The 144179-nt window shown below is 38.5% G+C and overlaps 1 protein-coding gene across 1 annotated transcript; it reads left to right on the top strand.

Annotated features, from left to right (window-relative positions):
- Positions 1-72504: 72504 nt before the first annotated feature.
- PSPH (phosphoserine phosphatase) lies at positions 72505-129163 on the top strand. The gene is made up of 6 exons (XM_044054210.1): positions 72505-72726; positions 81802-81954; positions 84610-84744; positions 91776-91921; positions 114793-114941; positions 126096-129163. Exons 1-6 carry the CDS (start codon positions 72677-72679, stop codon positions 126207-126209), a joined length of 747 nt encoding a protein of 248 aa, XP_043910145.1. The 5' UTR covers positions 72505-72676; the 3' UTR covers positions 126210-129163.
- Positions 129164-144179: the final 15016 nt, after the last annotated feature.

Genomic DNA, 144179 nt, shown 5'->3' with positions numbered 1-144179 from the left:
ACAAATGTGCAGCTCTTCTGATCTGGTCTTTAATGAGTCCACTGAAAGTTAACTGATACTATATAATCCTGCTTAACATAAATGATTTACATTCTTGTACTTATATCAGTCTGTATTCCGTACAAGGGTAGAGCAAATAATTTCAAGTAACAGACTGATCCTTATATTGACTATCTAAAACCCAAACTTATTGTCTAGTTCAGACTGTAATAAAAGTAATAGAAGAAATTTCAGAATAACTGGTGCCATAATCAGAAATACTTAAAAAAAGACCTTAACAGCTGTATTATTGTTGCGGTAGTACAGCGGTAGCATTGTTGCCTCGCAGCAAGAGGTTCTCCTGTTCGATTCTCGGCTGGAGTGCCTTCTGTGTGGAGTCTGCATGTCCTCCCCGCGGTCGAGTGGCCTCCGAAAGACATGTATGAATGGGCATACCTTCGCTGAAGGTTGGGTGTTGGGCTGGCAACTCTGCACCATAAAAATCGACTGCCAATCATTAGCGGACCGGAGTTCCGCTGTGATGACCCCTAACTGGGAAAAGCCGAAAAGACAAACAAAAACAGCTGTATTATTGTCTCTGTACAAATGGTATCAACTCAAAACATACTGTGCTTCAAAAGATAATGTAATATAAGAGTAATATACAAAGAATGCCCATCACAAGTCCCTTCCACTACTTTCCTGCTCACTCTGAGTGGTTTTCTTTAGTATGACCTGTCATTTTGAATAGTACATCAGGGATAATTAACCAGAACTTACTGTTGGTGCTTTGGTGCTTAATCCCATGAAGAAACACCATTTTTTATGTTGTCATTACAATTACTGCAAGAATAACTGGATTTTTTTCTCACTTTGAGCTTGGCAAATCATGTGTGAGTGGCTCAACAGATAGTACACTCTCCTTTGGTTTTGAAAGATCAGAAGGCTGTGGGTTCTATCTGACTCAAGGTTATTGGATTAATTTTCAAATTGCTGACAATGCAATGCAGCTTTAGGGGGTGCTGTACTCCTGAGTGTGCCACACTTTGAATGAGATGTTAAACACAGGTCCCACCCGCATGTGTTGGTGACAGTTTGAGTGTATGTAAAAGATCCCCACATCACCTGTCAAAAAGAGTAAGGGAAGGTCCCTAGTGCCCTGCTTAAGTTTCCCCAGGTAGTATAAATACCTTGCCAGGTCTCTCCTGGAAAGAGGCAACTAATCTAGTGGCAATGACCCATTCAACAAGAGTTAACTAAAATCAATAAAATAAATAAATATGTGCTTACTAGGCTAACAACCATAAGGGCTATGCATCCCAAATCTCTGACAAGTTCTGGTACCCTTGATATATGTAACCAGGGGCTTGGGAGGTGAAACATTTACAAGCAGTGGCATGGGAGATGAACCATTTATAGACTGCCTGTGCCTTTTAGGACATGGGTGCCAAACCAGGAATGAATTTCCTGTCCCCCATCCATATGTCTAAGTTATACTTGAATTGGGTTAGGGAGGAACTCTTCTTCACATGGATGGGGCACCTCTTCCAGAGAAAGAGTAGTCTCTGGCATACATACCTGTCTCTCCAGCCGGTCCTATTTATGTAACAGGCTTTAAGTCTTCAGAATGGGTAATTTTGGTGCTGTTTGTTTTGCAGATGTGCTGGAGGTCTATCAGAGTGGGGTCTGACAATGCCTTCTACACCAGGCATAGCACTCCCCTCAAAGGCCTGTAGGAGACAGAATACAGGGATAGGGCCTTGAGGTGGTCTGCATTGGACATGTTACTTATGTTCTTTATTCTTGTAGTGAGAATCCTCTGTGGCTATTCCAATTGTTGGATATGCCTGGTTAGGTCCATACCAAAGAGGGCACTGCACTCAATGATACGTCTGCTGAATGCTGAATACAGTGGAACAATGACTTCCTTTGACCTAGATGTCATACCTTTGTTTATAAGTTGCACAACATGGAATGATTTCCTCACTGCTGTTTACTGATGCTTACCTCAGTGTTAGCTGGAAATTCACTAGACCTTAGGTTATACTGTGTTTAGGAAATGGTATTGAATCCAACCCTATAACATCAGATTGCAGCTAGAAACCAATTATTTAACTTTTAATTGACATGTAGGACAAAAGTAGATATTTACCTTCTTCAGTTTAACACTGATAGTCTCTTCAATATGAGGAGTGATACAGATTCTACAGCTGACAGAATCACCCATTAACCACAGCATCTTCCAGAACTTTTAGCATTTCAAAAGGGACTGTCTTAATGATTGCACAAAAGGAAGCATGTTTCTGCCAGACCTCCCTGAATCTGTAACAGAAAAAAAATAACAATGGCAACATTTATTCATTCATGCAAGCTTGACTGGATAATAAACAAAATACTCATTTGTGATGTGCTAACATTATAAATTGTCACAGCATATGTCTTACCTCATGGAACTCCAGAAAACATATTCAGTTCAAAAAGTCTTACTAGCAGTCATACTCCAAAATACATTATTATTGTTATTATTATTATTATTATTATCATTGGATATACAAGTATAAACCTGGAAAGCTACTTATAAAAACAACTGTATGTATCCCTGGCTATTAAAAACTTTCACAAAACATTTCAGAATACACCAGACCTGCTGATAGTGTTAGTAAGGCATCCATTTTTGATTTAATTCTCACTAGCAATCCTGATAGTACTACCAAAAAAAGAATATTAATCAGTCATCTCTTGACAGCTGTCCCATCTATGTCATTTGATCAGATAAGTAAAATAAATTGCAATCATGTGAAATAACTTTCTGACAAATGTCTTATCTCCTTCAAAGCCACAGGTCTTCAGGAAATTAAACTACTGCCAGTCTGTGAGCAAGCCGTCGATGCTTTCTTTCACTACCACTTGTCTGAGGAACACAATAGCAAGTGCCCCCCCCCCCCCCCCACACACACACACACACAGAAAAGAGGAGGATGATATCAGAGGTTTGGCTCTGAGATCAGCATATGACAAATGGAGAGATCTTGCTTTGTTTGACAATGTGAAGTACAGAGGAAATTTAGTGAACTGTGTTTTTGGCGACTTTATGTTTTCTTCAAAAAGGTAAGTGGGTCTGTAGTAGGGTGGGAGTATGTGTGTGATGTTTCCGGGTTAGGATTAGAATAAGGGTTAGCTAAGGGAATAAGGTAAGCACAGAGATTCCTGTCAATGCAAACACCCTGCAAAAATTACAAAGCAGCTGTTAAAAAGGGATAATTAGTAGGGAATATAAAATATTGCACGATGACTACAGGAATCAATAAGATGTTAGAAAAGATAAGGAAGAGAGTTTCGATGAGCAATTCTCAAGGAAACAATGGAAAGACATATGTATGGCTCCCAAATATGCAACAAAGTCTAGAAGATTTAGCATTTTTGTTTGTAAGTGTGCACACAGGCATTTTTATACCCCAAGCAGATTCCAAAAATGTTTTCCTCAGGTAAATCTCAAATGTTAGAGGTGTAATGGGGAAGAAAGAAGTAAGTGGGAACATCTGTTCTGACAGTGTAATGACATGGCAGATTTAAAAAAATCTTTAGAGTCAGGAATACTGGGTGAGCAAATGAGCATAACTAAGAAAACTATTTTTTTGAGCTGGGATACAGGATCTGAATTACCTAGACATAGTAATACCTTGTTAAGTTTAATTCTGGTGGCTGCGAAGAAAGTAATTATTAGAAAATGGAAATCAAAGTCTAAAGCACTGTATTTAAAGTAATGAATTTTGTAACAGAGATAAAAAAAAATGTAAGTGGGAGCTTTAGAAAATGGTAGGTGCAAATTACATAGAAAAAATGGAAATTGTGGGACCAATCATGCAAAACAATGTTTTGACGGAGGAGAAGTGAGGTTTAAGGGAAGGCAAGAACAGAGCAATTTATGCAGAAGCATAGCCGATTCAATTTGTGTCCTGGGCTGGTGCTATGAACCAGCGTCCCACCCCTCAGCTCTTCAAGTGAAGAGGAAAAACAAAAACTCACTAAAGCATTTTACAGTAACTGAGTAACTGGTTGGCTTATTACAGTTACATCTGCGCACCACCCCCTCCAGCAAAAAAGAAAAAAAAAATGTTCCCCTAAACTTCTATTTAAATTGTGGAAAACTGTTTGCTACAAATGTAGCAAACAGTTGCCACAGTTCATACCCTACCTGACTCCATGGAGCTCTACAGTGCTCAGGTTTTATTAAAAAAATATATATATATTTTTTTTCTACTTTTAAATCCTAGCAAACTGCTTGGTGCATTGTAGCAAGTAGTTACTACAGTTTAGACAACACACAGTGCGCTACAGCACTCTGGTTTGACCATAAAAGCAATACTGTCTTTTAAAAGCCATATTGCATTAAAGAACTATTAGGATAGGCTGATCACTCCCCCAATACTTTGTTCCTGGAGCAGTTGTCCCTCTCACCCCGCCCTAGCTACACTACTGAATTTATGTAATGTTAGATTGATGATAAATGTATAAAAGAGTGCATATAATGTATAATATTTGTAACTGTAAACATGTTAACATGGTTTATTTTTCTTTTATATAAATGTATGTTTCCCTGTAGTATTAAGTGATAATTCAGTAAAGGTGTTAACATTATAAAAACGAGTGAAGGTTATTTAAGGTTAAATTTAGTATGTGTGTGAGTGTGTGTGCTAGTGGGTAACTAAGTTGTGTTGTGCAGTTAAGTGTTATGCCAAGGGTTTTTCTAAGGTAAGGTATACAGTTAGTGGTAGGATTTGGGTTAGTCTTAGTGCCACCTTAGTAAGGGATGGTAACCCTAAACTTAGCTATAAACTGTACCTTAGAAAAAAACCTTTCCATAACACTAAAACTATTCAGACAAACTAGGTCTGAATGGTGTGGTAGTGTTAAGGTTGTAGATCACTAAAGAAATGTGATTTCTTTTTGCGAACTTTGGAATGTTCAGTAACTTGTTTGGCAGGTTATCTGAATACCTGAAATACTTTTGTTGATCTTTTTTTATGTTGACATTTTAACATTTTGAACATTCGTGATAGAATCAACACATATGCTTTTTTGATAATGTCACACTCCAGTGAAGCTCAAGTAAATTCTAATTACTGAATAAATTGATGAAGTTTGCTTGCATATGGTGCAGTATATGCTAAAACAGTAAAGTAATTAATGTACTGTTATAGATGAAGTGTCAGGGTAGAGTGTATGTATGGTTGACTATATGACACTTTAGTAAAGCAATGCCAGCACTTTGAAAACAAATTAAGCAGAACAACAAAAACTCTTTCAAGTTGCATGTGCTGATTTATGTGAATTAATTTCCCACACTGGTATTTGTATCAGGCAATCATTGCTAATGAGGGGAGGATGTTTACCATAGTACTGTGTACAGTAACCACCAAGATATAAGAGAATACTACATATCTGTCTTTTTTCATTGTATGTGTGCTTTTCTCTCTCCCATCTTCTTTGCCACAATCCTTTCTAGTACATTCTTTTGGATTTTTTTTTATATTGTTTTTCTTCATTTATTTTACAATTATATGCAGCAGTATCTAGATCTGAGATCATCACTCCAGCCCCCCCCCCCCCCATTAGGCACTGTTACCTACGCCATCTGTGGGTCAGCCTGCTAAGGTCACCTCCCCAGCTCTGGTATCAGCTGTAGAAGAAAGGCCATCCAGTCCTGCACTAGTATGATATGCTTGTGTCATCCCTCAGTCAATTTAAGAGTTGCATTCCTTCACCACATACCTCATCCTGGCTGCCAAGTGGAATTTGTAATGAGGTCCTGTTTCTACTTAGTTTTTACCCTTTGTTAGTCATTAATACTCTTAGAGCTGTGTCACACACAGCAGGTGAACAGCAGCCAGTTGAGCGAGGTTGCAGGTGCCATGTTTCTGAATACCAGGGATAGTGATGGGATGGTATAATCAAATATCAGACTGTTTAAACCACATTTTGGAGTCCTTTGCAGTGACACTTTTTGCTATAAAATGAAACAGCATTGATGAAACTTCATACATATTTATATAACTAGGAACCTTTGAAATTCAAGCACTGAATCCATAGATAGCATTCAAACTTAAAACCATATACACTCACTCTTATAAAAGTCATCTGAAATATTTTAGCACAGCCTGTGTTATTATGATCATATATACTTGCTGTAAATATAATCTGCGGTGGTGCAGCGGTAGCATTGTTGCCTCACAGGAAGAGGTTCTCCCGTTCGATTCTCGGCTGGAGTGCCTTCTGTGTGGAGTCTGCATGTCCTCCGCACGGTTGGATGGGCGTTCAAAAGACATGCGTAAATGGGCGTGCCTTTGTTGAAGGCTGGACGTCGAGCTGGCACCTCAGCATTTGTGAAAATCTACTGCCAATCATTAGCAGACCGGAGTTCTGCTGTGGCGACCCCTAACCGGGAAAAGCAGAAAGACAAACAACAACAACCTATACTTGCTGTAAATGCTCTTCCCATGCAGCCATTCCATTTTACTTACCATTCCATTCATTAGTGTTTAATGTGTCACATTGGCACCACAGTTCAGCTAAGGTCATGTCAGGAAAGTTACTTACAACATTCCACCATGAAACACAGGACATAAGATAATCACCAGGAAGGCTAATAAGGTACAGACTGTCTGTTCTTTTTAGATCCTGGATGTCTTACATAATGTTAAGCTACATATTTATAAAAGATTTGCATTTTGATTTTTTGCAAATCAAAGCCTCAGCTTTGTGCATAAAGACTATATAAATTTAAACACGTTACCCAACAGATGCCTAAATAAACATTGCTTGATACTATCAATTACTCAGTTTTTGTTTGTTTAGCTTATTTAGTTTTTTTTGTTAAACTTTACTTTTTTGAAATCAGGTGTAAGTATTACTAATAAGTATAGGTAATTTACTCTCCTTTTCAAATAAACAGATAAGGAACATCTGCTACTTATTAACTCAGCAGATGTTGTAATCAGGTAGCACTTTTGCAAAAGATAAATTACCTAGTTTAAAGTTCTTCTCTTGGCACTCAGCATTTACAAAATACAGCAGCCAAACCTACAGCTTGGTTTACTTTGTGTGTGTGTGTGTGTGTGTGTGTGTGTGTGTGTGTGTGTGTGTGTGTGTGTGTGTGTGTGTGTGTGTGTGTGTGTGTGTGTGTGTGTGTGTGTGTGTGTGTGTGTGTGTGTGTGTGTGTGTGTGTGCGTGTGCGTGTGTGTGTGTATTCATGCACATGCAAACTTACCTCCTTTATTAATATTTATTATTAATAAATAATAAACTCAACATAAAAATAAACACATATAAACAGAAGCTGGTGCCACTAAATATATCCTTCATCAACAAGAATAAGACAAATTTCATAGCGGTCTCAGTGAGATATAACAGTGTATCTCATTTCACCATCACTGAAACAATCTATAAAAATAGAAGTTATAGTAATTTAATTTTAATTTTTATGAATTACATGTTCTGCTGAGGGTCATGATGGTAGCAAGCTTGGTAGCATTCCTTGCTCATAGCAGAAGTCCTTAGTTCATCCTTTGCAATTTCCAGGTATTCCCAGAACATCTGACAGATGTAACTATGCCAGCATGTCTTGGGTCTGTCCCAGGATCTACTTCCAATGTGCTGCATCTGATACACCTGTCACGGGGGGACCCCTGGGGGCATTGTGATTAAGTATCTAAACTGCCTCAGCAACTCCTTTCTACCTGAAGATGTACTAGCTATTTCTGAGGCTGTCTCAAATCGCTGAAATCCTGATAATTATGAAGAGCGAGCAGAGCAAATTTGGAAAAGTATAGTGTTTCTGCCACCTGCATCCATGATTGCTTTTAATTATATTTATTTATTCTTTTATTTCTTCAGTTGTTAGATTTAAGTGAACATTTCTATCCTGAACCCTTTTCAACCATGATCCAAGCCACAACAGCAGGGGTAAATGTAATTTACATGGTTGCTTTAGAGTTGTTAGTCAAGGAGCATAATTTTGCTGTGTAAGAGGAAACTGCATCACCCGGAGAAAACTGATGCATACACAGACTAAACATTCAGGTACTACATACACTGTGAACAGAATAGAACTGAACCCTGGACTTATGTGTTAGAAAGCAATCTTAGCCATTAAGATATCATGCTGTCAAGGTAGGGTATACATCTTTCAATTACTACCAACACTGTGATCATAGTTAAGGATGGAATTAGCTCTTGCTTTGTTACCACTGTCTAGTACAGTGCCTGCAGTACTGCCACTGCTGCACCTGCCCACGGATCAGTCTCACAGTCTATACTGTCATTTATGAACGAGACCACAAATTTATGTCACTTTTCTTGTGATAGCTTCTTCTCCTTGCTTACACAGAACAATGCATTCTTTTTCTAGAAGTTGACATTATTTTCTGATTGGAAGTGCTGATTTTCAGCCCATTTGTTTCATACTAAAAACTAACCCAGTCTAGTGCAAACTGGAGATCACAGTCCCTTGAGGCCAGGAGGACAGCATTGTCTGAAAAACAACAAAGATAACAAAGGATTCCAAATGAAATATTCTCCAAACATCAATTCCATGCTGATTTCCTGTCTATAAAAACTGTGAACAGGATAGGAGATAAACCACACCAGTGGTGCCCTGGTCGAAAAGGCTCCACAGTAACCCCCGACCCCCCCCCCCCCCCCGCTGCCACACATACACTCTCTCTCTCTCATATGCACTACCTTCCCATCACGGCCTATCAATAGAACCCAGATTATTTATTTTTCTCCCTTTTTCACAGAGTTTATCTTACACTTCATTTTTTTCCTGTATTTATTTATTAATTTATTCATTCAATGTTTAAATTAGGCAAGACTGTCCTCGGATAACTGTGTGGGAAACAGCTGCATTAAGCTGTAGTCTAACAACTGCAAGAAGCCATGAGGGTTTCCAGATGCTTTTTTCTGAGGTCCAATAACAGACGAGCAAAATTCATGGCTAAGGGAAAAAATTCAGTCTTGCTTTTCAAATGTGCTTTTCCCTGAATCCTTGCACTACACCCTAACTGGAGTGGAAATAACTGCATTAAGCTGTCGGGCCCCCCAGATGCCCTAAGGTGCATTTTTTAGTTTTTGTTTTTTAATAATTTGTTCATGCAATTATGCCCTGAACAAAAATCATGACTAAAAGAAAAGACTGAATCTTGCTCTTCAACATTTGCTTTTACCCTGAATTCTTTCAATCCACCCTAACTGACCAGCTGCACTTAGGGGTTCCAGATGATCTCTTGTACATTTTACATCTTTTTTTAAAAACGACTGATCCATTCAATAATGCCTTGAACAAAAATCATGATTAAAGGAAGAAATTCACTAACTTACTCTTCAGCTTTGTTTTTCCATGAATAGTTTCCACACACTCCAACTGACCAAGACTACACTGTAATAATTAAATTAAGTTGAGAGTCTAAGGACTGCTAGGCACCAGAAGTTACAGGATTATAGATGCTCTGGATTAAACTTTTTTCCAACCTTTTGATTCAATAATGTCTTGAACAAAAAAATTGTACATAAAGAAAGAAATTCTATCATAGTTTTTTATTTCAAGGAAGAAATAAGTTGTATCCAAGACATAATCTCAAAGTTAACCAGATAGCAATGCACAATAAACAAATAAGACAGATGCTTGTGATAATACATAAATCATATCTGGAAATAATACTTGCCTCCCTGTGCCACCTTAAAAAGGTAGTCTCTTTCTGTGTATCCTGTCTAGTGTTAATTGGGATGAAAATTAATGAACAAATGACCACAATCATATTTAAATCACATACATACATGCACAACATACAACATGCCTCCTCACCTCTACCTGTAAAAGATAGTCTCCTTATGTATACCATTCTGATGTCAAACTTGGATAAAACTGAAAAAACAAATAGAACATATTTTCTGTCAGACATGCATAAACACAATATTTATTTATCTGCCCCCAAAAGACAGCCACCTTTATATGCTTCTAATGTTTGTGTGAGGAAAATGAAAAAAAAAAGAATTACAGTAATGTTTCCAACTTACTTTTAGACAGTACACTTCTCCTGTACAAGCTTAGTGACCCCCTGTGCAACCCTATGATGTTTGTGAGGAAAGTTAAAGAAATAATGACCTCACTGTCCTCAGCCCAACACAGGATTGTGACTATTGAGTATTGTGTGGAAAGTTAAAGAAATAACAATATCATTCCCAGCTCTCTACACAAGCTACAGTGACCCTTTGTGTACACCTTTGAGCAGAGCTAATTTTAGACTAGGTGGATTCAGAGCAGAGTTCACTACTAAGCCTGTATCAGAATCCACTTAGACAGCCTTGGTGTGTGGGGGCTGCCAGCTCCATAAGCTTTGAAGATCTGGATATTCTGTGATGCATTTTATCAATTTGAGAAATGACTGTAAACTGAGCAGGTGACAAGAGAATCAATTACTTTCATCCAGATATCCCCCAGAAAGCAGTTATAGCCATTCACCATTCAACAATTCAAATGTCAGATTGTAATAAAAGAGGATAACCATCTTGCAATTGGAATGCATTTCATCTGCAAAATAATTATTTATCAAATCTATTAATCTTCAGACATTGACAATATGGGACAACTTACTTAGGTGAGTAGACAACTACTCTGTCAGTCACACAGTTAAATATTCCAAGTTGCTTCCCATATATAATACTAGTCCTATAAAGCCAGAATAATAAGCAAACAGAAGGAGTTAATCATTTTCCTCCAGACATAGTCCCAGCAATTGTACCTACTTTGTGCATATCATGTGTCAAGTTAATTAGTACATCTTACGTCTCACAAATACACTCCTGCAAAGCCAGATTGTAATAACTGCTTTAAACTGAGAAAAGGACAGGAATATCAAGTTACTTCCATCCAGCCAACCCCATAGCTCTCAACCTCTTATAGGGTCATAGGTGTGTACTAGGCTAATGACCACAAAGGCCTTTTTAAGCCTAGCCATGCATCCCAAATCTCTGACAAGTTCTGGTACCCTTGATAAGTGTAAGCAGAGACTTGGGAGATGAAACATTTACAAGCAGGGGCCTGGGAGATGAACCATTTACAGGCTGCCTGTGTCCATTAGAGTCATAGGTGCCAAACCAGGGATGAATTTCCTGTTCCCATCCAATTGTCCAAGTTACACTTAACTCAATTGGGTTAAGGAAGAACTCTGCTTTACATGGATGGGGATCCTGTTCCAGAGAAGGGGTAGTCTCTGCGATATATACCCAGCATGCCCTATTTATATCACAGGCAAGGTTTAAGTCTTTAGAAAGGATAATTCTCATGCTGTTTGTTTTGCAGATATGTGGAAGGTCCATCAGGGGTCTGACAGTGGCTTGTATGCCAGGCATAGATCTCCCCTCAACAGCACAGAATACAGGAATGGCACCTTGAGACAGTTTGCATAGAACATGTTACATACTCCCTGTATTCTTTTAGTGAGGAACCTCTGTAGATATTCCAACTGTTGGATGTGCCTGTGTTAACTACATACCAATGGGGGGATTTTATTCAATGATAGGTCTGATGAATGCTGAATACAGTGGACCAATGACCTCCCTGGACCTAGATGCCATACCTTTGTTTATAAGTTGCATAACATAGAATGATTTCCTCGCTACTTTATAGACATGTGATGGTGAAAATCTAGATTACTGTCTACATGTGTCCCCATGTTCCTGACTTCTGGGTCATCTTTTAGGGCTGTGTTGTCAATATAATAGTTACCAGGTGTGGAAGAATTCCTGAAGGATACTATTATGCATTCCTTGGCATTTAGTTTTAGTCCATGGCTCTGACAAAAGTTATTTGCCTGTGTCAGCCCTTCCTAGAGAACATTTGTGTCAGTGGGGGATTCTATGACTATTCCTAATTTGCAGTCATCTGCAGATTTAGTCAGCTGGAGGTCCTTAACATTGGCATTGACTTCGTAGAAGTAAATGTCAAAAAGCAACAGTGCCAGGACTGGTCCCTGAGAGACTCCACTTGTAACTGGCCTGTTTGTAGAGGTGGACTCCCCAATTCTAACTTCCTGGGTTCTGTCTGTGAGCCAGTTGGATATCCACTGGGTGACACAAGGGTTTATACCTAACTTCTTGAGTTTGTCAGCAATGCCAGTGTAGGGTATTGTGTCAAATGCCTTGGCCACATCAAGGTAGGGAGTGATCATGTCAGTCACCTTGCTAGACAGGGGTCCAGAGATGTAAATATTGTGGGAAGAAATATCCAGGGAATTGTTATGGCTAGGCTTGTATAGGCCCTAGGGCCAATAGCATACTACCAACGTATGAACCTATGAACTATTTTGCCCTCATCCATTGCTTTGGTGACCTTCTCAAAGAAGGTATGACCTACCCTTGATGAAGCCAAATTGGGTTGGGTCCAGTATCCGGAGGTTTCCTATATCATTATTGATCGTTTCCATGATAATTCTTTCCATGGCTTTGCATATGGGACTAGTGAGACTTATGGGTCTGCAGTTTCCAGGGTCTGTAGATAGCCCACCTTTGTGCAGAGGCATGATTGTGACCATTCTACATTTGTGAGGCATGAAGTCTGCTGTTTTACAGTTAAATAGCAATTCCAGAGGTCCTGGTAGATCATGCTTAGCACTATTTAAAAGGCATCCTTGGATATTTTCTGGGCCCATCAATAAAGTATTCCTGGCCTTAACAGAGAGTATTGAGGACAAGTTCCCTAATGATAGTAGGGGGATTTATATTTGGTGGTATTTCCTGAGAAGAGGTTGAGGGGTAGAGACAGATAAAGTTAGAGATGAATTTGTCTGGTAGTAGGTTTGCTATATCTTCTGGCACAGTATTGGTGGCCCCATTAGCAATGAGCTCTGCACACAATTGTGTATTGCTGTTGAGGTTGCGGACAAAGCTAAAGAATGCTTTGTGGTTGTCCTTGGTCTGGGAGGCCAAATTTACCTCAGATATGGCTTTTGTAGACTTTACTTGTCCTCTGAGTTATTTGTTTAGTTTCATGAGAATGCTTTCATCCTGCTGGGTGATACATCTCCTAATTATTTTTGCCATAATTTTCTTCCTTCTGTTATACAGCCTACTGCTGGCTTGTTTCTTGAGTTAGTTCTGTACTTCTTTCTGGTGGGTACATCTGCCTATGTGGACAATTAAGCCTGTGTCAAATCCACCTAGACAGCCTTGGTGTGTGGGGGCCACCAGCATCCCAGAAACTCTAAAGGTCTGGGTATTCTGTGATGTATTTTATCCCTTTGAGAAATAACTGTTACCTCCAGAATTGGGAACAAATCAAAAAAATAATCAGAGACACTTTTTAGAATATTAGTACTATTAACACGAGGAGTTGACAAAACAAGAGAATGTGAAACAACATGCATTTTCTGAAGTAAAAGAAATGTAAAACTCTTAGTATTGTAACTATTCATTAAGATTAATCCACTACCTTTTCTCCCAAAATTACCAGTTTTACTAGGAGATAGAGAAAAATGTTGAGCCAAAATCAGGGGAAAGTTGAGAGGTATGCCCAGCCCTCACCCAGCAGTTATAGTCATGAAGTCTGAAGTTTCACCTTTGCTAGTGCAGTCCACTTAGACAAGTTGACACACATTGCAGTATTCCAAGTTGCGTCACAAAAATCAAAAAGCCATAAATATTGGCATAAAATATCTGGTTGATCACTGCCAGCATCACAATAATAATAATAATAATAATAACCTCAACTAAACAGAATTCAGCACTCAAAATGCACACTTTAAAACATTAATTATATTATTATTATTTAAATAAGGTTATGTAGTTTAATAAAAAAAAAAGGATCATATTGATACTAGCCCCCTCCAGTCAGCAAGGATGGCTTCATGTCTATAATTTAAACATTGTACAAGGTCATGGAAACCTCTCAATGTAAGTTTAATGTGATGCTGCTTCATTGACACGACTGGTTAAGTCAAATGAAACACCTCCCTGCCTTCTGGGGTGCTTGTCATGCTGAAGGGGTGTTTTGTTGAAGCAGGATGCCATTTATTTATTTATTTATTTTTTAGAACAAAGAAACTCCAGGTTTCATTGCTGTAAAAGATAAATAAATCAGAAAGACCACTCTAGGTGATTGACTAACTGCACCAAGAATATGGACATGGCTCTTGCTCTGCATGTACAAGGATTGAATGACATGCTGGAGTGGCCATGGGGCCCATTACTGTTGAAGCTTCTCTTATGAAACATTCCAGGGTGCAACGTCATATGCCTTTTTCAGATCCACAAAAGACAAGTAGACCACACTGATGAGCTCTCATGACCCCTTCAGTTTTCTTGCAAAAAAAAAAAAAGGAGTTGATCCACTGTTCTCCATCCAGGAGAGAATCTGCACTGCTGCCTCTGAATTGTAGGCTGAACTACAAGACAGAGTCTTCTTCTCAGCACTAGGGCTTAAGCTTTCACAGGGAGACTGAGCATTTCTCCACTGTTGCAAAGAAAAGCCTAGGCAATGTTCTGCACACCCTGAGTCAGTGGAGGGTGTGTCAGAAATTCTATGAGGCCATCAGAAGTTTATTATTCATGGCCTTACCAAACGTCATCACACCCAGGGGTATTTAATATTTATATAAGGTTGGGACAATTTTCTGTACAGTTATCTCCACTGACAGTAAAGGTCTTTTGTTTAAGTGCAACCAGGAGAAATAGTGATAGTCAGGCTGGAAAGCTTCATACTGAAAGTACTAGCTGGAACTAAGAACAGGAGACTTCTCATTGCAATTCTGTGCAAAAATAATGACGCAAGATCGAAAATTGTAAATGGCGAAAGTGTATTGAACAAACCCGATTAGTTGAAATATCGAAACGTTGCGCACGTAACACAGAAATCACCATAGGGAACATTTTCCCTTTACTTCAATGCAGTGCGATCTCGGAGTAGGAATATTTAAGTAGCGGGGTGTGGGGGGTGCAGGGGGCTTGCAACCCTGCCTACAGCATTTAGGTAAGTATAATTTTTTATTTTTATTTTTTTTATTATATTTTTGAAATTTCAAACATCGTTCATATGGTGTCGACCATAGGGTGTTCGATGTTTGAAACTTTCAAAAATATAATATAGACCCGAGGTAAGAGATATACAGCTTAGGTTTCCTGTAGTAAACAGAAAACATACCTGAGATGAATATGGAAATGGATCCAGACCACATCTAAAGGACCAAATTCTGGGATTACAGGATGACAACTGTAGGAAGATAAAAGAGTTAATAAGATTTTGGTAAATGGGCTGAACCATGGAACAGTTTGTGGAGTACAATAAAAGCGCTATTTTGTGAGTATGAACAAGGAGTTTGAAAGACTGTGGAAGTAAACAGAAGGAGGAAACAATTGTTTACTACAGCTATTATGGACAATAATAGTAACTACAAAGAATGAAACAAGAAATGGGAAAAATATTGAAAATGTTATTCAGAGGCCAAAAAGATAACTGCAAAATGCCTGGGAATTGCCAAAGACAAAATGGAAAATAGTTGATGGCAGGCATAAATGGAGGAACATGTTTTCTGTAGGTGTGAAAAAGATCAAGACTGGAGAAATAAAACAAAGTCCTAACAGAAGGTCTGCAAAATGATGCCAGTGTGGTGAGACAGTCTCTGTGCAGCTCCATCGTGCAAATAATTATTTCTCAAAATTATTATTCTTTAGACATTGGCAATCTGGAACAATTTACTTACGTAAGTAAACAAATTTGAAAATTACTAATAAAAGTTTATATAATGTAACCCTTATTGAAATGAATGCCAGACTTCAATGTCTTTCTCTATCAGTGGTATTCACTGTAATAATAATGATACAGTAGTGGGAGTAAAGGTTTTAATTGTAATAAAATGTTCCATTTGTGTGATATACTGTGGTGATTGTCCCTTTTGTAATTTTGTAATTACCTCATTTTGGACTTATCTCAAGTAGCTTTACTGGGGTGTTTGTATTTGTGGAGACTTCAATTAGTCCATTTCATTAAAGGAAGGAACTACATCAATGCTTAGAGCTGACAACAGGTAACCTGTTGTTTTCCTCTTCAAATAAGTGTTTTTCCAGGAACATGATCACACTTTATCCTCTTTACTAAGAATATTAGAAAACCAGTGGGTAATGTTCATTACTGAGATCTGGAGAAGGAAACAATAGACCCTTTGAGGTTACCAATATGTTCTTCAATAAAGAATCTGCTAAAAAGCAAGTTGTCTCAGAACACTCTCAAGAAAAGCACCTTATTAATATGTGCATGGAAAGAGATAATTTATAATGACAAAAGTTCTGGTAGTTTTGAACATCAAGCACACTTAACATTTTTCCATAATCAATACAGAACTGCATGTATCCACAAATGAACTGTCTGACCGATTGTGTCTGCATTCAATAAATAAATACTCCTTTGTTCATAACAATTTACAAGCTTTAAAATAATGTTTTAAGGAATGTGTTAACTAAATTAGAAAAGCATTTTAATGAGTATGAATCTAGACTGTGTGTGCCCTTGAATCTAATTATTCTAATTATTATACTATGGCTCCTAAGTTAACATTTACAAGTGAGACAGCTGACCCGCTTAAAGCAGTAACTATATTTTGCAGGCATCCTAATGGTTTTGGAAATCAGCTGGGTACGAAAACCCCGTGTTTCCAAATGTTAGCCAAACAGTCCACTTATGCTGTGCTGATGAAGCCATAAGAAGGCTGAAACATGCATGTCCACAACTAGTGGGGTTTGGCTTTATTGGCCTGAATTTGTCCATAACAGACTTAAAAAGGAAAAAGGTCATGGGCATTTAGAACTGCCATATAGCTGAAAGACCTGATGTCCTTAAAGGGTCATTTGCATATATCCCATGTTGCTTCTAATACAAGACATTTTTCATACAGTGGAAAATCTAGCTTGGCTAGGTTTTTCTTGTAGTTTTACTGTTTGGTTTGTCTGTGTGAACTTGTTACTCATTGTTTTCGACCATTGGAAAGAATATCACACAGATACTTTATTATTCATGGTTTAGAGGAAGAATATACTCTAGAACATTTACCAAGTGATCAATGGTATATTTCAAGTGGCTGATCTGACATCAATCTCCCCTCATATGTAATTAACCAAGTACACAGATCCTTACACCCTCGACATTTGCATGGCTTACCTCCACTAGCAGTATTTTTGAAATTGTTGAGTGCAGCTGATGCATTTAAAGTGAGGCTGGTTGCAAAAACTATGGGTACTATCTCCTAGAATGACTTCAAGTTGAACATTGATCCTGATTTACCATAAGAAGTAAGGAAAAAGAGAATGAATATGATTCTGGACATTCAGAGATTAGTCAAAAACACACTGAACTTAAAGCAGTTTACTGGCAACTATTTTTTTTTTGCATGGAATAGAACTGATTACAAGGCACAAAATTATGAGTAACTATCACAAATGTGTGATAGGCCATTTCACTGTTTTGCCCTTTTGAATTGGACTTTCAAACTCTCATTTGTCATTTGTGATTGCAAAAGCACTCAACTTAATTTTTATCAGAAACACATGGGCAAATAACTACTTACAAAAATATTAAAACAGGCATCTGTCACAACTTTGCAATATATTCTTGAAACCTACCTCTGACACTGCTGTCTGTCATGGCTATCATACTGGATTGGACCCACTTATCTGTCCTTGATGTAAGTAAATGAAAGTATCTGTATATATTCTTGCTGTAATCAATGGCATAAAAAAATGTATGTGTATCCTATGATGACAAATTGGTACGTAGTTCTGATAGCAAGTTAGGTTAAATGGTTTACTCTTCCATTTGGCAACATTGCATGTTGCTTAGCTTGATATCAAGCAAAATTGCCAGGGGACCATTTTACGCAAGGTCATATAGTTACCATGGAACTCTCATTGTGGACCTTATGGGTACCATTTTTACTAGATGGCAATTGTTTTTCAAATGCTAATAACAAATTATGTAATGACAATATACCAGTATTTTGATGCTGTCAGGTGGGTGCCAAGTAGTGTTGAACTCATGAGTAGCAAATGCCTTCCCTACTACTTCTGTTTTACCTGTATGAATGGTTGAAATGATACTTGATGTATATCTAGACTAGCAAATTATTCTAATTCCCACTATTCATCCAAACTTAACTTAACCCAGTAATACCATTAACCAGTCAATAAGAGCAGATGACTCCCTTGGTGACAAACCACAGAGTTTTCAGGATCAAATTTGAGTTGACTGCTATGGTAGTAAATTGTATATCAACAGTTATTATGTAGAAGGATTTCTGTCCACTTTGCCTTCTTCTGACTGTGCTGCAGCTTGGTCTCAGTTGCTTCTGCACTGAATACATATTTTTGGAGAAGCACTGGTATTCTATGCCTGGCATACTGATGTGGGGTTGAGTGGTGTGCATTGAATTTTCCTTGCTGTATAGCATTAATAATTTGTTTTAATGTGTTTCTACTATTTTGTGAAGTCTTGGTACATTTGTTTCTTGGGGTAAATATTTGTGTTTGATGATGGGTGCTTGAGTGAAAACTGTAATTATATTAGTTATGTCGCCTTTAACAATGAGGCCATAACCTGTGTGTTTTCTGGCCCACATCTCTGAATCCTTACATATGTGATTACTATTACGTAATTAAATGTATTATTTACACACATTGCATTTAACATTATCCCCTATCCCAAACTTATTTACAAATATGCAGTTATTGGGCTTACTAGGGACTTAAGAATTTTTTGAGCATAGTGTGTGGCATAGGGAAAATTTTCTGACTTTTGTTGGATATTGGGCTTTCATTTGTGAAATATGCCTTAAATGTGTACATGGCAAAGTATGCTCATAGTTTAGACTGAATTAGTTTTTAGTGGGAGCACGAGATACTCACGTTTTGTTTTTAATACTATGTCAGGCATGTTTAATTGCTATATTCAATTGTTAGAACAATGATACTAGCCAACATTGTGTGATATCTTGGACTCTGTTGTGCGTGTGTATGCGTGTGTGGGAGGGGGGGTAGCAATGCACTCTTGAGTACTGATTACATGGAATATTAATTTTGATATGACAATACTGATTAAATTATAACACCATGATATTTTACCAATTAGATATCTGAATGAAGAGAAATTATTTTGTTAGATGGGTATCTGACCAATATTAGACACAATCTCCTGAAGTACGTCCTGTGAGCTGCAAAGGGAAAAAATTAGGATATTTCCTGATACAGAGGACAACCTGTGTTATTTCACACTAGAACAGGCACAAAACCATTGACCTGGAGTATAATAAATTTATATATTACATTGATCATTTTGGTGGGACAACTAACACATTTCTGTTTATTAGTAGGACACAAAAATATTTTATATGACCATTATATACCCATTGGTTTATACGGATAATGGATGGTGTCTGAGATATTAAAATATAACTCTGAAACAGAAAAACATAGCCCAGTGTCTTATGGTTTGAAAGTGTTTATGAAAAGTGGACACTAGTTATAGTCAGGACTTAGAACATATATCAAAATCCTGGGTATGATATGCATTAATTTTGGGTGTTCTGAAGAATACACATTACCTTAATAGTTATGCCCTATCTGATATTAGGTATTCTTTCATTTGTGCCCTTCATTGTATGACTTTAGGTTCCTGCATAGTAGCACAAACCCCATATAGGGTCTATATTACCTTATCGAAAAACGGCTTTATCGAGAGCCTCTTCATCGATCAATAAATGGCGAACCCCAAAATCTCTGAATGGCCACTTCAGCAAATTTTTCCCAGGAGAAAATAATCGCTTGGCCAACCAAAAACCAAACAAACTTTCAAACTCTACAAAGTGAGGCGCTTTGCCCTCCACATTCCCCCAACTAAATATGCCAACTCCAAGATTGCATTACAGTGGGGAAAAGAGCAAATTCCTGATGATGGCCAAGCATATTTTTATCCTGGGAAAAAAAATTGCTGAAGTGGCCATTTGAAGATTTGGGTGTTTGCTGTTTATTGGTTGAGGAAGAGGCATTTGATGAAGACATTTTTCGATAAGGTAATACAGACCCCCCATATACAATATGAGGAGAAAGTCTGGCTTTGAAACTGATATGATCCTCTTTTCTTCTTGGAAGCATGGTATATGGAATGAACACTAGTAGTTTCTGTGGATGCTTTCTCACCCAATTCTTTATGATACCAAATGTGATTCTGATGGTATAGAGAGATAATACCCTTACTATGACCTATCTGACTGAAATTTGAATAGCAGCTTGGGTTCTTAGAGCTTTTTTTGAGGAAGGAAGTAGTGATGTGGCTTTATTGACTAAGCTTTCTTCAGGGGCACATGTGTGGGACACATGTCTGGAAACTCATATCCACAGTAGAATCCCAAGTGGAGAGCAGAGATCACTTAGAGCGCTGGTTCAGGGGTGCAATTTAGCTGTGAGGGATTAAAGCCGGCGTGGAAGCAAGTAAGACAACATCACCGACACTTCCATTGCACGCTGGTCCCTAGGATAAGGACATGCTCTCATAGTAGCTTAATGATGGCCATTCCTGGCCGACTCCCACCTTCTGTTGATGGGGAATGAATGGGCCATTTAGATTGTAGAGGATTGCGTATCAGCAGGCAGTAAGGTAAAATATCACCTAAAAGCTAACCTGACAATCTGCCAACATAACAATATTTCCAATTTGATCATTTCATATAAAATTAGAGCATTATTTCAGATTTCATCTCATTCAATTGGATTAGGCATTTTAATAACTTGTCAAGATAAAGGAACTGCATCTAATTGATTGTACAAGTAGAATGTTTGGATCAGGTTTGGTAACCATGGTTTGTTATTAGCATGTTGCTTGTTATACCTATATATCATTCTTATTTTAAATTATATATTTGTGGTATGCAGATGTGGTCCATTATACAGAGATCATCCATCACTTACAATGTTTGACAACTGGGAGGATCTGGTTGTAAATACCTCTATTGGAGTTTTTTTTCCTTTGGGGTGATGAGATATCTAAAGGGTGCTTCTGTTTTGTTGTTTGTTAATCATTTGATCTTTCAGGCTATCTCTAGTAGGAGATTTCAGGGTTAGGCCCAAGAGTAATGGGGTTGGCTATAAATGATCTCTGTTAGTTTTTTGGTTCATTGGGTGAATTTTATATTGTTGTTATCAAATGCTTATTATGTTTTAATGCTGCAGGCTCATCCAGTATTTATTCATTTATAACATTACATTGATTTCTTACGCAATGTGTGGTTCACTTCTTTAAGTCTTTATTTTGCATATGTTATTCAAACCCTACTGTACTACTCAAATTATGGAATGACACAAATAAAAATATCATCAAAGTATCTCCACAGGAATCTCAAAAAAGGAAGCTTTTTGTCAAATTCTTTATCAAATGGATATGGTTTGTTTAATGCAGGGGACTCGTATGCAAGCTACACAGTTAGATGAATATAAACAAGAATATCTTCCCAATATTTTTGCAGTTGCCAAATCTGCCAGTAAAATGGTGTGACAATACTGTTCAAAGAGAAATTTCCCTTGCAGAAGTATCAAAGCTAAGGACACCCAGATGTGAGGTTTATTACAACAGAGTATAAAAGCCCTATCCTTGTTAGACTACTAGTAAAACTTTGGTATATGCTCCCTGTGACAATTATCAGTCCTTTTAAATATATCTTTTTTTGCTGCATTTAAATATATCTTTTTTGCTGCATTATTACTTTTCAACAATCATGACTACATATGGACTGGGAAGTGGAAGTTCTGAACATGAGTATTATTTGAATCTCCTTATAACCAAAGATGCTATTTTCATAAAATTAATGTAATATATTACTTATTTCATCCAAATAGAACATTGTATCTGAGTTGTAAATACTTTTCTTTCCTATGACACTTAAAATGTGGTCAAGAATAATTTTCATTTCACTATCAAAATCCTAGAGAAAACATGATTTGAAATACAAACCAAACAATGTTCATTCTCAGATAACCATTTAGTACATCTCTGCATTAAATGTAATACTGCCATTTGTCTTGTATCTAATTTGAAATTTAGCCCATTGTCATTAAAAGAAAATCATGTTAGCATTGAGATTCTAAAGTTATTGAGTCTCTGTTTTCATAATGCTATACACAGGAATCTACCATTTGATATTACACGGGTAGAATTTACAGCTAAAATGGGTAGGTCCCATATTTGTGAAACATGTTACCTAAATAAATGTAAAAAAAAACCACTCAATAGCTATTAAAGATTAAAATGCAGAAACAATGATAATTTAAAATAGTTTGAGTATGTTATAAACCCTACCAGTCACCAATCAATTTCTGAGACAAAAACCTCTGTCAAATATGTTTCAAAATTTTGCAAAAGGATGTTAAAACTGAAAATTGAAATGCTCATGTGGAAAAAGAAGTGTTATTTGAGTCTTCCTTCATGGAGGTCTTTAAGGGGTCTGATGGAAGGGGAAAGTTAATTTTGGGGGTGGTACCCAGATTTTTTCAACATTCCTTTCCTATATATAAAAGAAGCTTTTAAGAAGCAGAGCAAGTATACTAAACAAGGTTCAGGGAAATAAAATTAAAAAGGGGCAAAAACAAAACCAAAAAAAAAAACAGTGGCAGCAGTTCAAAGAAAAAAGGAGGATCTTCCCAGAATTAAGTACAATTTAAAAATCAGACTAACAATATGCCCCTTAAGGATCTTCCCCCTCCCCACCCTAACAATCCCATAAATCTGTCACAGTGTTTAGGTGTTCACTATCCTCTGTGGTACAAGATATCCTCAGACAGTTGGATTTTGAAAAACATTTTAAAAGGTTAAATTTGACAGTGAGACTCCCTTCCTCATCTTCAAGGGATTCCTCCACATTCTTCCCATCAAACTGACCTGTTCCTTCCTGTTCTGGATCAGATGCTGTTCCAGAAGGTAACAGAACGTGTTCCTTCAGATCAAACAAGGAAAGGATTTTATTCATGAAATTGTATGAGTGCCAAATTAAGTAGGAACCTGGAGATCTTTTCTAGAAGTTTCTTTGGTAAATCTTCACATCATAGTCCCAAAATTCAAAACACTTTCTCTAAAGTCTCAGTCATCCCTCCAGCCAGTTTTCTACTAACACTGGATTTAAAAGATGCTTTCCATCACATTCCAGTCAACAGCAATTTCAAGTGCTGTTGGCATTTCTTTGGGTCTGGTTTGCATTTTCAGTTTGCTGTTTTGCCCTTTGGATTATGTGCAACACCAATAATGATTACAAAATGTCTGGTTCCTGTAATAGCCCATTGCAGGCTGCAGGACATCCACATTTTCCCTTTTTCAGATAGCTGCCTAAGTTTTTTTCAGATTTCTTTACAATTTGCCAAGAATCTCTGACTTGGGTAGTAAACGTATTTCTCAGCCTAGTATTTTAGATAAACAAAAATCTTCCCTCATTCCTTCTCAAAGATAATGTTTCTAGGATGTCTTTTAGATATAATACTTATGATGACATTTTTTTCCTTAAGACAAAGTTAAGAGTTACAGGGAACAATTTATGATATTTTCAAACCAGGCTCAGGTGTCTGTTAAAGAATATCTCAGAATTCTAGGTTTGATGGCCTCAACTATTCTCATAATTCACTTGGTCAGACTTCACATGAGAAAGATTCATTATTTAGTCAGATAGTGCGTACATAACACCAGCATCCTCTATCACTTCAAACTTCATTACTGGGGATTTTAAAACAGGGAGTTACACTGGTGGGTGATTCAGTAGTCTCTGAACTCAGGTTTTCCTTTTTCCTGCCAGCCCCCAATCAGTCTGTTACAACAGATGTTTCAGACTTTGCTTGGAGAGTTAATTTCAAGGGAATGAAAGTACAGGGTTTACAGAATGAACAAGACATGTTAAAACAAATGTCAAGGAAACGATGGTTGTAATAAATGCTCTCAATTCTTTGAACCATCTTTGGATGTTGGGATCTCTGTTAGTAGTTACAGACAGTACCACAGTGATCTGGTAGATAAACCAATGGAAGAGATCCTACCACCTTTGTAGATTAGCTATCGCAGCCTGGGATCCTGAAACTCAGTTCACTTTGTTCATCCAGATGGGTCTATATTATGTCATTGAAAAACGTTCACTGAACATTATTTAGTGAAAACACTAATCTCTAAATGGTCACTTCAGTGAATTTTTTTCCCATGGGAAAAAAATGCTTGGCCGTCATTGGGGATTTGCCCTTTCCCCACTATAGTTTGATGTCAGAGTCGGTATATTTAGTTTGGGGGTGTGGGGGGGGGGTGAAGACCCCTCACACACTTTGTAGGGTTTGAAAGTTTGTTTTGTTTTTGTTTGGCCAAGTGATTTTTCCCCTGGGGAAAAATTCGCTGAAATGGCAGTTCAGACATTAGTACTTTTGCTGTACAGTGGTCGATGAAAGCATGTTCGATGAACATGTATTTCAGTGACATAATATAGACCCCTCCAGACCTCATACATTCTGTCAGACCAAATCATTGCAGCAGACAAGCTGAGCTGACCCCAGACAGGCCCTCATGAGTGAAAGCTGCACACAGCGTCTTCCAAGAATTGATCCGTCTATGGGAAATTCTTCAAGTAGATCTGTTTGACTCTAGTAAAAGCAGACATTTGAAGAAATTCTGTTCCAGGAATCCTTGCAGACAGGCCTGGAAAACAGACGAATTTTCATTCCCATGGATGTCAATGTTCCTGTCTGCTTTTCCACCCTTTTCCCTAATAACCAGAATGCTTCTCAAGATTCAAAAGGACTCTCTAGAAATAATCATGGTGACCCCCTGTTGCCCCTGGCAACAGTGGTTCACTCTTCTTTTGAATATAGCCAATGACAATTACAAGTTTCCTCACAGTATGGACTGACTCACATGGGATAGGTGGAGTTTGATACACTCATCCCTCAAATGCTTCAACTGACCGTCTGGATGATAGAATTCTAATATCCTTTAGTCACCCTTTTTTCTGAGGACATGCAGCAGGAAGGAAAGGGGGAAAACAAATTGCTACTAGAAAATCATATATAAGTAAGTGAAAAAGATTTTCTAGTTGAAGCCAATCAAATAACTAGGATCCTTTTAATGTTCAAACTCCTGCAATTCTTCAGTATTTGGATGAGTTATTATTCTCACTATTCTCTTAGTCTTCTAACAAAATTCTTCTCCAGCAATTTCTGTTTGTCTGCACCTAGAACCTGGACCCCCTTTCTTCCCCACATCTTGTGAAACAGTTTTTGAAATGGGTTGTACATATCTACCTACCTAGCAGTCAGATTGCGTCTTCATAGCATCATAAGTTTGTATTAGAAACATTTACATTATTTCCTTTTGACCTGGTCATGCAATTGATTTGAAGTTCTTATTCTGGAAAACATTGATACTTACTGAATATGGCTGCACACTGATCAATAGCATAACTTCTCTCAATTAACATATCTGCCTGGTATCTGCTATCTAAACTGTCTACACATATTACTCTCTGCAGATAATACCTATGCTATTAAATGCGTCTTTGTTACATTATGTCATGATGTTACTCTGAATTGTATATTACATATTTTTTTTTATTTTAGGCATTGCAATATTCCTTGTATATAACTTAATGCTAACCAAATTTCTCAAACATATTGCTACTGCAATCTCAAAATACTGTACTTTTCCTTGTAAATATTCATGTTGTATATTTCTCTTTCTCTATTTATTTTTGTACCATTAAGTATCTTACGACATGAATTGTTAGTTTTGTTCTTATTTTTTAATTATTTTCCTGGAGCTTTTCTCCTTGGGTCTCCACTGAAAAAGGGCTCTCTGAGCCCAGTCAGACAAACCCAGTTAACAAACGAAAAAATAAATGTAAATAAAAATAAAAAAATAACTTCAGCTCTTCCAGTGTGCAAACAGAAACTGAAAAAAAAGGAGTGTCATATTTCGTATAATTTAGCTGCTGGTTAGTAAATACACTGCCTGGATACCAGCAAAGAAGAAATGTAGAAAACCTGAAAGAAAATCAACCAGAAAAGGTGATGAGAAAACAATGTCTGAGAAGGATACTGCAGCTGTTCAGCAAAAAGCAGTATAAGCTTCAGATTTGGTTCAACAGATGGTTTCCAGTAATTTCGAGGAAAATAAATCAAACATACTCAGATGTTAATATAAATGAAGCATTGAAGGACTATATAAATTCAAGCAACAAAAAGCTGGAAAAAATAAAGGAAGTTATAATTAGCCATTCAGATGAACTGATAAAACTGCAAAAATCAGAGGCTGACATGAAGAAAAAGCTGGCAGAATGTGAGGTTTTTCAAGAAGAAATGTTTAAAAAATAGAGTTAGAGATTTTCTGTTGTACCAGAGAAACTGGAAGGAACTGGCTGTATTAATTTTATGGAAGCACAAATAAGTAACTGGACTGGTGTTCCCCAGCAGAATTTGTCATTTGAAAGGGCACATTGAGTGTATGCTCCTAACCTGGCCATGAGAAAACAGCAAAGACCTATATTAGTAAAAATGCAATGCCAGGAGTTGATTCTGACAAATTTTTGGCAGAAAGGCAAAGTATTTGTAGAAAATGATTACTCAATGTACACCAGGCAGAAGAGAAGCAAATTTATCCAAGCAATCAGGGAATGCCAAGAGGCAAGTGTGAGATTCAAGATGCTGTATCCAACTGTCTTCAAAGTGTTTTTTTTTTTTTTTGCTGGAGAATCAAAGTCATTCTTTGACCCAAAACAGGCTAAGGAGGAAATAAAAAAATGGTTTATCCAACAAAAAATGAGTCAGCAAGCAGAAGGGAACTCTGATTCTCATTCTTCTGATGGTAGGGTTCATATAGAGACTTTGCCAGTGAAACCTTTTTCCAATTTTCCAAAGGGAAATGCTTGGAAGACAGAGAAAAGCACAGGATATGACTAGAAGAATCAGAAGTACATTGGACTTGAACCAGAGGTTTTGGAGATGAACAGGAAGAAGACCAGTAAGTCTGAAATTAGTGAATAAATGGAAGACTATAAAGCCTATTATAACATTTGTGAAATATGGTTTTGCAAGAAAAAGTGGCTGAAAAATATTGAACTTTTGACTTTGTTAAGCTTGTGGGTAGACTGTAAAGCATACACCCAGGCCATTAGAATGATAAGCTAAAGCCATGAACATTGTAAGCTTCTTACAATTGCAAATAAATTATTAGCCTGTTTGTTTTCTACTTTCAAATGTTCAGTGGAGTTGAGATGTCTGCAGCTGAGGACAGGTGTGCATTATTTTCCACTTTCAAATATTCAGTAGAGTTGAGATGTCCGCAGCTGAGGACAGGTGTGCATTCTTTTCTGAGTGAAATTTACAAAGACTTATCACTAAGTACATTTCCATGGAGACAAGTTGTCTGCAGGTGCAAGTAATTAATCTTGAGAATTCTGAGTATACTTTGTTGAGGGAAATGCAAATTGAAAGTTACAATGACAAATAGTTCAGTGAAAAAATTAAGTTTGATATTATGGGAAGTGATTAGAAGCAACAACCTCCCTAGCAACCTTAATACTTTAATGCAGTTAATAGAAGAGTGTACAATTTAGTTTTATTTAAAGATAGGCAGTGCACTTTTTCTCAGAGCTAAAGCATAAGTGGGAGCACAGGCTGTAGCTTGCATTTTAGAATGGGTAACCTTAATTTTAGGCTAGATAGTGCCTGTAGTTGCAGGTTTCAATGTGGGGCAATTGTTCCCTTCTGGAAGGTTAAACTTCATGTTTTGAAAATGTACATAGTCTTGTGTGTTTGTTCCAAGTTAATAGTGAATGGGGATGTTTTGTATTTTTTTTTGTTTGAATGTTTTCATTAACACAAAAAGTCTTGAAAAATGGGACATAGGTTCATATGGAGATGAGAAGAAATGCCTATACAAAAGGTCAGCCTGCCAAACATTAGTATATGCATGTAACACAGAAGAAGGAGTTACACATTCAAAAAAAAAAAACCTCATGTATAATAGGCAGGAACAATAGCTTTTCATCATGATGAGTATGCAAGGCAGGTACAAATAAAAACGAAAAATATTGAATTATATTAAGAAATGCAGACTGCAAATAGCAATGCTGCAGGAGACACATATGGAAAGAAATGACCATGTGAATTTGACAAAGACAGGATTTTAGAATGGATATTCAGCAGAATATCAGGGACAGAGGTAAAGGGGAATAATTGCACTAATTGCTAGAGAGGCTCTAACAGTGATAGATTAGGAAAAAAGAAAAATAAATGGTAGATATGTGATAGTAAGGAGCTATTGGCAAGGGAGGAGGATTACAATGGCATGTATTTATATTCTACCAAAAACTGCTATTATGGAGCTTAAGAAAAATTTGGGAGAAATAATCGGCATTCAGCAGGGAATATTATTTATAGATGGGAACTAGAATCTGATTTGCAATAGTGAGCATGTATCAGATGGCCTAGAAAGGACACTAAAACAAAAAGGGTAGATTTCTGAAGAAATTTATGAAAATATTTAGTATGAAAGACTTAAATTCAGTAGTAGGAAGTCAGACAGAATTTGCTTACTATTCCCCAAGGTACAATAACTGGGCTAGGCTACACAAAAATTATAATTCACAGAAACATGTGCATTTAATTGAAAGCTCTGACACACAACCAGTAACTATTTCTGATCATGCACCAGTAAAACCTAAGATAAAAATGTGGGGTAATGAAGTAAAAATAAGATATTGGTGCTTTCTACCTACCTGTTAAAAACAGATGAATTTAAGGAATGATTAGTGGAGATTATTTGAGAGTTATTAGGGAAGCTAGAAATATCTTCAGAAGTTACAGGGAGTGACTGGGATAAAATGAAAATGGACTTTAAAAATACAGTTGAAATAAAAGAGAAAGAGATATGGTTAAGAAGTAATAGAAATTACTTAGAATGTCTGACAAAGGTTAAATTATTGAAGAATAAGGGGGATCTCACAAAACAAGAGGAGGAGAAGGAGCAAATGCAGAGTATTAATGAGAAAACATGGGAGTATCTGAATTACTTGCATGAGCTTAGAAAGACTGCAGTTAAGCAACTATTCTTGATAATTCCAGATCACAAAAACTTTTAGCACAACTTAGGCAACAAAACATTGAAAGGGCTGTTGCCAAACGTAGGGAATCTATAACAAGAAAAAATAACAACAGATTCTGTAGATGTTTTAGAGATAGTCTGGAAATTTCATGAACATTTATATAAAGCAGAGAAATGTGGAAATCAAGAAAGGGTACAAATGGAAATATTTATAGAATACTTAATTATACGAAATTTAGAGATAAACAAGGCTCAACAACTAACAGTTAAGATAGGAGGTGATGAGATAAAAACAGTGACGTATAATCAATCTTCAGCAATGTCTCCAGGAACAGATAGTATTCATGTGGAAGTTTGGAAATTAGGAGGGAAGAAAGTGATAATGATATGGAAGATTTTGTTTAATAACATTTTAAAAGAAGGGAAAGCATCAACATCTTGGAAGAAAGCTGTGGTGGCTGTGCTACCTAAACATGACAAAGACCCATCAGACCCAACTTCATATAGACCCATTTCACTTTTAAACCACGATTATAAAGTGTTTATGTCTATACTAGTTAAAAGAATGACAAAGGTATTGCCAAAACTGATAGATATGGATCTGTGCAGTTTTGTGGCAGGAAGGCAAACATCTGACAACATTAATAAAACAATGACAATCTAGAGGGAAGCAGAATGTAAGAAAACACCTTTGTTGTTGGTGGGTCTTGATACCGAAAAAGCATTTGACAAAGTAAGCTGGTATTTTATAAGTAGGGCGATGGAAGCATTTGTATTCCCTGATAAAATAATAGGGTTAATTAGGATATATGAAGGATCAAAGGCAAGAATTAAAACGGGAGGGTTCCTCTCAGATAAACTGTGCATGAACCGAGGAACCAGGCAAGGGTGTCCTCTTTCCCCTTTGTTATTTGCTTTATATTTAGAGCCATTGGCAAAAAAAAAATAAGAAACTCAGAAATGCAAGGCTGCAATTGGTATGGTAATTAAGTAAAGTTGGCTTTATTTGCAGATGACATTATTTTGCACCTGATAAATGCAGAAAAGGACATCTCAGTGTTGTGGAACATTTTGAGACAGTTTCAGGTCTTTTAAGGATATAAAATGAATGAAGATAAAACAAAGACTATAGCCATAAATTATGTATATATATATATATATATATATATATATATATATATATATATATATATATATACACACACACACACTCACACACACACACACACACACACACTTTTACAAATTTGTTCAGGTCTATATTACTTCATCAAAGTTTTATTTCCACAAATACCTAAACATCGACCCATTTACCTTGAGCAGCCATTCATCAAATATTCAAATCAGTGAACATTTTTCATAGGGAAGGGAAGGGAATTACTTGTCCACCACAGTGATCGTAACACACACTACATTATTTCAAACCCACCAAGGCAGGTGGCTGTGTTCCCCACCCCCCCCACTTATATATACCAACTCTGTGATTGCACCATAGTGGGGAAAAGGGCACATTTCTAATGATGGCCAACTAACTCCCTTTCCTATGAAAACGTTCATTGATGTGAACATTTGATGAATGGATATTCAATGTAAAGGCGTCAATGATTAGGTATTCAGGGAAATAAAACTTTGATGAAGTAATATAGACTCAATTTGTTCAGCAACACTCCTATTTAAGTGGGACATGATAAGATGAATTATTTAAGAGTATGGATTAAAAAGGCTTATGTTATGGCAGCTAAGAATATGTGGGAAGAGCTTAAACAAAGGATAATACAAAAGCTGATAAAATGGAAACTCTTATTTATGGATATGGATAGTAAGATACAAGCAGTGAAAATATTTTTATTCTCTTTAGTCTTGTATAGCCATACTTTTATCAATCTGAGAAGTTGTGGACAGTAATAAAGAATTGAAGGAATTTATTTGGGAGGGATAAAGGGCAAGAGTTAAGTAAGATAATATGATCCTTCCAACAGAAAAGGTAGTTTAGGTTTACGTGATTCAAATGGATATTCTAGAGCTGCATAGTTAAGGCTCATGTACATAACACAAGCAGGATATAATTCAAAGTGGAAAGGAATGATGATGAAGCAGGGGGAAGTTCAAGAAATAGAGAGAGAGTAGGATTTTAAATGCAGATTTTTAAAGAGAATAATAACTACCATGCAGAATATTATATTCATAAAGTAGCAGAAGGTATTCTAAGGACTAAACGAAGACGAGAATGGGTAAAGGTGATTTTTGCCAATAGGGATGTCAGCAAGTAAGGGTACATAAAATAGGCAAGAGTGGCTGGAATTTACTTGAGAAACCTAGCAAAGGAACTAAGATATTGGGAGCAAATAACTCAAGCAGAAAGTGTAATAGAGTGGGATGAGGCCAAGAAGACATTTGGATTAGAGCTTAGAGACTGCCTTCCCTACCAGGGCTTGATCTCAGTGTACACGCAAAGTGAAAAGGTTATTGGAATTTTAAGTGAAAGACCTGCTCTGGTAAAGTTTTTAGCTGAATCTAGGAAAAAAGGCAGCTGTTTAAAAACAGATAATTAGTAAGACATACAAAATATTGCACAATAACTATAAGGATCAATTAGAGGATTTTAAAAAAGGTTGGGACGAGAGACTGGAAAATCAATTGACAAGAAAACAATGGGAAACATATGTATGGCTCCCAAATATGCAACCAAGTCCAGAAGGTTTATGATCTTTGTTTGGAAGTATTTGCATAGGTATTTTTATACCTCAGGCAGACTTCAAAGAATTTTTCATCAGGTAGATAGCAAAGGTTGGGGGTGTGATGGAGGAGAAAGAGGTAACTGGCAACATATGTTTTGAGAGTTGTAATGAATTGGCAAATTTAAAAAATTCCCTGCAGAGTACAGGCTGCAAGTAAGGAAATGATTCTTTTGAGCTGGGATACAGGATCTGAATTGCCTAGACATAGTAAGGCCTTACTAGTTTAATTATGTTGTTTGCCAAAAAAGCAATTACTAGAAAATGGAAATCAAAGTTTACATCAACTGTATTTGCGGTATTGAATATTATAAAAGAGATAATAGAAATGGAAGAGAGATCTTTAGAAAAGGGAAGGAGCAAATTACATAGAAGTAAATGGAAACTGTGAGAACAATACATTCATAATAATCTTCAGGAGGAGGAGGAGTGAAGTTTAAGGGAAAGCAGGGATTGTACTGATGATAGTAGCAAAGAAAATATATGTGATGTATATTGTACTTAAATGGATAAATGTTAAAATGTTTTTTTCCTGTTAATGCAAGTTTGCCTGTATCTTAAGTGGTAATTTAATAAAGTTGTTTAAAAGAAATCAGTGTTACTTTTTGTTCTGTCTGCTACAAGAAGAGTATCTGGTAACAAACTCTTTTGGTGAGTCACCTCATTTCATTTTTCACATGATAGGGTAACTTTGAGAACAAAGCCCTCATTTATGCCTACGGTCATTTCAGAGTTTACACTAAGTCAGGCTATTCATTTTCCTGTTCTCTTTCCAGAGGCAAAAAATAACGAAGAAGGAATTCTTCACATACTATGGATGTCCACAGGCAACTCAGATATTACACTGATAGAACAAAGACATTCATGACTTTGAATCAACTCTTGATCTCCTATGAAGGTAAGAAAAGGGGACAACCACATACTATGGATGTCCACAGGCAACTCAGATATTACACTGATAGAATAAAGACATTCATGACTTTGAATCAACTCTTTATCTCCTATGAAGGTAAGAAAAGGGGACAACCAGTGTCTACACAGAGTATTTCTAAATGGTTGTCCCATGCTATTGTTTTTGTTACTCTCACCATAACAGCACACTTCTAGACAAAGCCAGAGTCCAAGCTACCAGGGCTCTGGCTATTTCTATGGCTTTTTGGAAAGGCTTGATTCTAGAAATATTTATTTATTTTATTTTATGTTTATTTACCAATGTAGTCAGACTGGGTGGGTAACTCATATTCAGCAGAGGCGCAGAGGGAAAAGTCCAGTAGTTATACAGAAAACATAATCGAAAGAAACTACAATCATAGGATGAGACAACATAAATAACCCCAGAGCGAATACATAATATAAGAAATACAAACTTAAGCTGAGACCTTCAAAAATGTCCCATAAGTTACAAAGAATACATATGAAATATAAGAAAAATACAAAATATATGATGAGATGATCAACTTTAGCTCTTTTGGTTAATAATAATCATAAATCATAAACATCATGCAATTAGAAAAACAACATCACACATATACAAAGAACATTCTAATATTTAGATACATTTCTAAATATACTATGTATAGCAACTTGGTAATCTGTACATGCCTTTACCAAGCACTACAAAACAGATGCATTCTCTAGATCTAGAGCAGGCTTTACTAGGACTATTTTTTAAAGGCTCCTGATTTCTTATCCAGATTTATCCTCCCTTACTTACCAGTTTCTGATATTCATCCCATATAGCTTAGACCACTGCAACAGTGAACTTATGATGAACGTAATACAGCCATATAAGAACATATACCATAACAGAAGATGTACAAATAGATTTAGTTGCGGTAGACATCCCCCACCCCCCAGTCTTTTGCTAGTTTATGTCAAGGTGTGGGATTTCTATTGGCCTGATCCCTATTAAGCAGGGCTATAGTCTCATTCTTCTGGGACAAGAAAGCTCTGACGTTTTGGTGCTCTGGCAGCTGCCTTTATAATACTTCCCTTGAACATGGCATTTGCTAGGACCCTGTAGAAAGAGCCCTAAAGCTTTGGAAGCTGGACAGCTGGTTCAGTCTTTGGTATTATATCCCATATAACTTAGGCTACTATAGCAGGAATCTATTCAAACATCTACTGTTATGGTAAATTTACTTATCCAGTGGTACTTTCCTTTTTACAGAAAATTTAAACAACAGTTAGGTTTCTTTTTCTTGAAGTTATTTAATGTCATTAAAATAATAGTTCTAAGCTATGTGTATGACTCAGTCTGGGATAATCTTTATTCACAAGCCTAATATAGCCCCATCTCTGGATTGAAAATTATTACCCATGCTCCTTAAACTTTGTACTACAAACCTTTCTAAATTAAATAGTGGCTGGTAGAATTATTTCAAAATTTCAGTTCGGATTTGTGGAAGACAGGCAAACCAAGAATATTACATTGGAACTAATTAATTACCTTAATAAAAAATAATAATAAGTCAATGAGTGTAATTGCACTAGATGTTAGCAAGACACTTGACAGTGTCCAAGTTCCCTTTCTGTATGAAGTTCTGAAAAAAAAGTATTTTGTGATTAATGTATTGGTGCCATTAAAGCCTGTACAAAGCCATCCCACACTTTTGGAAATCATTAAGATCTTAAATGGAAATAGAGAAGGTCGTCTCTTATAACCATTTCTCTTTATGTTATATTTTGAACCACTCCTTTATAATACATTTCAAGATTTAAAACATATGGGTACTAGTTTCGATATAAGAAAAAGTAAAATCACATCTTTTTTATAGTAATCTGTTACATCTAAATAATCTTACGCATGTTATTTCTAAAATCTTGAAAATTGCAGATGAGTATTGTAGAGCTTCTGATTATAAACTAATCAATACTCATTCCATTGTACATAATCAGACAGTTCAGATTATAATGATTTAATTTTCAAAATGAACATATCACTAGTCAGATACAAAGCAGATTAATTAACTTAATTTAAATCAGTTAATTAATAAAATAAGAGATGATGTGATGCCGTGGTCTAAATTCAGGTTTAACCTATTAGTGGAATCTCTGATAATTAAAATTAATATTTTCCCTTGACTCTTTTACTTTTACAATAATACAGTTTTACATAGCTCACCAGAGTTTGCTATGTCAGTTGAAGTTTTAATAAACTTTCTTTGGAATATCAAAGCTCAAAGAATCAGTATGATTAGACTCTTTGACCATAAAATTGACTGTCTAAAGTTACTAGATCTATAGTTATTTTGCTGTCCATCCACAATTATTAACCCTTTATTTATTTCAGGTCAGTTTGAACCTAGTCCATCTAATACCTCATTATGGATTCGTGTGATATGTCCTCATATCAAAGATTTAAATTTTCATTTTGATGAATTCCTTCCTTGGCAAAAATTCATACATTTTTATATTCATACCTTCTTAATTAAAACTACTTATTCTACACTTCTTTCCTTATTGAAAAAAAACACACACACACACATATATATATATATATATATATATATATATATATATATATGGATCTACTATACTTCATCGAAAGAACACTTCCTTGAAAAAGAAAAGTAGACCCACACTTATGTGAAAGTGCACTTAACTGAAAGTGCATTTTCACAAAGAACGTTTCAACGAACTGACCAGGAACACCAAACCAATGTTTTTGCAGGGGGACAAGCCCCCCTGCACCCCCCCATATCCCCTACTTAAATATACCAACTCTGAGATCAGACTACAGAGGGGAAACAGGTAAATTCCATTTTCCCCACTGTAGTATGCTTCGGCACCTCAGTGTTCCTTAATGGTTCGTTGAACCATTCTTCGCGAAAGTGCACTTTTGCGTAAGTGTGGCTCTACTTCTCTTTTTCAAAGTGATGCACTTTCGATGAAGAGAAGTATATCTACTTCATATGTTTGACATTTCAAAATGCCGAATTTCATATGGCCAAGACCATATGATCGACATTTGAAATGTTGAACATATGAATTACAAAAGTAAAAAACAATAAACACTTATCTAAACACTGCCAGCAGGGGGGGGCAAGCCCACCTGCACCCCCCTGGGGGGCTCTGCCACCCACGCCCCCCAACTTAAATATACCAACTCTGAGATTGCACTGCAGTGCAGGAATGGAAATATTTCCATTCTGCACTGTACGGAGATGCTGGTTCCGCACTGACAGCATTTCAAATGTCGATCATATGGTCTCAGCCATATGAAATTCAGCATTTTGAAGTGTCGACAATGTGAAGGGGACCCATATATATATATATATATATATATATATATATATAGGCATTTGTTGAATTGATATATCAATGTGGTTATCATCAACACACTAATGTCAAAATGCGCAAGCCAATATGCTTTTGAGCATGTCCTTGGGGCATGCAACATTAAAAAATATCGACAATACAGAGATTGATTTTACTTACACTCGAATAATAGTAAGTAAATAATATATATATATATATATATATATATATATATATATATATATATATATATATATATAAATAACAGTATGTATATACATATACCCATGCAGACATGTACACGACCTCTTTTAATAAAGCTAGTTATCACAATAAGAAATATACTATTTTGTGATGAATAAATTCCATATGCTAGCTGATGTATACCTCTCCTGTTTACTAGAAAATGACAACCTAATCTATAATAGTACCACACTTCAAAGTAAAACTGAAGACCATTTTTAGCTTATCCCTTCATGAAATGATGAGGATTGCCACACTAAAATTAATGCATCTTCTCAAATACTATAAAGTCAGATTTATCTCATCCTGGATGAATGATATCAAGGGAAAATACTCTCTCTTATGTTTTTAACTGTATTATGAATTCTAAGTATTTATCTGCCAAATTATTGGGGCTCTATCCAGAAAGAAGTACGCAGTATTTTCCAATACCTATTAAGCTATCACCTTCCTCTAACTTTATTGAGCAACAATTTATGCCGTTGCACAATGCTTATCTGTGTCCTTATAAACTTACAGCAATTGGTAAGTTATGTTAATCATGCTGTTCAATATATGACAACTTATTTACTGATTTAGCAAAAAACACATAGCAAGGAATACACCACTGAATGTATTTGAAGACAGACACAAGAATAAAATGAAAAGCTTTCGAGCAAAGCTCTTTCTCAATGCATTGTGAAAGAGCTTTGCTTGAAAGCTTTGCATTTTATTCTTGTGTCTGTCTTCAAATACATTCAACGGTGTATTCCTTGCTTTGTGTTTTTTGGTGCTTTTGACTGTGTTAAGGAAATCCTTTAGTTCCTAGATGAAGCATTTTTCTTTTTATCATTTACTGATTTATTGCATATTTTTTGGTCTTGTAAGTCAGTTAAAAGTATTTGGTATCATAGTTCGATGGATTTTTAAAGAGATCCCTTTATTTCCAATATCCAAAACTGCAAACAGTTTCACCATCTTTTAGATGTACAAATGAGTAGCTTTTCAAAAATGGCCATCTTTTGATATGTTTAATGTCATTATAAGGGAATTTAGTTGTGACCAAAAACTGGTTAGAAAGAGAGGAACTTCCAATTACCTTATGGAAATTCTATGTTAGGTTGTCTGGATTAGTGGAATTTTTCCAACAAATATCTGTTATATATAAAGGGGTATCCTGATTTATGGAATGACCTGGCAGAAATCTACAATAAGTATAAATGAATAGGTTAACATGTAAACTGTTTCATTAAAAATGGTCACACTAGACTTTATCAGCATTGTATAGCTTTCTACGTCAATACTAGATCTATATAGCTACCCTTTCTAAGTAATATGTTTACTAATCTAATATAGAGTTTATCACAGTTAATATTTAACTCAGAAGTTATAAAGCTGTTGTTTCAGCTTCAGAACCCTGCAGTGCATTGTCTTTTTGTGGTAATCTCTTAAAATTTGCATGTTTCATGCTCCTACTCTCTCCATTAAATAGATGTCTCAGATATTTGCAGTAAAATATATAACCTATAATATAACTATAATAATGATAAAATTATTTTATGTCTAATTTTACAGTGCTTATATAAACCAGAGAGTATAGAGCTATTGTTTCAAATTTAGAACTTAAAATTTGTTGCGTTGCAGCAAACCTTTTTAAGAGTTATAGGAGCTATGCATCTGTATGCATTTTTGAAGACTTGCTTCAGTTTAGCATTCTTGAAGTTCTTTGCATTTTGATACTCTTCAGGATTTAAAATGTCATCATGTTCTACCTTCTTCATAGTCCATGTTGATTATGATCTTGAATCCAGAACTCTGTATTGTACTTAATCCCTTGATTACTACAATGTAAAGTAATATATATATTATATTTGTGAAAGACGTTCTTCAATAAAATGAGTTAGGAAAAACAAAGAGGCAGTATTAATGAAGAGGAAGGAGGAAAGAAAGAAAGAAAGACATCAGGTAAAGAAGGCAGAAAGTAAGTAAGAAATAGAGCAAACAAGTAAAAAAAATAAGTAACAAATCAAGAAAGAAGGAAAGAAAGGAAAAAGGACAAAAAAGAAAGACATATTTACCAGTATAGAATGGAAGGGGAGTTGACAATCACTGAAGAAGTGAGGAATGTTACAAGGAATTAAGGCAAGATAAAACATAATGAACTCTTTGGATCCTGCCCAGGAAACTGAACATGAGACATTTGAACGTTTGACAGGGCTCTGTAGCAGGCCCTTTGGGAATGTAGGTGATCCCAGGAGACTAGAAATATGCAGTAATGGTGCACATCTTTTAAATATATTGCATGGAACAACTTAAAGAAATACAGATTAGTGAGCCTGATATCACTGATAGATGAAATTGCTGAGACAGTCTTGGAACCAAAATTCATAATCCTCCAGAATAGAATGGAATGCTTACTGAATTTCCAGCATGAATTCAAATCAAGTTGATCCACATAGAGCAGTCTGATCCAGTTTTGTTTTTGTTAGAAGGTAGACAGTATCAGCCCTTTGGATATGATCTTTCTGGAGTTCAGTAAACCATCTGACTTGTTACCATACTACAGGCTCCTTGCAAAACTGAGGGGAAAGGAGCATGTAACCAACTGTACAGGTGGGTGGAGAAATGGTTAGAGGTAGAATTTAGAGAGGGTTTGTGAAGGAGGAGCTCTCAAGGGGAGGATGTGACAAGTAGAGTCTGAATGGGATCAGTCATTTTTTAATAACATTAATAAAATATCACATAAGACATGGATACTCATACATTAATAGAAAAAAAACATATTAACATTTTTCATACATTACTCATTACATATGTTTTTTTTTTACTTTATAAAAACCATCATGCACTCCAACATTACATAAATTGCTCCATTTCTGCCTTCCCTTAAACCTCACTCCTCCTCCCGAGCATTATTCTGCATATATGGTTCCCACAAATTCCATTTATTTCTATGTAACTTACTCCTTCCCTTTTGAAAGGGATCAGTCTTAGGTCCAGGCCTAGTTAATTGTGCAGCCCCGCAGAAACATGGAAAACTACAGAAATATCTTTAAAGAAAACATGATTGCTAAGGGATAGTATCTGATGGGTGTAAAAGTCTACTGAAATACCTGAAGAGGCAAGATAGAACGTCTAAAAAGTTTCCTTTTCAAGTTTTTGAAGTGCATAGCAATGCACCTGGGAAAAGATACATTTTGGGTGCATTTTGCATTTGGATGGGTCAGTCTTAAAATCCCAGAACAGGAGAAAGATGGGGGAGGGCTATTTTCACATAAAACATGAATCTTTGCACTGAGTATAAGAGGGCAACAATAATGGCAAATGAAATGTTATGGTGTAAGCCAAACCACATAGTTTCCAGGGATAGAAAGGTCTTAATGTCCTTCTGCCAGAACCTTGCAAGACACAGGTGAAATATTTATTATATCATAAATTAGTACTAGGTTAACTGCCCTTTTGGGCTATTTTAAGCTAAGCCAGTTATTCCATGTGAGAATCAAACCCCATACTTTGTGTCTGTAAGGTAAACACTTTAACCATTATTGATAAATTAAACTCTCCGACTATGTTGAAGAGAAAAACACTAATGTAAAACCAAACTTCAAAAACAGCTTACTGAACAAACATGAAGTACCATGAAGGCGGAGCAAGTGCTAAGCTTTCGTTCTTTTATCAGTGGAAAGAACTTCTTCAGAATAACAATTTTCATCAGAACTAGCATATATATATATATATATATATATATATATATATATATATATATGTACAGAAATTTCATTAGATTTCACTGCACACAGCTGTCATGTTTACTCATCCTGTCTTGGTTCCTATGACTACAGCTTTAGTTCATTATGTTGATTGGATTTATCCACGCACATGCATGTTTGCATTTCATACATTGCTTCTTATTGGATTATTAGACTATTAGTACATCCCTTTCTAGTGACATTTCTGCACAGATATATATATATATATATATGCTAGTTCTGATGAAAATTATTATTCTGAAGAAGTTCTTTCCACTAATAAAAGAACGAAAGCTTAGCACCTGCTCCGCCTTCGTGGTACTTCATGTTTGTTCAGTAAGCTGTTTTTGAAGTTTGGTTGTACTTTAACCATTATACCAACCTCACAACTATTTATTGGCATTTGTTTACTGGGAAAGTCCATTGGGCCAGGATGGCCCATTTTCAGTGGAGACCTGGGGAGAAAAGCTCCAAAGTAGGAAAAGAGTTACATAAAAAATTGCATAAAGTTGTGAAAAAAGAAAAATTATACAAATTTCAAAATGTTTCATAGGAATTACATAGCATGACATATATCTGAGATAATACGAAAATGTTGCACATAGTCATAGTATAGAGAGACAATAATAACATGGTACAGTACAGCGCAAAATACAAATAATTCAGGATTAGAGTGAAATAAACATCAAGAAAAGCATATGGCTTTGGTGTTAAAATAGAATAGCCAATTAAAATATATGCATATAACATATTGAGAAAGGGACAGAGGATGTTACTTTATGAATACAGAAGGGGAAGAAAGGAAAAAAATAACAGTAAGAGAGAGAGAGAAAGAAAGGTAAAAGTAAAAACAATGACAGTAACTAGAGAGAAGAGGGAAGAGGAAACAAAGAATTGGAAAGCAGAGAAAGGTGGAGCGGTGGCAAGCTGAGGATTGAAATCTCTAAATAATTAATTTTTTTTATTTATTTTACATTTGTTTATCGGGAAAGTCCGACTGGACACAAGTCCATTTTCAGCAGAGGCCCGGGAAGAAAAGCTCCAAGAGAAATACAAAACAGTCGAATATAATACAGTACAAAACAGAAACAATATAATACAATGCATAATAATATATGAAAGAGCCTTAATTGCTTTTACATACATCAGTGAAAAACAATGTGGCAGAGATTAACAAGTTATACAGTAAAACTTTTTTTTGTTGTTCAGTAAGGTATATATCAGCAAGTCGGCAAGCTTTCAGGAGAAAACTGTCTATACATAGCTGAAGTTCTGAAACAATTTCTTAGTGTGGATTATCCTGGGGAGTTACATGAGCATAGACAGTTATTTAGATAGTGGGTTTTCAGGAGTTTTTTTAAATGAGAAGTGGAGGTGGTAGAAATTATTTTGTTTGGTAGTGAGTTCCAATTTTTGGCAATAGTACTGGCAAAAAGGGATTTCCCAGCATCGTTTTTGTGTTTGATGACAGTTATCAGGTGCTGATTACTAGAGCGTAAGGCTCTAGAAGGTAAGTGGGGCTGTATAAGTTGTTGAAGTGCTGGGGTTCTATCAGGAAAGCAGTATAGTTTATGTGCTATAGATAGTTGATTGAGTAGTAGGATGTGAGGCAATTCCAGCCAGTTGAGCTGTTTAAGGGATTGACAGTGGTGGGACCTATATCAGTAGCAAAGTTGGAGATCTTGTTATATAGCAAGATTCCATTTTATTTAGATCGGTTAGTGGGAGATTAGTCAAGATGAGAGAGGCATATAAGAGGATAGATAGAAGATGAGTCCTTGCAATGGTTGCTTTGGTAGATTTAATAATGAATAATAATTATTATTATTAAGGGGAGGTGGTCTGCCTGGGCCAAAAAAAATAAGTTTGTTTTTTTGGGATTGAGAAGAAGTTTGATGTTGGTGAACCAAGTTTCAGATAGGGTGAAGTTATTTTGGGTTAGGGATTACAGTTCATCTAGGGTGGGGTGGCACAAATAGGGGTGGTGTCATCTGCATATTGTAGTATTGATGCAGACGGTGAGGATAAGGAGATCTGGTTAGTAAAGAGAGAGAATAGCAAGGGGCCAAGAATAGACCCTTGAGGGACTCCTGTGGTTACTGGTAACAGGGGGGACAGCTGGTCATGCCAGAGAACTGTTTACTGACAGTCTGATAAGCAGCTGCTGAACCATGACATAGAGGGGGAACTTATGTTTAGGGTAGTTAAGAGTTTCAAGTAGCATACTGTGATTTACCATATCAAGGACTTTTGATAAGTCTAAGAATATAGAAGATATGAACAGATCCTTGTTTCTGTGGTGGTTAACTGTGTTGGTGAATGATAGCAGTGCTGTGGTGGTGCTGTGGGAAGGTCTAAGTCCATGCTGTGATATGGAGAGAAGGTTGTTAATTTGGAGGTACTGCATTAGTTGAGTCCGAACAACTCTTTCTAATATTTTGGGCAAAGGTGATAGGATTGCTATTGGATAATAATTGGTGAGCTCTAAGGAGTTACCTCCTTTGTGCAGTGGAATGATATGTGATGTTTTCCAAGATTTGGATACTCTACATTCTGATAGAGACCTATTTTTGAGAATAGAGACGTATTTTTGAGAATAGAGACTGGATAGGCTATGGCATCAGCAGATATCTGAAGGGAATCTGCTGGTAGGTTGTCTGCTGCTAGTGTGGTTGGCTTAAGTTTTTTAAGGAGTTTGGAAATTACCTTGGTGGACACTGAATGAAGGTTGAATTTGGGGGTATTGTTTTGAGTATTGGGGTGGGATGGGGTATTTATTGGTTTGGGGCTACAAGTACTGTTTTGAGCATTGGCAAGGGTTTGCACAGTTTCGGTAAAGAATTTGTTGAATTGTGTGGGAATGTTTTCAAGATTATTTAGTAGCACTGGGGATGGAATAGTGGATTTTCCTGGGTGGAGTATGCCATTTTGAGTGGCCCAGAATTTTTGGGGGTTGTGAGCATATTTTTCTTTTACATGTTTTTATAGTAATTAGTTTTGTCTAATTTGATTTGTTTTTTGGCTTTGTTATGGAGTTCTAGATAGTTTTGTCTAAAACTACTGGTTTTGTTTTTCTGATATAGAATCCAGGCCTTGTTCCTATCCTTCATTATAGTTTTAGTATCTTTTCTAAGCATGGGGCATAGTTAGTTTTTATTCTAATAGTTCGGGAGGGTGCACGGAGGTTTAAGATATTTAGGAAGGTTGTGTTAAAGTGCTCTACGGCATCGTCTAGAGATAGTTGTTTTAGGGGGGCCCAGTTGCAGCTTTTTAGTGAATTGATGAAGTCAGTAGCTATAAAGTTCTTTTTGTTACGAACTACCCTGAGGATGGGTTGGCTGATGGTTTGGGACTTGTTCCTAAGTAGGTATGTTGGATGATGGTCACTTAGGCTATCTGGAAGACAGCCATATAACTGTAGACACGTGTGGGGTCAGATACCAGGATCCAGTGTAAGATTGACTGGCGTTTGGATATTTTGTCAGTTCTAGTGGGAGTAGCAATGGTTTGGGTAAACCTGTTGAGGTTTATAAAGGCAGAGGGATTGTGGATAGAGCAGTTAAGCCAGTCAATATTAAAGTCTCCTAATAGTATCGTTTCTTGTGGAAGGGAGTTAGACATCCAGCTAAGCAGGTTTTCCATTACAGTTATGTTATTGCCTGCTAGGATATAACCACCTGCGATAATTATGTGCTTGCTGAAGTTTATTTTTAATTTGGCAAGGATTAATTGTACATCTTTGACTTCTTGGTTATTGTAGTCCAGTTGTTCTATGGTGGGATGATTTTGGAATAAGATTGCTACACCCCCTCCCTTTTTCTCTAATCTGTCTCTTCGAATAATATTGTAGCCAGGGGCAGTAATTTCATTATCCATAATGTGCAGAAACACTATATGACATACATTTTAGTTTCAGACTTCAAATCCTTCAGAAAATGTATGTTAAAATAAACCCTGTTACTCTAGCAACTTTATAAGAGCAATATTTAAAATGTGTCCCTATTTTGGGCCTTTGTCCTCCCATTTTGCCAGGCTTTGTCCAGATTTCTTGCACTAAGAGGTTGAGAGGTATGGTGTCAAGGTGCTAAGAAGAGAAAGAGTAAAATATATAAAAGATACTAAGAAAATACTGCGTATTGTTCTGGTGGCCATACTAGGATAACAAGTTTCAAAGCTAATTTTTATAGAATAAAACATAATGACCATGTACCTATTAGATCAGTCCTAGTAAACTCTGATAGCTTCCACCATCAAAATCTGCCATTCTGGAACTGACAGAACAGCATTATCCATATTGTGTGTGATGAAATTCCAAATGATAGAATCATTTAAGATAAAATAGTATTTTCCTTTGTAGAGTTCCTTGTATTTTATACATCAACTTATTATATAATGCTAGTTTTAAATGTAATTTCATCTGAGAAATGAAGGCTATTTAATGCCATTTTTTACAGGTCTAAATGTTTGAAAGAGTGCAATAATCAATACTAGTTTTGGGATATAAACTAAGCTTGGATTTAATCTACTGTATTTGTTGAGGGATGACATGCTGACTTCAAAATGAGTGGTTGCAGGTATAGCAGACTTTGGCTTTGCTACAGTGAAGGCCTAGTGGAATTTCCTGGGAGAGGTTGCAGAAGATCTGACAAGAATAGCATAGAGGATTGTGTCCATTACAGCATACAAAAACAGATCCTGTACACTGTACCAGTTTCTTCAATGCAATCATTATGCACCTCATTTTCATAGCAAGAGCATTTGCTGAGTGGCTGATACTGCATTCTTGGACTTGGAAGTCAAAACTGCAGCAGAGTTGCAGGAGGGGACTGAGTCTGTTACCAGCACATGGAATGAAAAACTCAGCAGGTAATCAAGGTACTGCAATCAACACTAGGGTGGGTGATGAGGTAAGAGTGTCAGTGGTACAACCAACAGCACTCTCAACATTAATGCTAGAAGACCAGAAAGCTGTTGATTCTATTCCTGTTCCTGCTAATTTGATTACTGGCACTGCAGTGTGGCATTAGCGGGTCAACCTTTGGATGAGATGTCAAACTGAGGTCCCATCTACTTGAGTTGGTGGTAGCTGAGGTGATTATAAAAAAACCCACAGCACCTATTAAAAACTTTGGATTCTTTATTTAGCAGACATAAAAATATTATTTGCATATTTACAAAATGTATATATATATATATATATATATATATATATATATATATATATATATATACACATTTATATTTTTTACTATTTATATTTTTTTCTTGCAACATCCTCATTGTTATTCTTCCATAACTAACCCCCACTTCTTCCACATCCATAATCTGATTTTTTTTTGCAATATATGTGCAAAAATCTATTTTCTATTGAACAAAATTTCATTCTACATGACTCATATTACCTAAATAAATCCTTATCTACCCATCTCACATACTCTTTCTTCTTATTCTTATAATATCCATACATAATTCATATTTATATCTGTCTTGTTTTTGTCATTAATATTCTTAAAATATTTTCTTTTCACAACTTTTTCAGAGTTTATTCACTCTTTTATATTTCAAAAAATATGCTCTATTTTCTCTTCTTCCCCATAAAATAAACACACTCGTTCAACTTTCTTTTTTTCTGGTATATTCCCCTTTACTGGTAACTTATTTATTACCAGTCTACATAAGAAATCCTGACACTCTACTATCCTTTTATACCACTTTTCCTTAATTTAATGGCTTTAATCACTTCTGGTAAAATTTCCCATGTATCTATATAATAATAGTGTTTCATCACATTATTATACCACATCCTTCTGTCTTTCTTTGTATCATCAGTTTTATTCCCATGTTAGCATTTTATATTGATCATTTTTAATTTCTTCATTCACATATTCATTTTCTCTTTTTCTTATTCTCATTATCTCCCATAATTTTTTGTACTTATATTTGAACATTCTCACTATGAAACTCTCATTCACTTCCTTTAGCCATTTTAATACTCTATACAAATATAAAGAAACAGAATAAACAATTGGATTTAGTAACCCTACCCCCTTCATCATCACTTATATATAATATACCTCTTTTCACTGGGTTTAATCTTGTACCCCATATGAAAGAAAACACCAGTTGCACAATTTCCTTTTCACATTTCACCGGCATCATACAAATATTTGACATATATGCAATTTTTCATTAATAACGAGCTCACCATTTAAACCTCTTACCTGAATGTTAATCTATACTTCATCCACAGAAGACATATTTCTTTCATTTCTTTTATCAGTCCTTCCCATTGCATTGTAACTACATCATTTTCTCCAAATTTTACTTCCTAGCAAAGATCCATCATTCATTTAAAAATACACATCCCCAGTTTTCTTCACATCTCCCAAACCCTTCATTTTATCTTTATTCAAGGTAATTCCCATTTCCTTTAAACATCCATTCAGACAAATCAATACCTCTCTCATCTATATTTTGTTCTTAGCAACTACAACTGCATAATTCCCTTATGTCAAAACTTCCAGCATCATATCTCCTTTTGCATCACATATCTGCCATATTTCATTTTACAAGCTACTATTGCATTCATCACCAATACAAACAATATCCCACTCATGGGTAATCCTAACCTTATACCATACTTCATATATATTTCTTTACTCAGCCATCCATTCGCTAACACTCATACCCTATTATTATGATATGTTGATATGCACACTGTCTATTCCATACTTCTGCATAACACCCCACAAAGCATCATGTTGTATGTTATCAATTGCCTTGCTAACATCAACTACCATATGCTTCACATCCTCCATTTTACTTATAACGTCATCCACAGTTTCTCTCACAATCAATAACAATTCTTGACATCCCTTCCCTTTTATACCATGTATATTTTCTTCCATAATATCCCTCATCTTTCCTTCCATTCACCTCTGTATTACTCCCATAAAAAGTTTATAATACATGTTATTTAAAGTGATTGGTCTCCATTTTCCATTATTTATTTATTTATTATTTATTTGACATTTGTTGACCGGATTGGTCCAGCTGGGACAGAGCCCTTTTTCAGTAGGGACCCAGGAAGAAAAGCTCTACAGTTAATACACACATTTAACTATACTTATTACAAAGATAATAATGCAAAATCAAAAAAGATGTTGTTGTAGTCTTTCGGCTTTTCCTGGTTTGGGGTCGCCACAGCGGAACTCCAGTCCGCTAATGATTGGCAGTAGACTTTCATGAACACCGAGGTGCCAGCTCGATGTTCAACCTTCAATGAAGGCATGCCCATTTATGCATGTCTTTTGAACGCCCACCCAACCGCGGGAAGGACAAATCACAAGTAGATATATACAAATACAGATCAACATGAATGACAATTAGTCTCTGCATGTCAGTATGCATTAGGGTACAGAGCAGAGTCAAAAAGAAAACAATAGAGATAAAATTTACAAGGCAAACAATAGTAGTTACAGTGAGGTAAATGGTAATTAGGTAAGTGTTTCTAAGCTTAGTCAATCAGCTGTTGAAAGTTATACATCAGTACAGACCAAGCTGGCTGTGAAAGGGAGAAGAGGAGGTAGCATGAAAGATCTTTTTAAGAGTTTAGGTATGAGGTAGTGAGTTAGTAAAGATAGTCTGCAGTATTGAAATAAAGAATGATAAGGAGGAAGGTAGGGATTCACTGAAGTAGAAGTAAGGTGAGATAATGGGTGGGCTATAGGGGTGGGTCAGTCAGGGGGGGAATACATAGGCAGAGCTTGTTTTTGCTTAAAAGATTTTTTACTGCCTTTCTGAATTGTCGTTTGGGTCTAAGGTATTGGATGTCAAGTGGTAGTTTATTCCAGTTTTCAGTTGGGTGACAGGTATAAAGGTTTTTTCCTATGGGTTTGTGAATGACAGGAGATGTTGGTCAGAGCTCCGGAGTGCTCTTGCTGTGGTGTAGGAGGAGATGATAGATGTGATGATGGGGGAGAAAGTGAGCCGGTAATGAATAGAATGAATTATCTGAAGCTGAGAGAGGAGAAGGATATAGGGGAATTCTAACCAGTTCAGTTTACAGAGCGCTAAGCAGTGATGAGAGGAGTATGGTAGTTCTGCAGCAAATTTAGCTAGCTTGTTGTATGTGGACTCTAGTTTAGTAATGAGTGAGGTATGTAGATTGGTGAGAATTTGAGAGCCGTAGAGAAGGGTTGGGAGTAGGTAGGCATGAGATAAAGCTATTTTAGCTTTACTTGAGAGAAAGTTTTTGTTTCTGTAAAGGAGACCATGTTTTTGATGTGTTTTCTTAATGTTACTTAGAAAATGCAGATCAAGTTTTACCTGGTCATCGGTAATGAAATTATTTCATTCTTTTCATCTTTTTAAATATAAACTTTAACATCCCACTGCATAACTCGTCATAAACAAAACCTACAGTCAACCATTCATTCAAATCATTTATAAAATACTCTTTTTGCCAGTCCATTAATTTCATGTATTTTTCATACCCTATACCATCTGGACCTGATACTGAATCAGCATTTGTTTCTTAAGTACTTAATCCAATTCACTAATTGTAATTTATTTTTCAAATTCCTCCTTAACTCATTGTAGAAATTTCTTTACTTTCTGTTCACTCTTATTTGCCACTATTTTACTTTTTTTTACATATTTCCACATAATGTACTGCCATACTCATAATTTGCTCTTGTGTTTTCTTACCTCTCCTTTTACATTTTTAATTTCTCTCATTATAATCCACCTATATTATTTTACCCAAATATGCAGATACCTCCTCCCTTCTCCTGTGTAAATAATATCTGTGCCAAAACAGTAATGCTTTAATTTTTTCATGATTTCTTTTACATATTTCTTTTTCCACATCACAATATTCTCTTGTATTGTTCTTTAAATTTTCTAATACATTTCTATACATTTTCCCATTCTTCACTTTCTCTTCCTTTCTTACATCATCCTGCCACTGAAAAAACAATTTTTATACTTCTTTTTAAATTCAATCCACCATTCAGACCAGTTAATATAGAAGTCATTCATGCTTGTATGATCTTTCCATAACTGCAATACTTCCCACTCATTAGTTTCAGTCCATAATTTTTCATTCATTCTTTTTATTCCCTTTCCTATTTTAATATACTTGCTTTCTTCCATCACTTCCATCCATGTTACTAAATGGTCTGAAAAACCCATCACAACTGTAACACTATCTGTTAACCCCAAGCCTTCTGATAATATAAAATAATTTAATTTCCAAGTGTCTCCCTTGCATATGTCTACTGACTTTTGTTCCACACAGTTAATTTACTACATTTTATCACTTGCTGTATTTTTCCATCTTTCCTTTTTTTACTTATTCCCCTTAAATCACAAGTAAAGACCACTGTAATTATAGTTTTCATGTTAACCACCATAGTCTTAACGTTTGATTAAACAGATTCTCCGGTTCCTTGCTAGTTGTATAAATACAAACAAGTTCTTTCCACCTCACAAGTACAACAGTTAGTCTTCCCATCCTTACCAGTGTTACATCTAGTATTTTCACTATTTTTACACTACACAACACATCCACTCTAGAACAACATTCACTTCCATATTATATTTCTCCCCAATAATTTCTTCCATTTCCAGTCTTTCTTTACCTGTCAAGAACCTTACACACTCTAACATAATAACATAATGACACCCACATCACATTTAACACACCATTCCAGTATCCCTTTCCTTCTTACAGTGTTAATAATATTGTGCATGTTTGCTGAAAGTACTTTAAAAGTGTTTCTTGTTCCTCTTTTTAAGTTTAGGACAATTTTTTTATTGTTTATTTTTACCCTTCCCCTACTGAATACTTTCTTGTGTTTATGTACAAATAATCCTTGAACCTCAGAATCAGATTTTTCACTGGCTATAACTTCAAAATAAAATTCTTTGTGTCAAACCCTTCTCCTGACCTTTCTTCCTGAATGCAAACCCTATCTCCTCCTTTTTCCCCCTTTACATTTTTTTCTTTTCCTAAATGCAAATTCTTTTTTCCATATTTTTTTTCTGCACTTTCTTCTTCACCTAGTTCAGCATCTCCCTGTCATTTCCCACGTAAGTTTTCTTCCCTTTCCCCTTTTTTATTACTTAGTGGTTGACAGTCCATCCTACAGCCTCCCTTTTTTACACAACTTCCATTCAGCCACACACCTTCTTGTATGTCCTTTCTCCTCACACTCTTTATTTTGTACCTTATCACAATCATTAATTAAATGAGAAAAGTCCCCACAAAAGAAACCTGATTTAGGCTGCCACTATATCCTAAAGTCCTTCTATGGCCAGCCACAAAAATAATACTTGGCAAGTGTTTCATCATTTTTTTTCAGATTTCAAAATGCTTTCCACTTCCATCCTCCCTTCAGTAAGTTTCTCTCATCTCTAATTTTCACATTGTCATCAACAGTTTCACACAAACCGTGCATGCATTTTTAACATCTTTCTTTTCTAGGTTATCAGTTCTGAACTGCAAAGTAACATTTTTTTTTTTTACATTTAAGTTACTACCAGAAAATAAATAATTCTTCCATTCATAGATGTTCTTCTTTTTGTTACACAGATCCAAAAATGTCATCATCATCCCCACAGTTTCAAGTATTACTCCACAGTCACTGCCCCTATATGTATGAAAGACCAGATTTCTTGAGATTTAAATCATACAACAGTTACCAAATTGTCCCTTAGATAATATTTGTCTACTGCATTGTCATTTTTTATTTTATTCTCACAGCTGACCTTCTCTTCTTTCTATAACAGTTTTAGTTACAGTTTGTTGCTGTTCTCCTTTTTTGCCTGCTGTCTCTACTGCATATGTTTTAACTATTGCATTCTTCACTGTCGGCCTCTTTCTTAGTTTACTACGTCTTTCTTCTTTTACTTTCTATTACTGCTGCATAAGTTTTAGATGCTGCATTTTCTGCTGCCACATCTTCTTCTCCAAATTACCATCCTCGGTTCAAAGACATTTCATGTAACAGTTGAAAATTATACATTTCAAAAATAATCAACAATATTGTAAGGCACAGAGATATTACAAAAATATATTACAAAGAGAACAATGAGACAAAGTAAAGTAAAACACTATGTACAATTCTGGAGAGCATCCTTTTGGCAATTCACATTAGTAATAAGTAAAAGTCATGTGTTTAATTTTAACGATAAAGGAAGACAGAGATTAGGCTAGATTAGTATAAATGAGGAGGAGGTAATAGGAAGAGGTTATGTAAAGTGGGTAGGACAGTCAGGTGAAAATAAGGAAGTAGTGATGGGTAGAGAAACTGTATAGATAGGGGTGGGAAAAGTAGACAAGACTCATGTTCAGCCAGGGGTACAGTATGAACAGAGCCATGAGATTGATAGGTGGTCTTTTAGAAGATGCCTGTAGAAAGGATGGTAAATTATAGTTCTAACAGACTGTGGAATAGAATTCCATTTTTGGCTACAGAGTAGCAGTAAAGGCTATTTCAAATTGCTTTGTGAGGTTTATAGAGGGTGAAAAGTTGTTTATTATTAGAACAAAGGGGTCTGTTTGGGTGATAGGAAGGAAGAATAAAGCTTAGTGCAGGATAGGCATGGGGTTTATAAACGAAGTTGTGGGCAGTAGCTAGTTGTACAAAGTACAGGTAGTGGGGTAGTTCAAGCCAGTTCAAACATTTAAGGGCCTTGCAGCGATATGTATAGTATTGTATATTGGCAGCAAATTTAGCAACTTTGTTGTAACATATTTCAGGTTTAGTTTTAACACATACCTGAAAAATTGTAAGGATAGGGGAACCATATAAGAATGAAGGAAGGAGCTAAGTTGTTGGTAAGCTGGTTTTAGCAGAGTTAATAAGAATTGTTTTATGTCTATAAAGCATGCCAAGTTTCTGGTGAGTTTTTTTATATTATTTTGAATGTGGATTTCAAATTTGAGGCTGTCATCAGATGTCACGCCAAGCAGTTTTGAATGGGAAACAGTTTTCTATCTCAGTATTGTTAACTGAGAAGATTTTGAAACTGAATTTGTCCTTCAGATGTGCTGGGTTGAGTAATAAGTGGGCACTGTGAAGCCAGTTTTCAACAGAGGCGAAGGCTTCTTATATGATTTGAAGAAGAGACACCAGAATGTCAGATGAGCATATTAGTGTTGAATCATCAGCATACTGTAGAGGTGATGCTTGCCTAGAAGAGGTAAAGAGGTCATTAATGAAAATTTTAAAGAGAAGTGGACCAGAAATTCAGCCTTGGAGTACACCTATGGTAATAAGGAAGGTAAAGAGTGAAAGTATGTTGCCGTCAAACAGTTTCCTGTCTATCAAATAGGTAGCTTTTAAACCACTGACGTGAAGGAGGGAATAGGCCAAGACAGAGCAGCTGTTGAAGGAGTTTGCTATGTGAGATGGTATCAAAGGCTTTGGACAGATCTAAAAATATGGAAGAGATAAGTTTTCCATAGTCCCTTTTCTTATTTATATTACCTAAAAGGATAATGGTGCAAAAGTTGTACTATGGCCAGAGCCAAATCCATGTTGAAATTTGGTTAAGAGCATTCTGACAGGAGATGTTGAAGAAGTTGAGAGTGGATACATTTCGCTAGGATTTTTGAGAGAGGGGAGAGAAATGCAATGGGATGAAAGTTAGAAACTTCTGTAGAGCTTCCTCTCTTGTGCCATCTTGAGGTATTCAGGTGGGAGGTTGTCAGCAGTTGTGGAACAAGATTTAAGTTTAGGTAGAATTTTTTTATAGTAGATATTGTTACAGGTTTTAAGGTAAAGTTGTTAGCATTTGTGGATAAGGAGTATTTGGATTCATATTTTTCAGAGGCTAATGTAGTAGTGGAGGGGGCAGTTGGTAATATGTTATGGGTTTGTGTAGGGGAAGGTAATGTACTGATGGTGAGGGGAGCAATGCACTTATAAAGTATTTATTAAATGTAGCTGCTGTTTCGAGGGGAAAGCAGTTTTGAGAAGGATACTGATGTTTTTTGAGCTAGGAATGAGTAGTGTGTGACTAGAGGACCAGAATTTGTTTTTTTTTTTTGGATAATTTTTAAGATTAAGTTACAGTTGGTCATAGTATTATTTCTTATCTTTGTATATTTGTTTTTTAACTTTATTACAAAGTTCCCAGTATTGCTGAAAGTTTTTTTTAATTTAGCCACTCCCTCTAGGCCTTGTCTCTGATACGCATAATGTTTTTGGTAAGGGTAGATAGCCAAGGGGAGTGTTTTACTGTTATTATACACAGAGGTGCAAGATTATTTAGGGTGTTTAAACAAAGGTATTAAAGTTGTAACTGCATCATCAAATGGGACAGTTTTTAGTACAAACCAGTTGAAGGACCTTAGGATACTGTTGAATATGGTTTTGTTAAATTTTGTGAGCTTCATGGTTGTTTTACGTTGGTGGGTATTGGGATGATGACTGGTAAGCCTGTGCATGTATGCAGGGAGATGGTCACTTAGGGAGTTAAGATAGGTTCCATTGATATATTTACTGGGGTCTGAGACTAAAATCCAATCATGAAATGTGCCCTTATTGCCTTTGATGTATACAGTAGGTATTGTGATGAGATGAGTTAGACCAAATAGATTTAAGTGGGATAAGGAAGTGTCAGAGGTCACATTTTGCCACGCAATATTGACATCACCCAGAATGATTTTCTTTTCATCAGGTATGGGTATGTTGTTTCCAGGGGGGGGGGGGGTAAAATACAATAATATTGAGTATTTTTTATAGGTTAGTTTAAAACATGTTATGGGGAGGCCACGGTGGTGCAGCGGTTAGCGTTGCCGCCTCACAGCAAAAGGTTCTCTGGTTCAATCCTTGGCTGGGGTGCCTTCTGTGCGGAGTCTGCATGTCCTTCCTGTGGTCACGTGGGTTTCCTCCAGGTGCTCCAGTTTCCTCCCACATCCCAAAGACATGCTGCAGGTGGATTGGACACTCTAAATTGGCCCTAGGTGTGAGTGTGTGTGTGCCTTCTGTGGAAGGTTGGGCACCAGGCTGGCAACTTGACACTGTAAAACTCCACTACCAGTTGTGAGCGGATAGGTGATTTGCTGTGGCGACCCCTAACCGGGAAAAACTGAAATAAGACAAAGAAGTTTAAAACATGTTATGAACAATTTGGCAGATTAAAATTTGGGAAAATTTGGAATAGGAGGAAAGGTTATAGGAGTTGGGTACAGTAGGGTGACTCTACTTCCTTTTTTGGGGGTAGGTTAGTCCTCCTAATGCTATAGCCTGGAGGTAGTATTTCTGTGTCATCCATATTGGATTTAAGCCATGTTACAGTTATGGCTAGGGTGGGTGTGGAATGTAGTGATATCTAAGCATGTAGATCTATAATTTTATTACAAATACTACAAAGCTTTAATGTTACCAGACTTAGTTTTTTTGCCTGGGCTTGTGCTTGATGGAGTGGGAGAATGGTATGTCTGTGAATCGGAATTGGATTATAATTGATGGATGGGGAGTTATCTGGGCTGTTATGGTGCTTGCAGTAACTAGTGGTTTTGAGGTATGGGTTTAGATTAGTAAGGCCAGAGTTTGGGTTAATGTCCACTTGTAACTGAATCTTTGAGTTCTGAAGCAAAATTTTAGAATAATACTTAATGGAAGGCATGAGTGGATACTTTGCTTTGAGGATGTGTGATCACAGTAAAGCATTCTATATTTAAGGCAGAGACTAATGAAGAGATTGAAGAGGCTATAAGATACATTAGAATAGCTATTGTAATTGTCTAGGCTAAGTTGGAGTCTGGAGGTTGGATTGTGGTAATGTAGTTTAAGGGAAAGTAAGTGTATGTTAAGTGTGAGGTCAGCACTAGAATATGAGAGAATAAAATAAGGAGTGGCAGTTTGTTTACTAGAGTTACTGATCGGGAGAGATGGTAGAGGGCTAGAGTTTAGGAAAATGTCTTTTAGACTGAAAAGTGAAGGACTGGGGTGGAGTAAAATTATGTGGTTGTCCAGGATGTAAAGAAACAGGATGATTAAGAGATTAAGTAATATATTGTGGGGAGAAGTTTTAACTATTTTCCCACTAAGTGCTCAAACCTGGTAGGGTTTGGCTGGGATGGATGAGAGAGAGGCTGAGATTATTAAGATATTGGGTATATAGTAGGGGGGAGTTTTGTACTATCCTGATGTTGAGCGGTCAAATCTGTTAGGGGGTGGGTTATGGTGTAGAATAAATGTAGAGTACAGACAGATGGGTGGGAATTGGTGGTAGGGTAGGGAAGCAGAGTGAGCCTGAGCAAAGCAAGTGTGAATAGAGTAGGATACACCTGCTGGGAATGTTTGGAGCTCCAAAAGAAACAATCAGTAGATTATACTTATAGTTGGTCAGTACTTCAAACTAGCTGTTGTATACAGCTATAAAAATATGAAAGTCCAAAGCACAGTAGATTGAAAGGATATAGTACTTAACAGTGTAGTGTAATATTCTTAACTAGAGTTTGTTCCTTTAGGGATGTTGAATTTTCCCTTTCAGTGTAATGGGGAAAGTAGAGGGTAGCGGGAAACTTAACAATAAAATAGCTATTAAAGGGTGTGGTGCTTAACAGAATAGTATAATATTGTTAGCCAGAGTTTGCTCCTTTGAGTAAAGGATGTTTGAACTTTCCCTTTGATTGTAACTGTAAAGGCAGAGGGTGAGGGGAAAAAGCTGAAGGATATAATGGCAGTTATTAAGACAATGTTTAGTAAATACAGGCTATTATTCTTAAGCTACTTTACGGTAAATGCTAAGTTATACATTTATACAGAACTATTGACAGGCTTTTTATGGGATATTAGGTAGGGTAATGCTGACTATTCCATCTGTACATGTGCACACCATTTGCATTTAAAAGGACACACTTATACAATGTGTGTATGGTAGTAGCGCCTAGGCATCTATTTTTAGCAATAACATATAGTGTAGGCTGTCCTTGCCTATCTTGTCAGGAAATCCCTGTTGTCTTTCAGTTAGTTAGCAGGTTTGTGCTAAGTGCAAAGATGCAGTTATGTAGGTTTGGAACAGTAAAACCAGGGATACATTTAGAAACAGAGGTACGACAGGGCAAGGTCTTCTCTGGCACGCACACCATATTGAGAACAAGTCCAGCAGAGGAGCCTAACTACTCAGCAGTGAAAAAAAAATTATTTATTTATTTTTGGGGTAACTACATGGGGTCATTAGTTAAGAATGAATCATTTACAGTCATGATTTTGGAACAAAAAAGTGCAAGGCAGGCTGGTGCAACTCTTAATATTTCTGCAAATAGGAAATACCATTTTTATGACTATAGAACATGAGAAGTAATGTGCAGTATTCCTGAAAAGGAAGTGCTCCTTCGGGAGTTGTAAATGAAAGGTGTGCTTTATTAGAAAACTTTAAATTGCTGAGGAAAAAAGGAGTCATATATTGCAAGGCTGAAGAATGCTTGAATAAGAAGTTAGAAGAATAGGAGCAATTTTTTGGATAAAAAAGAGTGGAATAAAGTGTGTGAAATTGGAAAATTTAAGGAAATGCAATTAATTTTATGTATAATACTTATAATATAATGAGTCAAGTGTGTATGCTATTTTATTTTAATATAACTGGGGCAGTGCATAGATCTTAGTGGACACTTTAGACTCAGGCTGGTGCTGAATTTAAAAATGTAGAATTTAGCATAATAAATAGCTACTTAGGTGACAAGAGAGATATCTTAAGTGATTACCAGCTATCCTTTGTGATGACACAACTTTTATCCATGTACATTTGGAGTAAAATTCAACAAGGCTGTGTATTATAATTACAAATGCTTAGAAATTACAATATTTATATCATATACAACTAGTTGTGTTGCGTATTGCTAGAGGGGGGAAGTTTTATGGGCAGAGAGAAAACATAGTACAGAGCTGGGGAGAAAAGGAATGAAGATTTGGAGAGATGTGGAGAAAGTTCAGATGAGTGGGAAGTACATGGTGAGAAGGACTGAGGGGGAAACAGGTATAAAACTTGGTGAACAGAAAGATATGGTTGACTAAGAGAGTAATGTGAGGGAGATGTGTAATATTAGAAGATCTTATTAATTCCATTTGCTGTAGGAAGAGGTATTAGAAAACCATCTGTGTGTTTGATGTAAATTGATGTTTTATTGATGTTTTTCTTATTTCATGCTAGAAATGTATAGAAGGCATCTTTAAATAAAAATGTTTTAAGATGAGATCTGAACTTTGGGAATGGTTCAAATTAGTTTAGTTGTGTAGGGAGGAATTCTTGTATTTAAAGGCTGGTATACAAAAACTAAATTTTAGTAAATTAGATTACTTTATCATATTTTAAAATATACAGTCAGAATTTCCAGAGCTTGTGGCAATACCTTACTTTTGTTTTGGGGATAATATTAAGTATATATTTTGCAGGAGTTAGAACATTAAGCATTCCTTAGTGGAAAGAACTGCAGATTAGGGATATGATCCCAAAAAAGATGATGACAGCCAAGCATTTTGCACTAATGCAAAATGATTTTAAAAGGCACTGAAAAAACAGGATATTTCTGCAAAAAGAAAATGGATTGCAAGGCTCCATTAAGCTGAAAAGCTTTTAAAAGATGGCTTTAATAACAGTAATAATGTTTAGCTGGCTAAGACCTGGTTTCAATAGTTCTGGATATCCAAATATCAAAAATGGAAAAAAATAAGATTATATGGCAGTTAGCTGACAGTTGCCATGCCTAAAACATTATTTTCTTAATTTCTGACAGAGTGTCTTGTGTACTGCAAGTTACACATTCAAGTAAATACATGAAAAGTGTGGTAACTATATGATTTCAACAGGCAGGCTTTCTTTGGACACCAAATAATATTTTTGAGACTGTAATGGGTTTGCAAGAACATTTTTTCACATGATCTGACACAGATGTGCAAACATAAAAAATAACAGAAAGGCAAAAACGAAAAAGGATACTAAACCATATTTCACTCTGGATCCCTACTTTTAGTTTTACAACTGTCTGCAATTAGCTACAAAGAGAAAGTTGTATATTAGTAGCTTTAAGAATACCTCAGAGAGAATTTAAGCATCTAATGTCTTGATTCACCATGCCAGTCAGCTAATCATATTTCAGAGGATAATCGGCTACATCACTGCAGTGTTATTCTGTGGTATAATTTGACTTCCAGGAGGCTATATTGAGAAGTTTTCTGAAAGCTTTTACATCTCGCAGATCAGCCATAGGCTAAACTTCTGTTCAAACTTCTGTCACACTTCAAGCAGCAACACTATAAGACTTTCCAAAGAGTTTAGCTTACAGAACAAGAAGCCATACAAATTATTTGCTTCTTATCTAGTTAGCATACGGTTAGCATATCTTCTCCCTCTCCTTTCATTAAAACTAGTGTTTTCTTTGCCAAAAACAAGTACCTTTTAAATATATTTCAAACTTTATAACAGCAGCAAAATGAACAGTACAGTTTAAGAACCACTGTACAAAGACATCTACTTGTGTTATATACAGTTGTTTTGTTTTTCATGCATATTTTTAACATTGTGTAAAAGAAAATCTTTCATGTTATCTTACAGGCATTTTTACTTATTTTTAACCAGACAGGCCCACTAGGCATACATGTCTCACTTCAAGCATGTCACAAGCAATTTTTCATTCAGAGTCAGAGTACACACACGAAGACTGGGGAAATCAAACTCAGGATTAAATGATGACACTTTTTAGCACCCCATAACCTTAATCCAGTATGAAAAACTGACATGTATCTCTATAATTCTTTACAACTTCATTAGAAAAATATTCTAGTAGAATTATGCTCAGGTAAAAAATACTACACTCATCACACTGTATGATTGTACTGTTCCAGATGAAAATCGTTGATAATCAAATTCATCTAAGTATGGTTGAAGAATTTGAGAAAGGAGTAATGTCTAGTCAAAGTATGACATTCTTTACTTCCAGTTAATACAGGACCTTTGGTATATTTAGAATAACATAGTTTAGGATTGTTGAATGTTAATGTTTTTTCTGCCTTACTTGTTTTACAAACCAAAACCATGCTCTTGAATGGTTGAATGTTTGAATGTTATCAGATTTGATGGAAGCTGTAATGCCAAATATTGAGAAACTCTTTCCTAAGACAGGAATCATAGCACTGGCTAACATGGACATTACAGGATCTACAAGTTGAGATGGAATATTCATCTCTTACTATAAGGGAAACAGACTAATTTGTTAATTACCTCATAAAAGTGAGTGCATATTCATCCAGAAATCTTCAGGTAATTCTGATTCTGTTCAGGAGCACTCATTTCCCTGTGGTACATTTTGTTGGGGGCACATGGCTGAAGTGAAACTCCACTGCAGAGACATGGATGTCAAACTCTTACTGTGGGCACAAAGAATCCCTTAGCACCATGCCCACAGCTTCAAAAAACAAGTGTATGGGGGAAGGAGAAGGAATGTGTGTTGTGTATGGTGTACAGTATACATTTATGTAACAGCAACATGTAGAAGTGTGATACAGCACTGAGGAAATCCTGCATACTACTGTAGTCACATTTATGTTTCAATATGTGTTTTAGGAAATATTCTATAGTCACTGTGAATGGGGGGATGATCCAAACACACTATTAATAAAAGTCTTGTACACTATATTTTCACTGCCAGTGACATACCTACTGGGTATCCTGCTGCTGATGCCTGTCATACAGCTGGCTATCAGTTGGTGCCTTGGAGGCCATGGACATTATCTCCCCCTGTACACTTGGTTATTAAAGCTGTAGGCATGGCACTGCTTGCTTTTATGTGCCCACAATGAATTAGTGATACCAACATGTCTCTGCAGTTGATTTTCACTTCAGTCATGTGTCCCAACCAGATGTACTGTGGGTCATTTTCTTGCTGCCTAACTGCCTGAACCCATTGTACTAAGATATGTCACACATGTGTTGCAACCAAGAGCTCAGGCCAAGTGAGGTAAATGACATGGGTAAGAAAAGACATCCCATTACAAAATTTCCTGTACCCACTTTATCTTACTGTAGGTTTAAAGGACCCTGCCCGGAGAATCAGTGGGCATAAGGTAGACAACCAGTTCTGGATGTGATTCCAGTTCACACATACACACTGCATGCAAACCTACAGGCAATTTAAAAGTTCACTAATTACCAAAAAAAAAAAACAACAAGACTCTATAAGACCACAAGAAGGGCCTGCAGACTTCCCATGGAAGACACTTGTGCAGGCAACCGTAGTCCAGAATGAAATACTATTTGGTAGTAACACTAACTATTGCACCGCTGCTCTACACAAACATCACATGAAGAGCTTTACTAATATTATAACTGTATAATATATATATATATATATATATATATATATATATATATATATATATATATATATATATATGCATTTTACTGCACATAAGTTTTCCTGACAAATGCAGGTGGTGTAATTTAATGTCAATGATATGGATGGCCGAATGGTGGATATGTTAATGGTATGGAATATCGATACAGATAAGTGGCATTTGGGGGGTGAGATCATGTGCATGTGTGTGTGTGTGTGTGTGTGTGTGTGTGTGTGTGTGTGTGTGTGTGTGTGTGTGTAAATTGGGATTAGGGTCGAGCATGAGTAAAGGATGGGTGTTGTGTGTTTGTGAGCATGTTTGTATATTTTAGGGTTAGGTTAGGGGATAGATGTAGTGTTGTTTGTGTGTGTTTGTGAATGTTTGTATTTCTGAGTCTGTTTTGTTTTGTGGCTGTATTACGGGAAGATTAGCATTAGGGTTAGGGTTAGGGTTAGTACTCATTACTAAGGTGGTGCAGGGCCCCTACCCGCACCACCTTAGTAATGGGTGGTAGCCCTAACGCTGCCCTTTCCCCAAACCCTAACCCTTAACATTAGTAGCATTGCAACTATTCAAACAAATTTGAAGCTAGTGTTAAGGGGAGGGTAGTTTTAATATCAGGAGAAGAAATAGCTTTCCTCTGTTGATACAATAATTTTTGGTGTGTTTGTGTTGTGTTTGCTACTGTATATGATCAAACATATTTTGTCAGAGTTTTACATTCTACATTAGGGCAATTTGGCCACACACAATAAACCCATACATATATATATATATATATACATATATATATATATATATATATATATATATATATATACATATATATATATATATATATATATATATATATATATATATATATATATATATATATATATATATATATATATATATATATATATATATATATATATATATATATATATATATATATATATATATATATATATACACAACAAAAACAAATAAGGCACCAGGAGTACTTCTAAAGAAAGGTAGCCACACACGTTTGTTCCAACATTCACAAGAAAGCCTGTATGAGCGCTTTTGTTCCTTTAATGCATTACATTCAAAACGGAACTTCATCAGATATAACATAAAACATCACATCCCCTCATTTAAATACTTTTAACACACTTGTCATGTGATCTGTCACCATTTTTTTAAAAAGCACACAACACAATAATAAAATCATTGACATATCACGTCAGTTGCCCTGCTAGACAGGGGTCCAGGGAAGTAAATAGTGTGGGAAGAAGTAGCTAGGGAATTGTTACAGCTAGGCTTGTATAGGCCCTAGGGCTGAAAGCCTAGTACCAACCTATGAACCTATATCACTTAATAAAAACATTTATACACATATTTGTTAATAATAAGACCTTCCACTTTCTGGAGTTTTTGTATAGATGTATATATATATATATATATATATATATATATATATATATATATATATATATATATGTATACATGTATACTTTTAAGTTCTTTCCAAAAGACAACTTATATCCAAACTATGTGGGGGCTATGCCCCCCACACCCCTCCCTTACTTAATATTCTAACTCCAGGGTTGCACTACAGCGGGGAAAAGGCCATGTATAACTTTTGATGAAATGAGTTTCAGTGAATGAGTTTTTGATGAAGTGAACTTTCAGTGAAGTGTGCTGGGGAAACTGACTTTCGACCAAATGTGTTTTCTATGAAAAGAAGTAGACTTATATATATATATATATATATATATATATATATATATATATATATATATATTGCATGTAATATGTAATTTAATGCTTATATCATTATTTATTATAGCCCTAATCTGTAAGGTTTGGTTTCTACTTTTGAACTGTACTGAAATATCATCACAACACAGCATAATATCAGTGGTAAATGACTTAGGTATGGCATTCCAGTGCATAACATCACATTCATTCATTTATTTTCCTGTACCTAGTTTAGCCTATTCTGGGCTGGTCAGCGAGAAGCTCAGTCTATCCTAGAGGTCATAGCAATAATTATTAGAGTTTCAGCCTCACACAGTTTGATTGTTTGGTTCATGGTGCCATGTGTGTGTGGAGTCTATATGCCAGCTCCATAGCTCTCAACATCTTTGAGAATCCGAGACAAAGCCAAAAATAATAGAGGGGCACAGGCCTAAAATCAGAGACAATTTTTAGATATTACTGTAATTTGCTTAGAAAGTTTTAGTGGAATTTATGAAATTATTTACAACAAAAGTAACCCAACAAACATAATTTCTAATTTATATAGAATATTGGCTTTATATAATAATAAATCGAATAACAAGTTGTGTAACTTCATTACTTGGGGTGAATCCACTTTGTTATCTAAAAGCAACAAAATATATCTATTAAATCAGGAGGAAATGCCACATTAGTACAATTTTGGCATATTTACACCTGGAATTTTTTACACAGGTTTTTTAACATCACAAAAACTATCAAAATGTACTACTGACAAGAATATATAATGTTGGAAATGTAAACAGTCTTGCAAGGCTGAATGGTCACATATGTTCTATGAATGCTCACTTTTATTAGTCTACCGGAAAAAAATTAATTTTCTTCAGGCCTTGTGGTCAGACAGCTTTGTACTAAATGAGTCTATAATACTATTAAACATTCCTGAGAACTTCTAAATTAATATGGTTCATAGGTGTGTACTAATCTAATGGCCCCGGAGCCTTTACAAGCCTAGCCCATAGGATTACCCTGGCATCGTGCCACCTGACCTTAGTTCCCAGTGCCTCTGTCGAGTAGACCCACTGGAGTGATCCCCGGGGTGAATTTTCTATTTCCCATCCACTCATCAACATTTCTCTTGAAGAGGGCCAGTGAGGTGCTCTGTTTGACATGTATGGGAAGTCTATTCTGTAGCATGGGCAGTCTCTGTCTGTTGACTGTGGTAATGAGGTTGAGGTCTCTGGCGCATGTGGTACAGAGGGACTGAGATTTCTTTAGATGTTGTATTTCTAACAGAGCTGGGTCAGACATGGTTTTGTAAGTCAAGCAGAGATTGCCTTTAAGTAGACGATATGAGACAGACAATAGTTGGTGTTTTTGAGTCTGTCCATACAGGACAAGTGTTTAAGGCCTAGGATCCTCTTTGTGAGGAACTTTTGCGGCCTCTCCAGTTTTTGCAGGTGTCTAGTCAGGTACATGCCAAATGGGGCATTGTACTTGATAACTGGCCTAATGAGGGAAGAGTAGATGGAGATAATGACGTGTTTCTTCCTGGATGCAAAACCCTTAGTAATGAGATGTGCCACAAAGAAGGACTTTCTGACCGCAGTGGCAATGTGGTGGTCAAAAGAGAGGTTGCTGTCAACCTGTATTCCCAGATCTCTTATAACACCTTCTGTGTTCAATGGTCTACCATCGATGTGGTAATTCCTGGGAAATGGATTTTTCCCAAAGGGGATGACGACACATTTTTTGGCAATGAGCTTAAGGCCATGGTTCTGACACCAGTCGCTGGTCTCGGTGAGGCCTTTCTGTAGGATGTCAACATCACTTGGGGAGTTAATAATAGCTTCTAACTTGCAGTTGTCTGCGAACTTTGTCAGCCAGATTCCCTTCGTGTTGGCCTGGACTTCAGAGAAGTAGATATCAAACAGGAGAGGACCCAGGACCAATCCCTGTGGCACTCCACTTATGACTGGTTGGCAGTCTGACTTGGAGTCAGCTAATTTCACTGTGGGTTCTATCTGTGAGCCAGTTTGCAACCCACCTAGTGATATAGGGGTTGATGCCTAGCTTAGTGAGTTTTTCTATGATTCCTGAATGGGGAATGGCATCAAAGGCCTTAGCCAGTTCAAAGTAGGCTGTATGGTTCTGACTCAAAGAAGTCGACCAAGTTGAGCAGGCATGATCTACCCTTCACAAAACCAAACTGTGTGAGATCCAGAGTTTGGAGATTCCCTATATCCTTGTTTATTAGGTCCATGATGATGCGTTCCATAGCTTTGCATATCAGACTTGTCAGGCTAATGGGGCAATAGTTCCCTGTGTCTGTAGTCGCTCCTCCTTTGTGGAGAGAAATGAGTATAGCAGTGTGCCATTTGGTAGGGACAAAGCCTGAGATGAGGCTGTGATTGAACAGGTCACCAGGTGAGGTGCCAGTTCACTCTGTAGTTCATGTAGAACACAGCCAAGGATGTTGTCATGTCCCATAGAAGCTGTTTTCTTGGCCTTGGACGGTGCTGTTTTAACCTGTGCAGCAGTATTACTGGGTACCTGGCAATCTACTGGTATTGTGATTGGTCCTTTGGGGGAGGGGTAAAGTTGGCACTGAATCTGTCAATCTGTCAGCCAGTATATTGGCAATATCTGTTGGCTCAGTATAGGAGGTACCATTGTGCATCAGCTCAGAGCAAATCTGGTTATTGCCGTCATTCAGAAAGAAATCTCCATCAAGAAAAATAGGATCTTTCCTAAACTTCTGCTGACCTCTCCATGCACTAAAGTTCTCTTGTTGATTGAGAAATACTCATTTACTCTTCCAAAAATCCTAAAAATGTGTCATCAATGGTCACGGGTTGAGTACTTAGGGATATTTACCAGTTACATTTTTATATGTATGTTGATTCTTCCATCATGCTTTGTATATGCTGGACTAAGACGTCCTTACATTCACTGCTGCAGTATTCCTAACTATATGGCATTCCCTGCCACAAAAGCCCGATGTCCCACCAGTCTTCCAAAGACTTCTGAATTTAAAAGGTATGGCGAATGTCACCATACACTCCCTGCATAATGTGGAGGATAAAGGTGACGTTCAGGCCTACCAAAACAGAACTTCTTTGCCGCCAATCAGAAAGTGTATTTTTACACCATCAGTCTGTTTACCTGCATCCATTTTCTGTTAGTTAAATGCATTTACATTATCCATTGACTTCCTATGCCTGTTTGCTGTTTTTGCAAGTTGAGTGCTCCACTGGGGATTTTGTTTTTTCTTGTTTTTTGTGTTCCTTGGGGTTAATGTCATCCAAGAAGGGTAAATGGTATTGTGGGAGAAAGATCTCCCGTAGATAAGTGTCTTTTTTGATTAGGTGCCTCTCTTGACTATACACCTTGTTCTATTTGTCAAGCATTTGTTCCAAAACCCCTTTACAGTAGACTTTCTTCCCTTTCCTTGTATCTTGAGATTCAGCATCTTAAGCTACTTGCTAATGATACAATGAAAGGAATACCCTGCCCTGAGAGTCAGCTGTTAGGGAAGAAGAAGGTGAAAAAGGTACGACCGGAACCTTGCACTGTCCAGTCTCTGCCAGGTATTTTTCCTGAGGTTGTTATGAACCCAGAGGCTTGCCCAGCTGTGTTGTCAGATTTCTCTGCTGTGACCGTGTTGGAGGCCGGTGAGGATCTAGCTGGCGGCACATCTGAAGAGGCTTTACAGGCATCTGTCTTGGATATTCAGAGGGAACCACTGTCAATTTTTTTTCTGAGGGGCCTAGGGGAGTTCCTCAGTTTTTAGTTTGGGAAGAAGTTCCTGATATGGTTCTCGACTGTCGCACAGGATCTGAGCCTTCTCAGGACTTTCCCATAAAAAAGAAACAAAAAATTAAATATGTTTCTTCTGTTCCTAGGTATCCACAAAGTGAGTGACAGGCTTTTACTCGGGATTATTTTCTGCCTTAATGTCCTTAAAGCCTCCTCATGGAGTTTCAATTCCTGTTCCTCCTTGGTCCTCTACTCCTTTTAAAAGGCCTAGAGACCAGGATTCTTCTGAGGATGAGTCAGATTCTGCTGATGAATTCCTAACTTATTCTTCTCAAATTCCTTCTCCTTTGGAATATGGGTCATAAGAGGAGGAACCTATTAGTCCTGATGTTCCTTTGGAGGAAATTTCCATTGGGGACACACTCTCTGGGATGATGGACTTTTTTTTAAGTGGGATTGAACTCAAGTCTCTGATAACCATAAGAAGTACTATGAGTTGTTGCAGGTGGGCTCTCCTAAACCTGCGGATATTCCTCCAGTCTTGGCTGCTTTACTGGATGCTTTCTCTAGTGCCTCTCAGGTGCCTGCTTCTCTACCCCCTGCTCCCAAGAAGCCTGATAGGTTTTTTAGGGTTCCTGAGGATTGTTCTTTTTTATATAAATGTCCTGATGCAGACCCCTTGGTAGTGTCCATAGCCTCTGATAAGCTGTCTCAATTGCTTGCTTCACCCAAGTTATTGCCTTCTGATGAGGACAGCAGAACTATGTACAGGCTGGGCAAAAAGATTTACACTTCTGCTACTCTAGCTTTTAGGACTATTACTTATCAAACCTATATGTCTAGTATGTGTTGGCCCTTCTTTCTCAGGCCTATCAACTTATTTCTGTTTTTCCAGAATCTGAGGGTAAAGCTTCTGTTCTTTCCCTGCTAGGGATTTCCTCTCAGGTTGTTCATCATTCTATTAAATGTAGTTATGATGTGGTGAATGCCTCTTCTAGGGCTGCTGTTTTTTGGTTCAGTTATGCAGTTATTCTTCACTTAGGATTCAACCTCTACATGATGATATTAAAGCTAAGTTGATGAATGCTCCTCTGGATTCTAAATTTCTGTTTGTGGAAGATGCAGTTGGTTTAAGTCCCTTCAGGATAAGGGTAAGGCCTTACGGGAGCTTAAGCAAGTGTTTGTTTCTCCTGTGCCTAAATTTCATAGGAACTACTCTGCTAAGCCTGCCTTTGCTCATAGGCAATCCTGTCCTTCTTCTAAAGGTAAGAAAAATGGCAAATGGGCTCCTCCTGCTAAGGCTGCTCAATTTCTGGGCACTCCAAAGCCTTCCTTTCTAGGCAAACCAGGCACTGTGTGACTATCTGTCCCTTCCCAGCCTTGTTCCTCTTTCTGTTCTGGTTTGGCTTCAGATCACTCAGGATTCTTGGGTTCTGTCAATCATTCATCAAGGGTACGTCATGGTGTGGAAATCCTGTCCTCCTTTTATGGGCATTCCTCAGTTTCCTCAGGAACATCTTCCCTTTCTACCAGAGGTTCTTCAAGATCTCTTGTCTCAGGGTACTATTAAAGAGGTGCCTGTGTCTCAGAGGGAAAAGGGTCTACTCCCGACTATTTCTACTGCCCAGAAAAGAGGGCACTTGGAGACCTATTCTAGGCTTCTCTCATCTAAACGCTTTTCTGTAGATACCTTCCTTTTGGATGTTGTCCCTTCAGATTCTATTTCATCTCTTGCTCCCTCAGGCCTATATGATGTCCCTGGATCTTAAGGATGCTTATCTCCAAATTCTAATCCATCCTCTTTTCAGAAAGTTTTGCGTTTCTCTGTTGCTTCCTGGCATTTTCATTTCTCTGCTTTGCCCTTTGAACTTTCTATTGCCCCAAGAGTGTTCACCAAATGTCTTGCTCCTGTGATTGTCTTTTGCAGACTTCAAGGGATCCACATTTTCCTTACTTGGATGACCTGTTGATTCAGGTATCTTCTCCAGAGATCCTTTTGCAAAATCCTCATTTTGCCATATCCCTTCTTCAGAACCTGGGGTTCACTATACATTTCAAAAAGTCTTCTCTGTCTCCTTCTCAGGATTATGTTTTTCTGGGTTGCAGGATTCAGATGATGCCAATGCTTGCATCCCTGCCCCCTCCAAAGGCCATAACTCTAATTTCTTTCTTCCACACTCTGCTTTCTATGGCTTCTATTACCACCATGGGGGTTTCTGAGAGTTTTGGGTTTCATGACATCCACCTTACGTCCTCTGGCCAAACTTCATATGAGAAAGTTTCAGTGGTTTCTGAAGTCAGTGTGGCTTCAACGTGCTCATCCTCTAGAATTTGCAGTTCCTCCGCTTCCTTGTCTCAGATGGGAACTTCTTTGGTAGATGCAGCAGCTGTCTCTGAATCCAGGGATCCCTTTTCATCTCCCTCTTCCTTCTCAGGAATTGTTCACAGACACCACAGACAGGGAATGGGAGGGGTGCCTTTTGACTCCCTAAAGGTACAGGGGGTGTGGTTGCCTCGTCAGCAGAAGGCGTACATCAATGTCAAAGAGATGAGAGCTCTTCCACTGGCTCTTCAAGCCTTTAAGTCAGTCTTTTCTCCAGGGTCTCTGAAGGTGTTCACAGACAGTACCACAGTGGTGTGGTATATCAACAAACAGGGAGGGATGAGATCTTATCCTCTTTGCCCATTGGCAGTTTTGGTATGGGATCTTGCTGTCAAGTGTCAAGTGACTCTTCAGGCAGTTTATATCCCTTCCTGTAAGAACATTGTGGCAGACACTCTAAGCAGGTCCTTAACTCAGTCCCATGAATGGATGCTTCACAGGGATGTGTTTCTGGACATTATCCACCAGTGAGGTACTCCTCAAATGGAGCTTTTTGCCTCCCCTCTGAACAGACAACTTTCTGTGTTTTGTACCAGAGTCCCATGTCCTCTGGTATGGAAGGTGGACACCCTCTCATTCTCTTGGAAGGGGATATTTCTTTATGCATTTCCTCCCTTTTCTCTCATTCCAAAAGTCTTGCTCAAAATTCAACAGGATGCTACCAAACTCTTGTTGGTGACTCCCTTTTGGCCGGGACAGCACTGGTTCCCTCTTCTGCATCTAGCCAGGGGCAATCATCACAAGTTACCTCACAGGGTGGATCTAATCACACAAAACAAGAGATCTCTTGTCCATCCCCACCTGTCCATGCTTCAACTGACACTGTGGGTGATAGGATTTGATTCCTCATAGACACCTTTTTTCTGAGGACATGCTGCAAGTCCTGCAGGAGGCCAGAAAGCCTAGGACTAGGAAATCCTACTTATCCAAATGGAAGATATTTTATTTTTGGCATCTCTCTTGTAACCTGGACCCACTTACTGTGGATGCCCCTTTGGTTGTCTCTTATTTGTGTGAGTTGCTCAATGCTGGTTTGGTCTATTCTTCTATTAAGGCCCACCTATCAGCTATATCTGCTTGTCTGCCTTTTTCTCCTCCTCTAGCTGCTAGAGTGGAGGTAAAATAATTTCTTAAAGACATCCTTAATATTATACGTCCCAGGAAGCCTGTTCCCCCTCCCTGGGATCTTAATTTTGTTTTGGAGAAGTTGTTTCAGGCTCCTTTTGAGCCTGCCACTTCAGCTTCCTTGCAACATTGTTCCTGGAAGACTGTTCTTTTGTTAGCACTTACTTTTGCCAGATGGGTGTCTGAGTTGTAGGCCCTTATGGCTTGCCCTTTTTTGATTTTTCATGAGGACAGAGTGTCCTTGCACACTAACTCTTCTTTTATATCGAAGGTGGTTAATCACCTATCACTTAATCAGTCTATTAATCTGCCTACTTTTTTCCCCTCTCCACAAGCTAACAGTGAGAGGGTTTTGAATACTTTGGACATGCATAGGCAACATAGAGTTTATTTGGATATGATCAAGGCTGTTAGAAAATCTGATCAGTTGTTTGTTTGTTTTATCATCCTAGATCTTTGGGGCTTGCTGTATCCAAGCAAACTATTTCTTTTTGGATTTCTAAGGCTATTTCCTTTTGTTACACTTTTCATAGTGAGAGCCTTCCTTTTTCAATTAAGGTTCATTCTACTAGTGCTATGGCTTATACTGGTGCTTTTTTTTCAAAGGCTTAGATACTAATTATATTCTTGAAGCATCTACCTGCTCTTCTGTGCATACTTTTACAATGCACTACAAGTTGGGGGGTATCTCTAGAGCTAGTGCTGGTTTTGCTAGTTCAGCTCTTCAGGTTTTTTTTAGGGGGCTGTTCTGCCTCTTCCTCCTCCCAAGTTTCCTCTTGAGCTTTGGCACTTTCCCATATAGTTAGGAGTACTGCAGCAGTGAATGTAAGGACGTAATACAGTTGTGTAAAATCTTACCATAATGGTAGATGTCCTTGTCTTCACTGCTGCAGTATTCACTCCCTCTTCCTAGTTCTTTACTTTCCTGGATGTACATGTTACCTCTTGGGTTCATTGGACTGGTGTTCCTCCTGGGGCAATCAGTTCTGTTTTGGTAGGCCTAAATGTTTCCTTTATGCCCTACATTATGCAGAGAGCATATGTTGACTTTTGGCATACCTTTTAAATTCAGAAGTCTTTGGAAGACTGGCCGGATGTCAGGCTTCTGCGGCAAGGAATCCCATATAATTAGGAATACTGAAGCTGTGAAGGCAAGGACATCTACTGTTATGGTAGGATTTTACACAACTGTACTTTCTTTTGCTTGATATACACATCATCATCAGCATCAGCAGCAGCAGCAGCCCCCCCCTTTCCCATTTTTCAACATAGGGTCGGGGTATCGTGTTAACTGTCACCTCCTCTCTGGATTCAGTGCCACACTCCTGCCTTCTTCAACACTCATGCTGACTGTCGTAGATCTTCTTTCACACAATCCATCCACCTCTTTGCTGGATGTCCTCGCTTCCTCCTTCCTGTCTGTCCCACATCTCCCTCACCAGATTGTCTTTTGCTTTTCTACACATGTGCCCAAACCACCATAATCTGTCCTCTTTGATCTTGATATACACAATGCTTGATATATACAATTCTTGTAAAAAAAAACTTCAATAAAACATTTAAGAGAAAAATGTTAGTAGAACAAGGTTTGCATCAGCAAGTATTTTCTGAACAATAAAAATCATGAAGATCTAAAGTATGGCATTGCTGACTGGCTGTAATCCTGAGATTTGCCAGAAAAATCAAACATTTTATGAGGAGCAAGGCAAAAGTTTGAGACAAGATCAGGGAGAGCTGAGAGGTATGCTGCTGTGAATCATCCATCTGGTTTCACCTTTCTTGTCTGGTTAAAAGGGTTGTCACACAGGTTTTATCTGCTTGCCCTGTGTTTGCGTACGTCACTGGTATGCAGGCGCATACACACATAAGGACATAGCCAGGCATATTCCAAGTACTCCACGGCGGGGACGCGCGCGCGCGCGCACACACACACACACACATATATATATATATATATATATATATATTTTTTTTTTTTTAAGATTTATTTTGGTAATCCTGACTGGGCAACCATGACTGTGATAGCTCAGTCAAGACATTTGCCATCAGCTACATGATTTTCCACCTATTTAATTGCAGAGCAAACTATTCAAAAAAAAATAGCAGCACTGAAAATGTCCAGAAACAGGCGCTGTCCAGAGCGGAGCTACATTCTGGAAGATAGTGCACTTTGGTGCACAGTAACAGAAATCCTGGCTACAGTTCCACATGCACACAACACAATACTGTCTGCTACATCTAAAAAGTAAATATTTTACTATTGGTGACGGTTGCTGAGAGACATACCGGGAGGGGAAACTAAAGGAAAATTATCTAAAACAGGATGGGGAAAACGCGATCACACGTTAAGTGCTAAATCTTAAGCACAAATGTATGGGTTCCAGCGGTTGCTAGGTAATAGTAACAAGGAGAGGGATAATTGCAGGCGACTGTCATTTGTCATTCGTCGTGCTGGTTGGCCATTCCCGTCTTAAAAAGTAAATTACCTATTTGCCTTACTTTGGTAATGAAAGCTACCTAGCAACCATTAGAACACACACACACACACACACACACACACACACACACACACACACACACACACACTGTATGCTCAACTGCTGAGTGCTTTTCAACCCTTCGGTAGGCGGGTGTTCAAAAAAAAAGTAAAGTTAACACCCTTGCCACTTAGACTTTAGGTAGTGAATCGCATTCAAATGCAGCGTACCAAAGAGAGTTTAACTGTTTGTGCATTTAACTAATGTTTACATTTTCCTGTTGCTACCGAAATAAAACAATTTTAAACGTCATCACTTTTGCAGGGACTAAGATTAGTTATACTTTTATTTGACAGGGAGTGAGATGAGGGTTGTTGGTGTTTGTAAGCAGTATAACGTTATAAATGACAGGTATACGACAAACAACTTTCTACTTGTCTGCAAACCCTCACTCAGCCCACATGTCATGTGAACTTTCTAAAGGCTGCACGGAATGCCAAGAGTTCGTCCTACCAAGAAGGATTTGTTGTTGGTCTTGCCTTTCTAAACCGCTCTCCTATCATTAAGTCGCGGTGCCGGCGCCATGTGACGAGATGTTTCGGGACCGCCTTTTTAACATTTATACAGAGAAGAAAGCCGGTCAGGCTGGCTCGAGGCTCCGAAGAACGTTGAACTACTAAGTCATAAACAGCCACCGTTAACAGCTCTGAAAAAAATCTCTGTTTCACGCCATTAATCTATTTCACATCAGTTTTGTTTGCTTTTGACATTGTCTTGGCATACATGGTACTACTGCCAATTCCAGACGTCGTTCAACAGTTACCAGCTGAAAGGTAAGGTAATATGTCAGTTGTAATTACAAAACTTTTTTTATAAAAATGCCTTTGCACGTTTCCATTTGTACAACATGGATGTCTTTCAGAACCTTCCATAGACTGGACAGCATCTATTTTCCATTTGACAAAATTGAATATATGGCTGATGCAATCTTTTCACCTCCTTGCACTTGGCGTACTGCCAAAATCAGACCCACGGTACAGGGAACGTCTTGGATATTGACAAATAGACTCAAATAATGGACCGATTCCCATAATGGAAAATAACATACAATTATTTTTAATATCGTGTTAACGTGACTGTGTCCAGCCTGGAGCGGTGAAAATTGGGTTAGCAATCAGGCACCGTATGCATTTAGTTCCGTATTTAAATACGAAAAATGTATAAAAATATGTTCCAGCTTTATTAGTGAAACAACGTGTTTATGTGTTGAATAGATATAATGCTTAAACACTGGTTTCGAGTATTACGTAAGTGTCACTCTGGGAGTATTACATAACAGAATATTACCAGTGGTTCTCGTTAGACAGAAAAGTACTTTCTTTTTGCATTGTAATTATCTGGAAAGTATACATATTTTTTATTTCTGTACACGTTCACTTATGTTAGAGCTGTGCTAAAATGAGATGCCTAAAAGACTCAAACCAACATTTGTAACTTCTCTGCAATTCACAATTACATATTGGATCCTGCACATTTGCATATGCTTGCAAATATGGTTGTGATATATTCTTTACAGCTCACATTTAAATTGAGATGAGCACTTACTCCACTTGGCAATCTTTTGTCTATCCTTCTAGGAAACATTGCTTTAAGATCCAGCGTCACTCTTCCACCCTTTCTCTCCCTCCTGCTTTACTTGGAAAAGTTTAAAGCTTTTTGTATATTGTCAGTTTCTGCCGTAGCCCTTCTATCAGTACTAGCTTTATGAAATTATGTAACTACTGCCTGCAGATGCTTTTTATACTGGAGTTATTCATAATTTATATTTGCAATTTGTCTTGAACTTTTCTGCCCATATGCCAGTCAGTCCTCTTAGTTGCATTATATAAAATGTTTACTTTAGATTTTTATATTGCATTTGTTTCAGTCTCATCCTAGTTCTAGTTACTGTGCTTACACTTGGTCTTTTCTTTTTTGCATTGCATTACCATGTATTTAAAGTAGTACTTCAATGTTGCTGAACTGCCATCAGTGGATTGCAGTGCACAGACATTACTGCACACATACATGTATGCACACCTCTAAATTTACTCAGAAACGCATTCACTCACTCACCTATACACAAACACACGCATACCTTACCTGTCCCCTAACTAAACCCCCAGCCCCTACTGTGACCACCCGGGTGGACAGACACACACGTACTATACCACAGTATTTGTTCTACTGAACTCTGCAACACTTGCCTGTAATGTAATCTTATCTAGTAATGCGTGACCACAAACTTTTGGTAGTGTTAATGTGGCTGGTGGTGCTTTCCAGGCGGCTCTATGAATTAATTGCGCTGCATAAATCGCTAGTTTCCTCATTGTTACTACTAATACTGCCACCCTTAGAATACCTGCCATCCATGCATCTTTTTCCAGTGCAGTAGTTTAAGGTACACCCCCTCTATTCTTAACTCGTTTGCCCAACATGTTCATTTTTTTGTTAGTGTTTTGTAATTGTTAAACAAATTAGCCTTGGGCCATGTGTGCGGAATTCTTTCTGTTAAACTACACTAAAAACAGCTGTAATTCCTGCCAAAGTGCAAGTTGCAGAACGTTTCATTATTTTTTTACTCAAGCAGTAAGAACAGCTGTTTTGTTCTCCAAAATATTTACTTTTAGAGCATTTCGTCTAAGCTTAAAACATTTGTCATCATTCCGTTATTATTACTTTATAACAGTTTCTGCCTAACATTTATCTGTTTTGCAAACCTAAAATTAAAACATTTCAGTATTTCGGTATCTACCTCTTGGATGCCATTTTGTTTCAAAAGTGACAAGTGTTGTTTGTGAATTAGGTAGTTTTCACACATTTTCAATTTTGTAATTCCTCTAGTTTTTTTATTATTATCACATAAACAGTTACACATTCATTTCCCCACTTAGTCAACATTATAACATATTATGCTTCTTTTTCCCTTAATAAACTTCTTTTTCTGGCTTTTCCCGGTTAGCGGTCGCCACAGCGGAACTTCGGTCCGCTAAAGATTTTTACGATGTCGAGGTGCCAGCTCGACACCCAACCTTTAACGAAGGCACGCCCATTCACTCATGTCTTTCGAACGCCACTCGACCAGGGGGAGGACATGCAGACTCCACACAGAAGGCGCTCCAGCCGAGAATCGAACAGAAGAACTTTTTGGTGTAAGGCGACAACGCTACCGCTGCATCACCGCAGTTTTTCCCCTTAATAAACTAAAATTTATAATTGCCATTAGTTTCATTGCATCACAATTTCCAGCTGAAATCTACCAGAGTAATTTGTAAAGTGCTGGGGAGTACCTGGCCCTTCAGCTCGGACATCGTAGTTAGGGTATTCCATTATATGACTTGTTTAGTAATTAGTGCCCTGTAACTCTTGTAGGCATCTCGGAAATAAGGATGATCCACACGTTCTCCCACCAATCATTCTTTTTAGCGTTAACCATTTTGTCTAAATTAATACTGCTTCACACAGATCAACATACAAAAATGAAAACCTTTGTATTCGTAGTCATAGGTATTTATTAGATTAGCTGCTGTTGTAGGCCATTTGAAGTCTTGCCAGTTTCCCTCAAAGGTAAGAATCCAACCCTGTATTTTGTGTCTGTGAAGCATACTCCTTAACCATTATGCCAAACCCTCCAGGGTTAATGCAGTGTCTGGGGTTAAACAATTTTTTTAAGCCATAAAAAGTACAAAAGGGAAGAATGCCATTTTAATTTTTGTGCGTTGTAAAAATAAGTGAAGTAAAGAAAGATATATGAAATAGTAAAGCAAGATTTCGGCAGTAGTAAAACACTCCAAACATGGGTAAGTACCAGATTTCAGATAAAAATGAAAATGTTAAGATCCTTTAATTTTGTGAAGGAAAAGATCCAGAACCCCCTCCTGAGGTAGTTTATATAGATATTAGAATGTTTCCTTTTCTTCATGGTAATGAGGTGGCCAGCTGAGGTGAATCCATTTTTTATTTTATTTATTTTACATTTGTTGACTGAGCTAGTCTAGCTGGATACATGTCCATTTTCAGTAGAGGCCCAGGGAGATAAGCTCCAAACATAATCAAATTACAAAATAGAAATTACAAAATAAAATTACAAAAAATAGAAAATTACAAAATAAAAATGCAGTACTTGCACTAATAGCTTTCATATGTAGATAAGCTCAAATCATAGCAAAATTGCTATATATAATACTTCAAAGTTTCTAAAGTTCTACTACATAAGATAATTTAATAGTGTATAGGTTACAATTAAATGAAAAGTTTGTCTAAGAAGAGGAAAAGTAGTTTAGAGTCTTTGCATGGGTTTTTAGATTTAAGGAGGTCAGGTACACTTTGAGGTTCTCATGTTGCCATTTGTATGTCAAAGTAGGGGAACATGAGATGAAGGTAGAGAACAAATGATACAAATGAGGGCTGGACTATGGTTAGCTTCTAGGATTGAAGGAAGAGAGGGGACAAAGCCCATAAGGAGGGTATAAGGCAAGAAGAGATAGTAATAAGAAAAGTGAGGTTCAGTCAGGTTTAGAGCAGGGACAGAGCCAATGATTTTTCATAAGTTCTTTGAGGTATTTTTGTAGAGATGTAGATGAGAGAGATGTGAGTGACATCGGAAGCTTGTTCCATATTTTTCCCACAATGTTGGTAAAAGGGAGTCTCCAGCTTTGTTATTAGATTTGATATTGGTGATTAGTAACTTGTTAGCTGAACGAAGTGTTGCAAGATTTTTGTATGGGGAGATAAGGTTAGAGAGGATTGGAGTATTATTTGGGTGATGAAGGATTTTTTGTGTAATCAGTAGTTGATTGTATACCAGCTGGTTTTGTAGTTCAAACCACCCGAGTTGTTTAAGGTTGTGACAGTGGTGGGTTCTAAAAGGGGTGCCAGTGGCAAATCTTGCTATATTGTTATAGCTAGTTTCGAGCTTACTTAGATTAGATTTTGATAGATTGGTATATATAGCAGAAGCATAGACTAGGGTAGAAGTGAGGTGGGTCTGGGCAATGGTGGTTCTAGTTAGAGGTGTGAGGTAAGGTTTAATTCTATACAAGGAGCCACGTTTTCTATTGACCATCAGTATAGTATTGTTGGTATGATTGTCATAGCTGAGGTTATTATCTATGGTAATGCCCAAGAGACGTGTAGTAGTATGAGGGGAAATAATGGTACTGTTGTTAGAGGTAATTGTGAAATGGATAGATGGCGACTTTTGGGTGGGAGCAAAAAGTAACAATTTTGTTTTTTTGGGGTTAAGGAGGAGGCAGTGGTCAGTAAACCAATTTTCAACAGTGTTAAATACTGTTTGGGTAAGAGTTTGGAGAGATAGATGAATTAGAAGAACATATTAGGCATTTGTGAGCAGTCCAACAGGAACTATCTACAGGTGGTTCCCAAAAGCTTAAATCTGTGCTCTAGCTTATCTAAAATTTTTAATGCTTTGCTGGTAGATTGCTTGTTAAATTACATTAAATGTCCACCCTGGTTACTTTTTTCAAGGTTAGGTTTGCGGACATTGCATTCAAGCTGGTGGTTTGTTACTGTACAGGCAGAGGAAGCAGGAAACTTGGATGCCAGTTGTCCAAACCAAGAAATAAACTATTTGCCTTCCAAACTGGAGGGTGGATCACATAGCTAGCTAAGATGAAAGGAAAAATCTGCCACACTCCCAGGCAGATGTGTTATTATACGCATCCCTAGCTAACCAGTTTCCCTTAATATGCAATTGCTTTGAGTTTGTTTCAGCATGACTCAGCCTATTTTACTGATATTGTGTTCTAAGATAAATAATTTCTTTAATTAACATTTAATATAGCTCCATTCAGGTGCAGTCCTTTATTTTAGAGTGGTAGCCGTGTCAGAGTTGTGGTATTGACTTTCTCTTTTTGAGTGCCCTACTCATCAGCTGTTATAGTGTATTGCCATCAGGTATGTCAGCCGCTATTAGAATTTATAAAGAACAATTTTCTATATAGAGATTGGACTGTTTCCTTTGCTACATGATAATGTGATGTCGGAGTTAGACTATATAGCCAGCAGGGGGTTCAGCTGGTTTAGTCCCCTGCAAAAGTGTTTTTTGTAATTTGCAGCCTGTCAGTAATTGTTCAGTAAGTTGAAATGCTGTATCCAAACTAGTTAGTTTATTGAGGGAGTCTGTATTGTAAACTTCATAAACTCAGCGAGGTTATGGTCGACAGGCTGACTATTACAAAAAGGACCAGACTTCAGCATTAAATCATCTTATATCACTAAATTGTAGTTCCACATTACACTGCTGGAGTGCTGATTTTCACTAACTGCATCTTGCCATTTCAGAGCAATAATTCAACAGAACACCTTTGGTGCGATGTTATCTTGTGTTGTGCCACATTTCTTCCCTTTTTAATATTCATGCTTCTCTGAGAGTTGCATTTTTATAGTACCTTTGTAATACTTAGTGCATCCCTAAAGTATTTGCAGTGAATCTAAGTCCCATCTATTGGCAGCAATTTTGTATCAAGAGAAAACCCCAGCAAAAACTTGCTTCCCTTACTGTTTGCTATATTGCTTATTCCCAGTAGGCATGTCTTTGATGTACCTTTATTGCTGATGCTTTGCTAATCATTTATGCTTTAAGTATCTGTAAAATTATATTTTCATTACTTGATCTAATACATTTTTTTCATTATTTAAATGAACATTCGCTATCACCTATTTTTTTATTGAAAAAAATATTAGCTTATTCCCACCTGCTAGCCCAAAGTTAATAAAGTGTTCATTTCCTGTGTGCTAGCAAGCTGGACAGCAAATTGGCTGGAACTGTGAGTCACAATTAAATGTAAATCATAGAAAAAATTTTAAATTGCACAAGTAAGGCAGCTTTATGTTGTACTTTTTCCATTTAAATAATTTTCTCATATTTCAGATACTTAATTATGATGCTAAATACCAGAAATTCAATGCACTAGTTAAGTTACATTGTAGCAACAGCACTGTGTGTGTGTGTGTGTGTGTGTGTGTGTGTGTGTGTGTGTGTGTGTGTGTGTGTAAGAAGTACTAGTGTTTCAGTTTGCAAATTATTCCTTGTTTAAAATAGTTTATAGTTTAGTATTAAGCTAACTGCGCTTGTGAGCCATTTTAAGCTTAGCCAATTATCCCTTGGTTTATAACTCATAAATCAGAATATTGTGGATTTGTTACACCAAGTGCCTGTTTCCAGTTATTTAATCCAGGGTAAATGAACTTTAAGGAAACAAAGCATGTTTCATTGCTCCCTTTTTCATGGTGGTATTCTTTTATTACTGGTGTTCCATTGTGTGATTTGTACCTACAATATTATTTAATTTTGAGCTTATGTCTGAGAAAAGAGTTTACATTTTTATGCACTAGCACTTTTATTTCTAGTATCTGTTTTTGGCAATATCACTACAGAGCATTCTATAAGATTATTTGGTACTTACATATTATCACAACCACGTAAGTGCCCATTGAAACTACAAGGCATACCATTAGGCAAATTAACTTTAAGAATTCCGCAAATGTTAAGCATCCCGTAGGAAAGTTATGGTCATGTCCCACATTAGACAATAAAATCTGCATGCTGTAAACAGCAGCTGACACCAGCAGAATTTAAAAAATGGCTTATAATTGTTAAGTTCAGTAAGGTCTCCTTAAGCTGCTGTAAAACATGTACAAACTCGTTGTGACAATAACAGGAGTTGCTTTCGCATGTGTTCCCTGAAGGATACGAACTCTGACATTGTAAAATGTTATTTACTGACTTCACTGCTCAGTACTTTATCAGTACCCTCCCCCTCTGTTTACTGCCCTGCTGACACCGTCCGTTAACTGTTTATGCCTTTAAAAGCCGACAAAAATGTTGATATTTTCCCATAAGTGCAACTACATGGAGCACATAAAGCTCCACGCAGTACACAAAATTATGATCATCTCATCGATCAAACCCTGAAATTATGTTCTAGTGACATGGATGGTAACATTGTCCTCTCCAAATTTGTGGTCCATCCATTTGTCGAGCAGAAAATAAGGTGAGTACGATCTCTGAACCAATCGCATGGAAAAGAGCCACTTGTCCTGCTCGGAATGTGGTTGCATTAGACGGAATGTGGTTGCGATAATATGTAAGTACTGATTTTTTTTTAATTAAACAGATGCTTGGTTAAGGTGCACTAGGCATTACTGCCTCTTTTCATGGGTGACTTCAGAGCATTCACTCGGTTGCTCAGTCACGTAGGTTATACACACAGAATCAGAGATAATTAAGTCCAGGACTGTAGGATGAAGTTCATTAAAAGTACATAGTAGCTGTGACCTTCTGGGATGTAATGCCAAACGGTTCAGTGACTGTTTAAATTACATTTTTTTCTTTTGGCATCTAATGATGCCTTTTATTTTTTTCTTTCTCTCTCAGTAGGAGACAGTGCAGTATGAGTATTCCACACCCTCACACTCTCATGTGGCTGCTTGTGTTACTGTGTGATCTATATTGTACTTGTCCCTGCAGTATGTTCTTAGGATCTTCTCAGCTGCTGCTGGAATTTTGGGGCCAAGAAGCTAATCACGGGTTATCTTTTCTGTATATGTCAGCTTTGTTTTTCTGACTAACAAATATTTGTTATTTTAATGTTTACTTATCTTTTCATGTCTGTTCATTGAACACATCATGACAGTGGGATATTCCAAGTCTTGTTTTGATATTTTTTCTGTGAAGTGGATGACTTCATCAGTACTGCATTCACTAACTTTCATGACATCTTTTTTGAGTTTTAGGATTTGACAATGATTAGATGTTTTGGATAATGTAGCCTGCTTCCTTATTGTCTCATGTAGTATCTGTCAGATTTTTTGGACATGGGTTTAATATCGTGTAGATGAGTGTTATCCGGCTTTAGAAGGAAGTAGTAGTTCACTTGCCTGTCAGCAGAACTAATGTTATCAGTGGCTTGGATTGAGAATTAAACCTGGGATGTTGAGAACCTGCAATTTGAGAGGAAGATACAGTGTCCCAGCAGGCACAGTCCTGCTGTGTCTCCAAAGAGGGACACAGTAGTTTAGTAGGTTCTTCCTAAGTTTACATATACAGAAACCATCAAGAAGCGCATCCACATCACCCAGTACTGATGGGAAACAATATCCTCACTTATCCCATGTGAACATTTTTCTCCTGGATTCCCCATCATCTATGCATTACTTAGACTTAATCGACTTATGTCATCCTGGTTAGGTGAAAGTGTCTAATGCATCACCTGCTGCCCCCTTCTTTTTATCTCCTAATATGCAGCCCATTCTTGGCAGCATTATCTCTTCACAGTATACTCTACATTTGTTTTAGCCTGGAGTTCCTAGACTGTAATGGTGAGGTGTGATGGGGTTTGTTGGATGTGATTGAAAATTCCAGGGGATCTAAACAGTAGTGGCAAAGGAGGGAAATGACTGTGGCATTAAAGGAACAAGCATCCACAGTAGTAAGCAATTCAGCATTAAAGCACTGAAGTAAAGACTTTCATGTAAAAAATCCAAATTTAAGACATTTTCCCAGAAACATAAAATTTACACCATTTCAGTTGTGCACACTATCATGACATTATTTGTAGCTACTAGTTGTTCACAGAAAGTGCCCTAGACTTTATTCTGCTTTAGTAATTCATTGCTACTTGGTTATGCAAAGAGTTTTGTATGGAACTTTTTTCCTCGAAGTAGCTGCTACAGATGTTAACCGTGATTACTAGAGCTGCAGTACTTTAAACCACTGTTACAGACATTAACCGTGATTGCTAGAGCTGCAGTACTTTAAACCACAAGAATATTTACCTAGTTATTGCACTTGAGTTGTATCTGAAATAATAGAAACTTGACTGATGATAACTTTGCTCTCTGAACAGGACTCCCGACCCCATGGCAACCCTTGAAGAGACAAAACAGCTCTTTCGTACAGCTGATGCTGTATGTTTTGATGTGGACAGTACTGTAATAACAGAAGAAGGCATTGATGAGTTGGCCAAGTTCTGTGGTGTTGGAGAAGCTGTAGCACAAATGTAGGTATCTCATTTCTGGATATGGGTTTGGTTGTTTGACAGTACTTTACCATAATGCTGTCTAGATTTGACATTTAGAAAATGTGAATTAAGATGTTAACAGTATTTTCTGTTTAATGTCAGTTTTCTGAAATTTATCCATTTTGTTTCTTATCAGTTTAATTCCTATTATGTTCTCAAGAAGGATAATTACATAATACAGACTGGGAACAGTGTTAAAAAGGAGCAGGAATACATATAAACTGAGTTACTAACGCCAGTATGTTCTTTTCTTAGTTATGCTTTGAGTTTTGAAAACTAGCTAACTAAAATGATCCACTGAGATCAGAAAACATAGCTCAAAGTAACAAAATAGAGCAATAAAATCACAAAGTTTCTGCTAAAGGATATTCAAAAAAAATTGCCATAGCACTACTGGTGAGCTCTAGTAGTGCTATGACTATAATATGTGATTCAGAGAAATGATCCAGTTACACTTTGCAAAAGATCATTAACAACTCCTTTGCATGTCTCCTGTTCAAACACTTAATGCAGTTGGAATAATTACATTGTTTCCACCAGTGTAGGCACCCCACCACACACACGCACACATACATGCATTCCACCACACGTATATATACAGACACCAGGACTCTCTGTCTCTCTGTGTCTGTCACATACACACACGTGCACACACATGTGCACACATGCATGCACACAGGCACATATGAACACAACCTCACAGTAGTTATCTGCTATGGCATTAACAGATCCACTTCTGCAGTGGACAGTAATGGGAGCAGAATAAAAAGGTAGTGCACATTTCCATGTCTTCACTCCAAAACAATATACTAGAGCTTGTCTTTGAATTGCTGTAAAATGTATTTCAGTTACGGTGCACAAGTCTTGGAGGAAAGCCATGGCTACTTTACAATAACCATGCCCCCAGACTACTGCATTTACAAGACCACTGTAGCAGTGCTTGCCAGAGCCTTCATACTGCTGTAACATTACAGTGGTCAACAGGATTGCACAGAGTGATGCATGTTTCTAAATACATCATAAAGTCTTAACATTCACATGGAAAGATTAGCTGGTGTGGTACTCATTGCACTGTAACTTTCCCTCAGTAATGGGCTTCAGAACATACTGATAACTATAATAACTACTGAAGGCTGTCAGCATCACTGACTGCTTGGTGGGGAAATAGTTGTATAAATACATGCTGCGGGGAGGAAAGTAATAGAGCTGTTCTACTGGGGAAGAGGGAAGAAGTGGTGCCTTTTTCGTATGGAAGGGGATGATAGTAAATCTCCCACAGTAGCTATGGGAAGCAATAAACTTGCCCATTTATTGACTGGGAAATTTGTATTCTCCTTTGGGAAGGGTTACGTAGTGACTGTGGACCTTTGGAGAAGGAGAAGTCTGTTCAGCTTCAGCAATGGAAGGGAACTGGACCTCTTCCTTTGTTAAGATGGTGACATAAGCTAAGTTCCTTTACGAAGAAAGTGAGACTGCTTTACTGGGAAGGGGAAAGGGCAGTGGAGTTTGGGCACCTGTTTTTTTGCTAATCACCCAGTAGTGCAAGTCTCAAAACATTAAGATATTAAATGTGATTATTGAAAATTTATACCAAATCTGAAATTATATCATGAGAATTCTACCTTCTCTGAGGTGCAGAGATCTTGGAGTTAAGTTATGTAAGTAGTGGGAGGTACACCCCCCCGACACACACACACACACACACACACACACACACACACACACACACACACACACACACACAGGAGGGCTTGCCCCCTGAAAAACATTTTTAATGTGTAACAGAGAGCTTTACACTTTACTGTTATATTTGCAGAATTTCAGGGCTTATATTGTAGTCTCAGATTTCCAATAGGGCACTGTTGAGCTTATCCAGTGTAGAAACAGGAAAACAGTGGATATACTACATGGAGGGGAAGGCAGAAACTACACTGAGGAAAGTAGTAATTGCTTTCCATGTGGAGGCTGAATGCCTGTATGCCTCAGTTGGACATAAGTTATTGATTTGCCTAGCAGAGAGTATGACAGTATGTTTCTGAATGAGAGGGCAGCACGTGTCCTTTGCTGGGTAGAGGATACAATATTAATTTTATGTTTTTGGGGTGGGTGGATTGGCTTTTTATGAGGAGGATAGTCCTTGTTATTCAAGAACCAGCTTTCTTTATTCTCTGAAGCTATTTCTGGTATTGTAGTATGTACTTCAGGCTTACCCTGACTAGTTGTTATATACTAGATCACATTGGCACATGGTGGAATTTGCAAACTCACATGGACTGCACTATTCAGTTAGAAAGTAACTGATATTTCAAATATGTGTGCTGCTTTTAATAATTAAGTATTTTCTTTGTGCTCCAGGTTCCAACTTGTTCCAGTTGTAAAGCACAGAGGCTATCTTTACAGGACAGGCCTTTGTCTTTTTTAACCATGTGTGTCAGTAGTAAGGTTTCAGAATAAAAGAAATGGTGCCACTTTTGCAACTCTACCATAATAGTTTCTTTTGTGTGTTTTGAGATACAGCATGCTGTTTACACTAAAGTTGAAACAGTACCACTAAAGTATGTATACTAATGAAGTCCATTATCCTGTCTGAGTAAGAGTTTTCTTATTAAAAATGTCATATATTTACTATTTCAGGACTCTTAAAGCTATGGGTGGTGCAGTGACATTTAAGACTGCTTTGACACAGCGACTAGGAATCATAAGGCCCTCCCAAAAACAAGTTCATATGTTTGTAGCTGATTACCCTCCTCGTCTAACAAAGAACATAAAGTAAGTAGAACTGAATTTTCTGTATGTTATATTTATTTCCCTGCAGTTTATCTGTATGTTCATTCAGATATTATGAAGTGTTACTTTTTCTACTTTTATCACCTTTAATGAATTATCACTGAAGACATAGACAAACATATATTTATATAAAAGACAACAGTTTTAACATATTCCCAGATGCAGACATTATACATCACATATATTCTTTTGTATATTTATCATCATCACTACATTATATAAATTGATCAATTCCTGCCTTCCTTTAAACCTCACTCCTCCCCCAGAACATTATTCTGCATGTATTGTTCCCACAATTTCCATTTTTCTCTATGTAATTTGGTACTACCCTTTTCTAAAGATCCCACTTCCAGTTCTTTTATCTCTCTTACAATATTCAGTACTTCAAATACAGTTGGTTTAGACTCTGATTTCCAGAAATGTTACTTTTTCAGTGAGAAATTGGCAAATACGGCTCATTCCCAAACCTGAAAAGCTGCCCCTTATCATCCTTACCAAACAAAAACACAATAGATTTATAATGGCATTCTTTTTTATCAAGGAATTCATATACAAATAACCCCTGTTTGACATTGAAAGAATAGTAGTATGCTTGACTAACCTATGTTTATCTACTTTCCCAGACATTTAATGTTAGCAGAAAACCTGAAAAAAACAGCTGCCATCAACATATTACTTCTCATGCTCACTTCTCTCCAGTCACCCCCCCCCAAAAGAAAGAACAGTCTGACACACAACAATAAGGTAAACTACTTTTCAAAAAGTAAAACATAATTCAGAACTATACAGTTTTGAAAAGAATAAAGCCTTGTCATACATACTGAACCCTAGTCTTGCTTCCAATACCTGAATTGAGCACTGAAACCCATCTGAGCCCATGGTCACTTACTAATCCTTACAGCGTGAACAGCCTAGTAAGAAAAGGTTAATCCCCATTTCTTTTAGCAAAGTGTGATCCTCCCACACAGTGTGATTTTTTTTTCAAGTGGTCAGGGATAGATCTTAGTCAACATCTAACACTTTCTGCCTCAAATCTTAAATGTTCTGAGGCCGTTAATCACATCTTCCTTTTTACCCATCATGGCATCTCTTTTGCCAAGTAGTCCCTTAACTTTAGAGATGTATAGTCTCTAAACAAACAAACTTTTAAGTGTCTCTTATTTCAGGGTATCCATTGGTTTTAAATTATGGTAAGACAACATCCTTCATGGTTACTAAAGATAGTCAATCCCTCAACAGGCACATCCACTTATTTCTATGTTGTTGTTGTCTTTCGGCTTTTCCCGGGTTAGGGGTCACCACAGCGGAACTCTGGTCCGCTAATGATCGGCAGTAGATTTTGATGAACGCCGAGGTGCCAGCTTGACGTTCAACCTTCAACGAAGGCATGCCCATTTACGCATGTCTTTTGAATGCCCACCCAACAGTGGGGAGGACATGCAGACTCCACACAGAAGGCACTCCCCACACTCCAGCCGAGAATCGAATGGGAGAACCTCTTGCTGTGAGGTAACAACGCTACCGCTGCACCACCGTGGATATCCACTTATTTCTATGTAATATCACTAAATCAGTTGAAAATTCCTCAAAATATAGAAATCTTATGTCACCAGTAACAGTCCAAGTTTAGTTTCATGTGCTTTAGTGAAAGACCTGCCTTCTCCTATTGGTGTGTCCATTTTAGGAAAAGGGAATGGTTTTGGTCTTTTCCACCCAGATAACATGATGCCAACAAGTGCATTCACCTGACTCACTGATCATTGCTGCATTTGCAGTGGAAGAGACATCACTTCCTGTCCAGCTCTCACTGACTTTAATCCTTCCTGTGGTCACACAAAGAGTCTTATCATCCAGGGGAACTGTACCTTAAAATAAGGCTAAGGTCACCCTAGCTCAAACTCACCTACTTTCCGCACTAGTGTATGCAGCCCCAATTCTCACTTATATTAGGAAATCTGACCTAGACAAACTTGACTCTTGTTACAACAAAATCGCCAAGTTTGTTACTAATTCCCCATTTCAAACCCATCACCATATACCTCTTAAACAACTTCACTGGCTTGAGCTTCCACAGCTACTAATCTAACATCAACTTGTCATGGCTTACAACAACCTAAAACAACCCAACAAAACTCCCGCTCTTAGGCAGTTGCTGACTATCTACACACCAAATCGTCCACTCCGCTCTGTCAACAAACCACTTCTCTCTATCTCATCAGCTAACTACACAGCAGGCAAAGCTCTATTTTCACATTGAATAGCAAAAGCCTGGAATAATCTCCCTCCATCCGTGACTTCTGCATCTAATACCACACAATTTAAAAACTCCCTGAAGGCCCACCTTATATGTTCTTGGCTCTGTCTATGTGTCACATAATCCCCAAACCTGTTACCTATGCACTTTCTCTCGTAGTGTATGCCTTCAGTAAACATGCTTGGTACAAATGGTATCCCTCAACAAATATGGACTTCTTGTAATCTCTGTCTGTTATTTTTTTATAACAAATAGATTGTACATATGTAAATATTGCTGATTTGCATTGCCTTTTCTGTTTTATTTTCTCACTAGATACTACTTGTATAACAATGTTTTTAACACTATGTATAATATTAGTATTGTTGCCATTTGTGTTTATGAATATATGTGGAGCTTTTCTCCCCGGACCTCCGCTGTAAAGTGACCTCGTCCAGTCGGACCATACCAGTTAACAAAAGAAAAATCAAAATTAATAAATAAAATAAAAGTAGCTAAAATGAAAAGACAGCTTTTTCATTATCATTGCTTCATGTCCAGAATATCTTCCTATAGTCTATATTTATCGTCACTAAAATCATGCTAAAAGAACATGTTGACATTCTCCCACAAAAACACTTTGACCAGCTTCCAAAACTATTGCACACATTCTCCTTTTGTTCAAAGGTGGCAAAGTGGATTATGAACTGGCAAGACCTTTTAAGAGAAGATAGTGTCCCTGGCTCTGAGCTTTTTCAGTTACGGTTCTTTTGCTTCTGTGTCCATCCAGCTAGCCTGCAGCTTCTTGAGGCATTGCACGGAGTCACCCTCCTCCTCTCTCTGCTACACCAACCATGTCCTTAGGCTCAACCATTCTAGCCTCAAGCTGCTCTAGCTGACCTTGATTTTTCATAAAATGTCTTGTTTCATTTGTATTCTTCTGGAGTTTGGTGGTCACACTGGAATGCCTTGACAGTGTCTTTTCAATTTCTCAGACTATTGATTTAAATATGCATTTTATCTTCCACCTGGGAGAGCTTCACCATAATCTGCATAACTGAAGAAAGATCATCTCTCTCATGTGAAAAAATCATCTCCTGGTAACATTAATCCTTTGGGTTGCCACTGCTGTCACTTCTCCTGAAACCTGCATACACCCTGCATTTGTTTCAAAGATCAGACCATGGACTGTTTTATTTACTTTTTATGAAATGGATCTAAAGAAGCTGGATCCTTAAATATCAGAGTGGCAGAATATAATAATTTTCAACCAGATTACTTTCACTTATTGAGTTGAATTTGGAGGAATACTTTTCAGCATGTAACCAGCAGCATACCATAACTGGAAGTCAAAAAGATAATCATCACCTTTCATTTGTGAGCTTGATACATTACTTCAAAAAAAGTAGACATTTAAAAAAGTAACTTTTATTTTCAGAAATGTCATAGGAGTCTGTAGAAGAGCAAAGGAACATTCATCAGACCAGTGGATGAAAACTGCATAGTAAACTTTATGAAGTATTCGTAGCCTGGTCTTCTTAGTTTGATGATATAGCCATCAAACGTATTATGCCTGTCCACCAGTCATGAACTTCATTATAAGTTTAGCAAACATGACTCAGTGAGGCAGCCATAGGTTTCTGTACTTACTGCATTTATTTGAAACACTCAACCACTGACACTTAGACAAGAAAGTTTTCAAACATTTGGGCCATCAGATCGTTTCTAGACAAAAGTGATTTTCAGTTAGGGAGCACGTGAACTTTTTAGGAGTTACTCCTGGGTTTGATATAAGATCTTTGGGATACACTTTATAATATTACACTGTCATTTCTCACTTCCAGGCCAATAAAATGCTTTCCCATTTGACACACTTTACAGCATTATGCCTTTATTTCTAAAGTCAAGGCCAATGAAATGTTTCCCAATCTGAAATGAGTTTGCATCCTTTGTGTGAAATCACCTTTAGATCAGGGCAATGAAATGTTCAGAGCAGTTATTCATGAGGAAGAGGCATAAAAAGATCGTGTTGAAAATTTCAAAAAAATTGGAAATCACCAGAGTTATAAGCATACATTTAATTTGTTGGACAATTATATATGACCTGGGTATTTTCTAATATTTAAATATCAAACTTGCAGAACAGTTATTTTTTAGTGTACCTCAGAAATCTGGTAGCTTCCTTTTCTCAGATGTATGTCATTGTTTTACATACTCCCAAAGGATATTTTGTTTGTTCTGCAAAGGAACATTTGTAACATTTTAAGAACTGCTGTATACTTGTACTTGTTAAGTGGTATTCATTATGATATGATTTTAAAAAAACTGGTATACAATGTTTAACATCACCAAGATTATGAACCTGCATTTCATTTGGTGAACACCTCATAGCTACGCAAATTTCAGTATTGATAACACTTTGTTTTACAGCACAATAAACCACTCCCATGCCTGATAAAAAGTATATATATATTTAGAAAGCTTGTGAGGAAATTATTACTCTATTTTTGTTTTACTTGGATCGCTTGTCTGTGTACTTAATAAAGGATTTTCGACTGGAAACAGACTGCCTGCCTTGCTTGAATTACTTTTGAATACTTAGTAATGCTGTAGAATTATATATTTTCTATTATTACTTTTTGTTTTGTTTTGACTTAAGACGAGTTTACGTTCACTACTTCTACTACTACTGTCTGATCTGATTAATATACAGTGATGAACTAGAAATATATGGACTGAAAATCTTCCACACAGAGAAGTTTCTTACACTGTTTTGCAATCCAGGTCTTACAGACATGACCATTTCTTCAGCCTACTGCATGAATGCTTATTATTATTATTATTATTATTATTATTATTATTATTATTATTATTACTATCATTGCAACCTCAAAGAAGAATTTGCATTTGTTATAACAAATTGCCTTCCATTTAAAATGTAGAAATATTTAAACTATTTTTGTTCATTAGATACATTCATTAAAAATAATAAGCTGAAAATCTGTGACAAAGATACAATTGCCAAAGTTGGAATCATATTTTTAAAATGTGTTGCTGCACTTTCTAAAGCAAGTGTAAGTAACAAACCTTTGGGGTTGTAAATAACTTCCTTATCATGTACACCACAAAGTTACACAGATTGTGGTGAAAAAAAATTATTTTTTACAGTTTTATTTTGCTAAGGTCAGCCCATTGACATTTCTTCTTGGAGGTGAAAACTCTTACCATAGCATCATGAAGTACTAAAGCTACTGAAAGACTGAAACCACAATACCTTGCTAGTTATATTAGTGCATTTCTGTCTCCTTCATAGGAGTCACAGGCTACTCCTAGAGTGGCCTTGTGGACAGCTGCCTCTAGACACAGACTTTTTAAGGCAAAAGGCAGAAACGGAAGTAGGTTGCTAGGTCTTTCTTCCATACCACACACACACACACGCACACACCTGTGGAAAATTTAGAGTCCCTAATCCATCTATTGTGTGTCTTTGGAGTATGGGAAGAAACCAGAGCTCATAGAAAAAACCCACAAGAACATGCAGACTTTGTACTGAAGGCACATCGGCTAAGGAACTAACTAGAGAACTGCTTGCTGCGTGATGGCAACACCACCCATTGTGCCACTGTGCTGCCTAAATTGGTTCATAGAATAATGTAATTCCATACTAATGCAGTAATAAGAAATTCTTACTTCCTAGAATGACAAATTGTCAACTAGGTCATATAGGCAGAATGCCATACATTAAAAATTAAGATATGTGATAAAGAGGTTCTGAAACCACAATGTAAGTAAGGCTACTGTTAAGAAGAAGCGAGTAGTTTTTGTTTAGCTAGAATGTCTTTATGGTATATGTAAAACATTATCAGATATCTACCATAACATTATTTTGTGGGCATAATGACAGAGGTAAACTGAAGAGACAGTGAAACAAGCATCAAAACATATTATAATCATTTATTTTCAAAATCACTTGCACTATTAACATCAGGAGTATAACTGTAAATTAATTCAGTTGTAAGATAGAGATGAATTGAAAGAGCAGTGATATACTCTAGTTTTTTAAGATTAAGTACCATAACTTGAGCATATTTCTGTTTTCTGACCCCCCCCCCAAGTTTGCAGTGCAATCTTTCCAAAGGTCTCATAAGTTTAACAACTGCTGTATTTTTTTTTTCTTTTCCCACTGGGAAAAATTGGGAGTAGACATTTCTGCATTACTGTGATTACAACAACAGCATGTTAAGTACCGAATACATGTCTTTAATTATTTTTTAGTTCTGTTCATTTATTATTTCATCAAATGAATTTCTGTCTGTAGTGCTGACCACCTGGGTTCTGTTACTCTGACAGCTGTGGGACTGACTGGGGCCGGGAAGAGTAAGGACTAATTACCCATGAGCTCCAATACTTCAATGCCAGGAATAGGGATTTGGCATAGTGTGACCTCTAGCACAAAGTTTAGGTCTGGCAGTACTGGTAGTTGAAGAATGTGATGATTTTGACAGATGTGCTCTCATACTGATGTTCCAGTCTTGTCACAAGAGGAGGAAAGGAACACTTAGTTCAGAATAACTTCTATAATGCTTTAGCCTACTACTGAACAAACGTGTCTCATTCCCCAAAAGAGCAGATTCTTTTGGGGATGAGGGATAATAGTCTGAAATAGCCACAGTAAGATGGAGTCAGTTCTTCAGTTTTGATAGTGGTAGTGTAGCAGTGTAAGAGAAGTAAGGAGAAGAACAGATATTACTTGTATCTAATGCTGTTTCTGCTTGCATAGGGAACTGATTGATCGACTACATGAGCGAGATGTCAAGGTGTTCCTCATCTCCGGGGGATTCCGCTGCATAGTAGACAATGTTGCAAAAAGGCTCAACATCCCTCCAAACCACGTATTCGCTAACGACTTGAAATTTGACTTGAATGGTAAGAGCCAACATATAGAACATATAGCAGAATAGTTTGTTTTGCAAAGGTACTTGTAGTGATATCATGCACAATAATAAAGAATGGAACCTAGTAATTTGATAATTAATTTGTATACATGCACGCAAAGCATGACATGTGTTTAGTCTCCTTGATTGTGGAGTATAGGTGACCTAAAAGTGTGTTGTTGTAGATGCTGTTGCCACCTTGGCAGCGGTATGCCACAATCCCCTCTCTTGACACTAATATAAAATTAGGTCCAGCAGGAAAGTTTGCTTTTTATACTCAAAAATTGAAGAGAGGTATCAGGAACCATTAATGTTCAGCGAGTGGGAGTCCAAAATTGTAATTAAAAAATAAGTGCTGTTAACCTAGGACTGTTGATGGTACTGCTAGCTATAAGTCCTTCGCTTGTGACTAGTACTTAGTCAAGATCGCTGTAGGTTCAGCTATGAGACTATCTCCCTTTCTTCTGAAGAAGGAGAGCTAGCTTTCAACTGGTCAGTCTTTCATGGAACTCGTTTCTGGTCTTCTGGCATTTGGGCAGCTAGTCTTAATATGGATCAGCTGCAGATGGAATGTATCTACTGCACCAGCTGGCGGATTAGGATACAAAAATTCTAGTAAACTAAGACTATGGAGACCTGGATTACTTGATCAGTTGTACAGACAGTGCCTTTTAAATAAATGTCATTTAGTAGTAATGTTTCTCATAGAGTTGCATCTTCTTTTTTTCGGATAGTGTTTTTTTTTTTTTTTTTTTTTACTTTAGTCCCTTGAGTTTTTTATTCATTTTTTCTAAACACTGTCCAGGAAATTGATGTTAGTTTCAGGACAAAACATCGGAACTCCACAGATTATTTATAATGGGAGCAGCATAACTTAAGATGTTTGCACTTGTATACTAACCTCTGCTCTGGATTTGCACCAAAGCATTTTGTTTGCTGTTCTTTGTGCTATATCAAATGGTGATTCATACTTCCTGTTACCACTGCAGCCAGTTCCATTTTATTTCACTGTAACAGCGGATTGCATTTGTCCCAAGTGACAGCTACAGACAAGATTGTTAACTTTAAAATATAACGCTAGGCTCATCACTGCTTAGACACTGCTGGCAGCTGATCAGTTAAAATTGCATTCCTATAAAATTACCTTCTTCCTATAAAATTTACTGGCAACTGTGAAAACTCAGTGCTGGGCAACTCTGTTACCTGCTATGGATATATTAGAATAGGAGAAATACTGGTTCTTGGATCTGTGTAAGACAGCTAGTGTCTTTCTGCCACATTGAGTACCCCCATCCCACTTCATCATTTGGTGTCTTTTACTCACACCAGTCAGCAAGGTTTGTGTCACTGTCACTGCCAGGTTCCTATGTTTTCAATTTGTGATTGGTCTGAATATATTCTAAGTTCATACTTGGCTAACTGTCTTGAAGGGTCATTTTAATCCTGGACAATGACCCAAGGTTAGAATTAAACCCCATACCTTATGTGTATGATGTGAGGACCTTAACCATTATGCCAAAACCACCCTAAGAATCAAGCTTTGTACCTCTTATCTTTGAGGTAAACACCTTGTCCATTATGCCAGCACCCAACCATGATACTAACTCAGAAGATCTATCAGTTAACCTCTTACCATTCATTGTCTGTGCCACCTAGTCACAGAACTCAACAGGATAGCTTGATAAGGTATTCACAAGATAAACATGTTGAAGGCCTCCTCTGCTATCCCATAATACTTTACACTGCACCAAGAAGAATAATGGTGTCATCTTGCTTTGTCTCTGATTTTAATGATGGAGTAAACATATTCTTTTCTTAAGCAGAAATCTTGTAAGGCACGTATGTATTTTTTTCTGTTGTATATTAATGACTGTGAGCTGGACAGCAATATATATTCACAGTCCTAAACTAGAAAAAAAGCAGTACTGTTTCTCTTGTAGGCCTGAAATCTTTTTATCTGATGTTGTAAATCTTTATTCATTCCTTACTGATAGGACTTTGGTTCTGTACTTGGAACCGACATGGCCATTACCAAGCTCAAGCCAGCCAAAAACTCTCAGCTAAGACCTACCCATAATGCCCCTCTCATAGTCTCTCCAGATCTCGTTTGCCGCATTCCTCGTCAGATGTGCCAAGCCTTCTCTCTCAAAGCTAAGGGGAAAATTTGTGTATTTTTTATAGTTTTCACTCAAAACTTTGCCCTTTTTAGTCAGTCTCGCTAATTTCACTACTCGCCTGTAAACTGCTTCTACTTCCTACCCTCTACCTTTGGTAGTTACTCTGTTACCACTGTTGGTACTGTCCCTCTCTCCTACCTTTGGTAGGCCCTCCTTTTACCACTTGTGGTATTTCTAGATACCATTGTTGGTACTCTCTTCTTTCCTCTTTATATCTGTCTAAAAAAAAATCCTTTCTCTTTCCTTCTTGGTAGTTTTGTTGTCAGTATATTATGTCAGAAAAAGTTAAATTGTGTTTTAAGCAGTGCAACAAGTGTGGGTGAAAGATGCCCAACTCAGACGGTCACGCTCAGTGCGTTTATTGTTTGGGCGTGGACCATATAAATGCTTCTTGCTGACGTCTGTTCTAGTTTTAATAATCACACTCTAGCCGAGCGCAAAAACAAACTGGTCTAAAAGGTTTAGTCAAAATGCCTTTCTCGGAGGCTCTCTCTGGGATGGAGGTCTCACCCCCTCCTAAACACAAGAAACACAAGGAGAAATGGAGTCACTCAGTTCCTACATCCTCGACCAGTACAGAACCAAGTCGGCACTGAGCTTCTCCAGTGCCACTGGCACAGAAAACTTCGGCACTAGGCCCTGTGTCTTCTCCCTCGGTGCTGTCTCTGATGTTGACTCCTATTACGGTTCCAGCTTCGGCACCATCATCTTCAGTGCTGTCCTTGGCCCCGATACCGGCTTTGACTATACCCGCTTTCGCACCATGCCCGGCCACGGTGCTGATAGCTTTTTCGGCTCGACAGACTATGACCTTGGTTCCTAAGGTTGAACAGCTCCCAAGAACCAGACACTGTCCAACTTACGACCCTTTTTCGGGGCACCAATTTAACCCCTTTCTTGAAAGACCTGATTCTCCTTCAGCAGCATCCTATAGATCCACCAGGAGCCTTTCTGAACAAGATGTAGTGCGGGTTGTGGACCTGCTTCTGGCAGCTAGGGGATTGCCCACCCTGGCTATACCTTCCGGTCCCTTTGGCACGGAACCCTTCACAGCATACTCACCAGTATATCCTCCTCCAGCCTCTACCCAGGCTCCAGAGATCTCGGTACCGAAGACCACCCTGGTGCATACGGTCTCGGCTCTGACTGCAGAGTTTCCCCTGTCGGCGCCGACCTCCCTTGGTGTATCGGCTCCGTTGGAACTGGTACACTCTCGGAGCAGTGTTTGGGCTGTCAGCGCCGTGGTACCTAGTCTGGCACCTATTTTTTTTCTGGCACAGTCTATGTCCACGGCTCCAGCAGTTTTCAGTCCTCTCGGAGCTCCTCACCTGGAGGCGGGCTCCTCAGGGAGGGGTGTGACCCTGGTTCTGAGGTTGTCCTTCTCAGTTACAGGCTTCCATCCCTCTTCGGGTAGGCCTGCTTTCAAGGTGATGGAGAGGGTCCTTGCCTCCACAGGCTCGCAATCAGCACCAATGGCATTCGACACCTGAGCCCCCCCTCTAGCATGCAGCTGTCCCAACCCCCCTACTATAGGATCCCGGGCACGGGAGCCGCAAGACCTTCCCTCAAAGGGAACTTTTTCTCCTGAGTCCTCCTCAGAAGATCCCACTGGGGACCCACCCTGGAAGAAACAGTGCAAGAGGAAGCACCTTGATTCCCCTGAGGAATCTATCACTGAGGACACCGATTGCGATGAGGGAGAAGGGTCTCCATGGTCTCGTCCAGGTGACGTCTCATTTGGAGACATTCTCGAAATCCTCAAGCAGAGGGGAGACTGGAAGTCCTCTAACCCTTCTTTGGAGGAATCGGTGTTCTTGCAGGCCTTCCATGCCCGGCCATTTACTTCCTGGGTGACCCCACCTGCGGATGATCTTGTAAAGCTGCTTGTGCAGCATGCCTGGAAGGCCTCAGACAATGCAGAACCTGTCCCCCGGAGGCCGGACAAAATTTTATCCAACCCCGAAGACCAGCCCAACTGGTGCAAGCAGTTGACGGTTGATTGCATGGTTGTGGTGGTGGCCACCAAGAGGGAATTGGTAGAAGATAGTTCCACTGTCCATCCACCGAACAGGGAGTCTTGGGCCATGGACAGACTGGGGAAGTGGACCTATGCTTCAGTGACCTTTGCCTTTTGGTCGTTGAACTATCTGGCACATTTCACTCTCCTCCAAAGAGACCTAATTTCTGAAATATCTACTTCTTTGGTGGGGGTACTGCCTGATGAGGTGCGTGACACTGTTGCCTCGCAGCTAGCTACCTTAGAATCTATTTTGAACTCCTCGATGCGTTTGATATCTCACACCACCAAGGGGGCAGCTTGAGCTGCAGCATCAGGCATTGTCATGAGATGTCATGCTTGGATGCATTTGTGTAATTTCACAGACCCCTTTAAATCTTCCTTCGTCAATGTGCCTGTCGACGGATCTGCACCTTTTTTTCCCACAGTACGAGACACACTAACATGAAGTGAGAAAGACGGAAAGACCTTGTCTGCTGTGGGCATACATTTTTCTACCCTCCCCCCCAGAGGTCCTATTCCAGGAACCAGAGTGGAGTGAAATTGTGGTTTAAAAAGTCCCAAGGATCCTTTCATGACACTTGTGGTGAGCAATCCCCCCAGGGCAGAGGGGGGCAACTCATCTGGAAGACACCCTTTTTGGGGCAGAGGGGGTCCGCGTAACCAGGGCGCTAGAGCTTCCTTCTCTGGCCGACCCTACCAGCGCTCCTGAGCAGCGGCCCGATTGCTTTCCTCAGGAAGCAGTCGGGGGTCATTTTTCTCTGCACCTACCAGCCTGGCAACTTATTACTACCCATGTTTGGGTGCAGAGAATAATATCCAGAGGCTACCAGATCCCATTCGATTTAACTCCCAAACCCGTCAAACAAATTCCAGATGTGCCACCCAATCAGAGGGAGGTAGCAGCCTTAGAAATAGAAAACCTGTTAAGAAAAAGAGTCATCCAACCAGTCCCACCAGACCAGAGAGGATCCGGGTTTTACTCACGGTTCTTTTTAGTGCCAAAAAAGACAGGGGACGGGAGACCAATCCTGGATCTCAGCCTATTGAACAAATTTATGAAACCTCAAAAATTCCGGATGGTCATGGTACAGTCCATTCTCCCTTTTCTAGCGAAGGACAACTGGATGTGCTCTATAGATCTCCAGGACTCGTATTACCACATAAAAATGGATCAGTGCTCCCGGAGATTTCTCTGTTTCTGTCTGGGAGCCAATCACTACCAGTTCAGGATACTGACATTCAGTTTCTTGACAGCACCTCCCCCCCCCCGAGTGTTCACCAAATGTATGGCAGTTGTAGTAGCTCATCGTCGACTACAAGGATTCCAGGTGTTTCCGTATCTAGACGATTGGCTCCTTACCGCCTCGACCAGGAATCTTCTAATCTGCAGCCTCTCTTACACTCAAGGCCTCGCTCTCTGCTTGGGGATTATGATCAACCAGGACAAATCTCAAATGTCCCCATCAAAAACACTAGAATTTATTGGAGCAATCTTCGACACAACATACTGTCAAGCTTCCCTCCCTTTTCACAGGCTTTCGAAAATAAGACACCAGATCCAGGCCCTCCTTCCACAGACCTTTGTATCAGAACGTCTTGTACTGCAACTCTTAGGCTCTATGGCAGCAGCCATTACCCTAGTACCACTGGCGAGGTTGCATATGAGAATATTACAGTGGCTCCTTTCTTCACAATGGTCAATCTTAACCCACCCACTCGACCACATGATACGCCTTACAAACCTTTGCAAGAAAGAAATGCTATGGTGGATGAAGCCAGAATCAAATCTTTGGTGTCGACCGTTCTGTCTCCCCCAGCCCAGGCCCACAGTGACCACAGACACTTCCCTGTTAGGGTGAGGGGCATTTCCAGGGAAAGATGGTCCAAGGCACCTGGTCCTCCATGGAGGCCAATTTGCACATAAATGTCCTAGAATTGAGGGCAGTTCTCTTAGCACTGCAAGCGTTCCATACATTCCTCCTTCTGGGACCATTGCAATTCAATCGGGCAACATGTCAGTCGACTGGTATATAAGCAAATAGGCGGAACCAGGTCTTACCCCCTGTGTCAGGAAGCCATGAGGATTTGGCACTGGGCGATAGCTTCCAACCAATTTCTTATAGCAATGCACATTCCTGGGAGTTCCAACCTTATTGCGGACAATCTGAGCAGGAACATCCTGATGCCTCACAAGTGGTCCCTCAATCCTGTAATAGCGGATTGGATCTTCTGCTGCTGGGGCAGACCTTGCTGCGATCTGCTTGCTTCCCCTCTAAACAACAAATGCAGAAGCTACTTTGCCCTGAGCACCCCTCAGTGGGACTCACCGAGGGACCCTCTAACGCACGATTGGCCCCCGGATCTACTGTATGCCTTTCCCCCATTTCCCCTCATCCTGAAATTCCTCCAGAAAGCTCAAAGGTTGGGAAGCAAAGTGATCCTCATTGCCCCTTATTGGCCCCGTCAAGTCCATGGATCCTGGATCAATCTCTAGGTCTGCTATTTCATCTTCAAGGATTCACCCCAATCTCCACAGCCTCAAGCTCACACCTTGGTTCCTCCACTTCCAATGATTGTCTGGCTGCCTGATATTTCATCTCCCGTCAGTGAGACTCTTCTGGCTTCACACAAAATTTCCACCTGAAAAATGTATTCTAGTAAATGGGCTAGGTTCTCTACTTGGGCCAAAGATCAGGACATAGACCCTTTCTCTATGCCTGTTCAAAAGATCCTACAGTACCTGACTACTCTTCTACATGCAGGAGCCTCAGCATCAACAATTACTGTGCATTTAGTAGTTATCACAAAATTTCATAATGGATTTGATAATTCTTCTGTTATATCACACCGTCTGTGCAAAACCTTTTTGAAAGGAGTATTACACGTTAAACCTCCTGTCAAGCCCCCCATAGAACCCTGGGACTTGACTTTGGTACTTCAGTCGTTAACAAGCTTTCCTTTCAAACCTTCTGATTCTTGTGATATAAAATTTTTATCATGGAGGACTCTACTTCTAGTAGCATTTTCCTCAGCGAGAAGAGTATCTGAATTGCAGGCCTTGAGTGTCAAGAGACCTTACTTGAACTTCCACAGGGATAGAGTGTCCCTTCGTACTGACCCTTCCTTCTTGCCCAAGGTCATTTCTGGATTTTCCATTAACCAGTCTATTGACCTGCCGGTTTTCTTCCCAAGCATTCAAACAGAGGGGAGTATCTTTTGCACACCCTTGATGTTCATAGGCAGCTTCATTTTTATTTGGACAGGACTAAATCTCTCAGGAAAACGCATCAATTGTTTGTGGTCTTTGCGGGACCCAGATTGGGTAAACCTGTCTCCAAAGTGACTCTATCCTCCTGGCTTAGAAACGTCATTACCTTCATCTACCATCAGAATAAACTATCCTTACCTTCCAGAATAAAGGCTCATTCTACTAGATCGATGGCTACTTCTGTGGCTGTTCATTCCAGAGCCTCTGTGGATGATACCTGCGCACAGCCACTTGGGCAAGACCTCATAACTTTATCACTCATTACAAATTGGATTTGGCCTCCAGGGGATGAGCATATTTTGGTTCTATGGTGCTCAGGAATATCCTTCCTTAGGGCCACCCAGGACTCATGTAGCTGGGGACTCGTTCCTATCAGTAAGGAATGAATAAAGATTTACAACATCAGATAAAGAAGTTATATCTTACCATAACATTCCATCTGTGTTGTAGATCTTTATTCATTCATTATTCCCGCCCTCTTTCCCCCTGCCTGGACACCTGGTGGACTTTAGGAACTCCTGGTTAAGGTATTTGCTCAGACAGATCCTCTTACTATCTCTATAATATAGGGGTGGGCAAACTCGATCTGAAGAGACTATGAGAGGGGCATTATGGGTAGGTCTTAGCTGAGAGTTTTTGGCTGGCACAAGCTTTGTAATGGCCGTGTCAGTTCCAAGGGTGGAACTGAAGTCCTATCAGTAATGAATGAATAAAGATCTACAACACAGACGGAACGTTATGGTAAGACATAACTTCTTTTTTATGTCACAAAGCCCACTGAACCAGTTAAGTTGCATAAAATAATTGGATTTATGTTGCATATTAATTTTGTTAACCCAATAATTTAAGAAGCTTGTAGTGCTGTATGATATTATATTTTACACAAGTTAGATGACTTTCTGACTTTACTATTTAGCCTTCTGTGGACTTTTTGTAGTATAGTAATCACCTGTCATTCATAAACCTGTAGCATGGTAATTATCCTTTACCATTCAAAAATGTTTCTAGTCTTATCTATAAGGCATCTGAGTTTGTGAAGTTTCGTTCATAGAAATCATAAACCTAGTTTCCTTTGTATGGTGGTAGGTAAAATTTTGACCATTAGTCACATAGATATCATGTGTCACTTAATTACTTTGTGGTTAAAACAATAGTGCCATATTATGGCTTTGTTGCTTCCTTTTGTACCTCTAAATTTCATGATGGACGACCCTGAACAATTATTTTTATTTATTTATTTAACATAAGTGAACAGAAGCCTATCATACAGACATGGCATGACCAGCAATTATGACAGGAAAATGCATTTTTGACAGGCATTGTACTGCTTTACCCTTGATTTTTGAATATTACCTCAGACGGAAATTCTTGGAAATGTTTCCTCTTTAACAATTGCATGAGTACTTTCCTATAGGGGCACTGAAAATGTAAGTAGCTATGATTGCTGGTCATCCCATGTCTGTATGATAGGCTTCTATTCACCTCTGTTAGTTGCAGAGGCATGTTGTAAATCTGCCTGTCTTGTTCGATCATACATATGTCTCCACCCCTGCCCTGAACCATGGAAAACCACCAAACCCCTAGTTTTACTTTGAAAGTGGTGCAGTTGTTTGATAGTTCCATGTCAGAAGGTTTGTTGGGGGATATTAACATTTTGTTGGAGGGCAAGAATATCTAGACGTGCTGAGAAAGTATCAGTGAAAGAGCTAGAATGGCAGGACAGTTTAAATAACTGTACATTACCATGTGATACAGGAATGAGCTGGCAGATGATGAGCTGCACTCTAACCATACAGATTGTGTTAGTGTGACTGTGGCATGTTTGTTACATTACTTCACAAAACTTATTTTGCTATCAGATTTTTATCTGTGCTAGCATATTCAGTTATTTATTTATTTGGGCTGCATTAAGTGTAGGTGCAAACACTGACACCCCTAAAAAGTCCTTTTTCACAGGAGTGACTAATACTGGCTTCAGAACGAGGAATAAAAAACACATGGAGTGAATGAATGGCAGAAAAGTTAAACGTCACTATAGAATTTAATTCTAGGAAATACAAAATACATCTCAAGTAGATAACTACAACAGCTGGCAAACTTTTAACTGCCTTGGATACAGAGGTTGTGGAGTACACTGTAGAAATAGCAAATACAGATAAAGCACTAAAAAAGCCAGGTTTGCAAGTCCAAATGTCTGTATTGCCCGTTGTTCCATGATGATTCATCATTTTACATCAAAGCTTGTTTTCATAGTGCGGTAGTTAATAAAGGTCATTAAAAGGCAAAAGGTCACTTGCATATAGTCTTACAATCATTGTGGTACAACAATAGTTCAGTACTTCAAGATTTACGGCAGTGAGCTGCAATAAATTAATCCTTTGTCCTAACACAGATAAAAGAAGAACTGATTAAAAACTAAGGCATCTGCAAATTTCAGAAAACATTGCTTGATGATGTGGCAAGTCCTTGTTATCAAAAAATTGTAGAACATTGGGCGAGCTGATATTGAAAGTTCATTATAGCATGGTAGTCATCTTTGAGTTACTGTACATAAACCTTTCTATTCTTGCTTATCAGGTATTGGAGTTTGTGAAGGTTTGCTCATAGAAATTGCAACCCTAGTTGCCTTTGGATGGGGGAGGGGAAAATGTTGACAATCGTGATATAAATTTTGGCTGGAACAATACTGACACAGCAGCAATATAGATTTTTGCACTAGTTTGCTACACTTGCTGTTATTATTACTGGGGTCTATATCATATGAGTGAATCGCACAAATTGCGAAAGCTCATAATATTGAATGTACTGGACCTCAAACTGTGCCTCCCACCCCCCACCTCCACTAAATATATATTCCAACTTTGAGATCACACTACAGTGAGTAAAGGGTAAATATCCCATTCTTCACTGTACCTCAATCTCAGAAAAAGCACTCCGAGGTTTGATACGTTCGATATTATGAGCGTTCGCAATTTGTGCAATTTGCTCATATGATATAGACCCTGTTATTGCCTAGCTGTCTTATCTAGCCCCCCAACCCTATGCAGGATGATGTCACTGATCATTTTCCCATCATTTACATGCTGTTTCTTTAGTATAAGGGTGGAAATGACTGGCCTTGATGTGATACCCTAGTTTTCCTCCTTCATTAGGGCCTTTGGTCTTCCTTCCTCCCCTTGATCATAGGTTGCCAGAATTATGAGAAGGAGGTAGTGTAGCAAAAGAGGAGAACACCCTACCACCCCTAAATGTCAGAAAAAGTTTGTCTTTGTTTTGTTCCCAATGTTGACCTGCGGTCAACATTGTATAGGAGCAGTCTGCATCTTCCCACTTCTATTAGCATCCTATAATTACTGATATAATACATGGCTTCTGCCCTCTACCAGGAAGATTAATGCACAGGCAGTAGTCTATAAAAGAAGAACTTCACTGTTAGCAGCTCTGCCTGTCCTCCCCAAAGTCATCCGATGACTTTGGTCTGTTCCATATATGGACTGCTGAGAACAGTTCAGGTTTCTGCTGATTTTTAATGTTTTCTAGGCTTTTAAATTGTTTCATTTTTGTAATATTCAAAATTTACAGAAATGAGAAGTAAGTCAAAAGGATGAAGAAAGTGTCATTCTGAGCAGTGTTTGTGGAGGGCTGTCCTGATTCAACCAAGATCTACCAGCATGCCAGGGAGACTGCTAAGGCATTAGTTGCTGAAGTGAAAGCCTTAGGCATGAGTAATTTGGAGAGACTATGGTAAAAGAGCACTGGGTGGTCTCAAAGTTGTTTTGGTATCTCAAGAAAGGACAGGAGAATGGAAACACAGTAATGCTATAGTAAGCAAGGGTGGCTAAGTGCTGACCACTGATAAGGCAATCATAGTGAAGTGGAAGGAACATTTTGAAGAATTCCTTATTCTGACAGACCTACATTTCCATCAGGAAGTCCCTTTAATTTCTAGTAATTTGTGAGCTATCACTGCAGCTGAAGTCACTGAACTGCTTAGATCTCTCCATAGTAGTATGTCTGGAGGTGTACTGCAGATCTAGCCAGAGATTTTTGAAGACAGTGGATAGGGCTGTGGCAGTGTGCCTCCTATTTCTTCAGTGTTGAATGGAGTGTGAAGCAATACTACTGGCATGGCAGACTGCTGGTGATCCCCCTTTTTTTATAAAAAGAACCAGAGTGTTTGTTCCACATTAGGGAAATTATATTATCCAGCCTTCATGCAAAAGGCTGTGCTACAGTGCTGGAGAAGAGATTTTGCCATTAAATAAACTTTGTAGTCGGGGGGGGGGGTAATGCATATTGTGTCCAGGGTGGATGAACCCTGGTACAGTTTTTGAAGGGTGGTGTGAGTTGCTTACCCAGTCTGCAGTTGTTCTGCAGACTTGGAGAAGGCCTATGACAGTGGTGTCTGGTATGTGATGCCAGAAGTCCTGTGGGAGTATGAGGTAGTGGAACCACTGCTGCTTGCTAGCCATTTCCAGTAAGAACACTGAAAGAGCTATGCCCACACTCTTAGCAATAAGTAGAATTCATTCAAAGTGGGTGTCCACCTTTACTGAGGGTATGTCATCGCTCACAAAAGAATATTGAGTTTCAGCCTCTAGTCTGGGGACTTAGAAGTGGTGTCTCTCTTTGCAGATAATGTTGTCCTTTTAGCTTCATCTGACTCTAATATACAAAATGCACTTGTAACAGTCACTGTTGAATGTGCAGCAGCTAGGATGAGACTTTGTGCCATCACATTTGAGGCCATGGTTGTCTCTTGGAAAATACCACATTGCTACTTTTAGATGTGTGTGGGTGGTGAGGAATCAGGTGTTCACAACTGATAGCAAGGAGAAGTGTGAGACTGGCAGTTAGATTGAGGCTTCAGCTATAGTCTTGTGGGCACTGAATCATTATGTGAAAGTTAAGTGGGAGCCTCTTTCTCTGACAGAGCTCTTACAAAGCTCTGTGTTTCCAGTTGGCCTTTGCCCCTATTTTCAACTTCAGTCATGAGTTATGGAATAAGAATGTGGGCAGATGCAGTGAAAATGTTTCTTACTTGCTTAGTGAGCTTCCTGTCCACAACAGGGTGAGGAGTTTATCGAACAGGGAGAACCTCATCATACAGCCCATTTTCCTTTGTTTCAAGAAGACCCCACCAAGGTGGATGTGGAATGTTCAGGGACACTGATTTATGGTACTTAAAAATGAAATTCCATTATGGAACTTAAAAAAATAAAATTTCATTTTCATGAGAAGAAATATGTGAATTTTATTTTTGATTTTTTTTTTAAATTCAGTTTTCATTTGTTACTGTGATTCCATTGTAATTTTAGTGCATCTATATAAGCACAACAATAACATATTTTAAGAACAAAACACTCAAAAAGCAAGAAGAAATTTGAGTTATGTTGAATATACACTTTGACATAAAATGACAAATTTCACAAAAATCTCATGGTTTTCCAATATGTGGAGGGGTTATTAATTTATTTATTTCTGCTGAGAATGCATGGATCTGACATAGTGTGGTTTATCGTCCTCTAAGAAATGGATTATTGAATTGAACCCGCCCATAGTCCCGTTGGCACCAATGCAGATTTTCCCAGGATTCTGCACCTACTCTATCCCACAATCCTTTTCATGCCTCGACCTTTCCAGGTCTTGTTCACCAGTCATTGTATGCACACTGTCCACAAATGGCCTCATGCTTCATTCTGGAATGGCATGAAATCTGTGGAGTTTTGTTGTCCTTTTTGCATCTTTAGTATTGGAAGGTGTTTTTTCCTCCTCTTGGAGCATTTTGCTGCTTTGGTGAGAGTTTTCCAAGTTTTTTTTCTTGCATGTATTGTTACCTAACTCTCCCCTTTTAGTATTGGTAGCAGTTTGCAATGTCTTTTGTAATAAGAGAGAAAGCATGTGTGTGTGTGGGGGTGGGGTGGGGGGGTAGGGTAGTGGGTTAGTTGTTGCATTTAGGTACTACAGTTGTTTTTTCTTGGATTGTCTCTGGTTTCTTTATTTGTTTAGATTGTGTTGATCATGGCAAAAGCTGGTATTAATAAATGTGTGTCCTGTGGGCATAAGATTCCCACACAGGACCACCACTCTAAGTATGTAGTGTATCTGTGAATCATTTATTTGGATGAGGATTGTGATATCTGTGCTGAGTCTGATAAGTGTGCTTTAACCGATGAAAACATTGAGTTAATTTTAATGGGATTCCTACATTGTAGCAAGTCACAGGCAACCTCCATTTCATCTGAGCCTCTTGACAAAGATAAGGACAGATTCACAAGGACAAATCCCAGCCTGAAAGAATGGAGCCTAGTTCCAAGGAGTGTTGATCTTTTCCTCTTTCTAAAGTTCCTATGGTGTAAGGCAGGGAGTCATCTGTGGACTCTGGAGTTTCTAAGCTGGTTGTCAAATTCATTAAGGAAGGAGCCTCCCTTAGTACCCAGACTGGAGTTTTGACCCTCATTGGGAATTCTACGTATCAAACCTACATTCAAGGATCCAATACCTCCATGGGATCTTACATTCATTTTGCAGTATTTAGTGCTACCTCCCTTTGAGCCAGCTGCTACTTGTCATCTCAAGTTTCTTTCCTAGAAAACTCTCTTTCTGGTGGCCATTACATCTGCCAAAACGGTTTCAGAAATACAGGCAGTTTGTGCAAAACTGCCATACATAATCTTCCATAAAGACAGAGTGTCCTTGAGGACTAACCCTTCATTCCTTCCCAAGGTGGTCTCCGAGTCAAACATCAATCAGTCCATTCATTTACTAGTTTTCTTTCCAAATTTCTCAAACAAATGCGAATACTGTCTACATCTGTTAGATGTCCACAAACAGTTTAGATTTTATTTTATGTTGACAGAACTAAGGTTTGTAGAACTTCAGACCAACTGTTTCCTTTTCAGGACCAAGGGTTAGTAAACCTGTTTCTAAGGTGACCAATGGCTAACAGATTGCGTTACCTTCATTTATAAACAGAACAATCATTAAATACCTGGACCTGTAAGGGCTCACTCAACCAGATCTATTGTCACTTCAGCTGTTTTTCATTCCAAGGCCTCTCTGGATGAAATATGTGCGGCCACAACTTGGGCAACGCTTCATAAATTTATGACTCATTACAAATTGGATGTGGTCTCCAGGGGAAGAGCCATCCTTTGGCTCTATGGTTCTCAGGAATAGCCCTCCATAAGGCCACCCATGGTATCGGTAGCTGGGGACACTTGTTCCAACTGTCAAGAATGAATGAAGATTGACAACATCAGATAAAGAAGTTATGTACTCATCATAACATTCCATCTGTGTTGTCGATCTTCGTTCATTTAACATCCCACCCTCCTTTACCCGTCGTTAGATTTACTGGAGGCTTGTACCCATGTTCTGGGCTTGCAGCAGGGTATTGACCTTGGACATGGCTTCCTCTCATATGTTATACCTACTTCATCTTGCTGTAATTTGCAAACTTGATCTGAGGTGATATACACACGGGCATTATGGGTAGGAACTTGGCTAGAGAGTTTCTGGCTGGCGCAAGCTGTGTAACAGTTGAGCCGGTTCCGAAGATCGGATCCAATTCCCAACTGTCAAGAATGAACAAAGATCGACAACACAGATGGAACATTATGGTGAGTACATAACTTCTTTTTTTGGTAGCTATAACCTCTGTAAGACGAGTATCAGAATTACAAGCACCAACTTCCAAACCACCGTATTTGATTATTCACAAAGATAGAGTTATCTTATGCACAAACCTTTCTGTTTTACCAAACGTTGCCTCTGAAAATAACATTAGTCAGGTCATCAGTTTACCAGTTTTCTTCCCTAAATTTGAAAATAAAGGAGAATATACCCTTCATCTTCTTAATGTACGTAAACAATTGCATTTTTATCTGGACATAACAAAAGCATTCAGAAAATCTGATTAACTTTTGTTTCCTTTTCTGCATTCAGAATGGGTAGGACAGTCTCTAAGACTACCCTGGTCAAATGGATAACAGACTAGATTTCCTACATCTGCTCTTTGAAAGGTATTGCATTATCTAGACAACTGAAGCACATTCAAACAGGTCAATGTCTGTTTCAGCAGCTTTCTGGTCTAGAGCCTCTATTGATGATATTTGTGCAGCTGCCTCTTGGTCAATTACTCATACCATTATTGCACATTACAAATTAGATATAATTTCCAGGAATAGAGCTGTCTTTGGTTCCGGGGTGCTCCAGAACATCCTTCCATGAGGACCACCCAAGGTTACTGTAGCTGGGGACTCTGTCCCATTGGTTGAAGAGCAAATGAAAATGACAACATCAGATAAAGAAGTTATGCACTCACCATAATGTTCCATCTGTGTTGTCCATTTTCATTTTGCCTCAACCCCCCCCCCTTCCCCCTGTACTTCTGTTTGGGAGAGACCTAACAGAAGTGTTGTTAGGAGCCAGAGTTCCTGTTTGAGCTCCTTTCAGCTATTATTTTCCTGTCATAGCATTATTATTGTATTATATGTATACAACGTATATAATAGCCGCAAACTCAATCTAAGGTGTTGTAGTGGTCAGGGGCATTTTGAATGAGGGGCGAGCTTGAATTGTGGATCCTAGAATCTTTAGAAAGTCACCGAGTCAGATCAGAGAGTTGGATCCAAACCCATTGGTAGAGGAAGAATGAAAATGGACAACACAGATGGAATGTTATGGTGATTACATAACTTCTTTTTTTTTTTTTTCAGATTAGCAGTATTGCACCTGTTGTTAAAATCATTCATTTAGACAGTTGTAAACATAGTATGACCTGAAAAAAGCCATGTTGATGTGATGCTCAGAAAAAAAAAAATGTACTCAGTAGAATACAAAGAGTATGCCTGTCTACACTCTTGATCTTGTGCATGTCTGAATATATTTGCATATTTTCCATTTAAAATAAATAAGAGGGAGAAACACGTCAGGAACAACATAAAAAAACGTTAATACGGTTAGCGCTTTCGCATCACAGATGCTTATTCAGACCATGAATAAAATGAAATAAACTGAAACCACTTTATATACTTTCCAAACTCTAATAAATTGCTGTTAATTGATTAATTACATCTATTTAACAATCAAGTTAAAGAAACAGCATATTAATAAATATCCAGTCTGAAACATACTACAGCCTAGTAACTCAAACAACTTAATCTCAAGACAACAAGGCAATGAAGTAAGAGAGGCACACAATACTAATATTAATGTAAATTTGAATGTCCCGGCTTACAGGCATTGAGCTTGGGAACTGCAAGTGCTAGTACAGCACAGAACAACAATTCCGGCTCAAGAAGGGGTGAACGTAATGCTTCAAGTACCACAGAGACATTGGAAGTTTTAGAAATGCCTCATACTTCAAATGTTTTAACCAGTAGTAGTCAAGGTGAAAGTACTATATCTGTTCAATCCGTCAAAAAGAAGGAGATGGTTCAAACAACGCTAATGCAGGGCCCCCCCCTTCCCATTCGCAAAATGGATTTGTCGTGAATGGGCCAGTCCAGCAGCAGAGGGAGGAAGAGGAGGTTGCCGTCCCAGAAAGGGGCAGTAGGAAGAGATTTGAAAAGGATGTGGAACATGGCGACGAAGTGAGTACGCTGGTAGTTAACTTTTCTCGCAAAATGTTGAATAAACATCAGGAATCCATACTTGAATGAGGTTTAACTTTCATTCCTGCTTCAGACATTAATTTTGTGAGTACTGGGTCCAACATGTTAAACCCTAGTTGTGTCATCAACTTCTCAAATCTCATCTTCACAAATCCCTTTTTCTTCTGTACATAGGTTCATAGGTGTGTACTAGGCTAATGGCCCTGGAGCCTTTACAAGCCTAGCCTGTAGGATTACCCTGGCATCGTGCCACCTGACCTTAGTTCCCTGTGCCTCTGTCGAGTAGAGCCACTGGAGTGATCCCTGGGGTGAATTTTCTATTTCCCATCTACTCATCAAGATTTCTCTTGAAGAGGGCCAGTGAGGTGCTGTTTGACATGTATGGGAAGTCTGTTCCATAGTATGGGCAGTCTCTGGGTTATGAACCTGTCCCTCCAGCTTGTTCTGTTGATTGTTGTAATGAGGTTGAGGTCTCTGGTGCGTGTGGTGTGGAGGGATTGGGATTTCTTTAGATGTAGCATTTCTAACAGAGCTGGGTCAGACATGCCTTTGCAAGTCAAGCAGAGATTGACTCTAAGTAGGCGATATGAGAGAGAGAATAGTTGGAGTTTTTTGAGTCTCTCCATATAGGACAAGTGTTTAAGGCCTAGGATCCTCTTTGTGAGGTACATTTCGCGGCCTATCCAGTTGTTGCAGATGTCTAGTGAAGTACATGCCAAATGGGGACAGTGTACTCTATGACTGGCCTAATGATGGAAGAGTAGAGGGAGACAATGACCTCTTTCTTCCTGGATGCAAAACCCTTAGTAATGAGATGTGCCACATAAAAGGACTTTCTGACCACAGTGGCAATGTGGTGGTTAAAAGAGAGGTTGCTGTCTGCCTGTGTTCCCAGATCTCTTATAATGCTTTCTGTGTTCAGTGGACTGCCATCGATGTTGTAATTCATGAGAACTGGGTTTTTCCCAAAGGGAATGATGACACCTTTTGTGGCTTTGACCTTAAGGCCATGCTTCTGACACCAGTTGTTGGTTTCATTGAGGCCTTTCTGTAGGATGTCAACATCACTTGGAGAGTTAATAATAGCTCCCAACTTGCAATCGTCTGCGAACTTTGTCAGCCAGAGTCCCTTTGTGTTGGCCTGGACTTCAGAGATGTAGATACCAATCAGGAGAGGACCCAGGATCGAACCCTGTGGGACTCCACTCGTGACTGGTTAGCAGTCTGACTTGGAGTCAGCTACTTTCAAACTGTGGGTTCTATCTTTAAGCCAGTTTGCAACCCACCTACTGATACAGGGGTTGATGCCTAGCTTAGTGAGTTTTTCTATGATTCCTGAGTGGGGGATAGTATCAAAGGCCTTGACCAGATCAAGGTAGACTGTATGAATCACCTTGCCTCCATCCACAGCTCTGGTGACAGACTCAAAGACGTCAACCAGGTTGAGCAGACATGGTCTACCCTTCACAAAACCAAACTGTGTGGGATCCAGACTTTGGAGATTCCCTATATCCTTGTTTATTAGATCCATGATGATGCGTTCCATAGCTTTGCATATCAGACTCGTCAGGCTAATGGAGCAATAGTTCCCAGGGTCTGTAGTCGCCCCTCCTTTATGGAGAAGGATGACTGTAGCAGTGCGCCATTTGGTAGGGACAAAGCCTGAGGTGAGGCTGTGATTGAACATGGCACACAGGTGAGGTGCCAGTTCACTGTAGTTCATGTAGAACACAGCCAGGGATATTGTCAGGTCCCATAAAAGCTGTATTCTTGGCCTTGGACAGTGTTGTTTTAACCTGTGCAGCAGTAATACTGGGTGCCTGGCAATCTACTGGTATTGTGATTGATCCTTTGGTGGGGGAGAGAGGGGTAAAGTTGGCACTGAATCTGTCGCCCAGTATAGGAGGTACCATTGTGCAGTAGCTCAGAGCAAATCTGGGTATTGCATTGGAGATTCTTTACATAACTATAGAAGGCCTTGTGGTTATCTTTACTATCTGCTGCAATTCTGTTTTCATAGCTACCTTTATAGCATTTGATGAGGGATCTCAATTTTTGTTGAGGCTGATAAGGGAGCTTTTCCAGTCTTGGGACTTCACCTTATTCCTCATCAGTTTCCTCCATCTGTTGTAGAGTTTATTTACAGCAGGGGACCACCAGATTAGCTTCCTTTTTTTTGGAGGAGAGTATGCATTTGTATACGTGTTCATACAGGGCATTGGTGTATGATTCAGTGGTTATGCAACTATTCTCTATTTGCATGGGTGCCGTGAAGTTAGCTACCTCTGTATTTAGGAGCCCAAAGTTAGCTTTGGAGAAGTTTTTCATGGTGGTTACCTTTGCAGGGGGTGGGTGGGAGGGATGCGGATTTCCAAGGTGATTTATTTGTGATGGGATCTAACCAGGGAGGAGTTGACTATTGGTGTAGAGCAACAGTTGCCCATGTTAGTAATGACCAGGTCAAGGATGTTGTTACCTCTAGTGCGGGTAAGAATGAGCTGGTTCAGGGCATTGAAATTAATGAATTCCGGGAAATGTTGGGCAAGTGTATTGATACACGAGTAGTTGTCGCAGTTAATGAAGGGGTAGTTGAAGTCACCCAATATGAGAGTGTTAGGTTGGACCCTAATATTCTCCAGGGTGCTTAGGAACATGGAGTGCAAGTCTTGGGACATGGTCGTTGACCTATAGCAGGCTACGACCTGAATCGCTGGAAACTGAAACCTTTCCCTTTGCTACTGAAATCTGTTGTTCATTAATTCTATTATTTTTTTTTAATTCTGTTAGTAAACTACTTATTGTCCTTTCTGCCTTCATCCAGTGATCTGAGTACTATGGCCACTCATCGAGGTTCTGTTGCTGCCCTTTAGAGTCTAATCAGACTGCACTATGATTCTCCCTTTTCCCTTTCATCCCTGCTTCTGCCTTGTATTTTATCCCATGTTTGAGGGATAGTGCAACATCTTTCTTATTCACACTGTCATTCCTATAAAAAATATGTATCCCGGTAGCTCTCCACTCCACTTCATGTTTCCATGGTGAGTAATAGTATTAGTGACTCCCTTTAGTAAGACCACTCATTGTTAGCTCAGTTTCTTGTCACTGCATTTCATAATGGCACATCTTGCCCCCCCCCAGACCCCCCCCCCCCCACACACACACACGTACACATTTTGGCCAGAATTGCCTCATGTAAACTGTTAGCATTCACCTTCACTTGTACATCTTCACTTGCCTCTCTCTTCCCCCACTTTTGTCTAAAGGGACCTTTGCTTTTGATATAGCTCTCTTTTGCATTCATTACTTGAATCTTTTAATTTCTTTGCTAGCAGTCCCTCCCTTACCACGCCTTAAGATATGTCGTAACAGTATACTAGCTTATAATTACTTACAAACTTTATATTTGCAATATTCTGTTTTTCATTATGTTTAAATACATTGTTTGAAGACAAGTGTAATTAAACAGTTTTCTACATTTACATACAGAAATAACTTATTTTTAATAGAATAATGTACTTCATGTTGTAAGGCACAAAGAGTATTACCACGTGAGCAAAACCACTGCCCTGTATTGTTGAACTGTTATAACTACATCGCTTCCACCTTACGTGCAAATGTAAACACTTTATGTGTTGTCATACTGGTTTATAAATTCAGAACGCAGTAAGGTATAAAGCTTTTCACACCACTGAAACCTGCATACTTTCAGTTATGCTTACACCAGGATGCTAGGAGTCTGTGTAACTACATTCAAACTCAGTACTACACCTCCCCAGCTGACTAAATGGTGCTGTGCAGGTACTTGATGGCTGGTGCTGTCCTACAGAAATATATCTGATAATCTCTAGAATATGTCTAAACCTCATCTTTCACATGGCACTTAGAAGATGTCTCAAAGTTTGCAGTTCAGTGTAGTGACACACCCAACAGTCCGAGATATAGTTATTTTTACCTGTACGTTGAAGTGTACATAACAGGGTGTTATTGTTTGTCTGCTGTTGGTGATACATTTTATATTTCCCACACCAAACCCTAAATAGTTTAGGTTAATCATTGTCATACTGCAAAATTGCCTTTGAGTAAGTTGTAGCAAGTAGCTCATTTGGGAAGGAAGAATGATGCCCCATATATCTTGCTTTAGTATTTCCTCTACACTGGCCTTTGTGCATATTTTATTTATTTAACATTTGTTGACCGGGAATGTCCGACTAGGTTCCACAGAGCCTGTTTTCAGCAGAGGCCTGGGGAGAAATGCTCCAGATGCATGTCTTTGGAATGTGAGAGGAAACCGGAGTACCCGGAGGAAACCCACATACGGGTTTGCAGCTGTGGGCTGACTCCTTTATGACTGTGTGGTCTTACTGTGTGGGCCACTCAGCATTTCCTACCACTAGACAAATGCAGACTGGCCGGATCTCTGAGGAGGAAGTTAAAGTAATGAAAAGGGCAGGCAATGTTTAACTTGTTTCCCTTCTTAGTCTGTCTCGAATATAGTAATGTCAACACTCCCAACTGATATACGCTTATGATATATAATAAATAAGTAAAAAACATTTATATTATGTAAGAAAAATAAGTAATAAATATAAAGAAAGTATCTTAAAAAGTCATTACTTGCAGTGCTTTTACATTATGGAAACTTCTTTCACTCAGATGCCATACTACAGACTTGGGATGGGATATTCACTTTTCCTTAAGGATGCGTGAAGTTAATATATATAGACAAGAGGATGTGGGGGTGCAGATGAATGAAGTCGCACTACAACAACACTTTTAACAGGGTTTGGTTTCCTAGTGCTTGTCCATCATTGAAGCATTCACCTTCATTGTTGTATCACACAGAGGTAGCTGGCAGTGGTTCATCTGGCAGGCTAGCACCTGGATTCATGCAAAATCCCATAAAGAAAATGGGAGGAAGGGAGAATTTTGAAATGTCTTATAAGCATTTTTGTCCCAGTGGTTGGCGTAAACACACAACTCATGCCTTTGGAGTTGCAAGGAAATTTTACAAGCAATTTATGGTTAAAATGCAAGGGATCTTGTGCGTGAGTATACTAGTCAGAGAGACAGATGGATACCAGCTGTGAGGAGACTCATAATGGGAAAAATTTCTACTAATTCATCTATTTATGTCAGCACACACACACACACACACACACACACACACACACACACACACACACACACACACACACACACACACACACACACACACCACATTATATATACTACAGTGCCAGAGCTTTGTGTGGGGTTTGTTTGTTCTGTTCTAATTATAGACGGGATTATGATCAGGCTGGAAAGTCTACATTTCTGTGCTCTTTCCCCCAACAGAGAGCATGCCAAACCAAATTATAGCATCAGGTGCAAAGCTACGAATGGTGACTCAACAATTGGAATGAAGAATCTCAGTTACTAGATTACCAGTTTATCTTTAAAATGGTAAAACGTTTTAAAACTTTAATTAGGGTATATGGTGTGACAACTACAGTTTGATCCAGTTCTTCCATGTGCTGTGGAGAATACAGTGAATTATTCCTGCAAATATACAAAGTGCACTAAGTAACATTTTAGTTGTAATATTCCTAATTCCTTTCTGCTGGTGCTCACTTTACAAGAGGAAGAATAGGGGGTTATTTTTATTCCTGTACCACCTTCCAGAGTTATGTAGCTTCAGTAGTTACATTCTGAATAAGAACTTAGTTTTAGAATTTTGCCTCTTGGATGTACTAGAACCTCAGTAACTATTTCACCTAGTGTTTTTCCACTTTTGTATTCCAGGAGACTATGCAGGATTTGATGAGACTCAGCTGACATGCGAATCTGGTGGTAAAGGAAAAGTTATTGCACTTCTGAAAGAACGGTTTAAGTTTCAGAAGGTTGTCATGATTGGAGATGGAGCCACTGACTTAGAAGCCTGCCCTCCTGCTGTAAGTTATCAGGTTATAACAAATAGGGAGTATGATTACTTTCTGTATTTTGCTGTTCATAAAAATAAGCCATAGCGTACAGAAAAATCCTAGAATCATGTCTCCAGTGTTGTATTTAAACACACAATATAATTTTCTCCACCTGAAATTGATTTCAGGAGAACTTGTTTGCCTTTATTGTATTAATTCCCCTCTGCTTCTATTTGCCTATTTGACTGAAAAAGTCACTTAACCAGGGAATGTTCCCTGTTCACCCTTGAAGAGGGTCACTTGTGTCAAGGGGACATACCCGGTTAATAAATTCAAAAATATATTTAGAGACCTGATGTAAATTTAAATTGCTTGCAGGTATGCTAATAATAATAATAATAATCAGAGATTATTATATTAGAATTTTATAATTACGCAAAATGCTTCATTTTGCTGAATTTGTATGCATACTGCAGGGCTATAATATGAAGAGCAGTCAGTAAATACCACAAAAGATACATGTATTGCATGTATACAATGGTACTGTTTTTTAAGGGAGAGAGAATACCGCTACATTCAGACATGTAACACAGCCACTTTTTATTCCTCAGCAGATTACATTACTTCATATTTTTGTCATCTTAAATCTGTGGCAATAAGCTCTGTTGTACTTCATTGCAAGTTTTATTGCACTGGTTCCAGAATTTTGTACAGTAAAATATTCTCTGCATAGTTTACAGAACAACCACAACAAGAGTAGATTTTGTCTGCAGGGTTTAAAACATTAATTTACCTTCTGCGTGTTACATGGGTGAGATAATAACCCTTGCTTTTTCTGTTCTTGGTGACCGGGTATGTCAAACTGCTACTTCTCAATGTTGCAACCCTTACTGCATTTTGGAAATCTAGGTGTACAAATGGCAACATTGTTATAGCATTATCTTAAATGACATTACATTCCATGATTCGGGTCTGTACACTCTGGAATACACCGCCATACTATGTTTAGGCTGTAGGACAAACCCCATCAAGGAACAGCAATGAGTAATAAACGGAAACTTGAATTGAAATAAACATCTTACAAAGAGGCCCCAACAAAACATGCTGAAATCTGGATGGGCCTCAAGTACAGAACTGACAATATAGTCTGACATTTACTGGGAGGCAAGGCAAGCCTGAGGCAAACTGGCACCTTAGATGAAAAGGCTCCATGCCCCAGCCCACTGCCCATCCAATCCCGGATCGCTCACACTATCCAGATTACTTTTCTTTTCTACCTTTTTCCTCACAATTTGTCTTCTTCTTCTTTTTTTTTTCTGCAGTTATTCATTCCTTCTTTCATCCAACATGTTCTGTTTAGGGAAGACTGAATTCTAACAACTGTGGAAGAAACCACTGCATCAAGTTGGGAGTCTGGGGACTGCAAGGCCCCCAGAAGACATAAGGTTTCGAGATGCATTTTAGTGTTGTTTACACAATCTTTTCATTCAGTGATTCCCTGAACAAAAAACATGATTATGGAAACAAATTTATTCTTACTCCTGCTTTGCATTTACCTGTATTCTTTCAGCACATCCTAACTAACCAAGACTACCCTGTAATACCTAAATTAAGCAGGGGGCTGCTAGGCAGCCAGAAGCCATAGTATTATAGATGCTCTGAGTAACACTTTAGAACATTTCCCCCCAACGTTTTGATTCAGTGATGGTCTGAAAACAATCATGCATATGGAAAAGAAATTCCTTTCTTGAAACAAAAAAGCAGGACTGAATAAGTTGTATCCAACTTTTACTGATCAACAAGCATCACTTCACAGTAAACTTGAGAAGGCAAATGCTTGTGAGGATACATATATCTGGAAATAGCACCCGTCCTCTACCCCCTATAGTGTTAAATTGAGATTAAAATTAAGGCATAAATGCTCACGCTCATATTTTAAGCTACTGCTGTCATATTTATGTATAACATGCCTTCTCATCCCCTTCTCCCAAAAGGCAGCCACCTTCTGTGTATCACTGGGATGTCAGACTGGTAGAAAACTGAGAAGACAAAAAGACCATAACATATTTGCTGTCAGACATATATAAACAGCAGGCTTATTTACTCTCCCCCAAAGATAGTCACCTGTATATACACCATATGTTTTGACTGTGAGAAAAAAATAATAAAAATGTAGTGATCACAATAATATTTCCAACTTGTTACTTCTAGAGATGGTATAGTGCTGCTATAAAGCTGTAGTGACCCTCCGTGGACCCCTCGGAAGTTTGTGAAGAAAGTTAAAAAAATAATGACCACACTGTCTCCAGCCCAACACAAGCTATAGTGACCTCTGAGGTTTGAGTGGAATGTTAAAGAAATAATGATAGCATCCCCAGCCCCATACACAAGTACAGAGATCACCTGTGTGCCCCTCTGAGCAGGGCTGGTTTTAGACTAGGTGGAGTTCATGGCAGAAGATTTTGCTTTATACAGTTTTAATGTGGGGGGGCTACTAGCCCACAGAAATTCTGACAGTCTGGGTATGCTCTGATGCATTTATTTTTTATTTTTTGAGGGGTGAGTTTTAAACGGAGTAAGTGACAATAGGGTCAGTTACTTTCATCCAGATGACCCCCCACCAAGTATCTATAGACACTTCTATGTACAATTCAGACGTAAGATTGTGAGAAAAGAGGATGACTTTGTAATTCACTTTTGTTTAAAACAATTGCCACACCTCAAAATATTGTGTGTTACTTCACATAATCACATTGGTCCTGCAAAACCAAAATAATAAGCAAACAGCAGCAGTTAACCATTTTCCTCCACAGAAGACAGCCACAGCAATTATACCTACTCTGTCTACGCAGATTAAGTGTCCCATTAAGTAGTCTGTCTTACTTCTTACAAATGCATACTAGCCCTGCTAAGCCTGAAAGTGACTGTTTAAACTGAGCAAATGAAAAGAGGATAAGTTAATTTCATCCAGCCAACCCCAGTCACAGCCTCCACCCAGCAGTTATAGCCACAACATCTGATGAATGTGCAGCAATATTATTTCACCTCCACACACAGCTCTCAAGTGTCCAGATTTTCACAGAAGCTTACGCTTCATTTGAGTAAGTAGGAGCTAAAGTTGAAAAGAAAGTCATCTGGAATGAGTAGTTTCTTTTATAAATGTAGAATAAGGGAAAAAAATCTAGATAACGTGAGCTAAAGCAACAGGCATGTGAAAAATAATTGTGAAGACCACCACATCTAGCAAGAAAGAAAGTAACAGAAAGCAGGAGGTGATATCAAGAGATGCTTATATGGAAGTTAAAAGGGTGAATAAAAGTTAAAGTGTATTAAAGAAACTGAGAAAACCGTAGACGAAGAGACAGAGGTAGTTAGTCAACATTCTGATTTGATACAGACATTGATATGAAAGAACAAAGGGCTTGAGGTCACAGGTGGCCACCTCAAAAGCAAGGATGGGATTGATGTTTCCCTGGTCAGCCAAGAAGACAGAACAAGGAGCAAGAGCTTAAGGGTCAGTGGGATACCAGAAGGCATAGCAAGGAAGGATTGTGCTAATTTTATGAGGAAACAAATTGCAGTATGGTCTTATGGACTCCAATGAAGAATGCCCAGATGATCCTGCAACCAGTTGTTAATACATTTCCAACTTATGAACAAAAAGAAAAGGTATTGTCGCAGGTCTGAAAGATGTCTTAAATTCAGGTGTAGAAATGTAAATGTATTCAATGAGTAGGATTTCTTCCTACCTATGAGGAAAAATACAAACTTAAATGCTTCCCTAGTGCAAGACCCAAACTTGGGTGCCATTAAGAAGTTTTTCTTAAGCACCCCTAAGCACTGCTAAAGTTGGATCGTGCACTAGGGAAGCACCTAAGAAACTTACTGTGTAGTAGGTCTGTCATTGAGGTTATTTGCACATCTGTAGTTTTCTTCCTAAAAGTGATAAATCAATCCACTGGTAGACAATGGTTTATTAGTTTTACATCTGTTTTATTATTGTGTGCCAAGCACTATACACCTTACTAAGGATCTTATCCTGTTCCATCTTACTTTTGTTACCTATTACTTCAATATAGCTGCATTTATTTATTTATTTATTTTTATTAATTGTCTGACTCAGTAACTGATTGTGCTGCACTCTGGTTACTTTGAAATAAAATTTGCAGCAGACTACAGAAAACATGCCTACCCATGACAAACAGTGTCTCCCCATACTGCATCATCAGAAGGCAAGGCTGGATCACATGAAATCAGGAAATAATTGGGCAGTTACTTGACATACAGTAAACAGAAACACCACTTTATTAAACTTAATAAATATAGGTCCTCTGAATTTTCTAAATTAAAAACTACTCATTTTAGAATAAGAAAGCCCACTTTATGAGATGAGGGCATAATTGTTACATAAAGAAATGGTTAAAAAACTTTGCACTTCCATCTTTGAGCATTTGTCCTGCAGAGAAAAGCTGAGGGTTCCAAGAAAGTTTTACAGGGTGTGTCTGGATTTGGTGTTTCCCACATGAAGCTGTTAAGCTATCTAGCACCTGGGCAAGAGGTATAAAAAGAAATGAAGTGCATCTCCCACACATTCAAGTCAGCAAAGGGAAAAGAAGTTATAAGGGGTATGTAAACACTGTAAACATGCAAAAGCTGGTATTAGTGGAAAACTGATAATTAGTTTAGATGTGTTTCTAAGGTAATAAAACAACTATCAGAAATTAAGGCCTGGAGAGGGGCAGGGGAAGTGAGAAATAAAATTGGAAACAGGGGTCATGTGTTGCTTAAAAACTTATCAAAAAGAGAAAGGTAAGAAAGCTTGTAAGTTGAGCATTTATTGTTGCTGTGGAAAAATGAGTCATGTATGTCTCTGCAGCAAAGACTTCTTTGCTCCCACCCTGAGAGTTTAAGGAGATAGGCAAATAACCTGAGCTGAATAAGGGCAACTGCCCCCGACTTGGAAGAAGCAACGCACGCACGCACGCACGCGCGTGTGTGTGTTCATAGTTTATACTAGTGTTAAAGATTTTTTTGGGGGGGGTCCTTATCAGTGGCAGAAGGGTAAGTTAAAGTGGATAAAGAGTGAGTGAAGGGGTTGCAAGGAAAGCAAGACTGGTGAAGTACATGAAGGTAAGAGGGAAGGTGAGAGGAGCAGGAGATGTAATGAGGGCCAAGGAGGCTAAAGACGTCAAGTGGGCTCAGCCAATAAAGTACAGAGAAATTACTAGTGGGAAGAGACAACTGGAAGAGGAGGGCAACTTATGCAATGGATTTTCAAATGAGAGAAGAAGCAGAAGGAATCAATAAAATGATAATATGGGACGGCTGAATATTTCTTGGGCTGTTATTCACTTAAGGAACCCTGTCAAAAAGAATAGCATATTAAACAGTGAAAATTGAAGAGCCAAGCTAACGATGATACAGGAAGCTCTTCTGAATCAGGAAGAGCATGGAAGCTGGCATGGAAAGGATATATAGTTAGGGCAAAAAATGAACTATTGAACTAGAAAAAAGGGCTGGTATTGATGGTGCATAAACTAATGCAATTGCAGGTATTGAGTGTGATTGAAGATGACAAGGGGTGTATGGTAGGATGAAAGGGTGTTAATTTGGGTCATAAAATAACAATAGTATTAGTCTATGTGCTGCCAAGAATACAGGTAAGAAAGATACAAGAAATGCTGTCGAGGAAAAATTTCTTCATGAAGGTGTATTCTTAACTGCGGTATTGGAACATGACATGATATGATAGTGAGATAAAGAGGTAGGGTTAGAAACAGGAAGTTGTCAAAGGTAAAGAAAGAGAGTAGGATCATGCTGAAAATGTTAGATGTGTTAGATTTACATAGGGAATGTGAGGAGACAGGAGATGCAGGTTTCACCTACTTCAGTCCAAGAGATGATAGTTGATCTGAAATATACAAAGCTTTGTATCAAGAGAAAATGTGGAGGAAATAATGAGGGCTTGAGGTGGGGTCAGTGATTTTTCTCAGACCATGCTTATTTGAAGGCTGAATTATTACAAGAGCTGGATGGGGAAAGAAGAGTTAATTGGAGAGTTTGTCTGTATTTAATACAGAGTGGGAGTGTTGAAAATGAATGAGAGATTTTGGAATGAATGCTGGACAAAAGGGAGTATCTCCTGAATGCCTGGATGAAGTAACAGTTAATTTCCAGGAAACTGTCCTGGAGTATGTAGAAGAATTTAAGAAGAAAGGTGGAGTGGAGAGAAGGGAGAAGCAGAGGTTAATTTGAAATCTACAGAGAAGAGAAAAAAGTCTGATACATAATGAACAAATTTGGTTCAGTAAGCCGATAGTGGTTATTTAGCAAAGTGAAGAAAGAATTTTGGCTTAGAGAGTGGCAGTGAAAAAGTTGGGATATATAAATACCCCCAGAAGTGATAAAAGCATTGGCAGCAAGGTTATGGCAAAAGAAAATGGAAAAAGGCATTTTCAGCCGAAGAAAGAGTAGTAGCAGGGATTGACTGAATTATATTTTAGAGGTGTTTAGGCATTACTATGTCATGCTTTATAATGGAGAGATATTACTTGAGGAGAAGAAAAAGGATATAAGGTTTTTAACCTCATTGCAGGCACCCAAATTGCATGATGATCAATTAGGGGTGAGTTTAATGGCCAAGATAAAAGAGAAAGACTTGAAAGGGTTCTTGTCCAGGCAGGAGGCTGGCAAGTCCCAGTGCCCTAATGGAATCCCTATAGAGGTATGGAAAGTGGGAGGAGATAGACTAATGAAGTCTTGACTCAAACTGATAAATAATGGTGTGGAGACGAGGTAAATACTGGTATCATGAAAGAAGGGGATAGTGGTGTTCTACCCAAAGAGGGGAAAGATCCTAGTCTATCAGGGTCGTACCAACTGATAACAATTTTGAGTCACAATCTTAAGGTTTTCATCTATTGTGGCTTTTAGGTTGGCTCCAGTTGTCTCTAGGCTGGTAGAAAAGACCTAGTGTGTGTTTCCAGGAGGGAAAACTATTTTTGAAGACATAACAACGTCCTTAATGTTTATCCATAGTACCAATACTAAGGGGAAGGAGGTGGCACTGATCTCCTTAGATCCCAAAAAGATGTTTAATAGGGTAGAATGATATCACCTGTTTGCAGTGTTGGAGGCTCTGGGGTTCCCAAATCATTTATAGTTTTGTTAGAGAGCATTTATGAAGGCTGAGAGGTTTAGATTAAGGAGATGGCAGGTCTCTCAGAGAGTCTGCCTTTAGCTAGAGGAATGCAGTAAGGGTATCCAGTGTTCCATTGCTTTTTGTATTACATTTGGAGCCATTGGCAGTAGGTTTGAGGCAATCAGTCATTGAGGGATATGGATGGTTTGAAAAGGTTGGAGTTGAAAGCGGTGCTATCTGCAGATGATGGTTTCTTAATGCTAATTAAACTGTAGAGGGAGATGAAGAGATTATTTGACATTTTGGGTGACTTTGGATTGTTGCCCAGTTACAAATTCAATAGAGAGAGTAAACAAATTTAATGCAGAGAAGGATAATTTACAGTTACGGAGTGAAGACAGATTGAAATACTGAGGAGTTTGTTTAGGGAAGAGTTATGAAGAGTCCAAACAAGTTCTATGATATCATATTGGGGAAATGCATAGCATCTTGCAGGAGCAGAAGCAATTAAACTTAACATGGACCAGTGTATCCCAGTTCTCCATTGGCACATGTTACCAAATTTTCTTTATCTGTAGGTCACCTTCTGGAGAGTGAAGACCGGTTGTACTTGGACAAGAGTGTTTTTTTTTAGTTGAGTTTGGATGATCACACATCCTTGTAGTTGCTGGAGATGAAAAAGAAAGGAGGGGAGACTGGTTGCATATTTTTTGGAAGTTCAAGGGTCTAACCAGATTTCAAAAGGATGCTGAGGGGATGATGAGGAAGATGTGGATCTGCTACACTAACATTAGAGGGATATTTCCTAAGGATAGAGAAAGGATAAGACATTAGCCAGCGTGGAAATGAATTAATTTGGATATTCCTCTTGATAGTAAGCAATAACAAAGACTTCATTGAAGGAAGAAAGCCCAGCTTTAAAGAAATGATAAAACTAGTGGACATGGTTAGAAAGCAAGAGGAGGAAGTGATACAAGGAAAAAGACAAGTGTTTTTGAATCATAGCCTGCGTAGGTTGCAATTGTTGGAGATATATACTGAGGAGCAAGGATGATGGAAGATGCAAGGATATAGCTTGAGAGCAGAAGAAGATTGCTATTGGTAGGAGGTGTGTAAATAGTTATAAGTTTGTAAATGGTTGAGCGGCAAGAGTGAAGGGTTTTTTTTTTTTTGTCTGACTTAATCTGTGCCTTGGAAGTTATCTATTTTATGTTAATAATGATTGCTGAATGACAGCACTGAATGCTCTGACTGTATAAAGAAAAGCAAAGATGAGTGTGAGAGATCCACTTGAGAGATGTTAGAATCTGCACAAAAGCAAGTTATTGTTATTGCACTCATCACTAAGGTGTATATGCAGTGTCTCACTTATTAGTGAGAACAATGGGAAATTATAGAGAAAAAAAGACATTGCTGCTATGTAATTAAAGAGGAATGTATGCAGTGTAAGGGGGAATATGTAAGTATCTTAAGTTTAATGTTCTCTTTGTTCAATGTTTGTAAAATGGCTTGATTAATAGTTGTTGTTAGAGATAATGATAGGAAATGTTGCAGATGTATTTGATTTTTTGGGGGTGATCATAACTGAATACATTTATTAGTATTGTCTGGCAGTACTTCTCTGCCATTTAGCATAGAAGTCTGGGGCTATAAGCCGCTTCCTGTAGTTCCAGGGTTTGATTCTGTCAGTCTCCACTTGTCTACTATAATACTCTGAACAAGTTACTTAACCAGGCAGTGTTCCCTCACCACTCCTGAAAAGGAACACTTTTGAGCAGTGCACTTAACTGAAATTTATTGACATAAATCAACCAGTACTAAAAGTAGTTTATTCTTGCATGTGTTATTCTACTGCATTTATCTTCTGTTTCTTTGCCACTTGTCCTGAATTTAGTTTAAAAATGTCACTTTGATGACCTGACTTGTCTAGCCAACTAATAGGTAAAAGCTGAAAATGTCAACAGCTTTGATAAATAAAGCCATTGTTTAATTGCATTTGGCTCAAATTTACATTCTAAGTGTTAGGTCCTACTAAGCGATAAGTATGCCCCAAACACAACACTTTCTTTTCTCAGATTATATTTTCATCTCTACAAAATGATCCCTACCCTGCCACATATAAAAAAGACTAACTGTACTTGTTATCCTTTTCCCTCCCTTGCAGTCATAAATCTGCTGTTCGTACTTTGTAGTCTTAGAATGAAGAAAGCTGATATAAACTGAAATGAGGAGATAATTCCTAGTGTATTTTTCCAAAACTTCTAAGCACTGTTTTGCAGCAGAAGAGGAAACATTTTATTGTAGTGAGCAAAAATGGCAAAAAAAAACATAGACCAGAAAGTGTCACTGGAAGAAATGCTCAGATACTCTCTCTAGAGATTCCCAAAGTAAGAAGTAATTTTCATTGCTGCCATCCTAAATAACTGTAAAGGAGATCTGACTTTAGAGAGTATGACATGATAACCTCTTCCTCTGAGGATTTGGAATGTATTATGGGAAGAGAAAGCCAAACCACAAAAATAAATAAATAAAAATACAGTTTAAAAAAATCACATCATTCTTCTCCAACAGACCATCTTGACTGAGAAAAAAATATTAATAATTACTTGAAACTGTAGCATAGAACATTTAGGTAAGATAAAATTATATGTTTTAATTTCAGTTTCTGACCATAGTAGTTCTTAACAAGGAAAAGCCAGTACATGCTTCTGAAAATGACAAGCTGAGATTTAATTATTCTACCCTGGTCCAGTAAAAGGGTAGTTAAGAAAGTAAATAATGTTTCAAAATTTACTCTGGCTACTCCTGCTGTTTTTCAGGTTTCCTGATACTGAGATTTAGATATTGTTTGCAAGTAAAGGACCACTTGGCCCACCTAATTTGTCCATGTTTCCCCTTGCCAGATGATTGAATTGTAAAGTCCATATGACATTTTCGTCTTATGTACTTAGCCACCTGACATTGTTATTCAGGTCTAAAGGCACACATCAGCTCATAACAGGTCCTTATGAATGGTTACCTATCAAGTCTTATCAGGATAGGATAAATTTAACAGTACGAAGTATTAAAATAAGTAAACATTGAAAAATAGCAGAAAGTGTGGCTTAATCCTGAAATTTGCTCACACCACCATATTGTGCAGTTTTGTACCTTGCCATTTTTTGTTATCAGCTATATAGTGCATGTGTTTCTTTTGTGGTTTTCACCATAGACCTTTCTGCCCAATAGAAAGATCTGATTCTCAATCAGCTCAACAGTCCACACTTCATTCCTCTGCCAGTACTGGCTTCTTTGCTGAGGGTTGTATTAAAAAGTTGCTCTTGTGAAAGGAATAGTGATTTCCTCTAAGAACTGTTTTCTACAGTGGGAAAGCAGAATTATTTGACTCGTTTTGTGGGAGGGTTGCATGGACATAACAGAAGAATGATACGGTTATAATAGGGAAAAAAATGAAAATTCAAGCATTAATTGCAGTGGTTGTAGAATCTAGAAAGTTGTGGTCTCAGAAAAAATAGTAATTATGTAGTATTTTTGCTAACTTTTATGCCAGTAATTTCTGACATATATTGCATCTATTAATGACATTGCCTGTTTTTGATGTTTTCCTTATTTGTTTTACTAATCAAATATTTCTACAAAACACATTGTAACTGATGTTATACACCAGGAATCAGCCTTACAGTTTCCTCCAACTTTTGCTTTTTTTAAAAAAAAAAAAATCTTACTGCATTTTTTTGATCAGTGAAACAAGTTACTGTCTGGTATGTTTATCAGAAAGTAATGTAACGATGATTAGGTACTGGCTGATGAAAGAACAAAATGTATGAAAGTAGTTGTTATACCAGGAAAAGCAGAGTATTTCAACATACGCCTGACCTCTATTGTTAGAAAATGACTGATGGTTAAATGCATCAGAAGTAAAACTTAAATAAAACTTAACATTTTCTTGAGGAATATTTTTCAGTGTTCACTCATAAGTAAAAACAGATAAAACTCGAAACAAGTGATATAAATTTGCAAAAGTGTGTTTTTTGCCATTCTAGGATGCCTTTATTGGATTTGGAGGAAATGTGATCCGTGAGCCAGTGAAGCAGAAATCAATGTGGTATGTAACCAGTTGCACTGAACTCCTAGAAGCACTTGAAGAAGAATCTTAATAACAAAGGAAAACGTGAAGACCAAATGTAACCATTATAAGCGTAGCTCGGACCACTTAGAAAATATAAGCTAAAATGTACTGTGAATCTGTGGCAAATTGAAATGATGAAGAGTCTGAAACTTGCAATACATTTTGGAAGCACTTAGTCTATATGTGATACTAATTTTGTTTATAAGAATGAATATAAAATAATTTATGTGGACATACACTAATAACCTTGGTTCAACAAGACAGAATAATCTTTTTTGACTTCTGAACTAATAACTTGTAACAGCTGTTTTCACACTCCACAGAAGGTCATTTGAGTTGTGACCAATTAATATCGATGACATACTTCTATATGAATTTAGTATGGTGGCTTCCCCTTTAATGTAGGACTTGCCATTCAGGCCACTGTAATCCTGACAGATGACAAGGGGAGGCTGAACATTGTTAATCTTGACGGCAAACCAGACTTGTTTACTTCTAGATAACTCCATCTGTTCATTTCTTGTCCTGTGATTTTGCTTTCCTCCAGTGCCATTTCTTAATGTTGGTTTTCATTCAGTAATGGGGTTATCCATACGGTGTGTTCCTAACTGTTTGTTAAATACTGTTACTGCTGAAATTTCTGCAAAAATAATTGTAAATGTTCTACTTTTGTAGTGAACTCTACAGAATTTATGACCAGCCATTTGAAAAAAAAATTGCAGGTTCTATTGATGAAAAAAATTAGTCCAGGTAGCACTTGATTAATGATCACAAAAGAAAAAATACTTTGTGTGGGGGGAAAGCCACCATCCTCCATATACATGCCATGCAGAGAGAAACCCCCCACAAAAGAAAAAAATGCTTTGTGTGAGAGCAAAGCCCTCACACTCCGTACATGCAGTTCGTCTTCATTTAAATGTAAACAACTGTGAGATTACTGCATTGTTTGGAAACGGGGCTGTTGCTCTGATGTGGAATTATTAGACTAGAGTACACTTTTTTCTGAGTTGAGCTTAAAGGTTGAACTGTAGCACATTCTTAACCTTGGACTCTACTGAATTTAATACCACTATTCAAAGTGAATTTTCCAGCTGTACAGCTTACAATGATGCTTTAAAAAGGCATAGAAGAGTGGCTAAAGACAGTTTCCCAGCACTTGTCAGAAGTAATGGTTATGCCTTTGCCCTTCTCCAGCTTAAATACCAAACTTAATGACTGCACCAGACTAGGAGAAAACAATATATTAAATAACAAGTGGTTTGGGTAAGGTTAAAAATATATTGCAATGTGAATTATACTTAATCATCACATTGACATGTTACAGAATTATCCCTTTTGCAAGAAGGGATGCTTTTGCTAAAGAATATGACAAGCAGTTATGCAATACAGAGTATTTTATGCACTAAGATATCCTTTTAGCAGCATTATTTCAATAGAAACATGAAAAGCAAATCACTATTCCACATGCAGGTGTAGGAATTAATTTTAGAGGAATTACATAAGGTGCAGAACTCCCTAAGTCGCCATTTAAATAATTATATGATGTAAAAAAAAAATAATCCAAAAGTTTGCTGGGAAATCCCCAGAATTCTTTTAGTGACCTTTGTTACCCTTATGGCACTGCCTATGTTAATTCATTTGGAAAATGCTTCATAAATGCACATCTTCCCTACACACGTTGTAGGAGGAATTGCTTGAGCATCAGTAGCCTGACGAAAAGAAGAAGAAGAATGGCATAACACTTAATGCTTGTTGCCATAGGAATCATTGCCAGTGCAATTTCTGATTGTGTGCTGGCAATCATTCACTAATTTAGGGAGATTTCTTCCTTCTTTTGAGTTGATGTAACCATGGAGTTGGTATATATAAGTTTTTGGGGGGCTTGCTGTCTCTCACTGGGGGTGCAGGGGGACAAAAACAAGAAAAAAGGATTTTTCCCCTTTTGTTTTTCAGTTATTTTTTTGTTCTTTTGCAACATCAAATTAGGAAGTCATTGTTTCATAATAGAACCAAAATGCACTCCCCCACCCAAAAAAAAAATACATTCCCACATTTTCTGTTCTACAGTTATGTTTATTATTTCTGGCTATTTGTTTTGTTGAGCACTTATTTTGTGAGAATGGAGTATGAAAAGCCACATTTTATGAAAAAAGAGCTATTTAAAAAAAAAAGAATTGTGTGTATTTTTTGGCAGTGTATAACAACCCTAATGGAATTAGGGAGGTTTTAAATGTTCTAAACTATTTTCAAGAATAATGATTATCTTTTAGTTATATCTTCCATTCTAAGGGAGAGACACAGAGCCTATGGCTTTGAATATGCATCCAACTTTCAAAAGTTATAGTTTACAGAAGAAAAAGTATCTCACTCTAAAAAAGCATGACTTGTATGTACAAATAAGAAAAGTAAAATCCAAGTATTTATTCTAGTCTGAAAAAAGATCCAACTTGTGTCATTTGCCATCTTGTGTAGGTTTTACATATAAGATTAGAGTCTAGATTTTTAGATTTTAACATTTTAGTTTGGCTAGTATTCTACAAGCTACTGACATCATAGTTGTGATCTCATCTTAGATATTACTTAAGCTACATAAAGTGAATTTGTGCATGTCTTGCACTTTAGCTTTTATAGCATGTCATCACTATGTGGTAGATATTACTAGAAAAATTTGGCCATGGGAGTGAGATAACTTTTAATTGTAATGATGACATTAATTTTTGTTCCAGGATGCCGAAATGCATTCTTAACAAATTGTAATTTGTCATAATAAAGTGGTACATTATTGTGTTTCACAGAACTGTTGTAACCCTTTAACAGTTGAAGTAGAAATGATATTGTATTAAGTGGAACACTTATGCGTATTATACTTAACAGTCACCAGTACAGATCATAAGTCAGTTATTTTAATATTGTTACTAGCAGGATGTAAACTCATTTACGTGCTGGTGTCAGAAATGAATAAATATATTAATTTAAGTATTATTCTTGTCTACTGAGTCCCATTCTTACATGTGTGTTAGGGGTGGGGCTTGCTTGTATTGATCCTAAGAAATGAAAAGAGTAACTGCAGCATATTTTGTAACCACTTAAAATAAAATGGTGTCAACATAAGAATGGTGGAGTATAAAGAAGACAACTTAATATTTTTTTATTTTATTTTTTGTAACGAGGGGTGAGCAAAACAAAATAGGTTTGGTATTGTGTGTTTTTGTGAGCGTATTTAAGGATCTACATCCCTTATTCCATGTATCAGGTAGCTTTACATCTAGCCATACATTACAAGACAATGGAGGTCTGGTTTAAATGGTGATGTTCATTATTAAGATCACTTGCCGCAGTAACCGTAGCTAATGAGTTATGTCTTGCATAGGACATAACAGCCGACCAGCTTCCAAAGTTTCAGGACACCTTTAATGCACCCAAGCCATTAGTCAGCTTCGGAGTTGTCCTTAAGCTGAGAAGAGTGATACACCGTAGGCTTTTGTGGGTCGAATGCTGATCCTTTGCTGGGCAGATAAGATTCCTCAGTGGGGAAAAAAGCTTCTACATTAATTTTTTACTTGAGAAAACATGTTTTCTTTAAAAAAAGTGTTTTTGACTGTCTTGTAACATTTATGTACTTTTGAATGAGAGTGCACTTTTTAAATTTTGTGGGAAAAAGTTGTTAAAATTTGATTAAAACTACTTTTTATGTGGATAAACTGTAGTCAGGTTACCCTTTGGGACTGGAGGAAAATGGTTAAATTGCTTTTTACTGGGTTTTTTTCTGGGAAAAAAAAGTTGCTTTTTTGCTACTTTCCATTTTTACCTACAGTTGTTGCTAAGCTTCCCCGGGAAACAAACACCATTTTTGGCTTGACCGTGCAACATAGTACAGGTCCGTCCTTCAGACCTTCTTCCTGTCACAGAAGCAAAAAAATTGTTAAGCAGCCTTTGCCACTACATCAGACTGGTAATTTGCCACAACCACAACTGGGTGACTCTGCTGTGGTCAGAGCTGGTTCTTCAATCTACTCATCTTTTTCTTTGGATCTCTCTGGTGTAGTCCATACAGCCATCATGGACCATGGGTTAGCCACATCCTCTGCACCTGTTGAGTTCCCCTCAGGAGGCAAGTGAGAGTCACTCTTGTTAATCATAAGAGAAGTGGCAAGGAATATGCTTTTGCTTAGCCAGAATGTCGTGCCTATCTCTGGGGAAGTTGTTGCTGGCAAAAAGAAGAAACCCTCCAGTCCGGCTACTTTGGATCCAAAGACTATGACAGAAGTATCGGATCCATCTTCCTCAGATCTGATAAAGTAGTCTCAGAGCAGTTGGATCCAAGAATCCCAGACTTGTCCATATTGAATCCAAAGATCGTTGTATCTCCTACGCTGATACCGTCTTTGAGTGGACATGCTCCAAGCACATCGGAGCCAGATGACTCTCGGAGTCATAGTGTCGGCACCGGATCCGAGGTGTTGAAGTCCATTCCAAGGTTGTTGGAGCCATTTCTGCCCCTCAGAGCCTTGGTGCTGGACAGCTCGTCTACAACCCCTGCTTCGAGTGGTTTGCCTTCAGGTCAGAAGGAGCCGACAGTTCAGAAGCATGTCTTCTTGGAGCCATTGGTCTCTTTCTCTCTCCAAGGCACTCTGCTTTTGAAGTAGAGGAGAGATTTTTCTCTGCTTCAAGAGAAAGGATGTATCCATCCTTCTCCACTCCTTCCTCCCAGACCCAGTTGTGTTTGCATCTTGAACCTCAATTTCCTGCACCACAGGGACACCCAGTTCAAAGTGTCCAGGATACCCCACAGTGTATATTGATAGCTTCTGATACTTCTCCCGAACATCCTGCCTAAGAAGTCCCAAGGAAGAGAAAGTGCAAAACAAGGCACTTAGACTCTCCTCAAGAGTCTGTCACAGAGGATACTGATTTCAGTGAGAGGGAAGGGTCCCCAAGATCACTACTCAATGACGTGTAATTTGCAGACATACTACAGATCCTCAAGCAAAGGAGTGGTTGGTCAACCGTCAACCCTTCCCAAGAGGAATCAGTATTCCTGGAAGCCATTGGGGCTGGCCCATCTGCCTCCTGGGTGACTCTGCCTGCTGATGAGCTTATTGATTTGATCTTTCGGTGGGTGTGGGAGGAACCTGACTGCACTGAGCCAATCCCTAAGATACCAGACAGGATAATGGCAGGCACCACCCAAGGATAGGGAATTTTGGAGCAGAGGAGTACCAGTTGATGCCATGGTCAGAGTGTCGGCCACAAAAAAAACAACTTACAGAACAAAATTCCTATGCTCATCCTCACCAACAGGAAGGCTAGGGTACTGTACAGATTCGGGAAGCATATATATATATCTATATATGCTTCAGAGGTTTTTGCACTTTGGTCACTGAATTATTGGGCACACTTCACCAGACTCCAGAAGGATTTCATTAAAGACCTCACCAAATCCCTCTCTGGGACCATTACTTTTGAGGAACAGAGCTTGATTGCCTCACAGTTGGCTACCCTACAGTCTATTTTAAATTCATCCATGAGACTCATTTTCCATGCAGCTGAAGGTACCTCAGGTGCAGCGGGTTCAGGCACTTCCATTAGTAGGCATGCTTGGATGCACTGTGTAACTTTGCAGAGCCCTTCAAGTCTTCCTTTGTCAATGCTTCCTTTGAAAGAAGTTCTTTATTTTGCCCCAAGGTTAAAGACACATTATCCAGGTGTCAGGAGGATGGTAAGACCCAGACTGCTGTGGGCGTATGTTTTTTGACTTCACAAAGGACCTTTTCTAGGAATCAGTGAGGAGGTTGAAAAATGTGGTTCAGAAAGTCCCAGGGTCCCTTCCAAGATCTACTTGGGGATGGTTTCCTCAGGGACAGAGGAGGAACTTCTAACGGAAGATGCCACCCACATGGCAGAGGAGGCCCATAAAACTACTAACACCAAGAAGTCCCCCAGACAAGAAAGAGTCCAGAACTTACTCAAGATTCTTTATTACTGCCAAAGAAAACAGGACTGATACCAATTTTGGATCTCAGCAATCTGAACAAGTCAGTTTAGTACACCAAGTTCTGGATGGCAACTGTTCAGTCCATTCTGCCCTTTCTACACAAGGATGACTGTGTGTGTTCAGTAGATCTTCAGGATGCATACTATCATATAAAAATCAACAGATGGACCAGAAGATACCTACGTTTCTGGGTGGGAGCCAGTAATTACCAATTCAGAGCTCTGACATTTGGTCTCACCACAGCCCCAGGGTGTTCAACAAATGCATGGCAGTAGTAGCAGCTCACTTGAGACTGCAGGGATTCTGGGTGTTTCCTTACTTAGATGACTAGCTCATAACCATTCTGACCAGGCATCATCTGATCAAAGCACAATGTTATGTCCTCCAGTTATGCTGTCACTTGAGGAGTACTATAAATCACAACAAATCTGAACTAGAACCAACTCAGATTTTAGAGCTTATCAGAGCTTTGTTCAACACAGTATCTTTGACAGCCTCTCTTCCTTTACCAAGGATACAAACCATACAATTTCAGGTTATAAAGATCATTCAAAATTCCTCTGCCTCAGCTCGGTTGATCCTTCAAGCATTGGGGTCAGTGTCTGATGGGATAGTTTTGGTTCCATTAGCATAATACCACATGAGAATTCTTCAGTGGACCCTAGCGACTCAGTGGTCTATTCTTCATCAACCCTTATCTACCCAAATCAAGATAACTCTGGCAGGTAAAAATGACCTCCTTTGGTTGATTTACTCTGATCAGATAATGCAGTGTTTCCCCTTCACTCTCTCTCAGCCCGAGGCCATAGTCACCAGACAATTCCCAGTTTAAGTGGGTGAGGCACTTCTTGGGAAAGGCAGTCCAAGGTACATGGTCTCCCAAAGAAGCCAATATGCATATCAATGTCCTAGACGTGAGAGCAGTCCTCTTAGCATAGCAGACCTTCCAAGACACTGTCCCCTCCAGGACCATTGAGATTCATATGGACAATATGTCAGTGGTCTGGTACATCAACAAACAAAGAGGAACCAAATCTTATCCCCTGTGTTGATAAGCTTTGAAAATGTGATCTCATCCAATCGATTTCTGATAGCAATGCACATTCTGGGGAAACCAACCATGATAGAAGACAAATTAAGCAGGTCCATTTTAATGTCTCAGGACTGGTCACTCAACATGAAAGTGGCAGAAAAGATATTCCATTGATGGGGCTAACTTTGCTATGATTTCTTTGCATCTTCCCTGAACAAGGACAGCAGGTTCTTTGCCCTGGTCCCCCCACCAGGGGAGTCACTAAGAGATGCTGTTCTCCACAATTGGCACCCTGGTCTCCTCTATGCCTTTCCCCCAGTAACTCTAATCCCCAAATTCGTTTAGAAAGCATCTCAATTAAAGAACACAGTCATCCTCATTGCTTCTTATTGGCCTTGTCAGATTTGGTTCCCCTTTCTTTGGCCTCTTCTGCTTTGCCAACCATGGATTCTGGATCTAGATCCGGGCCTTCTGTCTCATCTGACAGAAATGATACTCCCAGACATCTTGGCTCTAAAACTGATCACACGGTTTCTCCACTTCTGTTGATAGCAAGACAGCTCAGGCTCTCCTTCCCTGTCCTTCACATTCTTTTATCCTCCCACAAAACGTCAACTAGAAAAATTTATAGAACTAAATGGAAAAGGTTTGTTATTTGGAAGCAGCAAAATGACAGTGGCCCTTTTTCAGTGACAGTACCTAAAGTTCATGAGTTTTTAGCTAAAATTTTTAACAAAGATGCTAGTTCTTCAACTATAAAAATACAACTAGCTGCGATTTCTAATTTTCACAGTGGAGTAAATAATTCATCTTTAGCTTCTTCCAAACGTAAGGCCTATATAAGGGGAACCTTTCTTTTAGACACCTTTTTAAAGATCAAGAACCCACTCCCCTGTGGGATATGAATTTGGTTTTACAATCATTGACCCAATCTCCCTTTGAACTGTAGCCAAGTGTGGACTAAAATTTTTAACTTGGAAGACTGTCTTTTTGGTGGCCATTACATCAGCTAGAAGAGTAACAGAACTTTAAGCCCTGTCTTCTAAACTTCCTTATTTTATTTTTCGTAAGGACAGGGCATTCTTACAAACCAACCCATCCTTTCTTCTTAAGGTGGTGTCAGAATCCAAAATTTATCAAGCTATCAAGCTTATAGTTTTCATTCCAAAAATTTCAAACAAAGGAGAGTATATGTTGCAATCCCTGAGGTTTTTCATCCTGTTGGATGTTCAAGGACAGTTAAGTTTTTATCTGCATATGACAAACATTTTTAGGAAATCAGATTATTTGTCTCTTTTTCAGATTCAAAATTGGGCAAACGAGTTACTAAAGTAACCTTAGCCAAATGGTTAACTGTTTTATATTTGTTTACAAAAAATTGGGTTTGTCTTTGCCAAAACCTCTAAAAGTTCATTCTTCCAGGTCTGTGGCAACTTCTTCTGTATTTTTATCCAGATCTTTCCTGGATGACATTTGTGCAGCTGCAGCTAGGGCTAATCCTGTACCTTTATTGCTCATTACAAATTGGATCTGGTCTCTAGGGGAAGAGCAACCTTCGGCTCAGTGGTGCTCAGGAATATCTTTCCTTAGAGGCCTCCTTGGATTTAGATAGCTGTGGACTCTGTCCCAACAGTTGACGAATGAATGAAAATTACAATATCAGATAAAAAAGTTATGTACTCACCAATCACCATAACGTTCCAACTGTGTTGTCCATTTTCATTCTTCCTCAACTTCCCTCCCTCCAACCCCCTAGCATTTTGACTTCTGGAAGGATTACAGAAAGTAAAGGAAACAATATTCCCTTATTTGATCTCCAGACATTGTTCTTTCATCTCTTTATATTTTGTTAAATATTACATAGACTTAACAGTCAGCAAACAAGATCTGAGGTATGCTAGGGGACAAGTGCGTTATGGGTAAGGGAGGAGCTAGAGAGTTTCAGTGTTCCACAAGCTGGAAAAAGCATCTGAGTCAGATCCGAGGGTTGGATCCAAACCCAACAGTTGAGGAAGAATGAAAATGGACAACACAGATGGAACATTATGGTGAGTACATAACTTTTTCTTTTTTTATAACTCTGTAGATATTACTTCCAGGGCTGCTGCTGCTGCTGGAACTGCTTTATTGAGGTTTGCCTGGCTGCATTCTCATAACCTCCCAGAAGATACATAAATTACATTTTGAATTCTTCCTTGAACAGTGATTTAGTTCTTTGATCTTCTGCTGCAGAAATCATTAAAGTGTATGATGAGAGGGGAGAACTGATTCAGAGAATTTCTCAGATTTTTTAGCTTTCCTTCTCCGATTTTTCCAAGGGGTTCTTTGTCCCCTTGACAAACTTTGGCAAAAAAACCCCACAGAAACAGTCTCAGTAGAATGCTGGTAAGCAGACATTTAGAATAGAAATTGCGGGGGAGGTTCAGAAAAGAAAGCAGGAACCCTCAGAACAAAGAATGAGGGACCTTATTCCCCTCTCCTATCCTAGCAGTCTCTTAATCCTCCCAGAAAGTCTGAATATTCATTTCTGTCTTTGGCAACAGATTGTTTCAGACAAATGGGTTTTGGATGTGACCCATCTAGGCTACAGATGGCAGTGGGAGGAACTTCCTCCTTTTCTGGGGATTCCTCCCAGTCTTTCAGACCACTCTCTTCTCTTTCTTCCTGTTTTACATCATATGTCTTTTGGGTAATAGAAGCTGTTCCTCCTACTCCTCTGCAGTTAGAGAAAGGATTTTACTCAAGAATGTTTTAGCGCCAGAGAAAGAAGATTCATGGAGACCAGTTTTGGATCTTTCTTTCCTGAACCATTTTGTGATAATAGTCCAATACAACTAGCAACAATAAGAACATCAAGACCACTGTCTCAGACCCAAAAGTATTTTATTCTTTAGCGTCTCGGTACAAAACCTTCCAGGAGGTACTTCCTGGAAGGTTTTGTACCAAAGCACTACAGAATAAAATACCTTTGGATCTGAACCAGTGGTTCCTGGAAGGTTTTGTACCGAGACGCTAGAGAATAAAATACTTTTGGGTCTGAACCAGTGGTCTTGATCATTTTGTGATAATAACCTGTTTCAAAATGCTTTCACTTCACAATCTGTTATTGCCCCATCCTTATTTAATTTTTTTTAAATAATCTTAGCTTTAAATGATGCATATCATCACATTCCTGTTCATCCAGATTTCAGGCATTTCTTAAGGTTTTGTGAGTCTAGCTCACATTATCAGTCCTCTGCCTTACTCTTTAGGCTATCTACTTCTTCAAGTGTGTTCACAAAGTATCTAACCTCAGGGATAGCCGACGGCAAGCTGCAGGGTATTCACATTTTTCCATATTTAGGTGAGATGGTTATCTTTACACAGCCTTTTTCAAAGTGTAAACCTCTCTTCTGGGTCAGAGACCTACACAGACTGGGATTCCAAGACAATATTCAAAAGTCTTTTCTGAGTCCCTGTCACAGGATTTTGTTAGTGAGGTACCTACTGGACACCTCAGTACAAGGAGCTTTTCCTCCACAGAAAAAAAATCTGTTCTTGAAGTTTTCCCCTCAGACTTCTGTCTCAGTGAGGGAATACCTCAGAATTCTGGGTCTTATGGTATCCATGACTCTCTTGATTCCTCTTGCAAGATTCCACAAGAGAAAGAATGAAATCTCTTTGGTCCCAGCATCAATACTCATTGACTTTTCAAATTCAAGTTCTGGGGTTTGTAAAAATGGAAACCATATGGCAGAGACATCAGATTTCTTTGAATCCAGGTATCCCATGCTCTCCTTCTGCTTCAAAGCAGTCAGTCACAACAGACGCCTCAGATTTTGCTTGAGGAGTAGTTTAAAGGAGCTTACAAGTGCAAGGTCTTTGGGACAAAAAAAAAAGAAAAAAAACAGGCAAAAACACAAACATAAAAGAGGTGCAACCTCTGCTCTTGACTCTGAATTGTCTCTGATCCCTGGGACCTCTTCATGTGTTTACAGACAATACCACAGTGAAGTGCTACATAAGCAAAGGGAAACCATATCTTACTCCCTATGCAGACTAGTCGTGTTATCATGGGATATAGGTTTACAGCATAATCTCACTATATAGGCATTGTACATTCTGTCAGAAAAATTGGGTGGCAGACAAGCTGAGCAGAACCAAGGCAGACCATCACGAATTGAGAATGAATCAGGGGCTCTTTAAAGATTGGCTCCATCTGTGGGGATAACCTCAGGCAGACCTTTTTTCCTGCTCTCTAAACAAAATCTAGCAAAATTCTGTTCCAGGACTCCATGCAAGAAGGCCTGGAAGACAGAAGCCTTTTCTTTTCAATGGACAGGTGTGTTGCTGTATGCTTTTCCACTCTTTCCAGTGATATCCAAGGTACTTCTGAAGATTCAGAAGGAATCGCCTAAGATCATTATGGTGACATCTGTCTCACCCAGGCAATAGTGATACTTCTTTTTGATTTTGCCAGGAACAGTTACCACAAGCTCCCCCCCCAAGACTGGATTTACTCACACAAGATTAGGGGTATTTGATACATCCTGACCCTGAACAACTGCAAATGACTGTCTGGATGATAGGGTCTTATTACCTTTTAAGAACCTGCTGTCTGAGGACATGCAACAGGTATTAATGGAGGCAAGAAATCCTGCTACTAGAAGATCACATACTGGAAAATGGAAATGTTTTCTAGTTGATGCCAACAAAAGAATCAGGGCTAGTGTCTTTCAGGTTTTACAGCATTTGTGTAAGTTACTATTCTATGGCTTGTTGTAAACCTTGGCTCTAGATGATTGTCATTGTTGGAGTGACACCCCAACCTCATGTACAAAAATGGGAAAAGGAGATGTGGATGGATGTGTATAATAGCACTGTTTAAAGCTGTCTGCCACAAAACGTACCTTCTTTCATTAAGAATTCAACTGACATTGGGTGCTAGACTTAATCACTAGTACAGAGTGGAGCAGGGCATGTACTCAGCATAACAAAGTCTAATGATTCATAAAGAGTAATACAGCCTGGAGCAAGACCTCATATGTTGTCTTGCCCCATTATGTTAGCACTGTACGTCATGCAATAAGTACAGAACTGCACGTAATTCACCAGTGCAGCATCACTGAAGTAGTATCTGACTCCAGTGAGGTAACCTAGGTGACAGCGGCCATATGCAGGACCATGGTGCTGTGTTTGACAATATGGTGATCCCCCTTCCCTGCTAATTCTTTGCTCCGCATATAAAACTGAACAGCATATTAGCTTGGTGTAGGTGAACCTTTCTCCATGGTGGCTTGCACAGCACCAGATCTCACAGTTTCCATATCATGGTAATCAGCTTAACTCCACTGTCATGCCTTATGACTTTGATATGTATATGACTCAAGTCAGGCATAATACCAGGGCACAACAGTGGATATCAGGACAGTATCTGCTTGGCTGTAGAGTAGTGTGAGAATTAATTTAGTGTCGGAGCCTACTGTTCATCACTATATATAATATACTGGGTTGCAATTTATAAAGCACTTGGTGATATCTGTACACAACTATTAAAGTCCATAATCTGTGTCTATGAATCACAGTCATGAATGGGTGTTAGCAATACATACTGAAAAGAGGGCTTGTATGCCTCTACACGGTATGTCTGGGAATACCAGCATTTGCATGTTAAGATTAGAGACCTTCATATCACTAAATTTAACACTTTAGTTACTTTACAATATTCCTTTGTTGTACAGTCATTCCTTGTAACTGTTTTTCTTTTCTTTTTTTAATATAGATTTTCTATGGTTTTCTTATCTGAGGAAGAAGCTAGCAAGCGCCAAGCATTTTATGTAATATTTTGGATTTATACTTTTAGAGTTTTAGGTCAATCCTACTGTTCTTTCTTCTTTGTGTTTGGACTTCTTGAATTGTAGCTGGTCTATCCTTGAATATGAGTCTTAGCACTCCTAGTTGGCTTTCCCATGAGAAAGACAAGTTGGACTTGTATAATCATCTTTTTCCCTTCATAGTCCTAACAACTGCAGGTAGTAGCAACCTTGAAGCAATCATTGGCAGTTGTTACAGTTCTACAAGAGATGTGTTTCCAACATTTTTGTATAAACTTTTGGAGCACTTCCACAGTATACCTCTTGAAGCAAACCTGTTCTTACTTTACAAGGTTTCAAATGACCCTGTCCTGTTTGACTTTTTATGTTTGCAAGAAACACAGCACCACCACCACCAGTACACACTCTAGGGATCAAAATCTGCATTGTAATATTAACAGAACCTGATGGTGAGATTAGATACCTTACCCAGAGGACACCCTACCTATAGAATGAGCTCCCCTCACCTTACTTAACAAAGTAGCTTCTTAACTCTTTCAAAGTCCATTCTGAATGAGTGGATGGGATACATAAATTCACCTCTAGTCTAGCTCAGAGAAAGCAAGTAGTGGGAATTGCAGTGGCTAGGCTTCTAATGGGCTAGCCAGCTGATGCTTAGTGTAGACCTATGAATATATATGGCTAGAGGCTGTAGTGGGAAGAGATATAGTCAAATGACTGAAGAATTCTATGACTGTAGTCAAAAGATCTGAACTGGCAAGGCCCTATTGGCTAATAATATGAGGGGAGCAGCTTTTTATTATAACTATAACAATGCAGGGGTGAGTGAGAAAGAGGGTGAGGTGGAAGGGAAGAAAGGTGGAGCAGAGTGTGGATTCATCTGAGAGTGTCTTTGTTTCTGTCTTCTAATAGAAACAGTCTACAAAGTGGCAGCGAGTATTACCTGAGAAAGTAGTTAAACGTGACACAAGTATTACTTTTTAAATGTAAAATAATTTAATAAATAAATAAATAATAAACATAAATGATTTGCAGTATAATAGAATAATAGATCTGATATTGTTAATTTTCGTTCATTCCTTACGCATGGGTATCAGTTCTGACCTCGGAACCGAGCTGGCCATTTTCCAAGCTCGCGTCAGCTTCAAACTCTAGCTAAACTCTTACCCTCAATGCCCCTCTCCCTCTTACCTCAGATTTCATTTGCTGCATTGCCATTCGGTCGTGTCAGGCTACTTCTCTTGAGCTAAGTACAGTTATTTGTTGTTTAATAGTCTTTCAGATTACTTTTCTGTCAGAAAAGTTTATATTTCATTGTCTCTTACCCTATCGCATCTAGCATACATATTTTCTTCAGGTTTTTCTGCTCTTTTCTTTACCTTTTTACCATGAGGTATTCTCTCTTTACAATCGTTGGTAATCCTTTCCTTTTTTTTTTTTTTTTCTCATACCTTCGGGTATTCTTTTGTACCATTGTTGGTACCTTTTTCGATTAATTAATTTGCTTTCATGGCAGATAAGAAAGGTAATCCGGGGTTTAAGTGGTGTTCTGATTGTGGACACAAACTACCTACTTCTGATGCACACTCTTTGAGCGTTTATTGTTTGGGGACGTCCCACTTGTCTGTTGACCCGCCCTGTACTATTTGTGAGAACTTTTCGAATAGAACCTTGTTGTAAAGGAAAAACAAGCTCTTACTGAAGGGACTTCTTAAATCTCCCTTTTCAGAGACTATTTATGGGTCGGAGGCCTCAACCCCTCCTAGAGCCCATAAGAAAATCTTGGATGTACCAAGGCTAAATCTTTGCCCTCGTCCCCGGCTGGGGACTCCCGCCAACCAAAACCTAAAAAGGCTAAAATTCCGTCTTCTCCTGCAGCCTTCACTATATTGGCACCGAGGGGCTCCTCGGTTCAGACTATTACCACTGTAACAGCACCAACCGTTCAGTCAGCGCAGACCTTGACCACGTTGGCTCCGAGGTCTTTTTTGGAACTGATGCCTTTATTGTTGACTCCAGTTTTGTCGGTTCCAGCTTCGGTACCAACAACTACTTCTGCACCGATCCCTGTGTCAGTGCAGACCGGGACCTTGGCACCGATGACTTCTTCGGTGCAGACACCCGTAGTTCAGTCTCTCTCGGCACCGTTGTCCTTGGTGCGGACGGGTGAGATGGGCACAGAGTTTGCCTCTTCTGTGGACAGGCCTGTTTCTCCCTCAGTCTCCTTGAGGTCCACTAGATGTGTTGCGTCTTGTGGATCAGGTATTCTTGGCCAGAGGTATCCCACCCTTCAGGAACTATCCTTCCTTGGGAGGTGATCACCCATCTCCAAAGACCCCTTCTTATTCTCCTCCTTCATTGCCTTTGAAGTCCATGGATATAGCACAGTCTTCCCCTTCTGCGGTCCCCTTTATGGATCTCACAAAGGAACCACAGTTGCCTTCATGGCAGGAAAGTTTTGCTATGACCTAGGATGTCATGTGTTGTGACACGCATAGTTTGCTGCTCCACAGCCATCCAGGGACTCCGGGTCGGCAGGCTGAGCCACTTAGGGGAGGGGTGACCCCTGTCCTAGACATGCACTCCTCTTCAGGTGGACCAGCCTTCCAACTGATGGAGAAGGCTTTCGCTGCTGCTGGTGATACTGGACTATCTATACCTCCGCCCTCCTCTGGTACACTGGTTTCACAAGTCGCACCTAGCGGACACCGAGTGCAAGGGCCTCATGACATATTCCCACAGGAATCCCCATTTCCTCTGTCTTCTCCAGCTTCCCCCGCTGAGGAGGTCCACCGCAAAAGTTCATGTAAGAGGAAGCACATGGACTCCACAGAGGAGTCCCTCACAGAAGACACAGATTTCAATGAAGGGGAAGGATCCCCTGGTCACCCTCTGAGGTATCCTTTGGTGATATCCTTGAAATCCTGAAGCAGAGAGGTGACCGGCAGACCTCTAATCTGACCTCTGAGGAATCTGTGTTCCTGCAGGCCTTTCGCGCCTGGCCCACTACCTCCTGGGTTACTCCACCTGCCGATGAACTTGTCCGGCTTATCATGCAGCGTGCTTGGAAGGCTCCTGATACCGTCAAAGCTATTCCCCGGAGGCCAGATAAGATTTTGTCCTCTCCTGCTTTGGATCCCCATTGGTCCAAAGGTCTTCCTGTGGATGCTTTGGTGGTGGCAGCCGCAACACAAAAGGATCTGGCAGAAGAAGAAAGCCAGACTGTCTATCCGCCTAACAAAGAGTCAAGGACCCTGGACAGGATAGGGAAGTGAAACCTTGGCTGGTGCCGTGTCTGATGAGGTCCGTAACAAAGTGGCCAGGGATCGTTTCCCTGGTCAATCCTACCAGCGCTCCTGAAGAGCGGCCCAACTCCTTTCCTCTGGAGGTGGTTGGGGGAAGTTTCTCCTTGTACCCTTCTGCCTGGCTAACCATCACCACCGATTCTTGGGTACAAAGGGTTATAACCAGAGGTTATCATATCCCCTTCGATCTTTGCCCTGCCCCTTCAAAAAACCTTCCCAACATGCCACCCAGTCAAAGGGAAGAAGCAACACTAGAGATAGAAAAGCTGCTAAGAAAGAGAGTCATCCAAATAGTCCCTCCAGACCAAATAGGATCCGGATTCTACTCAAGACTATTTTTGGTGCCAAAGAAAACCGGGGACTGGAGCCCAATTTTGGATCTCAGTGTATTGAACAAGTTTGTGAGAGTACAAAAATTCCAGATGGTCACAATACAATCTATCCTCCCGCTTTTGGAAAAAGACAATTGGATGTGCTCGATAGATCTTCAAGATGCGTACTACCACATAAAAGTGGACAGGCCATCAAGATGATTTCCGCACTTTTGTGTGGGAGCCAGTCACTACCAGTTCAGAGTGCTGCCCTTCGGACTCTCTACAGCCCCTAGAGTGTTCACAAAGTGCATGGCAGTTGTCACAGCTCACCTGCGACTTCAAGGATTCCAAGTGTTTCCATACCTAGACGACTGTCTCATTTCCAGCCCACCAGACATCTACTGGAAGAAGCCCAGGCATACTCTCTCCTCACTTCTCAAAGACTAGGCATAACCATAAACTGGCAAAAATCCAATCTTACTCCATCTCAGTCGACAGAATTCATAGGGGTTATCTTGGACACAAAGAACTGCAGAGCTGCTATTCCAGAGCACAGAATTCTAAGGATAAAGCAACAACTGATTCCAATCCTTTCAAAGGAGAAATCCACGGCTCACTCGGTTCTACAGCTGTTGAGTTCCATGGTAGTCTCCATCACCATTGTTCCCCTGGCCAGGTTTTACATGAGGCTCCTACAATGGCTACTGCTTACCCAATGGTATCCTTTTCAGCATCCTCTTTCAGCCATGGTTCGAGTAACCCACAGGTGCAAACAGGATTTAAATTGGTGGATGACACACAATTTGTCACAATGGTCTCACCCCTTCTCCCCCCAGCAACCCAAGGCCATGGTGACCACGGACGCCTCCGTGATGGGGTGGGGGGGCTATGTCAGGGACGGACAGTCCAAGGCACTTGGTCCGAACTGGAGGCCCATCTGCATATAAACGTTCTAGAGCTGAGGGCGTGCTTCTGGCGTTGCAAGCATTCCATCCCCTGCTGCCATATGGGATGATTGCGATTCAATCAGACAACATGGCGGTGGTCTGGTACATCAACAAGCAAGGTGGAACCAAATCTTACCCCCTTTGTCGAGAGGCCATGAGGATATGGCAATGGGCAATGGCTACCAACCATTTTCTTCTAGCAACGCACATTCCCGGGAGTTCCAACATGATAGCAGACAGACTCAGCAGGTGCATTCTTCAACCTCATGAGTGGTCCCTGAATCCCTTGATAGCGGCAATCTTCCACTGCTGGGGCCATCCTTGCTGCGACCTCTTTGCATCCCCGACCAACTACAAATGCCGCAACTACTTCGCCCTGATTCCCCCTCCAGGACAGTCACCCAGGGACGCTGAAGTCCACGATTGGCCCTCGGGTCTTCTTTATGCATTTCCACCCTTTCCCTTCATTCCCGTTTCTGAAGAAAGCCCGTCGGTTGAAGAGCAAGGTGATCCTCATAGCACCATATTGGCCATGATAGATTTGGTTCCCCTTTCTTTGGCCTCATCTACTAGATCGACCATGGATTCTCC

Source organism: Protopterus annectens, chromosome 13.part0 (genome assembly GCF_019279795.1).
Source record: "Protopterus annectens isolate FY-2018-M chromosome 13.part0, PAN1.0, whole genome shotgun sequence".
NCBI classification, from domain to species: Eukaryota; Metazoa; Chordata; order Ceratodontiformes; family Protopteridae; genus Protopterus; species Protopterus annectens.
Note: the sequence above shows the minus strand (reverse complement) of the source record. Positions and strands in the feature narration are given on the sequence as shown.

What these genes read in the sequence shown, in the direction of transcription:
- PSPH (XM_044054210.1), top strand. Translation starts at nt 72,677, where the DNA reads ATGGTACTACTGCCAATTCCAGACGTCGTTCAACAGTTACCAGCTGAA. An exon ending in CAACAGTTACCAGCTGAAAG is followed by an intron (nt 72,727 to 81,801) that starts GTAAGGTAATAT and finishes CTCTCTGAACAG; the next exon opens with GACTCCCGACCCCATGGCAA. An exon ending in CTTGAAATTTGACTTGAATG is followed by an intron (nt 91,922 to 114,792) that starts GTAAGAGCCAAC and finishes TTTGTATTCCAG; the next exon opens with GAGACTATGCAGGATTTGAT.